The sequence below is a fragment of the Aythya marila genome (assembly GCF_965140915.1).
Source record: "Aythya marila genome assembly, chromosome: Z".
NCBI lineage: Eukaryota > Metazoa > Chordata > Aves > Anseriformes > Anatidae > Aythya > Aythya marila.
Genome location: NC_139080.1, coordinates 83016602 through 83160780, shown reverse-complemented (window position 1 = coordinate 83160780; position 144179 = coordinate 83016602). Strand labels below are relative to the sequence as shown.

Sequence of the window (144179 nt, the reverse complement as noted above, 5' to 3'; positions counted from 1 at the left end):
CAGCGGTGGGGCCCTTATCTGACATAAGGCAGCTTCTGGATTCTTCTTGCAGAAGCCACCCCTATGGCCCCCTGCTACCAAAACCTTGCCATGTAAGCCCACGACAGACTGCAACTTCTCTTTTCCATGGAAGCTGAGGTGAACTGCTTTTTGAGCCAGACTGGCTCAAACAGTGAGAGAAATAAGAGAATTACTGTACAACTTCCATTGTGTGATTTAGCTATATCATTTGTCTGAATGAACTAGGTATGAACTTGAAATACATAGAATGGCATAATAGATGGATAAAACAAACCTGTAGAAAAATGGACAGAGCAAAAAGCTATTAAGGATCACTCACACACATAAAAAACTTGTGCTAATCTGTTGAATACTCATTCATGGATGCAATTCAAGACTACAGCAGCCTGAACTGGGATCACATTAGACATAGGGCTGTGAAAATGAACCATTCCCTATGAAGCGTCTATGTGTATTTTGTACATATTTTCTGCTTTTTAAGTGAAAAACAAGTCTCGAAATCATGTGTGAGTCATCATAACTTTTGGGTGTGAAATACTTGTGCTCTGCTGCAGAAATTCTTGTTGCTTGTTTGGCATTTCCTGGAAACTAATTCTATGAACCATGGGATATAATATAAAAATGGAGCATCACTGTCAAGCTATCAAAAAGAAATCAAACTTTCAATATGTAGGTAATAATGCTACAATCTACAAAGGTGCTATAATATAATATGTCCAAGACAATATGCTGTAAACCCACTATATTATCAGAACAAAGAATTTTGAAAAGACAACCTTTCATCAGAAGTCTTGATAAGCTTGCACCAATGATCTTAATAAAATTGGACTTGACTCTACTACTGTACTCATAAAATTGCCTACATTTTGACATTTCCTCTATTGGTTCATGTTTCCCTATAGAAATATATGAAAGTCAAAAAGAGAAAGATCTTGAAATCTTTTTCATGCTTTTGTTAAGATACTTTCTTCAAATAGTGCTTAACTTGAGATAACTCTGCCAGCTGCATAGAACCAAGTATTTTTAACTTCTTTCTCCATCTTCAAAGCAGTTGTTAAAATAAGAAGAAAATGATTTAAGTATCACTTCCATGGTAGACAACTCAATTTGCTACTTTTCTGGCAGGTAATCTATACATGACAGGGGATACAGTGAGGTCTCTGTACTTCTTATAATAGAATTGCTACAAGGTGAAGTTTTTAGTTGCAGAAATTAAAGTTCCTCCCCCACTCCCTTTTTTTTATGGAATATTTAACTTTTTGTTTTAATAGAGATAGCAATTTGATATGCTTTGTTTTTTGATGGCTTTGTTTCTTGATATAAACCATATCTCTATTATATAAAATATACAGAAATCACAATTTTCCTTTCTATTCAAAACATTATTTCATTGAAGTTCATGTGAATAGGCTAATCTTAGAGATTCTTATAATCTTATAAATTCTATGTTTGTTTGTTTGTTTGTTTGTTTTTTCCTGCTTGTCACATTTCATATGAATTGAAAAAGAATTTTATTTTAAAGGTGTTATGAGTGATCATTCACATCACAAAGCAAATTATTTTCTAATTTTGTGCAGATAACATTTTCAAATGATTGAGATTGTGTCCAATTCTCTGCTGGACTGAAAAAAAATTGTGTTCTGTCAAAAATAAAGGTAACATTTAACAAAGGAAAGATATGTCTTTGGGTAGTTAAAAATCTCTCAAGAGGGTAACATGGTCAATTACATTAAACATGCATATATATATAATATAAATATATAAATATATATATATATTCTTTGCTGTTGCTTCCTATTCTTCTCAGCTTGTCTACTGTTCTTTATTTTTCCAAATGGTTACTGTTCTTTCAAATTTAGTAAAAGGAAGAGGGGAAGGAAATTAGACCATGTCTATGTTGAGAAGTAGCTTCAATACTCTTTATTGTTAAGAATGTAACCAGATGCTTAACTAAAATATTTGAACTTCAGTCTTTCAGTTAAAAGCTCCATTTTTAGATAAAGCTCAGCCAGAGGAAAAGCATTCGCTTGCTTTATGAACTGAGGAAGTAATATGTGTGCATGTTTTCAAATAAAGCTAAGTCTGGAACTAGTTTCAGGTTCAATATCTGTCACTCACTGAAAATTGGACCATCTGAAATCCAACGCAAAACAGAACTCACAAATGGGATTATTTATTTATTTGTTTTTGTGAAGGTGTAATTGCACTCGTTACTTGAGTCCCAAGCCCTTATAGTCCCCTCACCCTGCTTTAGTTTATACAGTATTGCTGCAGTCGAGCAGCAGAACTTTATGAACACCTGAACATTGTTGATGTAGGCTTATGTGCATACAAAGTAGTTTTATGGCACTTTGTTTGAATTATATTGTTTGAGATGGAATTAGAGAAACCTTTATTTGCTGTCTGACAGCAGGAAAGCTGAAGGTAAATGATATTAATGGCATAAAGTCAACTTAGTTTACATGCTGCTCTTGAAGTTGAGTAGTTACTCTGTTGTGTGTTTGGCTTTATGCCTAACCTCTGTTAGTGTTATAAACATGGAAAAATGATGCAAGATTTTTTTCTTGCATACCTCTTCAAGCAAAATAAGGTCACTTGTTATAATTGTCCTCCTTAGTACTGATAAAATTCCAAAGTACACCTGCTGTAGTTTATGTATCTCACACAAAGCAACTATATTAAGCTATTAAAAGTGGTACGTACATATGTTTCTCCTTCTCCTCTCCAACCTGCCTTAAACCATTTGGCCATGATCCAAATCCCACCAAAATCAATGAAAAGATTTTCTCTAATTTCATTAAGTTTCAGCTCTGATCTGTAGTGACCCTATCTAGGGAAACATGAGCACAGTGCCTTCCTTCAAAACAGCAGCATATTTAGTTTTTCTGTTTTCATTTCTTTTCTTGCTTGGCAGCTTAAAGTCTTTGCTGTTCTGCTTGCATAAGCTTCATAGATTTTGCAGCAAGGCAGCAGAATGAATGGTCAGCCTCCTTTGACCCACACACTGTCAATCTTGACCTTCAGATAAGATCTGCTATCAACACTGGAAAGAAAATATTCATAAAAGCACTTATACTTGTGCAATACCCAGCCAAAGTGCTGCCCAGGGGCAGCAGATATTTCTTTCCTAGAAGGTCATGTTGTTTTTGGACATGAAAATCTGTAAAGTTTGTCTGGACCATGTGCTACTCTGAAGTTTTAAAAAGTCTACAAAAGGTCTCTGAGAACAGCATAGTTCTGATGCAATCATCCAGCTCTAATTATAGAAGAAATAGGACAGAAAGCTTCTGGTGCAGAAAACAGCAGGCACACTTTTTTGCTTTGATTCACATGTCCTGTGAAGCCGGGCTATCTGCTGCTTCTGCGATGGATGGTCTGGTTACTGAAGACTATCTGTGCTGGGGCTGAGGAAACAAAAATTACCGTCTGTCTTACTTTCTCTGAAGAGCAATCTCAGCTCTTCAGGGGTACCTGGTGAGCTATGCCATGACCACATGTTTTCCTTTATCTGGATGCTGATACAGGCTGATATTCTGTCTAGAAGTCTGCAAAGTGTGGACCTACTTTTGTGAGAGGAAGGCAGCCATGAAGATTGCTGTTGGTCAATCCTGGCTTGTTACAGAATCACAGAATTTCTAGGTTGGAAGAGACCTCAAGATCATCGAGTCCAACCTCTGACCTAACGCTAACAGTCCCCACTAAACCATATCCCTAAGAATCACAGAATCACAGAATTTTCTAGGTTGGAAGAGACCTCAAGATCATCGAGTCCAACCTCTGACCTAACGCTAACAGTCCCCACTAAACCATATCCCTAAGCTCTACATCTAAACGTCTTTTGAAGACTTCCAGGGATGGTGACTCCACCACTTCCCTGGGCAGCCTGTTCCAGTGCCTCACAACCCTTTCAGTGAAGAAGTTCTTCCTAGCATCTAACCTAAAACTCCCCTGGCTCAACTTAAGCCCATTCCCCCTCGTCCTGTCACCAGGCACGTGGGAGAACAGGCCAACCCCCACCTCGCTACAGCCTCCCTTGAGGTACCCATAGAGAGCGATAAGGTCACCCCTGAGCCTCCTTGTTCTCCTTACCTGCACCACCACCATGGCCAGCCACCTTCATGTGTCTGGTCCCCTGTGTCTTTGTGTTTAATTTTTAAGGAAAAGACAGTACCTTCCTGTCCCCAGAGGCTATATCTGTCTTCTGGTGTTTTATCCAAAGCATTGCATGTATAGAAGTGCTTTTGAACCACAAATAGATCTCATATGAAATGTTAGTTTTCTCCCTCCCTCCCTTGTCCCTAGCCTTATATTTGAGGGGTTCCTGAAGGAAATAGGGTGAAAGTTTGAGACCGGTACTTTTGGTTAGTTTCTTTTCTGAGAGCGTAGGAGGTTAGTCAAACCAAGGAGTGTCTTCTAAAATTGGATTATCTCTCCCTGTGATCTAGGGAAGTTTTTAATGAAAATCTATGGCAGATTCTGAAAATGCAGTCTCTGGCAAATTGCAGAGAGGAGATAGGTCAACAATGCTAAAATAAAAAATTAAAATAAATAAAATAAAATTAAGGACCAGCTCCATCTTAATTTCATAAGATTAAAAAAAAAAAAAAAAGTTTAGTTAATGCATGTAGAGATTAATTTATTTTCTGTCTAAAGTTTAAGACATCAGTTGATGTCCAGGTCATATTATCCAGCATTTCCTTGCAACCATAAATGCTAGAAACTTTCAAACTTAGAAAATAAAAATAGGTATGTCTTTTCCAGTTGTTTCCTAATTTCTTCTTTTCACATAATTATTTACTTTCCAAGGATCTTCTTCTCTAGATAGTCCCTGGAATATTGTTCAGCTCCAGCAAAATCATGGGATTTAGTGACATTACTGCATTAAAAACTAGGGTATAGTCAAAATCTGGGTATGATCAATATGGATAGTTTACATGTACTGACCAAACCAAAGATAAGTGCTGCAAAGAGATTGCCTTGTGTTCCCTGACCTCATACAGACCAGCTCCCCTCCAACCTGGCTGTTACTGGTCATCACTTAGTGCTATCAACGTGTCCTCTTCATTCACTCCCTTTTTCCCTTTTCATGGGGAGTGTAGAGGTTCGTTTGTTAGTCCTACACTCAAGGAATAATTGCACTTACAATAGTGTCAGGTTGCTGGATGTTGTAAATATCAGTTGGCCATGCTGAAGAAAACAATGAGGGCATTTAGCTCCAGATGCAGTCCGTAAGTTCTGAGGAATGCACATCATCTCCATGTCCAGCATGCCTGCATCTCCTCTTCCACTTCCGGAAGCAGATTTTCCATTCCCGTTGAGCTCATGTGGCAAAATAGTATAACTACATGGGGAAAAAAAGGAAATCTCTGAAATACAGACAAATGAAATGAGGTGCTTTTTGGCCAGAGAATGGGGAGAAAAGTAAAATATGGAACAGAGAGAAATCGAAATAATGATGGATTTTCTCAGAATGAAATAATTATCTCATTTTCTCCATGAATATATAAAATATATTTTAAGTCTTTGTCTGGGAACTGATACCACCTCAAGGGAGTAGCACATCTGCACAAAATATCAGGGATCAGCTGGTTTTCCCAGAGAAACACAGTTTTTCAGGAGCAGGCCTTTTGTTAGGCTTGTGATAACAGTCTTGTTTGGCCCAGATGCACAAAGTAGCAGAAATGGCAGGATAATTTACCATCTTAATTTGATAAGATACATACACTAGCTGTGTAACAGAAATTGTTCAAAGGCAATTTAAGATGTAACTGCAGAGAAGTTCAGCCCACCGAAAGCTGACACATGCCTGTATGATACAAGTGAATTGTCAGGAAAATATCTCAGCAGCTCCATTTCTAGATTGTCTGAGGCAGAAAGCTCTGATTTTTTTTTTTTTTTTCTTTCCAGAAAGACAAACTCTAAAATACAAGTATGTGTCCAAGCTTAAAAAGCTGCTGCAAGTAGAAAAAAAAAATCACATTCTTTTTTTCCCCCCAGATAATTTCTCCTGACAGTTAATTACATCTATTGGATAGTGAGGTCTCCACTCAAAAAGAAGACTCAATTTCTGAAAGATTGTTGTTTGTTTGTTTGTTTAAGAAAAAAAAAAAAAAAAAAAGATTTTACAAATATATGGAAAATCATAATATGGTTTTGTGACAACACTTTAAGTGCTGAAGAAGTAACGTTAAAAAGATTCACATAAATTCACTGAAACTTCTTAATTCCCTTTTTCCTTTTGGATGTTCTTTAATGCTTCTCCTCATTCCTTTATCAGGAAGGCACGTAAGAAAAAAAAGAAAAAAAAAAAAAAAAAAAAAAGTGAAGGGGTTGGGAGGCTCCTTTCCATCTTTTCCTGCATGCTTTTGGTGTGATTTTCATGCACTGTCTGTTCTCCACTACCAGTGGCTTAAAAGTCTGGACTGTGGGGGCAAGGCTTGCCATGGCATTGCTGCTGGGAAGGATTTTCTCCATCTACCTTTCTAGTCCCTGCATGATTTGGTCTCAACTCCTTGTTTCATATAGATGAAACTATATGAAACATGCTCAACTCATTTCAGCCATGTGCCAGCCCTGCAGTTCTCAAACTTTACCTTGTTCTTCTTAAGATATTTGGCAGGACTTTTTGACACTGCTGGTAATGAGCTGAAATTTCTAATGAAATCTGATCAAGTTAATGAAGTTGTAGATTTCTGAAGTCCTTCCGCAGTCATCATGCTCATTTAATTTTTCCACCTGAAATTGCCATGAGGTGTCATTATATGGGAACTAAGAAATGCAATTAAATGTAAATAAGAAATGATTTTTTTCTGTACAGAGCTTGCAATTGAGCTGTATATTCTATAATGAGAAAAGAGTACACGCTGTACATATGGAAAAATAAGAGCAAATCAAGATAAATAGACCAAAATTACATTATTTTCCCTTCTTTCCTTCCTTCCCCTTCCTCCACAGCACTCCAGTATCTGGAAGCTGTTTATATCAGAAAATTATAGGAGGATAAGAAATGACCTCCACTTCATCAACACTTTAATATCCGTAGGTACTGCGTTGCACTCAGAGATCACAATACTAACCATCCTTACTTACCATGTGGTTTTGCAAATCTAGACTAGCTATAAACAACCAGTAAGAGGCCATGAAGACTTGCTATAAACCGCTCTCCTTTGTCTCAGTGTCTTTATCTGGCCAGTCAGGCTCATGAAGCATGGTTCACACTCAGTTTGCTGGCAACTCTGTGTGCAAGTAATAGAAAAGGAGACGGCTATTTTTGTGGGTTAATCCACCCTTCTGCCTTTTCATTGGCTAACATGAACAAGAACATAGGTATGGAACTGTGCTATTTATTTAATGTAAATAACAAATCTAAGGTATGTATACTCTATGCAGGAAATATCATAAACTTAAGCTTCAGAAAGGAAAACTTGGCAAAAAAAAAGTTTTGATTTTCTTCCTAAAGTTAGTCTTTACAAAATGACATACTGATGTCATGTTGAATCTATTTTTTGTGTTGAGATTGTCAAAACACCAACACAAAAGATGTGAAGTTCTATGGCAACTCTAATGGAATGATAACTTTGTTGCTTAATTATGGCCTTTTTCTTGTTGACAGAGTTAATTGGAATGTCTCTCTGCTTCCTCCCAGGATGAGACCTGCAGCTAGGTGACATCTAAGTTGGGACTATCATTATTTTTGACTGGGGAATGTTCCTTGACAATGCGGCAGTGTAGATATGTTTGCCTTTTTCTAGACCTGTATGCATTTTTGTATTAAAAACATCGCATATCTAGACACCTTGTACAGAAATACCAAATATATTGAGTAAAAATGGGCTTTGCTGACATGTGACATGGCAGATCGATCTGGTGTTGTAAGACACGTCTTGTATGGCCTCATGGTCTGCTTATTTGAAGATGTTCATACAAGAGTGTCCTCCTGGGCCTTATGTGTACTCTAACTGTAACAGCTACTAAGCAAAAGAAGATAAACTTGGAAATAACCAAGAGAAAGGCTGATTTTCATTTTGAGAAAGAATATAGAGCCAAACTGATGGAAATACAGTAAAGCACCCTATAGGAGTAACTGGTCAACCAAATTAAGTAAGTTAAAAACAAAACAAAACAAAACAAAACAAAACAAAACAAAATAAAATAAAATAAAATAAAATAAAATAAAATAATAAAATAACAGTAATAATAACATGTGAAAACTACCTATAATTGGGTTCTATTTCTTCTAGTTCCTGAACCTTGAAGGTTGAATTCGGTGTATTTTAACTTTTGACTAGAACCATTCTTTCTCTTCCCTGAAAGTGCACAATTACTCTCAAAGTGCAACAACTGCAATAATATCAGGAGCTGATGGTAACAGCTGAGTCATATGCACTCAAATGAATGAGCGCACACACACAAAATAATGGGACTCTAAGAGGAACCCAGGTATTGTGAAAAAAATAGAGGCAGAGGTTTAAGGCCTGAATCTTGGTGGGTGCTTGGAGTTTTCATCAGGCATCTGCCTCAGGTGTGAGTCAACAAATCCACCACAAAAATATCTGGGTTCTGTAGTCACAGAATGAGTTGAATGTCTATGGGGTTGATTTAAAGCATCAGAATTAAATGCCTAAATTCAAACTGTGTGACTGTGCCTGAGAAATAATGGAGGGAAGTGGCTTAATATTGCTTGTATTTTCACTAGGAGACACTGAGGTACTCACTTTACCAGTGATGTATAAACATTACATGGATGTTTATATATTCTCCTAGTGAAACACTGACAAAAAGAGTTTAGCAGAGGAAAGGGCAATATTAAGGGTCTACACACATGAGTCTGGTCCTTTCATATCTGACCTTCATGAGTACAATACAGTTTTTTTAATTTGAAAGTATGACAAGGACCTTAGCCAGCAAAATTAAAGGCAAATACAAGTAATCTGAGAGGGCTTAGCTATTATTCAGGTGGCATCTTGAGATGCAGGGCAGTGGGGAATGTGGCAACAGTGGTCACATTTCAAGAAGCATTATTCCTCCCAGGGAAATGTGGAAGTTCAACATTTGTTATTTACCACTCTAGCAGTTTCTGTTTCATTTCTGCTGTCACTCGCAGCATTCATACTACATCTGAAGTCAGCTGAAACTGTTTTTTTTTTTTTTTTTTTTTTTATGAGTTATAAAGTCAATATTCAGCCAAGTGAGTCTCTAAGGCTAAAAAAACCATGTCTTTCTTTCTTGTCTTTTCTCTTCTTTGTATCTGGCAATATCTTGGAACTTTTACTTCCATATTAACTCTGTTTCCCCTGTTTTGAAACTAACTCCAAAAACCTGCACTTTTTTTGAAGCAGGGAGAGGCCTGTTTGCTGCAGTCCATTAACAGTCTATCAGTACACTTTGCTCTCAACTTATTTACATTTGAGTCCTTGCTTATAATGAAATCATTGCTGCTGAGCATAGAGTATTGCTACATGAACACAGATCAGTTTGCTTGGTTTTTGTGTACATTAATAAATTAGGGAAGATCAAATATCTCATGGAACTGACACATACAGAACTGATCCTGAAGTAACCTTGTAGTCACTGTTCCAAGTTCAAGAGAGTGCATTAAGCCATTGCTCTGGAAAGGCAGTCCCAACAGCAAACAAAGATGGTGATTGAATGTTAGGTGATAAACGAGGTACAAGATAACAATTAGCTTCTGTATTTGCAAATAAAGCACAAATTCAGGTGGTAGATTGCGTACTTGCAGATAAAGTGTTAATTGGATGAAGAACTTGAAAGCCTGGAGTACTGGAAGCTCAGAGCCATGGACAAGGTGTAATTGTGCTTAAATAGATAATGCAAAATTGCAAGGAAATGAGAAGAAGAAAAACTGAAGTTGTTAATTTAAACATACATAATTAAATGAGAAAAATAAATTAATAGTTTCCATGGTACTTTGCAATAGCTATGGGAAGTTTTAACTAAAACTGTGTGTTTTTTAACAGTGTTTTATTGTGTTCTATATTTTATTTATTTTTTAACCTAATAATTAAAGCTGATTCCTGACCAGTTCCAGAATACCATTCTCTATAACATTTCTCCAACTAGCTACTCCTGTCACTCTAAGTAATGATTAAATCATAACAAAAAGCTACATCAAGAGTTTAGAGAAATATAAATACAGAAATCCATTTATAACTTAACTTGTAAAAGTGAAGGAAAAGGGAAAAAAAATAAAAAGAAAAAAAGAGAAAGAGAAAATAGATTTAAAAACAAAGAAAAAAATACATTAAAAAAAAAAGAAAGAAAAAGAAAAAAAGACAGAAAAAAAAATTACAGCTGGGTAACAAAGAAAATATATTGCAATAAGTGCCAAAGAGAATTTTAGTGTATGCAGCTGAAAAATCTAAGATGGCAAAAAGAGATCCAAAGTGTCTTTACAAAGATAAAAAGATGGATAAAAGTATTTGAAAGATACAGAGGCAGATCTATAAATTAAAAAAAAAAAAAAAAAAAAAAAAAAAAAAAAAAAAGATATTCTAAGAATAAAACGGATCCTACACACACTGGGATTCTATACATAAATGGTTATGATAAAGCTGTGAATAGACTTACAACCCAGAAAAAGTCAAGATTATTTCTGCTTTACATTTGGAAATAATAAGGACATTTTTATTATATAAGGATGTTCTCTAATGAGGTTAATAAGTACATTCCAGTCAATAAATAGATGTTAAACAACATATGTCACCCAAATAACTTTTATCCAAGAGTCTTAAAAGACTTGGATGAGGGGAATGTTCATATACTGATGTTAATTAGTAATAAACCTCAAAATAGAAGGGAAATGCCAGAAAACAGGGAGAATGTTGCTGTGCCAATACTGAGAAAGGACAAGTGGTCCTATCCAAGTAGCCTTAGCAAGTTAGAAAGAATGGTTTTGGGAATCAGTTGGTCAGGAGTTAAAGGACTGCTCACAGATGATTAAGGAAAATGAATTTTTTCAGATAGATTTCATTTCTGAGTAAAGCTGCTATTACAACATGTAACACAACAGATATTCTCCAAATTTACCTGAAATGGTAAAGGGGTGAAGAACTGGCTATCAGCCTGTTCTAAAAATGGGAATGAAAAAAAATGGGGTTTTCTACCGGGGTTTTCTGCAGGGAACTGGACCACCACTTGTGTCTGTCCACATTTTCATCGATAATGTGATTGTAACGCTGAAATCAGTTGGTGGGGACAATCAAATATAATGTGGTCTGCTTCACTTAATAGGTGGAGGCAGCTCTGACATTTGTATAATGCTGAATTAAAGGTGAACATTGAAAGCAATCTGCACCTGCAAAATCAGGGACTGCACCCTGGTCAGTAGCATCCAAGAAGGCCCCAGGAATTGCACAAAACTCCAGCTCTGCTGTGGCAAGAGGAGGGCAGTGCTATCCATGCAGTACAGCGGCATAAAAAATTGGGGTTCATCATTATGCTCCACAATGGTGAAAACAGGTCTGAAATAAATTTTTTTGGGAGGTTATGGATCAGCCAAAAATTGGTGGTCTACAGTGAGAGGCTTAAAGACCCACTCTATTCAGTTTATTGAAGGGAAGGTTGGAAAACGACCTGATTACAGTGAACAATTACCTGTATGGAGAGTGGATCAGGCCTACAGGACTCTTTAATCTACTAGAGGAAGGGATATGAAGAACGTGTGGCCAGCAATTGGAGCAAAACAGATTCAAACGATAAATTAGTTGCAATCTTTACCAGGGAGGCTCGCCAATCTTCAGATGAGTTACCATGGGAGGCTGCAGGACTTGCATCTCTGGGTGTTTTGGGGAAGCTTAACACAAGGAACAGATCAGTCAAAGAGACACCCTTGAGCTCAGTGCAGGAGAGAGCAGATGAAATGCTGTGGCCTGCAATGCTCAGGTGTCAGACTGGTGTGGTCTAATGAGTCCTTCCAGCCTCAAGCTTTGGCAAATTGTGGATCAATAATGGTAACAGCCATCATACTCACAATGGTAACCACAACTGCAACAGTAACAGCAACATACTTTTGAATCATTATGTTGTGCCTGAAATGTAAAGGGCCAAATCCTAGCTAAGGGATGTTGCTCAGGAAAGTGGATTATCCTGTATGGGAAAGAGATAAGGTTTGGGGCCTTCAGAGAGGCCTTCTGCTTCAGAATGGTTGTCTTGAGGTGAGATGAGGAGACAGCTGACCAGATGTGACACCTATGTCCTGCCATCTTATGATGTGGCACTGCTGGAAAAGGACCACAGCAGCACCTGAGGCCCCTGTGCCCCCTTTCTCTGCTCCCCAAATGTGCCATTTCTGTGGAGTATCAGCACCTGTACCCTCAGAGGTGTAGGCAGAAGGGATTAGTCAAAGAGATGAGTCCATCACTAACTCTCATTTGTGAAAAACGTAATTGACTATGGCATTCCTCCTTACTGGGGAAAAATGGGGACCCTGTAAGGCATCCATGGTCAGGCTGTAGATGAAAACTTCACAAAGATTTAAAGTCATCTAATCATAACTTTGGGTACATCTTCTTCTCCTTGACCTGATCATCATCTTTCATGTAATTAGCACCTACTATCTACCAGATTAAACTAAGCAAACTTTCATTTGACATATCCTGTATAAAACTCTCAGGAGGTTAACATTTTTAAATGAATGGGATTGTGGAGTACCCTTCTCCCATAGCTTCAAGCGTGAGGCATTGATAAAACCTTCCCGTGGGCCTTTCTGGGGAGAAGCTACCCTGAAGCTGTGGCATGGATGTTGAATCACAGGGGACTAAAACACCCTTTTGCTACTTCACATCTGGAAGAGGCTCTGCACTTTGTAATGCCTGCTGCTGCTTTCCTTGCTTCCTCACAGGGAGACAGAAACCCTAAAACTTTCTCCAATGTGCTTAGAACTAACATATCAAACCATTCTTTGCTTGCTTTAGAAGAACTTAGTTGCGTATTTTCATGATCAAAATTTTCATGTGTAACTATTCTAAATATAGAAATCTTTGCACAAATAATATATATATATATATTTATTTTGTTATTGCAGTTTGCAATATATGCAACACAGTGTAATAGATTTTGGCATTTCCACATGGACACTCTTAACAGTTGTATCAGCTATTTAAACGACCGATCAGTTCTTAGCAGGTACATTTATTTGCCTTTGCAGGCATATTGTTTTGTCTCAAATCTGAAAGAAGATATCTTCTGAAAAATAAAATATACTTTTTTCTCATGAATCGTATAGATATTGTCATGCTCAGTACAAATTTTATGGTTTCAGTTTAATTTCTCTGTGCTGTGCCTGAGGACAAACCTTTGGATGTTTTGTGTCACATGTACTTTTTTGTAAAAAGGTAATGTTCTTGTTGAACATTTTTTTTTATGTTATTCTTCTGCTTCTGGAGAAAAAAAAAAAAAAAAAAAGAAAAAAAAAGAAAAAAAAAAAGGCAAAAAAAGCTACATAAAGCAATTGCAAATATGCATGAAACTTTCTGGGAATTAACTTGATAAAATCACTAGTGAAAATTGGTTTTAGTGTATCCTTCAAGGCATTAGGATTGTGATTCTTGTTCTCATATGAGGCCTGAGGTGTTGGCAGTGTCATTGCTCCCAGAATGAACTGCTGACAGTTCACCCCAACAGGACTGCTTGCATACCTGAAGTCAGGCAGTGCAGGAGGGTTTGCAGTGTCAGGCTCTGTGACAAGCAGATGTGCTCTGGCCTGTAAGCTCCTGGGGTGAGCAAGAAGTCATCAGCCCTCTGAGGGCAGCAGGATCGGCAGCCCTGTGCTGATGCAGAGTGCGCTCAGGCACCAGAATTGCAAATGTCCCTTTCTATTCCTCTTCCCCCTCTTTCCCTCATGAAGAGCAGGTCTCTGACACCATGACATTTATTTTATTCTCCAGCCACAGTCGTTCCAGATGCCCATAGAAATTAGCAGGGGACATTATGACTAGTCTGGTTAACTCCTTTTTGTTTGTTTCTTTCTTTCTCTTTCCCAGTTTGACATACCTGGTGCGTTGGCACAGTCGCTTTGCAAAAACAAACAGTGAGAAGTGAACCCTCTGCGGGCAAACCATCAGCAGCAGGGGCAGCATCCCTTGAGCATGCATGGGTGGCATGGGCACACACAGCAGGACCACTGGCTCATGGGCAGCTGCTCCAGAAGGATGCGTTTCTGCAAGGGATGGTGCTGACATGTAGGAAGGATGAAGCATGATGGTATGGAAGAGCAGTGACTGGCACACCAGTTGGCCAGTGAAGGCTTTCTCCTTCTAAACCAAGCTTTGCAGCCCCAGATCCTGGTAAACGGGTGCCTCCAGGAGGTCAAGAAAGAGCCCGGATAGGCACAATGGCCAAGCACAGTGGTGGTTTACAGATCTAGGGCAGAGAGGAGCAGCTGGGTTGGCTGGGGTGGCACAGACCAACAGACCAGTCTGCAGCTGGCTGCCTGAAGTGGTTACAGATGCACCGCTGGACAGTGGAGTTGGAGAAAAGAGCTTTTGGGCCCCAGCTGAGTGCATAAACATTGTCCTTGGCTACCTGATACAGGCTGCTGTTTCCAGCCAGCAGAAATGTACAACTATTGTTACATTTGCAAAAACACCTGGTCTTTGGTTAACAAACAAGTTTATTTTACCAATGCCAAGTACTTAATAAAACACTTATTAGTAAAGTATTTTCTTCTGACGTAACTTCTGTTTATTACACTTTTAGAATATGGGCTGTGATGACAGTCCTATTTTACTTCAGGTACAAAATACAGATGATCATACAATCGAAAATACAATGATTCCTAACTTCAGTCTTCCCATGTTCTGAATAAACGTTGGTCTTGCAACAGAACAAAAAGATGTTGGCTTTTATTTTGTTTTGCTTCTGCTTTATGTTGTCTTTAGGAAAACTTTTTCTATTGACATTCCTATGCAATGTGATTCAGGGCGTGCACACTATGGCATATTTTATTAACATGTAAGATGAAATATGCTACCCATTGCAAGCCTTAATAAATATGAAAGCGTTGCACAAGACAACAATGTCTGTGCCCAATGCAGAGCTTTAATTGCTTGGGAAAACTGAGCAAAAATTAACTTCACATGGTGAAGCTATAAAACAAATTAAGGACATTGAATCATCTGCAATGCCTCTGGTTATATCTGCTAAATATTTTCTAACCATTCTAAGAAAGCAAAACAGAAGGCAAACCCGCCATGAATAGAAACAATAATGGTCAGTAGCAAGCATTGCATGTTGTTTGAATGGAAAGCAATTTATCACTTCTGAAATAAAAGCTGTTTATTCTTGTGTTTCACTGTCTGTAGCAATCTTTACAATTTATCTGTGAAAAAGTGAGGCACTGTACTACTATTAGCATATGAATAGTTGACACACCAAATTGGCTGTACAATAACAGAAGGACATTTACTATTGGTGTTATGCACACAGACAAAGCAGCCATTTTGGGGAAAAAAAAAAAAAAAAAAAAAAAGAGAGAGAGGGAGAAAGAGGTGGTGAGGGTGTTTAACCCATTGCCTGTCTTTCTAGTTTCACACCACTGCTCTGACGGGGCAGCCTGGCAGAGCATCTGGAAGTCCCCAAAAACAAAAGCACCCAGGTTAAATTCCGGGACAAAGATCATACATGATAAATGTGCATCCAGACTAGAAATCCAGTGCAGAACAAGCGATTCTGTGCATCTTTGCCCAAGGCAGGGGGTGGCGGGGTGCAGAGGCTGCGCAGGAATGAAGCATTGCCGTGGTTCAGTTTTATTTCACGGGCCTTGGGTCAGATGTGTGAAACTATTTCTCAAAGAGGCTGCATACATAATTGAGGCCCTATAAAGGGCTCTCAGTTGAAGTTGCCAGGCTACATTCATTTCAAAAGCAGGGCCATTTGTTATCAAATTTAAATTAACTCTCTCAGCGCTGACTTGGGGTTTACAGAACAGCATGTCAGGTGGCACTAGCTGTTGGAGGAAGGAGGAGCAGTGCCTGATAACTGGCAGCAGCATCATTTCACAAAGAACAGGAATCTTGGCTGCGTTTAGGCCTGTGAAGTGGTAATTTTAATAAAAATAATAATAACTTGAGCGGTATGTTTGTGCCTTATTGTCTCATAGGAGCCATGGCCCTCTCAATGTTTTTTTTTGTTTGTTTGTTTGTTTGTTTTTTGTTGTTGTTTTTTGTTTGTTTGTTTTGTCTTAAAAAAAAATAAATCTTGATCTCAGCTTTAATTTGGAAATAAATTAGTAAATCAATTAGTAAATCAATACTTGCTGTTGTGTTCCTGCAAGTATACTATGTCTTCATTATCATCATCATCATCATCATCATCATTATTATTATTATTATTAATAATAATATTAATATTAATATTATTATTATTTAATGAGTTTTCAGCTGTTTAAATACACCGATAGGCATCTGGGAAGATATTTGTAAGTTTCATCCCTGTGTGAGCTACAACAGCTGGGCTTGATCCCGCAGTCTTATCTTGCACCAGCAGACCTGGTAGATGTGACTGCAATGTGACTTTTGTCACATTTCAGAATGACTAAGGAGAGAAAAGATGCCCAGGCCACACGCCCCAAAGCACAAGCATCCCTTCTCTGCGTTCAGTGATGTTCACTAGGTTCATGCTCTCCTTGTGCTTGCCTTCAGTAAATATTTTAACAGGTGAGTGCCATTGGCAAAATATTTGTGGAAAGCTTGTAGTGGATAGGGGAAGAGCAACTGGACCGGGACAATCCCAAGCCCAGTACAGGGTAAGTGGAAAATGGATTGAGAGCAGCCCTGAGGAGAAGGACCTGGGGGTGGTGGTTGATGAGAAGCTCAACATGGGCCAGCCATGTGTGCTGGCAGCCCAGAAAGCCACCCGTACCCTGGGCTGCACCAACAGCAGCATGGACAGCAGGGTGAGGGAGGGGATTGTCCCCCTCTGCTCTGCTCCCATGAGGCCCACCCAGAGCCCTGTGCTCAGCTCTGGGGCCCCAGCACAAGGACGACAGGGACATGTAAGAGGGGGCCCATAGGAGGCCACGAGGATGATCAAGAGGCTGGAGCACTTCTCCCATGGAGCCAGGCTGAGGGAGCTGTGGTTGTTCGGAATAATGTCTTTAAAGTAAAAAATAAGATATTTAAATTAGATATAAGGAGGAAATTCTTCATTCAGAGTGTGGTGAAGCCCAGGCCCAGGCTGCCCAAAGGAGCTGTGGCTGCCCCATCCCTGACAGCGCCCAAGGCCAGGCTGGATGAGGCCCTGGGCAACCTGATCTAATAGCTGGCATCCCTGTTCATGGCAGGGGGATTGGAACTAGAAGATCCTCAAGGTCCCTTCCAACCAGAAACATTCTCTCATTCTCTGAACTAATCTCATAGCCTGGAAAGAAACCTTTGTGATGGGCACTTTTAATGCCCTGTCTGGTTTCACTCTCAGGGGATGCTGGACTCCTCTGGTCAGCAGAAACTCAACTGTGTAGTGCTGCAAGGTGCTGCAGCCCAGGTCCTCTGTGGTTCCTACCTTCAAAGAAATCCAGTGCCTGTGAAAGTGGGTGCCAGGCTGGGTAGAAGCCAGGGCAGTCAGGCAAAGCTTTACAGCCTGAGATCCAAAAGGAAAATATTTTGTTCAACAACTTAGGACCTTTTCAGCCAAATGTAATTGACGCGTGCAAAACAGATTTTGAATCTGAGCAATGATGTCAAAGAGTATGGGAAAGGGGAGAAGGGAAGGGAAGGGAAGGGAAGGGAAGGGAAGGGAAGGGAAGGGAAGGGAAGGGAAGGGAAGGGAAGGGAAGGGAAGGGAAGGGAAGGGAAGGGAAGGGAAGGGAAGGGAAGGGAAGGGAAGGGAAGGGAAGGGAAGGGAAGGGAAGGGAAGGGAAGGGAAGGGAAGGGAAGGGAAGGGAAGGGAAGGGAAGGGAAGGGAAGGGAAGGGAAGGGAAGGGAAGGGAAGGGAAGGGAAGGGAAGGGAAGGGAAGGGAAGCTAATTTTGCAATCTGCTCACAGATATGACAAGAGATTAGAAAATGGCTAAATTTATCAAATGAATTATTAATCATTAATTATTTGCTCTGTCTTGTCTTAAACTAGGTTTACTCAGGCTAATCAGCAAAGATATTCCAACAATTAAACCCAGCAGAACATCCCAGCTGTGCACATGATGTGTGTGTGCCTGAACATATTGTTGTACATTGCAGGCATTTTTAGCAAGAAACAGATGCCCATACTTTTAAAAATTCTGTATGAAGGACAATGACACTTTTCCCAGTAAGTTTTGTTTCAAAGTATTAAAGGTTCATAGTTTTAGAGCTTTAAAACCAGAATTTTTTATTCAATTCAATTTGACATTTCTATTTTCATATCCCTGAGAAATTAGCTTTCCTAGCTAAGTGTAAGACTTACCATTGTGAAGCTTAATGTACTGTGCTAAATATAACATTTTTAACTATCCATGTTTTTCTTTCTTGAAACATAAGCCTAGAGCATTTAACATACATCCCTTCATCAGCATAAGATGCTGATTTGTCAGAGGCAAGTCAAGCCTGTTGTAGCTGTTGACACACATGCCAGCAAGACTGAACTCATCTCTGTGGTATCTGAAACTCTGGTTTCAGAAAAATGGCAAGAATATCACTGCACACTGTACCACTAAATACCGAAATTACTTTTTCCCCATAAAAATGGACATTCTGGTTTTTAGTATTCATACAGCTAAAAACATAAATAATTGTTTAAGCAGTTAACAGGTGACTGCTTCAGGTTGTCTGTCATATTGGAGACTGATCTGTCCTGTAATCTACAAGTATTTTCTGAAAAATCAGAAGCAAAGACAAACTGAAATAAAAAGTCAGGATAGTGAAGTTACACAGGACAGCATTTACCCTTTGATTTTTTAAAAGAAAGATATGTCATGCATGCATGCTCCTACACAGCCCTGGATATTATCCTGAAACTACAAACCATTTGCTTATTCAAAGCTCTGTGCAGCTAACAATGCTACAGGGCTAGTAAATCCTACCAAGCACTCTTTGAGATTTGTGTTTATTTACTGGTGGAGGTAATGTACCATACTTGTGTATCCATGACAACACTGTAACATGCCAGAGCAGCACTAGGTCTTTTCTTGCTACTCCAATATGAGATTAAAAGTAAGAGGCTAAATCTTATTAAATAGCAGAAGCTTTTCAGAAGATAAAACATAAAGTTTATGGGAGCATATGATAGTTGTTCATGGTACTATATTTGTGCTATTTCAATGCTTTTGTTAGGTTCATCTTCTGATTGTAAATAGCACTGAATGGTGAGCATACAAGGAGAGATAAAACTTTGCAGTTTCTTCCAGAGTTCTTAATGCAGGAACGTGGCTCAACAGTGTCAAGCTTGAACTGCTAAGAATATCCATTTTAAGGAGTATTAAATTGGATCATACTGTAATTTCTGTCTTTTCTTGAAAGGTGTTTCTGGTTCTTAACTATTTTTCTTTCACATGAAAAATACTTTGATTAAGAATGTTACGTAATCCAGTGGATTAGTAATGTAATTGCCTATTTATATTTATAAATCCATGCATTCTCTCAGTGCATTTGTGTTTGCCATGGCATTGATATGTTATATTGATATGATTGAGATGCAAATCATGTATATGTTGTGGAATTTAGACATAAAATGAGAATTCAATTCTTTATAAGCCATTGTTTTACTTAATGTTACTCCCAATTATGTTATGATTGCTTTGACAAAGGTTCCACATTTAAAGGTTTAGAAAAGCACCTTGAAAAGTTAAAACAAATTAACTCTGTGCAAGCAAATCAATGCAATAGAGAAAGAATTCCTTTGCTAGCAGTAGTCCTCAGAACAATATTTATCTTCTCACTCTTCAATAAATAACATGATAGGTCAAATTCTATCATAAGTTTTTGGGCATTCATAGATTTAAATGACAAAAGATTTTGATTTAATATATCAGATGTCCTCTGACTATATTTCATTTTCCAGATGTGTTAGTATTCAAGCTATTGTACAAAGTATGGGTTTAACATGTTACCTATCATCTGATCACAGAATAAAGAGAGTTTTCTGTTTTAATATTGTCTGTTACAGACAGTCAGTTGATTCACTATGATTAGAGGTGAAGAAGTCCTGAAACAATCAGTAAGCCTTAGCTGGAACCAACCTATTAAACAATTCATTAAACAATATTAATTAGGATACAGCAGCTCTGGAAATTACACAAAAAGGACCTCTTGGACAGTACACAGTACCTTCTAGGGCTACGAAGATGGTGAAAGGCCTGGAGGGGAAGACGTACGAGGAACGGCTGAGGGCACTGGGCCTGTTCAGCCTGGAGAAGAGGAGAATCAGGTGGGACCTCATCACAGTCTACAACTTCCTCGTAAGGGGGTGTCGAGAGGCAAGAGACTTTTTCTCCATTAACACTAGTGACAGGACCCGCGGGAACGGGGTTAAGCTGAGGCAGGGGAAATTTAGGCTGGACGTCAGGAGGGGGTTCTTCACAGAGAGGGTGGTTGCACACTAGAACAGGCTCCCCAGGGAAGTGGTCACTGCACCGAGCCTGTCTGAATTTAAGAAGAGATTGGACTGTGAACTTAGGCACATGGTCTGAACTTTTGAGTAGACCTGTGCGGTGTCAAGAGTTGGACTTGATGATCCTTAAGGGTCCCTTCCAACTCAGGATATTCTATGATTCTATGATTCTATGATTCTTATTGGTTTTCAGAATAACAGCAAAATAAAATGCAGAAGAGAGACATGGGTTTTAGTTTGCTGCTGATTTAATTTTATCATCAGACTTCAGGATGAGAGGGAGTGACTTAGACAAGAGTTTTTTGTGTGTGTGTCTACTTCCTGATGTGTGCACTCACAAAGAAAGCTGTGAGTTTGGGGTGGGATGTGGGGATATAATCATTCCTATTGCTATCTTAGCTAGCACTTGCTCTGTGAACTCAGGGGAAGCCTTGTGCTAAAGGCACCCATCTAAGTGCCTAACTTGCATTTTCAGCACAGAAAGGAGTGGAAGCTCATTCCGGTGCTATTCTAAGGTGTATCTAACTGTCTGGCATCCCCAGTATTGCAAGAACAATATTTTTCATGATTCCAGTTTTGATACTGATGTCAAATTGCTGTCTAAACAGCAGTGCAGAAATTCCTCTTTGAGCAATCTTTCTCCCTTTTCAGGTCATAGGCCGATGCTGTTCTGTCTCCTTTAATATATTCCTGTGATGTTGTTGTATAGACTTAACACAGAAGACTCCTAAAGACAAAGCAAAATGAAGATCCAGCCAAAGTCTTCCCCATAGCAGAAGGAGATGGGAACGAGATCTACTCCCTTTCAGTAGTTTTGGTTTCACATGTATTAGGAGGTAAATATCTCACATGATAGTATAAGTTTCACAGACAAGGATTCTCCCTTACCCAGTGATCCCATCTAACTTGCCCATGGGTGCCTTTTTTTGGGACCATAGGGAGGGATGCTGTGCCTGTGGCTGCTCAGAGGCTGGTGAAGAATGGAAGAGCGCATGAGACAAGAAGGGCCACCAACCATGCTGGCAGCAACTTTCCCTCCAGTGGCTGTCACTGTTTATTTATCATTTATACTTATGCACCCCAAGATCAGATCTCCTTTAGTGTTTCTGCCCAACAGTAAGTAATGTTAGTTTGCAAGTGATGGTAGACTGAATCTCATGCAGTAAGTCAATACAAAAAGAAGGCAGCAAATTAAGGGAAGGCTGAAACAAGCAACAAACTGAAAATTAAAATAGTTTGCCAAAAATACTTGTTAAAAACGAAAGGCATTGGCATCCTGGCTTGTACAAGAAGCAGTGTGGCCAAGCAGGGATAGGGAAGTGATCGTCCCCCTGTACTCGGCTCTGGTGAGGCCGCACCTCAAGTACTGTGTTCAGTTTTGGGCCCCTTGCTACAAGAAGGACATCGATGAGCTCAAAAGAGTCCAGAGAAGGGCAACGAAGCTGGTGAGGGGCCTGGAGAACAAGTCCTACGAGGAGCGGCTGAGGGAGCTGGGCTTGTTCAGCCTGGAGAAAAGGAGGCTCAGGGGCGACCTTATCACTCTCTACAGGTACCTTAAAGGAGGCTGTAGCGAGGTGGGGTTTGGTCTGTTCTCCCATGCGCCTGGTGACAGGACGAGGGGGACTGGGCTTAAGTTGCGCCAGGGGAGTTTTAGGCTAGATGTTAGGAAGAACTTCTTTACCGAAAGGGTTGTTAGACATTGGAACGGGCTGCCCAGGGAAGTGGTTGTGTCACCATCCCTGGAGGTCTTTAAAAGACGTTTATATGTAGAACTTAGGGATATGGTTTAGTGGGGACTGTTAGTGTTAGGTTAGAGGTTGGACTCTATGATCTTGAGATCTCTTCCAACCTAGAAATTCTGTGATTCCGTGATTCTGTGATATAGTGTGGAATGTATATGAAATCTGAGGCCAATAACTTTTCTATTGAGACATGAGACACGGCATTGTTGCGTATGACAAAACAATTCCTCTTTGCATCTGCCCCCCGTGTTCCACAATGCATCCAGGATAGGTCTGTGGACTGTAAAACCCAGTTTCAGTTCCAGTGCATAACCACGGTCCTCACAGCTGTTTGGTGATCAACATTGAGTGGGCAGCAGCACTTCTACTGCAAATCTATATCTATCAATAAAACTAAACTAAAACTATCATTAAAACACTGCATTTTATGAAATATTATATTAAAAATACATTAAAAAGCAAAATAAATACCTTAAAGAATAAGCAACATGACGTCCTTTTCTGCAATCTATTTCCCAATTGCCCAAATAAATGTTGGGCAATTTTAGGAACTAAAATCCAAATGCAGGAGTTGGGAAAAGTTTAGCTGTTCTACAAATAGAATACTGTAAATTTTGCTTGTATTGTCTAAAAGTAAGGTAGGGCAGTGGGACTGACAAAGATAAAGATATAGGTGATAAACTTGCATTTTTGATTAGTGATGTGAACCAAACCGAGAAAATAGTAACTATGGAAAGATCTTGCATGGCCTTATAGTTTTCTCCTCATCAAAATGTTTTTCCTGTTTATTTTTTTTCCTCTGCATGTCAGCAACCAGAGTGTTTGAACAATAACACTTTCTTAATAACAGGATTTGCCATTCTTATCAACTATGTTATAGCAACCTGTCAAAGTTTTACTCAAATGCATCCTATTGACAAAGTTCAGCCCATAGTTAACAAATGTGTAAGGTATGTAATATTTTCTGTTTGAAAACATCCCATTAGGTAAACTGTTGTTGAAGATCTCAGCTGATATTACGTGTTCAAAATGCAAGAAAGAAAAAATATTTTTATTTATTAGAGTCCAGATGTTCATTTATCTGTTGTTCATATGCACATCTGCATACCGTTTACATAGCAAGAAAACACCAATGATTTTTAAATTTAGCTAATGTGTCACAGTTATGCAGTTGCAGATCTGGAACAAGTATAAAATCTCATATTAGTAAGGAAATATATAAAACAGTGATTTATACTTTACATTTTGTTTGTAGGATGACATTATTGACTCCGCTAGACAGAAACAGTTCCCATTACAAAAGTGGAAGTGGTCTGAAGAGATTTTGTTAAATGTGGCTCTGCTGCTGACATCATTGACTGGAAACATAAGTCACAATACAGTACCACAAATTGAGTTGCCATCAGTTGCTCTGGGCACAAAACAGACAGCTAGCAACAGGTATATTGTAAAAAAGATTTATAGGTTCTATTTGATTCAGATAAGCATCCAAAAGCATTTAGGGTGGTTACTGGGATGAACTAATGGAAGGGATGCCAGTATGTTTCAGATGATGTTTTAGGGTACCTAAAAACAACCAGTTTGATGGAAGCAGCTGTTTCCACTATTGAAGTCTCTAATGTGCTTACCCAAAGCACATACCTTCAATATAAAGGTACTGGAAATGCAGTGACATTGCATGAACTTTGCACAGCAGTAATCTGATCGCAACATCGTTAATTATTGCAGAGAATGTGCATAGGCAAAAGTGGAAAGCAAGGAACAGCAGTTGTCATGATTAACTAAACATGCCTCAGAAAAGAAATAAGTAATCACAGCTGCAAACAGCATTTCAGCTGATCCTTACACAGAAAGGATTAAGGGAGAGTACCTGCTTCAGAAATGAGTTAGGTTGCCAGTGGGTTTGTTTCTTTCTTCCTTTTAAAGGTCCAGTTGTGAATTTCATTGCATCCTCTAAACCCTGAAGTTTATGCAAATTGAAATCTTCTATTCTTATTTCTGGTACTATTATACCTTTAATATTTTCTCAAATTCTCCTTGTATATATATAAAAGTAGACTTTTTTATTTTATATTTAAATATAAACTGAGGCTGGTTCTGTAGCCTCATCCTTAATAACGTATTGATGTTTCGCCAGAGTTGAGGAGGATTTTAAATACTATAAAGGTGCATTGTCTTTACTTCCTCAGAAAGGACTGCAAGACTCTTCCACTAAAACTTGTTGGAGGCATGTTTGAAGTTTCTTTTAATGGTCCTAATCCCAAAATATGCACAACCGTACTGAGTTTTGCAGTACAATATGAATAATACCATACAAAATTTGATAAAACAGATTATAGAAGTACTATTCTTATTAAAAATATATATCTAAAAACCAGATTTCAGTCTGTCAAGATGTTTCAGAATTCATATATCTGTATTTAAGTTCAGTTCACTGAGTAAAATGTTATTTTTTCATTTTCAAATGCTTAAATGTAAGTGATGTGCAATTTGACTTTACAATTATAGTTTTTTTCTAATGCGTTTTTTTTGCCAAAATTTGAACTGTATTCAAATGGATAGAATACACAGAATTTTAGTAAGAAACCAATTTTTTTTCTTTTTTTTTTTTTTTTTTTTTTTTTTCCAGTTGGTAGTTTTATTATAATAAAGATTTGTGCTTATCAAAAATAAATAAATAAATAAATAAATAAAAATCTTGGTGCCTGGTTATATCATTAATTTAGCTGCACATTATTTACAAATTTCCTTGCCTGAGTGTAAGTGTGTGACAGGCAATTAGGATATAGGATACTTTGGTTAAATTTCATACATTTGATTAATTACTTAAAAGTGATAGAACAAAGTTTTCCAAGTCCTAAGGCTGGGCAGGTAAAACCATCTCAGATCACTTATATTCAATCTAATTTTAAGATCAACAAACTCCCTTAATTCTACAGGATTTTAAAGGATATATTAATCAGTGTTGATGTTGTTTAAGTATAGGACTTATTTAACGTATGCACTAAGAAAAAACGTAGTTCTTACCTGTCTATCTTTTGAGACTGCATGTGTTCTTAATCAGTTTAGTACAGACACTGTCACCAATAAGCAAAGCCTACAGTATCTGATTGCTTTACCTGGGTGTGTTCTGACTGTATTCTGAATAGTAGCCCAAATCTTTCATATTTTGCAGCAGTAAATCTAGACTCTGAATGGTAAAGCTTGCAGAATATATTCCACTCACTGATCAACTTCTAAAGAGCCAGAACATCACCTGGGAACTGTAAGCCCCAAGTTCTCCCCTAGAAGAGGCTCAGTGAGGTAATTAACGGTCTTGGGATATCATCAACACACAGACATGATCCTTCCTGTTCTTATGGCTGTGAACCAGCCGAAATTCATTGGACTGGTTCTTGATTTACCTCCTTCTGACACCGGGTTTCATGGTTACGTGACATGCAAATGCTATTTCCATTAGTCTGAATACAAATATTAGACTAAGCAAATGTATGAAACTTCGTCTCTCAGGCTTGCAGCCTACAGAGCACTGAGGTCCCTGGGTTGTCCTCACAGGAGTGGAGAAGGAAATTCACATCCCCTGTCTTTTAAAGCATCAGATTCAAGTTGTTTCATTGTAGTATGCTACATGCTTCAATACTCCACACACTCCCTGGCTGTTTCTTTTCTACTTGCATAGAAGCAGTCTGTATACATCGTATGTTCAAGCAGCTTCCATGATATCTCTACCTAATGCTATTGTTTACTCTATGCATGCCCACAGAAGTAAACTACAGATATGTTTTTTATACAGTGCTCTTAAATATAATTCTCTCTCTTCATTTTCTACAGGAAAAATGGAGTGTAGAGCTGACTTTCAACACTTGATGCACGTTTGGCAGGAGGCCAAGGCGAATCAGAATAAGCATCCAGAAGGATATGCCAAACACAATAAAATCATAGCAACTTAATATGATTTAATACTAATAAAGCAGTTAAGGTTAATGGAAACAATCCTTGATCTTTTCTTCTTCTAACAAGTTGAAAAGGATTTTATAATGTATCACATTTAGGGTTGGTCCCTCCAGCTGGAGCTATCCATCACAGACTATGTGGAAACACTAGTTTTTGCCCATATCACAGCAGCAAAGCTCTTGAGCAAGACTTGTGGCAGAGGATGCAGGGTAATGGTGATCCACACTTTTTGCTGCTGAACCAATTTAAGCATGGGCTGAGAAGCTGCCCTGACCTGGGCATCAGGTGGTTCGGACATGCAAGGAGGGGCTGCAGGAAGGAATTAAGCTCAGTGAGGTCCAAGTGATGGTTTCCTGAAGATCTGGTAGAAACGGGAAAATGTGAGAAAACCCAAGAGGCTGCAGGTCTGAAGGAGTCCCTGGGCTGTTTTAAACTAACCTTTATGTTGAGAACAAGCATGGAAAGTACCTACAGGGTTTGATAACAGGCACCCAGTTGTACACTGTTCTCCTGCTTATGCATTTTAATAGATTTTTTTCCTAACACATTTCTCAATTAGTTTCCCCTGAAGTAATGATGTCAGTGCTGCTATAATGTCAGAACTGTAAAGAACATTTGACTATAATTTGCTTTACCTTCAAGTGGAGAATAAAATTTAAAGAATTATTTATATTGAGTTAACAAAATGATCCCAGAAAGATACTTAAGCTTTCATTTAGCTCATCTGCTGTTTAAAATCAGGTGGCAGACATTATGTTCACACATCTGCTGCTTAATCTTATCATCATCATCATCACCATCATCTCACATGAACATAATTACTCTTTCTGTAATGTGTAAATTTGAATACAATGTGTAATAGCATTTTAACAATGGGTGGGAAATAATTGCCTTTTTCTCCTTAGACTGGGCTAAATGGTGTTAGCAAATAAGTATGAACTGCATAAAGATGGGAAGTGTTACTTTACAGGATGCAGTTGTTATAAAGTTAAAAAAAAATGCAGACAATTGTTGTCAGTTCTCCACAGAACTAAACTTAAAATTAGTTAGGACTTTAGGTTTTTGTGACCTGTAACAAGCTAGAAGTTTAGGCTAGACTCACTCTCATTTGCAGCTACCATATTTAATCAATTTCGTGTTTCAGATTAAAATCACACAAAGCTTGTGACCACTGTTTTTTATACAGGCTGGCATCCTGTGACAAGTGGGGTCCCCCAGGGGCTGGTGTTGGGCCTCATGCTGCTCAACACCTTCATGGATGACCTAGATGACAGTATTGAAAGCACCCTCAGCAAGTTTGCTGCTGGCACTGCACTGGCTGATGAGGCAGACACGTCAGGAGTGAGAGACATGGAGACATGGACAGGCTGGAAGAGTGGGTGAGCAAGAACAGTGAACTTGCACCAAAGAAAAGTGTGAGGTTCTGCACCTGGGACAGTATAGCCCAAGACTCCAGCCCTGCTGAAGGGGATGGCAGTCCTGGTGGACACCAAGCTGAACAAGAGCTAGCAGTGCTCTGCTGGAGCAATGAAGGCAAATCAGATCCAGGGCTGCATCCTTGGGGGCATCAAGCAGAGACAGAGGCGTGATTGTCCCACCCCACTCTGTGCTGGTCAGGCCACACCTGGAGCACTGTGACCAGTTCTCCAGGTCCGTGGGGTTCCAAACAGGCATGGACAGTCTGGAGAGAGCCCAAAGGAGGGCCACAGAGATGAACAAAGGGCTGTAGAAGCTGTCCTACAGCTGAAGACTGAAGGGGTTAGGTCTTTTCACTGTGGAGAAAAGAAATTTCAGACAATCCTCAGGATAACAGGATTCTGGAACTTAAACAGTGGCTGCAAAGAGGACAGAGGCTGAAGCCACATGGGGAAGACAAGGGGTAAAGGGTACAAGCTGTAACATGAGTGGTTTCATATTGATAAAATAAGTTTTTTCAGTTTAGAAAGAAATCATTGGAACAACCTCCCGGGAGACACAGATTCCCCATCACTAGAGGCTTTTAAGATGTGACTGAGCAGGGTGCTATATAATCCTATCTAAGCTCCCTTTTCCATGAAATGTTGGTCCAAATGATCTTTTGAGGTGCCTTCCAACCTGGAATGCTCTATTAAGGCAAGGCAAGGAGACATTGCAAAGTGTTGCAAATATTCCTGTGCCACTAAGAACAATGCATTTTGCAGCAGGATAATCTATAAAGAAAAAAAAAAAAAAAAAAGTGCAAGACCAATTAACAGATCATGAATCTGCTGAAGTAATAATCCATTTTCAGGGCTGCATATTTGGTTTTCTTTCCCTGTTGAAGAAATATGTTTAAGATGGGATCCAGGTGTCCAAAGTGGGATAAAACTGCATGACAGCTGCATGAGGTGGGAAGGAAAAGCATTTTCCAGCAAAAGCCTTTTGGTAGAGAAGTGAGATCTTTGCTTCCAGGTCTTAATGGAAAAGTAGATTTTGGGACTATCAGTGTGGTGTGAAGTGAGCCCATGCTGAAAATTGCACGATGGTCTGCCACCGCCATGAAAGAGGCCATTAGTTCTACAAAAGGACTAGGTCACTTCATGGGGATGCTTCCCATTGCTGAAATATGTTTGAATTAAATTAATTTATGAATAATAATGAAAAGAAAAAAAAAATTTAATGGATGGCACTAGGGTCAAAGTTTAATGTTCTGAGTTCTGTTCTTTGTGATTTAAAACACAAAGAAACATGGATGAAAATGCAGTTCAATTTCATCCTCTTTTGTGTGTCTTTTTGTAAGTATCCGTATAAATGGCTACCTCTGAAAATATTCATATGGTTATAACCACCATCAGAAACTGTTTTTCACATCTTACAAATGATTTGTGTTTGTCTGAATGCTTTTCTCATTATATGAAGTGCAAAGTTAGAAGAAAGATGACACCTCATTTGTGGATCATTGTGTTTGACCTCTGTGGAAAGAAGCAGTTTATTTTATGGTATTTATTTTGTAATAAAGTGATAATGTTAACTCTGTTTTGTTTTGTTTTCCTTTGCTTTGTTTTGTTTTGCAGATGAAACATCTTAGCCACATTCCATGAAACCATTTAAGATTGATTACTGAGAAATACATCAACAGTCCTGAAACAAAATATGTTAACAAAAAGAAATCTTGATCTTCATCATGGGATATTTTGAAAGCTGTAAGTGTTGATAAAATGTATACTGAGATGTGATGTTCCCACTGGTTTGGGGCAAGCTCTGCATTTGAACAGCACGTGGCTTTAAAATGTTTGAGAAAAGGCACTACCAGGCTGATAAAAGTAAAAATATGTCTCACAATTTATTTCCAGCATTTTTTTTCTTTTGAGCAGAGAAGGCTTTTTTAGCAGGTGGACTGTTTTTAACGCATGCAAAAATGGCAAGGTGTGTGCTTCTTCATGCTCAAAGGCATGTCTTAAATCCTGTAGTCAGAGCCAGGAAGGCATAGAACCTGGAGAGTACTCAGAAGCTGCTAGTGTAAGTGCATATTTAGGGGCATGCACATGCATTAACCCATGCAGATCCAAGTACTTGACTGGGTTCTTCAAATGGTTTTTCAAAGAGAAGCCAGTCTGCTGAGCTTACAGTTGAAATAAATGAAAGATGGGAAAGGTTCATAAAACCCTGCAGTTGCATGTACAACCTCTGCACCAAATATTTGTCTATTTGCTTACTCTCCTACTCATTTATTTATTTTAGGTGGCATTTGCCAGTAACTTTTACAAGGTCCCTTTCATTATTTACCTATTTCACTGCATACTAAACATGCCACTCTTCTATTAAATTAATTTGCTTACTCGTTTGATTACTTTTGATACTACAAAATCCAACGGACAAATAAGTTAAGGATGTTGTTTCATTCTAAATGCACATAAACATCAGAAACAGGCTAATTTGCATCCAGCCATCATTTTTAGAGTGGAAATCAACAAGCTATAATCAGTACCTAAAGAATGATTTTTCTATTTTATAATAATTATTAATTTTAATATTAAAAAACATTATGCTTCTATGAAAGTTATGTATATTTCACTCTTTAAAGTTTTCTTAGAGAATTATCTTTACATTTATTTTCCATTTAATTACATTTTTTTTTCAAAATTTTTAACTTTATGTTTGTTTTTCTTATAGTCAGAATATTAAAGATTTGTATTAAAAAATATATAAAGTTTAGTTAAAATCATGGAATCATAGAATATTCTGAGTTGGAAGGGACACATAAGGATCATCAAGTCCAAATCTTAAAACCATTTCAACAAAATTTTGTTTTCTACTACTGTTTTAGATTAAGATTTTAAATACAGAGTTGAGCTATTTGAGAAATAGCTTAGTAGTTCCCTTGCAGACAAAATTTTGCTGAAAGATCATGAGGCAAAGATGCAAAAACTAAGCTCTGTGTGTGTGCATGCATGTGTGTGTGTTGCTAAACCCTGCTGGTTGTTCAGAACATTTTTTCCACCAGTACAACTTAAGTTGTGATGTATTTAATGTATACTTCTTTCCCAATTTCCTGATGAAATAAATAGACCATATTACTTAAGCACATTTTCCTGTTTGGACTCCTAATTAAAATTTTACTTTCTTTTAAATTATTTTTCTAAATCTTTCAGGAGGTCCAGCTGATGAAAATATTACTCTTTTTGGTCTTTATCTATTTTAACTGAGTACCATGGTGATGTATAAACCTCTGGGCAGCACCATCCTGTAGTGATGGAACACTAACAAATAGAACAGCACAACTTAATTTTGAATAAAGGTTGTTGTTGTTGTTGTTTTTTTAATAGCCAGGACCACACAGTATCTGAGCTCAACATATTCATGTTACAAGTTGTTTTAAGGGCTGTGGACTTGTTGCTTGCTACCATTTTTTGTGGGGAAAAACAAAAACAAACAATCAGTAAAAACAGTGTGCAAGGCTGCATGGTGGCGGTACTGGGACAGGAGGTTTCATCAGCCTGGCTGCTGGTTAGCCACGATGGAGCTAAGCTCTGCTTGGTGCTCACCTCAGAGGGCAGTCAAGCAGCCTGGGCTTCCATGGGACATCAGCCATAACAATCGTGTCTTGGTGCCCTTTAATTAACAAGTGACACTAATGAGAGGTGTGACACCTAGCAGGCTGCATTTAGCTGCAGGTCTAGCTACATGTCTGTGCATATCACAAAATGACAGTCAAAATGCATATCACAGCAAGGAAATCCTCCTTGTGTAGAACCATCCTGCTTCCTGATACCTCTGAGTCTTGTCCCCAACCTCTAAATGCTGGAGCTAATGCCAACAGTGCGCAGAGCAAGGAACAAAAGGGCTGCTGGATCTTGCTTCCACTGGAGAAGAGAGAAAGGCAAGGACTGACCCTTGCCCCCAATGTACACTGCCTCTTTACATCACCTTTCATGGAGCTCGTTTAACCCTGCTTGCTTAGGAATGATGCACAGCATGAGTGAATTTGGCTCTGGGTTTATTATGGATATCAAAAACAGAAAGGCAAAGAGTATAAAATTAAGTGTATGTTCATAAGAGTATATGAGGGCAAAATTTGTGTTCTGTATTTAACAGAAAGCCAAAATATGTATGCGTATGGACATACACTGACCATCAGATGAGGGCAATACCACCAGCATCAAGCAGTATGTAGTTAATCCCTTTAGCCGTAGAACCTTGCCATGCTGCTCCACCACAAGGAGACAGCCAAAAGCTCTCACTTTTGCATTCCCCTTTTTACTGGTGTTCTCATCTCTGTACCAGCAGCTTAAATAGTTAATAAAGTTTCATTGCTCTAAAAGGTTATTTTGCAACTAAACGCAGCAATTCAAAGAGGAAAATGGAGCGGATGCAAGGTGAGGCTTTGTGAGGTACTGACCTAGATGTGTTGCTTGAAGAACATTTGCAGCATTGCCTAATTGCTTTAGGTCATGCATTAATGAACCCAACAGAGCACAGTTGCCTTCTGCTCACAGTTGCATTCTGCTCAGAAGATGTTACCACACCTCTTGAAGCTACAAACATCTGATATTGAACTGCCCAAGAACACGGAAAAATATTCTGGTGTATTTTGCATGCTGAGAAAAACAGTGCTTCCTTCTGCCTAAACATTAAAAAGGTAGGACTTGCATCTGCTCATCCATATTATGCTTGTGGACTTCACCAGATTTAAGATTTATGACTGCACTGTGATCAAACAGTACAGGACTGAATTTCGATGTATCTCACATCAGTTAGATCTTTAGAGTTTTGTCTTCATACAGCAACTATAGGACTGCGTACCTGGAAGCTGTCACTGTTGCACATTTTATTCAAAAGAGGCAGTCCGGTGCAGTCTGGTGTACTGGCTTCTAAGTTTCTAAGTCTTAGTATGTGAAATACAAGAGTCAATCCTTGGCCTGATTATTCTTGCAAGAGCAAAAAAATCACAGGTATCTACCACAGTTGGAACTGATCATGTCCCTAGGAGGAGTATGGTTTCATGTCAGTCTTTTTGCCATCAGTATGTACCAATCAAACCAGACATCCTAATTAGCAATGTGAAAAATAAAAAACAAAAACAAACAAACAAAAACACTTTTTAAACTTTCTTTTTTTTTTCTTTTCCTTTTCTTTAGCTTTTTTTTCCTTTTTTTTTCTTTCTTTTTTTTTCTTTTCTTTACCTTTCTTTTAACTTAATATCTGCAGTTAATTCAATTCATTATTTTATTCTCTGTATTCTTCTTCATTTTCCACTGCACTTCAGTTGATCAGTTCAATTGTTTCAGTTCACCAAGCTTTCTGATCCAAAAACAACTAACCTGACTTCAGTCCTCTCTAACCTGCTCTCCCGTGTGGTAGCTAGAAGTTTGCTCTTTTAACACAACTACTGGATGTGTCAACTGATTTCAGTCAATTAATGACTGAAGAGCAAACCTAAATTAAACAGTTTTTGCTTTAGTGTCATTAGCATAACTTTGTTTCCCCTGGGCAGTGAGACAATTCTTCCTTTTGTTTCCTACCTCACCACTGATGTACATACAGAACAGTTTGTAGCTACCTTTGATGTCCCTGCTGATACTTGCACTCACTTTGTGCCTTAAGGACATGAAAACAGCTTCCAATGAGCCATACCCAAGGTTCATCTGCCCTTTAATCTCATCACCAGCCAAGGTCAAGGGTAGGCACTTAGGAAAGAGTATTAGAGGGTGTGCATTAATTTTTTATATAATAGCCCTGGGAGGATTTTGTTTCCGATGAATTTTCTCCATAATTTAAGAGATTTCACACCATCAGAAATAAACTGTCAGTCTATGCTGAGCCTGCCACTGATGAACCTATTACAACGCAGTCTTTCGAGTTTACTTGGTTTTCTTTTTCTGCTCCCCGATTCTCCCATTTTGGCAATTTGCATTCCTTCAAGAAGTGACAGCTCTCATGCCTTCTTTGTGCCTCTGTTTAGCTGAGACAACCCAGATGAAGCTCCCGTTGGAAGGTTAGTGATATCAGACTTTGTGTGTTCTCTTGTAAAAAGGTTTGGGTTTGATGAGATAGCATCTTCCTACACTCCTTCTTCACCCAAAACCTTGAAAGGAATTTAAAAAATTTAAAGCCTTTATAATTGTAAATCAACACAGAAACAATAACCTTAATTTGCTTTGGACAGATACCTCCATGTGGGGTAGACACTGAGTGTTTCACAAGAGCAAGAATCTTTTGCAATCAGTTTGCACTTTGTAAATCATGTCTGAAGCCACAGGAGAAGAGATCAATCTCACTCAAGTGAGAGCAGCAACATTCAGAAGAGATACCTCAAATAGTTTTAACCCTCAGGGTTTGGGATAAAGGAGCTTTTTTTTAAATTTTTTTTAACCAAAAAAAAAAAAAAAAAGAAATAATTTGGCCAATATTTAGCTCCATGATGAACCAAAAGGACATCTATGAACATCAAGCCAGTGGTATCACACCAGCTCATAAAACATAATATGAAGCGAAGGCCCAGAAGTAGCCATAATCCTGAGCACAGGGTTTTCATACAGGACATTTAAAGGTGGACACAGAAGTTTCCTAGTCCAGGACTTCTTTAAACACCAAGAAAAAAAATATAATAAATTGCTGTTGTCATGTAGCTGATTCTACATCCTCAATAGAAATGAGCAAGCAAATCCCCAGTCAGTATGTGTTTTCCTCATGGATTCAACTAATCTACTCTGCACATAAATGACAGCTTCCTTTTCATTATTCATTCCAGCTGAGTGGACTGCTTACTTGGCTACGTGAATTTTTTCAAGTGTATAAAAGCCACTTAGCTGCATACCATGTACTTTGGAAGGCAAAATGGAAGAAATTGTTCCCAGGCAGAGTTGAGGAAGACCACCTAGGAGTTGTGTGTTGGTGTGGGATGGGGTTGAACCTGAAGATTTGCAAAACCTGCATGTTGAGCCCTGCCTGCGGCAGCCCATGCTGTCAGGCTTGCACTGCCAGCATGAGGATGGAACCCAGCAGAGGTCCCATACTGCTCCCATGGTGGTCCTGAGGTGGATATGCCCTTGGAAGTGGGATCCACGAGGTTAGTCCTACTCTAAACTATTGAGGTGTGCTCTATTGGTTATAATTTTGAGAAGAATAGTTTTCTTTTTAGTTTTGCATTTGCACCTCCAGAAATCACAGTCCAAAGAGGTCAGACCATTTGTCATCTGGGTGCTATGCAAACACCTTAACAGGATGCTTTAATTAGGCGTTTCACCTTAAGGTAGCTAGCTGAAGTTAGAGGAAAAAAAAATAAAAATCAGATTGCCAACTACTTGGCAGCTCTTAGACAGATCAGTAAGATTGTCTGAGTATACAAATAACTGACTGCAAAAAATGAGGGAGTAGGGTAATACCACTTGTGTTCTGGCACAGACATAGTAGAGAACTGAAAAACCCACTTAGAGTTAGATTTTCAGCACCCTGCAACATGCTCACGTGGCAAAGTTGCATATAATGCATGATTTCAAACCCTGCACATGGTATCAGTGTTCCTTCACAGGTGTCTGTTGCTGCTCCCATTTTCAGGCATGAACAGAGGTTTGCAAATGCCCTTGTTAGTTTTAAAGGGCACAAACACCAAAACACTAACCTGCAAACAAGTACAACAACATTAAAATGTACATATTGCTTTTAGGCATCTTCAAAGTGCAGGTGTTTATGGAGGAAATAAGAAAAGTGTTGGTCTGTTAAAACATTGCTGAAATTTTTCTTCCACCAGGAAGTACTTTCCTTATGAAATATTTCAGTATTCTTATTTTAAATAAACTGTATTGCAAATACTCCTCAATATGTTAAAAAATACACATTAGAATGGAAATTAATTCAGACGATCAACTCCACAAGAAACAGAAACCCCTTTTAACACTTTCTTAAATCCATTTTAATGAAGTCCAAAAAATACATTGTCTTTTATATAATACTTTGACACCCTTTCAAATAATTGAATTAGTACAATGTCCCAAGTCTTTCTTTCCTGAAAATACAAGAACAAATGTTAACCTGGTCAAAAAATAAATAAATAAATAAATAAAAACAAACAAATTAAAAAAAATACAAACACTGGTCCTGCACATCAACAGTGTGACTGTTGTATGCACAAAGGAAGCTTCAATTCCAAAGCTGTTGATCCAGATGTTTGTACAAACACTAAATACACTAGATATAGAGCGCAAATCAAAAATAGCCAGACCATTACTTCAATCATCACTGATCTTTAAAGAGAGAGATTATTTAAATTATCTTACCCATGGAAGAGCATTCTGCATTGCAATCATTTATATTGCTACATAGAAATGAACAAAGGATTTCTTCTTTATCTAGGTATTTAGACTGTGCTCATCCATGTGGGATTACCTTTAATGACTTCAGGAGGGGTAATTCAAATAAAAGAGAGGAATGGAATTTTGTCTGCTTTACCTATCATCATTTCTAAAAGTTAAGGAGTGGAACAATGTACAATTCTGATTTGAGAGAAAAAAAAAAAAAAAAAAAAGGCAAATTTTTTGCTCACTTTGCTCCTGAATGTGTCCATATAACTGAAGATGCATTGCATGGTTTTTCCAAAAATACAGGAACAAAGAAAAAAACAAACAAACAAACAAAAAGCAATAAGGAACAAAGCTGTTTTTTAGCACATGGAGCTGTGCATATAACTATCTTCAGTCTTTATAAGAATGTTCATAGCCAGTTGTAGGGTTTATCTGGAAAGTCATCAGCTGAGTTTTTTTTTTTTTTTTCCCTCCCCTGCTGTAGACCAACAAATAGGAAATGCTTTATCTCCCACTCAATTGTGGAGAGTGGCTGAAGGAATCATGAGCATGTAAAGCAGCTGTGCCCTATTAGCAATCTGCAAGCAATATATTACCAGTCACTGTGAACGAATGCCCACACCCTTGATTCTTCACAGCAGAGCCTCACGTGCCTATTTTATGAGCAGATGTGTTATTGTAGTCACACACAATGCAGTCTTTCAGGGAAGAAAAAGAAGAAAAAAGAAAGATAATCTTTTTGGTTGGAGTGGGCTAGCAAAATCTGCTTCCATAACATAACTTGTCTATGGTGGGCATCTGTGGTGTGAGAGGAGCTGGTCACCCTACAGCCTGATTTGTATGGCCTGCCTTTGCCAAGAACTATTGCTGAGAATGATTCCTATGTTTGTCTGAGTGATCTCCGCCCCTGGCTTCCCTTTGGCCAAGGTGTCATCTGTCGGGTTGCAAATGTAAAAGCCATCTATGAAGTCACCAATATTCCACGGGGTCTAAACTTCCTATACTTTAAGAGTTTTACAGCCCTGAACCAACAGAATGTGAGGTACCAGTCATGGCACAAGCTCTGCTTGTGGTGATTCAGCCACAGATTCCAGTGGAGGTTTTGCTTTGCAAACTCTGATCTCCTCCCCTCAAGTAATTCAGTGGTTTAATGACTTTAAATCAGCTAGAGATTGCAAATACCACATTAAAGTCAGGCAAATACTCTCAGGGGCTTTATGATGGAGACCAGGAATATATTTCTTACTAATGCACATTAAAAATTATATGTATATACTTGTTTCTGTGAATACGTGATTGACAATTTCATGCACCAATTTTGCTTTTATGCTGCACTATAATGCTTCATAACAAGAAAGGAAAATTTGTGGGGGGTTTATCTTAAGTATTCACACACTGCCCATCAATTTTACATTTATCCCAAAAACAAACAAACAAAAAAAAAAATCAAAAGCAATCAATGAATTAATTAATTAATGGAAATTTTTGGTTTGTTGATATTTGCAGGCTTCTGTTTTTCTGGTGGGACTCCATTCTGTCGCCTATTTGTGTTTCACACAAGAGACTTATTTTCCACTGTTCTCTGACAACACAGGAAATATGTTTATATAAGTGAGAAAGACAGTTCAGTCAGAGGCATTTCAAGCAAGGAAGCTGCTTTGGAGTTGCACACGAGGATAATTGGAAGAGGTAACAATGAACTAAGCCATATTTACACAAGCAGTTGCAATAATAGCTCACAAGCTCTAAGAATGTTTTATTTGTATTAACTCAATTGCACAATTGGTTTGTCACTCGATACTTTACCCAACCTGTAAATCTCCCTGCTAGACAGGAAATCTAGTCCCATTGCCATAATCCTTCACATTAAGCACACATCTCCTTCTGCTGTACATAAGGAAGGGCAGGGGGAAGGAAAAACTAAGGATTCTTAAAAATACTTCATTATTTTTTTTAATTCTAACCACAACATATTTGAATTAAAATAAAAATCCCTGCACCTTACATTCCTTGATGAACTTTACAGAAATTGCTATAATTTTTTGTTTTGTTTTGTTTTTTAATGACTGCTTCCTGTAAAATACTTTTTGTAGTGAAAGATCAAAGCAAAGCAGAAACATCTGCTACAAGGTGATAATTCAGGTAAACGCACTCAATGGTAAAAATGCAAATGTTGAAATGTGATTGACTTTTCTCCTATTTAATGTTCATTTTCCCTGCCAAAGCAATGACAAGTTCAAACTAATTCCAGACCTGCTATAAAATAAATTGAAACCACTATAAGTCAGCCCCTCTCCATTTTTTTGAACTTAACCTAGATCTCAAATGGTAAAACACAGCTCAAATGTTTCATCCAGTCAGCCTTCTATTGAGCTCCAGAAGTGTGAGAGCGAACAAAAAGAAATTATCCCAGATATAAATATTTCCAAAATACTTCTGTCATTAATTAAAACTATGAGAACTTACCACCTCTGTTTCCTATCTGACAGCAGCTCTGATTTCTGTGCATATTGTGTGTCCTGTAATTCTGACCTATCCTCAGAATTAAACTTTAAATCAGCAAAATGCCCTGTCTTGGCAATCCGAAATTTGTACATAACAATAATTTAGGAAATAAAACAAGCTGGGATACACTCCTGCTTGCACATGCTCTTGCATCTGTGTATCCATGTGTAGTGTTTGAAGGTTGTCAGGAGGATGGGGACTCACAGGTGGCACGTGTGGTACATGCCCAAAGGTGCGGGCTTTCCCTGCTTCTGCAGGCTTCATGAGATAATTCACAGCTGGAAGTGCCACATACCTCTGGAAAAGGGGAAATAAAGAACATGGGTATCAACCATTATAACCTGCAACTTTGTTTGCCAATTTCATACCTTTTCATCTTTTTTTTTTTTTTTCTTCACTTTGCATAAAGTGCTACTGCAAAAAAATTTCCTTTCTGGGAGACTCTGGAGTCATCTCAAAAGTGGTTTTATTTTTATTTTTATTATTTTTATTACTGAAGAGGAAAGGCTGAATCTGGACTTCCCAGGTGGATCTACATTAGACCGAATCCTGTAAATTTGAAGTGATCCCAGTGCAACCTGCAAGCCTTTGAACAGGTGCAACATCTTCTGTGGTGTCTTTCATGGAGCCTACAGCAATGACAGTACAATTAATTACCATTAACCATAATAACCCTGATAATTCAAACACTGTGGAAGACTAACATCATCTCCGGATTAAAGCTTCCTCTGCCGAAGGCTGCTTGTGACTGTGTTTACCTGTCACCCCTGTTCTGTTTTCCCACTCCAAGTAAATATTAATATTCTCCCCAAAGGTGGGTGTGTGGTGGAGAAGGAGGGAAGCCAAAGCTTCACTTCCCTCAATATAACTAAGGGCACTGGGGGGATATGTTTGGCACTGATTTGTCCACTGGGACATCAGCAGGCTTGCTAGAAGTACTGGACTTTGAGTGTTTTTCCTCTGGTTTCAACCCAAACACAGCTTTCCCTCTGCTTGCATTGTTGCTGAAGTATGTGTGGCGGGCTGTTTGATGGTAAGCAGATCACATGTTTTTGGGAAAAGCCTAGAAAATAACAGTGGTTTCTTATGGCCTTGTAAACTGATGGGCTCCTACAGGTATTTCCCAGAGTATTTCAGTGCCTATGTGAATATCTAAATGTCTAGGTATGTGTAAGAACAGACAGAGAATTGCACTTTTTTTGTGCAAACCAAGTATTTCTCCAACAAAGAAAAGACATTGAAGCTCACTCTCATCTCATTCAGTTCTGTTTTTGCATCAAATTTTATGCATTTTTTTTTTTTTTTGGAATCAACCTCAATATGTATATAGAACCTTTTTAACAATTATTTAGAATATTGGATAAAGATGGATAAAATAAAATGTACTGGATAAATAAAAGAAAGAAAGAAAGAAAGAAAGAAAGAAAGAAAGAAAGAAAGAAAGAAAGAAAGAAAGAAAGAAAGAAAGAAAGAAAGAAAGAAAGAAAGAAAGAAAGAAAGAAAGAAAGAAAGAAAGAAAGAAAGAAAGAAAGAAAGAAAGAGAGGGAGGGAGGGAGGGAGGGAGGGAGGGAGGGAGGGAGGGAGGGAGGAAGGAAGGAGGTGGCAGAAGGACCCCCTGAAATACACAGTCACAGAGGATATATGATGTAGCCACAAAGAGATATTTCATCCATGTCAAATTACACAAGTGACTCCAATGTGCTAAGGCACACACGTCATTAATGAGCATTATTAAAATGTTTAAATCATACTTCTGCACGGTACATTCAGGATAGGTAGTATATGCTTACAAGAAAATATTTTAGAAGTGGTTTAGATGGAGTTAAAATATTTAATAGCAAAAATTTTTGGTCTGCCTCTGCCTGTAAAGCCAAGTTCTGTAATTAATTTTTAGTCAAAATACGGGGGGTTTAGAAAGAATGATATTACCCTCAAAAATTACCAGGCTTAACTTATCTGGATACAAGTTTTTGCTTCCTGGAAAGTCTTAACGTGTTTTTTTGTTTGTTTGTTTGTTTGTTTTAAGGGCTGCAAGCACATGATCAGCCCCTCTTGGAAAATCTCTTTTATATGGGCTTGAAATTCTGGACATCCCCTATTAAGATGACAGATACTAAAATGATTACAACTTTGGATATGTGGAAAATACACAAGAAAGGAATGAAATTCCTTCTGTGTTTTGTGTTTTTTTTTTTTTTTTTTTTTTTTCTTGTGGGGGAGGGATGGATATACAGTTGTCCTATGCAGACATTGCTCACACCTGCAGGGAAGAGGAAATTTTAACATGGGGAAATCTTGAAGATTTTTTTTGTTTTGTCAAATCCTGAAGGAGATGGAGCTCTGGTTAGCAGGAATGTTAGATGATCAAAGGGACACATTAAATTATTACTTAGGCTTTTTTTTTTAATTTTTTTTATCTGTGAAAGAGATATTGTAGGGTTACTTTTAGCTTAGACAGTTACCCCTAAACATATGCTGGCTGCCATGAGCCCAGACCACATGTGCCATACACCACCCCCAGGAACAGCAACAATGCAGCCACCTGCATTAGGTTGGGCACTGGAAGCCTGGTGGTGGCCAAGTAGCATGGGGCTGGGCTATGAGCATCCTGCCCGTGGGCTCTGCCAGAAGCTCCTGCTTGCTCCCATGGGTGTTCCCCCTTGGTGCCCTGCAAGTCCTGCCTGAAACAAGGATGCTCTCTGGAGCTGGAGCCCGAGCCTCTTTAGGGCAGACCTTGGCACTACTGTAAAAAAGATGTCAGTGAGGGGATGTGAGTTATGTACTTCTGCTTTCCCAGGCTTACTGTGTTCACTGGTTGCTTCTTTTCCTAAGACTTTCCAAAGATGGTTGGCCAAACTGCAGCCTAATGGGTTACAAACTTGATTATTCCTTATCTGAGATATAAACAAAGCAGTTCTGAAGACCTGTGCATTCCTTGTGCAGCAGGGTGGGCAGCACAGGGTGACAAAGCTAGCTTTCTGAAGCTGTAGGAAGGGACCTCAGCTCCCCTAAGCCCATGCTGCCACATGGAGCCCCTCATGGGCCCTATTGTTGGTGTCCTTGGGAAGGGGACATTCAGAGTGCATTCTGCGTGGGACTGCTCCCCCTTTCTGCTCCTTCTCCTGGCTCAGTGTTTCGTAAAAGGGCACAAGCAATCAAAAAAAAATCCTAAAGCAGAGCAAACTCAGTGATGCAGAATGCATAACTGCAAAACGTTTTTTAATGGTTTCCATGAAAAATCGGGGAAAAAGAAAAAAAAGGGATGAAAACATTTAAAGGGTGTATAAAACACCCTTCTGGTTCCTATAAAGTTAGATTGATATTATTATTTCCACTCATTATATTAAAGAAATTTGAAAATTTCAATTCATTCTGACAAACTCATTGTCATTGAATTTTCCCTGTTATTTTAGATATATTCACATTTAAATACCCACTATTAATATTAATTCATGCTAAATATTAGTTTCATATATAACATTAACCAGATTTAAACACAGTCACGGGCACAAGCAGGGAAGTATATCTTTGCAGAGCTGACAGTCTACAGGCAGATGCCCAGGGCACAGTTAGTACCATGACCAACTATTTTTTAAGCAAGAAAACCTGAGGAAATTCTGAGCATCCCCCTAAAACAGTGTGGTCCTTGGCTTCCAGGCTGCAGGAATTCATGTTATACACACATTAAATATTTGTCAGATCAATTTGAAGGTGAGAGGGGAACAATTTTTTGAAGTTTTCCTTGTTGTGGAATAGCCACTGGTAATGTACAGTAACCATTGGTAATGATTGTTGAATGACTGGCAACTTGGTGGTGGCCCAAGCCAAATGACAGTATGCTTATTTACGGCCTGCCACTGTGTTTACATAAAGACAGAAAACTGAACTGCACTCAGCACTAGAAGTAAGCACAGTAGAACAACAACAACAACAACAACAAGATAAAAGAAATGGATGTAGCATACCTGTGCTGCCATTCAGCACGGCATCCACTTCACTCTGTACACACACACACAGAGCCCTCGTTAATGCACCATCCTTACCCTTGTGTAATTCCACAGAAATAAGCCAACCTTATGTCAGGGTGGTGAGAACCTGACACTGGCCCAAGTAATCAGTATTAGAATTGGGATTTTTAGATAAAAATCTGAATTTCTTTCATCACAGTGGAGGAAAAGAAAGAAGAGTGATTTTGGCATGTGGTCTCCAAACGCAAATTCAATCCTACTCCCAAACAAGAAAATTGATAAACTACATTACTCTCTTAAATAAATGTAGCCATAAGTGAGGATTTTATCTGAAGGAGAAGGAAAGAGATAGAGAGAATAAGTTATTTCCTTTAGGAGATCAAAACATGATGTGGAAATCAAGAAAATAAACCTAAATGGTGTTGTAATCCCCAAAGAAAAACCTTTGGCAATACTGTGCCCACAGCAGATAGCTGGCAAGCACGTAAATCGTTCTATCTGGAAATAACTGAAGATTACCAGGAACTGATTTATATAGCCTTATTCTAGCTGACACAGGCGGGGTGTTTGGAAAGACAGAGCTGTGGCAGGGTGGGGGCATGTTCCCAAGGGAGCACCTGGGGGAGCAGTGAGAGATCCTGCAGATGCACGTGCTTTTCTGGACCTTTTAATTTCTGGTGTTTGGGATTTGGACACTGCAGATAAGATTATAAAACCATCATGCCTGACCTCCCATGCTAAGTTATCAGCAGGATTATCAACTGAAGCATGAAGCCAACCTGCAAGGGGCTGGTGCACTCCAGAAGAGGGTGGCCTACAGCAGTGCACAAGGACCAGGGAGAAGGGAAGCCAGGAGATGCCCATTGTTACCCATGTCTAATCCCAACCAGAATAAAGACAATATACAAAATAACCAAGAGGCTTCCCCAGAGAGCTTGCAGTTAAAAAAAAAAAAAAAAAAAAAAAAAGCACAGAGGTAAGATCAGTGAAAAATGAGCCATTACTGCTCCGTCTGATGGGTAGCGGGCATCATGCCAAGGCCAAATGAAATCGTCTCAGGGAGCACCTACCCACAGAGTGCCCTTCTCAGATAATGAAGATGCAGGCCTAGGAAGCTAACTGCGTGTATCTGCTTTCCACTGATTTTTTTTTTTTCCCAGACTATGCATGGTGCTGTTCCTAAATTTTCTTCATCACAATAACTCAAGAGGGCCTCTCTCTTCATTTTCTTTCTTTTTTTTTTTTTTTTAAAATCTGTTTCTGGCTAAGACGACTTTCAGATATTAGTGGCAAAATAAATAAATAAATAAATAAATAAAAATCCCATTGTGACAGAGCAATGAGATGCATAGTAATTGGCACAGCTAAGTTCTGCAGCAATTTCTTTCTCGTAGGCTTCTGATGTTTCCCAGCTTAAAAAAGAGGTGGCCTGGAGTCCTATGAGCCTTCAGAAGGGGCTGAATTCCAGCTCGGCATCAGCCTCAGCAAGGGAAAAGCTGAGCAGCCTGAGCCACTAATTGCAGTGTAAACATTTAATAAATATTCCCTCTTTTCATCCTTTGCCCTTTTCAGAAATGAAAGGTTGTAATTTACATGTGTGATAGTTCCTAATTGCCTCCCCACAATACCTGCTTGGTTTATTTATTTTCTGCCTCCTTTTGCGGAGGGGTGGAGCAGATGAAGAGAGCAACACTCCCCGCGAAAGCAGCCCCCAGCTCCCTCCCCACGACAAAATACGGAGCCGCAGCCAGGATTTCCCATGTACCCGCCAGTGGTGTCAGGCTATGGTTGTATCGAGCATTTCTAATTACAGAATTCTAGTGTTAATTGCTGAGTAGTTAGCTGAAGCCATGTGTGTGCCTATATGTGCGCATGCCTGCGTCCTTAGAGCAAAACCAGAGTTTGTCTGCTTTTCTGCTTTATAAATATTCTAATATGGATTTTACAGTTTTTTTTGTTGTTGTTGTTGTTGTTTTTCTTGTTTTGTTTTTGTTTGTTTGTTTGTTTGTTTTCCTCTTTCCTTTTCCCAGCAAAGTGTGGCTGCAGGAATGATTGTGCTTGGGCTCCATATGCAGGTCCCAGTCACATATTCAAGCCGGACAATAAAGCAGGGCAAAAACAGCTGATACACAAAGGGGACCGTCTAGACAGTGCCCCATCAGTCTGGCTAAATTTGGTGCTGGCATTCCCAATGGGACTGTAATATAATTGTTCTGGTGTCTGTGTTCATTCCCCTGTCAAACACCATCCCAAATATGCATCCCTTTTTTTCGATACAATAGGCCCAAACTGTACTATTAGGTGGAAGCAGCTTTGAGACAACAACTTGAGCAAATATCTCCTACTGTGCAGAAAGCCTCTTCTTTAGTTGCTGGATGGGAAAAAAATAATCATAAATCTTTAATCGATATGGAATTAATTCGGTTTTCAAAGAAAATGTAATTATTTTAATTAAGAAGCTAAAAATAATTGGAGGGGGAGAATCTGAAAGTATACTTTTTTTTTTTTTTATGGGTGCAAAGCAAAGGCTGTTGCCTCTGTATGTCTGTTAACCTCTCAGAGGAAAATTAGCAGAAACTCAGAGACGTGGAAGTGTAATGATTGCTATGGGTCATAAGTTGTACATGAGGATAAAGGAAAAGAAAAAAAAAATGCTAGAGGAAAGATGTTATTTTGACTTCAAAATATGTAAAGAAACCACAGGTTACTTCCTGAATTTCTGTGAATTATCTGAGTTATTAGTTTGGAATTTTTGTTTGTTCAAATGAAATGTGATAAATACCAGAAGCACAAAGTTATATTGACTTAGACTTATGCTATAAGTTTGGAAAAATCTGTGAAAACTCTGGAATAACCTACAAACTCTGGAATAATCTACCAACTCCGGAATAATCTACAAAAAGATGATCAAGGCAACGAAGCGCAAACAACGGAGCGCCGAAGCGGAGCAAGGAGAGTTCAGTCTGTGTCACCCTGTCTGTGTCACCGACGTCCTCAGACAGAGAAGCCAAAACGAAGCAGCATGCAGAGAAGCAAACTCCCTGCTTCAGGAAGGGGGCCCGCAGGAGGAGGAAGAAAAAAAAAAAAAAAAAAAAAAAAGGAAAAAATCCTCCAGAAATACAGGATTAATGCTGGGGTCAACATTATGAGGCAGCCCAGGAGGAAGAGGAGAAGGGGAGAGCGCAGCAGGGAGGTGCCCCCAGCCCGGGGTGCGGGTGTCAGTTTTGGGGTGCGGGGAGGGGGTCGCTTTTGGGGTGTATGGGGGGGCTCTGCAGCTGCCCCGCTGGTCGCTGAATAAAGGAGAAGTTTCCTTTCGGGAGGGGGCGAAGCCCGTGAATACCTTGCCCGACGCGAGATGAGGCATATTGAAAACTATATTAAATTACCCTGATTAACAATTTAGCCACGAACAGGGGAGCTTTGGGAGATCTCTATAGGCAGGGCTGGGGGCTATTCATGCCGGCAGCTCCGAGGTCGAAAGGTTTCTGAAGTTCACAGGCTCGGAGCCTTTGTTATGCTAACAGACAACCTCGAATCAGCTGCCCGCTGGAGTGTGAAATATAAATGATTCCTTGAGAACTTCCAATAAGTTGTCACTCTTGTTCCCCGAATACCGGGACAGGCTGCTAATTTCTAGCAGGACCCTTTTTTTTTTTTTTTTTTTTTTTTTTCTCTTTTCCGCGGCATCTTGAGTCCTAAATGAATGCCTTTGTAGTCCAAATAATCTTTTTTAAGCGAGCTGCCCTACCGTAATAGCCCAAATGCACCCTGATTTTCATTTTTATTTATTTATTTTTTTCAAGGGCAAAAACGAGGGTTTCTGCGGACATGGGTTTCCCCGAACTGCCCCCACGGGAACCCCCTTGCCCTGCCAAATCACACCTGGGTGTGGTGGTGGAGGGTACCTGGGGGAGACCCCTGGGGGGGAAAGGGCTGTAGGTCCCGGGTCCGAAACAGAAAGGTGGATGAACGTTCATCCCCTTCTGCAGGCCGCCGCTAATGGCATTAAGAGGGGAAGAATGAGTTAATTATCTTTACACGCGAGGACATCAGTCTGAGGGAGGAGGCGGTCTGAGCGGAAGGGTTGCGGGAGAGAAGGAACGACCCCCCCCCCAAGCCCCCAAAAGCTTGAGAGGGTTCTGGTGTCGCAGCTGGGGGGGAGACACAGGACACGAACCCTTCCCCTTGTACCCACGGCAGGTAACGGGACCGCATCCCCCACGGAGCCGTCCGGGTGCTGCCCGCGGGGCTCAAAAAATTCCCCCGGGGGAGCGAAGAAGGAAAAAGTCGCATTTAGGCTGCCCGACTTGAATTTATATTATATATCTCTCTATATTATATATAGAGATATTATATATATATAATGTATATGTATATGGGATATATATATATATACATATATATATATTATTTTTTTTTCGTGGAAACATCACAGTCACGAACCGCCCGTGTCCTGGGCGGTATTAACAAGGCTTCCGACACCCTTTGAGTTTACAAGGAGCTCGAGAAACACGCACAAATTAGTGTTGCTATTTTGTCTCGCCCTATCGAGATTTCTTTTTCAGCGTGAGGAGCAGTTTTCCGTTCTCCTGCAACTTTTCAAAGCAATAAAAAAAAGCTGTATTCTAGAACTATTGATAGATCGATAGTAAATTGTCACTAGTGGTGTAACCAATAACCTCTGCAACTGCTAATCCTGACCCAGACCGCCTGCATGCTAATGACGGTGTTGCTGGCGGCATTAATTTCATTGACAAATAACTTCACACCCTTATTCTCACTTTTTTTTTTTTTTTCTTTTCGTGTCAGAGTTTTGAACTCAATAATTTAGATTTCCTTCTTAAAAAAAAAAGGCAAAAAAAGACAGAGATTGCATAATGCTAGCTTATGAAATCATTAAGTTACAGTAAACATATTTTCGGGTAAATTTTCTTTTTGAAACGGTAGTTTTGAGGTATACTTAAAGTATTTCAGTTGAGGATTGTACGTTTTTGATCGACACATTCAGATAGAAACGACATAAACAGGAACCAAAGCTCTTAAGCCTTCCACAGAGATAATGCGAACGATTAAGACAGTAAATGGGTCTCTCAATAAACATCAACAGCATTAGACAGAACGAATTTCGAAAAGGGGGCATCCAGAAGTTTTCCCTTTCTATCATTCCCGAACCGTGCACCTGATTTTTAGTTCGCAGAAAATTAATCTCGTTCGCGTGAATAATGTTTTGCTTACATATTTGCCTTTTGTAAATACATTGCAACAGAGAGCCATACAACACAAAAATATCTTTCATTCATATGTATGAGTAAATATAAAGGAAGATGTAGTTTGCTTGTAGCCAGTAGGCAGTGATAGCAACTCTGCAGTGTATGGAAAGAGGAAAATACATTTTTACACATCGAGAACTATCTTCGAGGCTAATTACAGTGAATGGCAATAAGAGAGTATAAAGAAAGCCTGCAAGGGAAAGAACCAAGGAGAAAAACTGCAATATGACTCCCACAAGATGGCTGCCTTTTCATTCTTCCTCTATGATTATGGTCAATTTCAATAGAAAAATTAATGGAAAAAATGTTCTTTAGCAAATCAAACAACGGAACTACGGTGCGTTCCCCTAACCCGTATGCAGGCAGTAATACAATGCATTAAAACCGCTTCAGCCTGTATAAATATAATAGTTCATTATGTGTTTGTCTGAAGCAACGCCTACTACACCTCAGTCACTATGCTACTGGCCACAAGTTTGGGTCCGTGAGAAGGACAGGAAGGTTCAGGCGAATATGTAAGATAAAAGATCGCTTCAATATCAAAAGCAGAACTGGGGTAGATGTGTGTTAAAACTACATTATTTCAGCAGATGAAAAAAATATGTATCTGTCTATTTAAAACATATTTTTAGGGAGCCTTCTCAGATTCGGGGAAGAAAAAAAAAAAAAAAAAAAAAAAAAGAGAGAGAGAGAAAGAGAGAGAAAAAAGAGTAAAAGTCTTTATACCATCTTATCAACTCCTCGTTTCTTGGCCAAAATCTACAAATATTAAAAATGACGCCAATAAAATAAAGTGGCGTTCAACGTTGGATCGCTAGCTTAATCATAAACAAACGGTATTACAAAATATTAGATTAAATCCATCGAGTTTAGATGAAAATAAAGCTTCGTATGAACTGTAAATAGTTTGCATTTTAGCCTATTCAGCAAAATTGTTAGGTTACGAGGTTACTATGTGGGCTGAGACTACAGACGAAGAACAAAGCAAATGGTTCGGTTTCAATAGGAAATATAATAAAAACCCCTTTATCTAAAAGCCATCAGGGACAAGCACTCAATACAAGTTAACAAGCAGGAACTGATAAGATAACATTTATATGAGGTCAGAAGTCAAATGCCAGTCAAAGGCTTTTAACCTCTTGGGTCATAAACAGGAATAGTTAAAACACATAGATAGTTATTTATCGGATTTTAAAGCTATCTGATCATTGTGGGTGAACAGCGCGATGATTTAACTAATTGGGATTTATAGAACAGGAACTTCACAGTCGTTAACACGAAATGCCAAGCTTTTAGCCTATAATTCTCCGTTTTTTTTTTTTTTTTTTTTTTTTTTTTTTAATTCGCCTTTCTGCCTCTCGTAAATCTATAGACGAAAGCAGAGAGGTGACCAAAACAATAAACATTGTCTTAAAACAGGCGCGTACACAGTCAATACGTGGAGTGATCTGTTCAACCCAAGCCTTGTCTAAGGATTCAAAAGGCTAAATATTTACAGTCAACGTACATAAAAGAACAATAACCTCCCTCCCTCCCCATTGTGGTGTTAATGCCACTGGAGTTTTGTTTTGTTGCGTTTCTTCGAGTCCGTTAAAGTAAAAAGAAACCTCATTCCAGGGTAAAAAAAATAAGGGATTTCCCGTCGTAAAAACATATAAGCAACAACAAAAACGCAGATCCCCGGCGGTTTCTGACATTGAAAATTCACGGTTTAAGTGCATAAGTATTGCAGGTGGATTTAGAAGAGATTTAATTGCATTTCTAACCTAGCCAAGGAATAGTATTTTCTCTGCTAGTTAGTTTTTATTTTCTCTCGCAGACCTAGTCTCCAAATTCCAAAACTCGCCCATATTTATGTCCAAACGTGCATTCTGATGGTCATTCTACAAAAAATAAATAAATAAATAAATAAAATAAATAAATCGAATGCAATCTATCTACCCATCGTCCCAGAGAGAAACAGGGATCAACAGAAGGCCCTTCTAGGCCCACTGTTTCTTTAAATAGAGTTCACAATACACCAGACTAACACTGTGGATTTAAAATGCTTTTAAATATTTATCAGGAGTATTTTATCAGCATATTCAAATGACACCTGGAGCGCACTCACCTTTATTGACAATCTCTGCTGTGGAAGTCCATTTGCTTCCTGAAAGCCCCCCAAGCAGAACAACAAGGACTAACGGTTTTCATTCAGTTAATGTTTAGTAAAAAACCAAGCAACCTTAATCAGCATGCTGATTGCATCGTCAACTAACAAATAATTTACTACTCTGAGCATTGCATTCCATTAAAAGCTCATTAAATTTTCTGTTCTCCAATGGGAGCTTTAGCTTTTGAACTGCGTGCTTTTGCTCCAAATTATCACTTTTCTTCCTTTCTTCCTTTCTTCCTTTCTTCCTTTCTTCCTTTCTTCCTTTCTTCCTTTCTTCCTTTCTTCCTTTCTTTCTTTCTTTCTTTCTTTCTTTCTTTCTTTCTTTCTTTCTTTCTTTCTTTTCTTCACAGATGAGTTTCAACTCTTATAAACACAGAAGCTATGAGAATATAGATCTCATTTTGATTGCCATCACAAATTCAAAAACCTTTTGGATCGGAGGGGTGCAGAAGGAAACTGCTTTGTAAGATTCTCACTTGGGCAGTTTAACTTCGGTGAAACATCCCCATTACACGGGAGAGTAGCGGTGGGTAATTTGTGTGTTTGTGTGCTTCGAACATTTTGGGAGAGTTGGGGGCTGTATAACACAACACAGCAACATTTTGTCTCGTATGTGAAGCGATCACAAATCAGAAAAGAAGCAAGTAAAAGAAAAAATAATGAAAAGGAAAAAAAATCTAAGTCTTTCTTCTCCATCTGTGTAAATAAAGAACAAAGGAACAACAACAACAAAAACCCGCCCAGCACCACCCTCTGGACTGGTGTTTGGAGTACAAAAGTTCCTCCCTGTCCTAAATATCTGGGACTTCAGTTTTATGTGGGTATCATGGAGGAGTGAAGAAAGCTCATCTTTCTCAGCCTTTCACACTAAGCTGCACGTAACCGCTATATTTACTAAGTAAACCGCAAGGAAATGTCATCTCCAAAATTAACATGCATGTTTGGATTGCTAATTGCGCCCATTGCAGATTTGGGTCATTTTGCATGAGTGACTCTAATGTAGGTCTGAGATTGCCACGCGGCGCGGTGGACTCCTGACTCCCCGCGCTAATCCTGAGCCCGGAGATTGTGTCAGGTGCAGTTCTGCATGCCCCAGCAGCTGGTTCATCCTCATCAATGCAAATGAGGCAACTCCTACAATCACAGCCTCGTCAGCCCGCAGCCTGATTGCTGAGGGCGGGCTGCGGCGCCGCACACGATCGCTTCCCAAATCACAGCCACCGGCGAGACGACTGCCACGTCCCTTCGGCTCAAAGCCAGCCCTGTGCTGAGCAAAGCGAGCGGCCACCAAAAATAAAATAAAATAGAACAAAAATAAGTAAAATTAAGTATTAATAAAGTAAAATGATAAATAAAGTAATGAAGTAATAAAGTAATAAAATAATAAAACAAAATAAAAGGAACAAAAATAAAATAAAATAAAATAAAATAAAATAAAATAAAATAAAATAAAATAAAATAAGATAACAAGACCACGGAGACATCCGCCAGTTTTTGTGTGTTCCCTGTAGCGTCCCCTGGACTCGAGCACGACTCCGCAGCCCCAATAATGCAATTAACGCGGTGCTTAGGTTCCTGCCAGGGGGATGCCGTCCCCTTGGCCAGAAACGTTTCCAAGAACAGTGTCCGTCCGTCCGTCCGCCGGTCCGTCTGTCCACAGCCGGAGAACCCCCGGAGCCCCACTCCCGGGCAGGGTCCCCCCGCGACCCTCGTCGCAAGAATACTTGATTTTTCAGTAACCTTTGTATAAACTGATTAGAATTGCTGAAAATAGCAGCATTTTTTTTTTTTTTAAAGGATATTTGCGCTGAACTTTCCACCTGTTGTGTTGTACTCTGCTCTGGTATCAGTCTCCCTCCTGCTTTTAAAAGCCTTTCATTCATTGGCAACTGATAAGCTTTGAAGAGCTGGGGGCGGGGGGAGCTCCACTTGTTTCCAAAACAATACATTAACATGAGAAACTTAAAAATACATACAGCAATTCATGGTGAGCTGCCGGAGCTTCACAATTGCCAGATGTGAACAACACGGCACAACAGTTTTTGCTGTGCCCAGACAGAAAGAACAACGCCATGTGCAAAGATGTAAAGGGAGTAAGGGAGTCACCAGCCCCTGGCAGCCTCCTAAATCCATTTGGCAAGGCACACAAGCAGCTCTTCCCTCCATCATCCAGAAGGTGGTGGGATAACAGATTTCTAGGACTGCTCAACAGATTATAAATTAGTTAGTCTTCTCCTCTGTAGGGGAAAGACTAGAAGTTACCCTATGCCCATTCCTACAAGACTCTTGGTGAACTTGCTCCTTGCAGCTTGAGCTAGCCTCCCATCTTCTTCCTGAACCGAGCAGAAACAGATAACATTTCCTCCCTATACACCCAACACCTTTTTCTTTTTTCTTCCCTTCCCTTCCCTTCCCTTCCCTTCCCTTCCCTTCCCTTCCCTTCCCTTCCCTTCCCTTCCCTTCCCTTCCCTTCCCTTCCCTTCCCTTCCCTTCCCTTCCCTTCCCTTCCCTTCCCTTCCCTTCCCTTCCCTTCCCTTCCCTTCCCTTCCTTCCCCCTTTTCCTCTTTCCTTCTCTCTCCCTCTCTGTTTTCCTCTTTTTTTTTTTTTTTTTTTTTTTTTTTCCTCTCCCTTTCTATTTTTCCTCTCTTCCTCTTGTTTTTCTTATCAGCTAATGACCTTCCATGTGAAGGACCATGTACTTGTTCTTCACTGAGGCAAAAAAATGTTGACAGAGGTTCCATTATAAGTGCAGAGAAATACTTCAAGAGGCTGCTCCTGATCAGTGACCCCTTGAAAAGGAATTTGTGCTGCTCCTAAAGGAATCATGCTTCTCTTAAAGCTAAATCTCTGTGGACAGAAACTGTACTAAACTCATCTCTCCTTGCAGGTCGAGCCCAGAGGGGGATATATACTGAAGCAGACATCAGAAAAGCTTGGCAAGCTGCAGGATGCAGGACAGAAGGGAAAAGCCAGGATGATCTGTGATAAGAAAGCCCGGGCCAGGAACCTCCCAGGCATGGATGTGCAGAAGCAGGAGTAACACTCGGTGCCAACCATTGCCTAAAAGCCTGTGTATACCCATCCACCCTTTGCCTAGTCACAAAAAGTCAGTCCTATACAAGACAAGAGGGAATAAAGAGATGCCAGCACATCAGATCATTTTAGGTACATGCTGTAACCTTCAGCATCTATAGTTTCATCTTTCTTCTGAGTATCAGCAATTGTCTTGAGTGCACAGCCATGCACTTACACTGCCACAGTCATTCACATGACCACCGTGCTGTTCGAGGACAGGTTCTACACAGTCTTTAGCTTTTGCTCTTTGTACACCAAAATGTCTTAGTCAAAATTCATACAAGATGCTGTAAAATGATCGTAACATTTTGTAAAATGCCAACTCTGACCATTATGGCAATATCCAGGACACTGCTAATAAGCAAAGACAAATGATTCTCGCTATGAAGGAGCAGTGTGGGCAAATCAGAGCTATCAAAGAGATTTCATTTTCCATTATTTCCTGATTTTTTGCTCTTTCATTGCAGACAAATAGCTAGCACAGAAAAGAACATGGGAGCTGGTTGTAGCATATTTACTCAAGTAAGTATTTTGGTGTAATAATGAGCTTGTTTTAAAATATTAATATGATATAAATGTTAGTTGAAGTTGACAGTAAATATTGAATAGACATATCAAAAGGGCGGTATGTCATCTTTACTTCTCCTACATGAAGCCTAACATTCAGGCTACTGTTTGTTTTGTTTGTATCCATTTTCTTACAGAAAATTATTATTATTTTTTTTAACTAAAAAAAAAAAATATATATGTTTATGACATAAAAAGAGAGAAGGAGAAAGCTTAAAGTTCTGGCTGCCCACAAGAGACTATGACCAAGTCCCCAAAATTACTGTCTGATATAGTACAATAATTAATTATTAGGTCTCTTTTTTCAAGACGTTGTAATGAAACGTGGAGGAGCAAGGTCTAAAGTTTTTGTAACTTTCAGCACAATGCAAGCAGTTATGTTCCTGAAGTTATGTTCCTAAAAAACAAGAACAAAACCAGCAACATTTTCAACATTTTTCTCCAAGTGATGCACAACTGGTAAGAGTTACAGAAACTTACAGAAGTTTTACAAATATAGCAACTATTGAAATCATTCAGCAGGTGGGCAAAGGAAGAAAATAGAACTAAAAGTGGTGTGAGAGAATGCCCTCAGCTACATGTTTTCAGCCATGCCAGAGGCAAGATATTCTAATTCCCCTCTGTGCACTGGAATACAGTTTCTAAATATGATATTACTTAACAAGAAAGCCAACACTGTTTACTTTTCTAAGCTATGTTCTGTTTCAAAAATCCCCTCACATCCAAGAGGCCTTGGTCGAAGTATCTGCAGCACTTTCTTAGGTGATGAAAGATGCAATATACATGTTTCTCCAATGGAATCTCCTGGTCTCACAATACTGCTTTGTATGATTTGAGGAGAGATTTAAAGAGGTAAGAGATGGCACAACCACTGTTTCCTCCCAATTTAGTATTGACACAAGTGTTCCTGGTACTAGAGTGTTGTTGTTGGTGGAGTTCACGTCTCTTTTACAATATTTCAGAATTTATATGGGTAGATTTTATTATGCACATGTAAATGCATATGTATTCACAATTACATCTGCTTATTTTCATGACTAAAGTATTTTCTATTTGTCTTCTGGGCTTATTAGCATTTCTGTATAACTGAAGTTGCTATTTGCAAACCACTTCTAAACTAATATCCCATTATGAATGCTTTCTTGTTAAGTAGTTTGGCTGAGTTCAAGTATTTTTATAGGGAACTTCTTTCTTTCTTTTTTTTTTTTTTTCCCTTCCATAGACAACCAAATGAAAATGCTTTGAAAAATGTACTAAAAAATTATGGAACGCTTACAAAGGGGAAAAAGCTTCAAATGGGTAACAGATAACAATGGAGCATTTTGAAACCCAAGAAGTATTTAAGCGTTGTCTTAGTTTTTCTTTTTCTCCTCATAGTCAGCAAAGACTTTCTGCAGAAACACCCTTTCAGAATCCTTCAGTGTTAATATGCCAAGTGTGGTTTTGTTAGAGAATTACTATTAACCTGTTGTTTCCCAACAGACTTACTCCAAGAGAGGGCATAGGTGTATATACATGCTGGGTAATATAGACATGAAAAATTAAGATATTTTTCTTGAGAGCCTTCTGCCACTAGCGGGTTCATGATTTTGAAGTCTCACAAACTCATTTTATTTTTCATTTGACATGTATGGACATAGTCTTTGGGTTGTAACTGGGAAAACACACCTTTATTTGGCAAGCACTCTCATGCCAAAGGCATGCTGGACTTCTCTCACCCTGTGTAGAGGTCCACTCCTCTATTTACCTGGAACTGAGGTGGTGAAAGGGGAGGAAACAAAAGCACTTGCTTGATATGGTCCTTTTGTCTGAGAATCAGTATTTGTGCAAGAGCTATAACATGACATTATTTGATAAAATCCATTTTTTTTGTCACCTAAGTGGCCTGGATTTCAAAGGTACACTCTAGTCTAAGTATAAAGTCCTTAAATTTAGACACCTATTCTCAAAAACTTAACTAAGAAGGCAGTAAGCACATTGTCTAGTGTTTTTTTTTGTTGTTGTTTTGTTTTGTTTTTTTTTTTTTTTTGTTTGTTTGTTTTTGTTTTTGTTTTTTGTTTTTTTAATATAAACAGATGCAGTAGAGACACACACAAATACATATACATATTTTCACACACAGGTGGACACATTTCAGCTATCTGCTCTCTGTTTCTGAGTAACCGCAAGGCCAGTTGCAGACTTGCCTCCAATATTTGCAAAGAACAGTTAAAATACTATTGCATACAGGACATTGCATAAATTATAAGAAAGGTTTTTATACAGTAAAGTTTATTTTCCAGGGCATTACTGAATGACAGACTCAGATTTACTCAATTACAAATACCACATCTGCAGCACAGTGAATGCAGCCTGATCTCCTTTGTATTAGTGTCGTGTGCTTGGGTTTGCTAATGCGGGAATAAGACAAGATGCTCATCCGATGCTTTGCCTGCATTTAGCTTGCTCTTCCATCTAGATTTGAATAAAGGTTGAGCTCACATTTCAGCACTACCATTGCTAGTAGCAGTAAATGGGGTCTTCTCTGTATGCTGGCTTCACATTTTCGGGGACCTTGCAGAAACTTGTATTTTACAGATAGGTTTGGATGGAAGCTGGCCGAGAAGCTGTAAAGTATGGGGTGAAATGACTATGAAACACTATCGTGTGCATGCTCACACGCAAATATTGCATGATTACAGACAATTTAATTTATCAGGAAAACAGGCTGAAATGTTTAAGACTGAGAAACATGTTTGCTTCCAATATGCTTGTGTTTTCCCATGCTCCATAATATTGCAGGCTGTTAGAGGATTGTTTCAGATAAGGCACCTCAATACCAGAAAGTATGCCGGCAGGACTATTTTTATTTTTTTTTGTAAATCTTTTTCAATTTTTATTTCTTTTTAATCTCAGAGAACTAAAAGGGCTTGGTTGAAAACATTCAGCTTTTTCAAACACATCCCCAAACTCCAGGGTCTTGGTATTCAGAGCTGTGTATTCCCAGTTAACACTGAAACATGGACTGCTTTAGCATCATTCACCCGGAGCCAGACTACAAAACTCATTGATCTCATCTTTGCATAGCGGAGAGCTAATGCTAACTCAGATGCCTGGTGTTACAGAAGGATGGCAGAGTTCTCCATGTTTGTACCTCGGGGATGCTTTGCAATCACGACAAGGCACACAAGGGCAGAGTTGAAAGCACTCAACAGATGTTTTGTTCTGCTCCACTTTTTAATTTGAGCCTCGTATCTTGACTACATTCATTTTTAGAGAGTTTATTAACCCAGATTCATCTGTAGTGTAGCTGTACTGAAATAAATGTGTTTACATTGGGGATTAATTTGGCCCATTATACTAACATCCAGATTTCTTCATAATATCATAATTTAATAATTTATAATTTCATAAATATAAATAGAATTTATAATTTCATAAATATAAAGATGTTTTCAAGGTTTCTTTTATTTTAAACTGAGTACAAAATTGCTCCTAGACATAACTATTGCTCCTATACATAACACTCTGATGGACTGAGAGAGAGAGGAGAGAAGGAGAAAAACACAGAGACAAATAAGTGGAGGCAACAAAAACTCTTCAACAGCTTTTATTCTGTGATCACAGAACATCATTTCCAGCTAATGGCTCTGAAGCAGCGCAGGACTTTACTACTGGGTATAAACAACACATAATGAGCATCTGTGGGACACTGGACAACTCCCGCCTGTGAGGGAAGGTCTTTGTAACTCATGTGGTGTTTTGCTGTTTCATTTTATTAACTCCCACTCATTAGATGGTGATGGTGCTTTCAGCTAACTTCTTCATCCCCCATGGCGTAAAGCGCTTCCTGCTGCTGGCCTTCAAGAGGTTCTGCTGAAGGGAAGAATGCACACGTGGTTTGCATGGGTGTTCTCATAAAAAGGTAGCCGAGGCAGACAAAAAAAAAATAATAAAATAAAATAAAGCACAAAGAGCTGCTTGGTTTTCCATGAGCAGCCCTTGTTGTTCCATGCATCGCTCACCAAGCCAGTCCTGCCTCCCTCCTGCCTTCCCAGGCAGACAGGGAAGTAGAAAATTCACCGCTGACCTTGATCTCCTCTTCTGGCAGAGGGTCCGGGACGGGGGAAGACTTGTCTCCTGACCCTAGCCTTCCCTTTGACAGCCTGGGACTAGAACAAGAAAAAGTCATTGCCCGATCCCCACCCACTCACAGCCATTCATCCCGGGGCCCCTTTCAAGGAATGAGCTCTGCAAATCATCGTTCTGGTGAGGAACGCAGTGGCATGCGCTTGGATAATAAACAGGGAGTGGAGGACTCCTAATTATTACAAACACTGCTTATTTGGTCTGATTCATAAAAATAAAGGATAAGAATATTTTTGGAGTGTTATATGCGACGTTTTTTATTGTTGGCTTTTATTTTATTTTTTGTTTTGTACAAAGAGTATCAGTTGAAGACACACAGTAACACTTGCAGGTGCTTGGAGTACACTTCTGGATGCCCGAGGACCACAGACACTGAGTGGAGAGGCCTACGGCAATTTCCCAAAGTTTTTGAAGAATGCTGCTGATGGGTTGTTCGCTTGCTCGCAAGCCTCTAAACATGCCAGGGTTACGTTGTTCATTACACTGCTTTCTTGTGAAGCAGCGGGTTGATTTAAACAGTCCTTCAGACCCGTAAGACCTTCAGTGGTCCAGTGCCTGCAAATCTGCACAAGATGTTTTCCCTACTTGTGCTGCTGATATGAGCGAACCATTCATCATCTGCTACCAGCTCCGATACTGAAGTACCAAGTAACTTCACTTTTTTTTTTTCTTCTTTTTTTTTTTTTTTCCTTCTTTTTTTTTTTTTTTTTTTTTTCTTCACTACACTTCTGGAACATTTTGCCAATTTGCCGTCCGCTCACTCGTGTTATGATTTTTTTACACCTGGATGCTGTTCTGGAAGGCTGCAGCACATACCAACCCATCGCTGGTATAATTACATTCTGATTACTGCAGTTATAACAGTTTCAAACACTTCAGTGTGTTAAAAAATAAAAAAAAAATAATAATAATAAAAAAGGAAATACCATTGCCAGAAGGCATTTGCTGCTTGCATTCTTTTAGCACGTGGTGGTTAAGTGGAGTCACAGCACACCGCTGGCCCTACCGCCTCTGTCACGCTGCTCAGCAAGAATGCTCTTGCTGCTTAATGGCTTGGGTTTTTTGTAGGAGTAAAAAAAAGGAAGCGTGTTCACTATCATAAAGTGCATTTCAAGTTAGTTTAACAGAACAATGGATCAGTTATCACTTGGGAGGTGACACGGAGTAGACAAGATTAGGAGTAGTTTATTTAAGTGCCAGACTTGGATCCTGTAGCTTGATGAGTCTGTTGGCTGCTGTCCCCTCATTTGGAGCAGCATGTGTTTCTTGTAACACGAGTTTACATACCTACAGGTGTGTGGGTGTGCATACGTGTGTGTGGCACAGCTGCAGGGACCAATATATGAAAATAATTACTTTCATGTATAGGTAAAATAATTTGTTCATCATTTCAAAATATGATAGATAAATTGGGGATTAAAATCCAGAATACTCTGGGCAGATTGGAGAGCTGGGTGATCACCAACCACATGAAGTTTAACAAAAGCAAGTGCTGGGTCCTGCACCTGGGAGGGGGCAACCCTGGCTGTATGTACAGACTGGAGAGCAGCCTAGAAGAGAGGGATCTGGGGGTCGTGGTAGACAGCAAGTTGAATATGAGCCAGCAGTGTGCCCTGGCAGCCAGGAGGGCCAACCGTGTCCTGGGGTGCATCAAGCACGGCATCGATAGTAGGTCAAGGGAGGTGATTGTCCCGCTCTACTCTGCGCTGGTGCGGCCTCACCTCGAGTACTGTGTGCAGTTCTGGGCACCACACTATAAAAAGGACATGAAACTGTTGGAAAGTGTCCAGAGGAGGGCGACAAAGATGGTGAAGGGCCTAGAGGGGAAGACATATGAGGAGCAGCTGAGGGCACTGGGCCTGTTTAGCCTGGAGGAGAGGAGGCTGAGGGGGGCCCTCATTGTGGCCTACAACTCCCTCACAAGGGGGAGTGGAGAGGCAGGTGACCTATTCTCTGTAACACCAGTGACAGGACCCGTGGGAACGGTGTTAAGCTGAGGCAGGGGAAGTTTAGGCTGGGCATCAGGAAGAGGATCTGCACCAAGAGGGTGGTCGCACACTGGAAGAGGCTCCCCAGGGAAGTAGTCGCTCCAACAAGCCTGTTGGAATTTAAGAAGTGTTTGGACTGTGCACTTAGTCACATGGTCTAAAATTTTGGGTAGACCTGTGTGGTGCTAGGAGTTGGACTCGATGATCCTTACGGGTCCCTTCCAGCTCGGGATATTCTACCGTTCTGTGATTCTATGATTCTATAACTCAAGGTTGTTGGTGTAAGATGGGCATCATCAGGAGTAGTCAGCATGGATTCACCACGGGGAAGTCATCCCAGAGCGACCTGATGAGCTTCTGAGATGACATGACCGGCCCGATGGCTGAGGGGGCTGTGGGCATTGTCTTTCTGACTCCATTAAGACATTTGTCCCACATCAGATCCTCATGAAGTAGCTGTTGATGGACGGCTGGATGAGCAGACAGTGAGATGGATCGAAAACTGGCTGAACAGCTGGGCATGGAGGGTCGTGGTCAATGGTGCAAGGCCTGGTGGGAGGCCAGTAACGAGTGGAGCACCCCAGGAGTTGACTGCGTCTGGTTTAACAATGAGTTAAACCAGTCCTGGTTAAACAGGACTGCCTGTCCTGTTTAACAACTTCATTAATGATCTGGATGACATGTAGAGTGCACCCTCAATAGACTTGCAGATGACAGGGAACTGGGGCCGTGGCTGACCCACCAGAGGGCTGTGCTGCCATCCAGGTGGGCTCAGCAGGCCGGAGAGGTGGGTTGGCAGGAGGAAGGTATCTCCAGCAGGCTGAGGGAGGAAATTCTTCCTCTCTGCTAAGCACTGGTGAGGCTGCACCTGGAGCAATGGGTCCAGCTCTGGGCTGCCCAGTACAAGGCAGATCTAAACATACCGGAAAGACTCCGAGACGAGCAAGGGATGGGAGCCCCTCTCCTGTGAGGAGAGGCTGAGAGAGCTGGGACTGCTCAGCCTGGAGAAGGGGAGGCTCAGGGGGATCTCATCAGGGTCCATAAATACCTGGAGGGACAGTGCAAAGAGCACTGGTACAGGTTCCCCAGAGGCTGGGGGGCCTCCTCCTGGGGGATCTTCAAAAATCACCTGGACACAGGCCTGGGCAGCCTGCTCTGGGTGGCCCTGCTGGAGCAGGGGTGGGACCAGATGAGCTCCCGAGGGCCCTGCCAGCCTCAACCATGCTGTGATTCTGTGGTCACAAATGCCCCAGCTAGGCCAACAGTTAAGACAGAAACTTGCATTATTAATCCATCGATCATGAGATGAAAATCCATGTAGCAGAAAAAGGCTATTTTAAAAGTTAAAAATAAACAGAACATATAGTAATTAACATTCGTTCTCATTGTTCCCTTCACACAGAGAGTTTGGTACATTCTCTGCACATAGGTCCTAGGATTGTAGATCTTCCCATGTTTATGGGTGTGAGAAGTATCTCAATAATTTTCTCAGACAAGGTCTTCTGGGAAGCTAATTTATTCACAATTGCAATGGTGGGTGTCCTGTGAACAGGGGTGTGCACAGTGAAAGTCTATCATTACCTTACATCCCCTATCGCCTGATGTTTAATTCCTCCCGTTTCCTCACTGGCTGAGTACTACAGGCCCACAACCTACACTCGTGACTATGCCCTGTATATACAGCTTTATTTGACTAAACTTTATTTTTGTTGTTGGTGGTGGTGGTTTTGTTTGTTTGTTTGTTTGTTTTGGAAATGGAAGGGCCCAAGATTTTGTAGCTTCATGTTCTTGCCGATTCTGCCAGTGTTTGTCCTGTTTTCCTTAACCATTATTCTCATTCTGGGACAGTCTCATTCTCTGGAGATAACCAAAACCCAGCCAGCTGCCATCCAGCACAACGTTCTGTCTCCCCAGCCTGAGGTCACCCAGAAACTGGCTGTGAGGTCACCCAGCAATGGATTGTGACCTCACGGCCCTCGCTGCTTATATTGGGGCGCCGGCAGAGCCCGTCCCAGCCTGGCTCGTGCCTGGACTCCCGCTGAGCGTGTGTGCGAGGCTTGGAGTGTTGAGCGAGGCTTTGGTGGAGCTGTGCTGTGGGGCCATCGGCAGTTGCTGTCAGTGCCCGTCCCCGCAGCCAGTGCCTGTGTTTCCCCGGCCCTGCCTGGCTCAGGCAGCCGGGGCCCTGTGAGGCGCGCTCGCAGCAGCGCAGGTGAGCTGTGCGGGGACACGTGCCCCGGGGCGGCCCGTGTGGGGCACGGGACAGCCCAGCTGTGGGGCTGGGGCTGGGGCTGGGGCTGGGGCTGGGGCTGGGGCTGGGCGGGGGGTTTCCTGCTGAGGGGCCGGGGCACTGCCGCTGCCTGCCCCGGCACAGCCACTGACCCTGGCCTCTCTCCTTCTTGCAGCGAGCAGCACCTGTCGCAGCGGCGCCAGCGAGGGGAAGCAGGTCCCCATCCACAGCTCTCCCCAGCCCGCTGCAGCGAGACAGCACGATGGCCACAGAGGCTGATGTCACCTGCCCTGTGTGCCAGGGGACCACAAAGGAGCCCAGCGTCGTCATCCCCTGCTGGCACCAGTTCTGCTTGGGATGCATCGTGCGCTGGGTGAAGAGGAGCGTCAGCTGCCCCCTCTGCAGGCAGGAGATCACTGCGATCCGCTATTCCATCTGGTCGGAAGATGACTTTCTAGAGGTCCAGGTCGCCTGCCATGCAGAGAGAGAAGAGGACAGCCACCAGGATGAGCAGGGGGCTGCAGAGCCGGTGCCCCAGCCTGCTGTGAGCGGCCTCCCACCCGAAGAATGGGCGGCCCTCTTCAGGGAATACCCTGCTATCCTCGGTCCTCTGAGTCCTTGGGTGCGCCAGCAAGCCAGGGAGTTGTTCGGGGCTGCCTGGTGGGACCAGAATATTCTGGAGGCCAACGTTATTGCCTGCCTTTGCCGCTACGGGCTGGATGAGGTGACTTTGATCCGGGAGCTGCAGCCATCCCTGCAGGGCCATACAGTGAGCTTCGTGCACCAGCTCATTGACGAAACTGTCGAGATGTGCAGTGATGAGTTCTTTGAGGCGCTGGGGCTCTTGGAACCTGCTCCTGTCAGCCATCACTGGAATGGCCCTGAGGTGGTTCTCGAAGGCTCCCAGGACAGCAGGGAGCCAGAAGACAGCTCTGCAGCCACCCCCAGCCCTGCTGCCTCCCCCCGGGCCACTCCTGTGATCATCGAGCTCTCCTCCAGCAGCCCAGAGTCTTCTGACATCGAGGAGCTCCCCAGCACCTCCAGTGCTGCCCTGCGTGGGGATCCTGGCCACCCACCCAGCGCACCCAGCCTCACAGAGCAGGAGGAGCCCTGCTCAGAGCCGGGACTGGCGGCACAAGAAGACGCTGCGGTGCCGGGCTGCAGCCATGGGCCCTCTCCTCCTGGCCAGGACAGGGACCGCTCGCCTGGGAGGCCCCGGCGCGCCCCGAAGAGGAGGGCCAACAGCAGCCCGGACTCTCCCCAGCCCTGCAAGAGGCCGCCCCCGCGGCGCCTTTAGCAGGGCACACTTGGCTTCCAATAAACAACATAAAAGTGGTGACTCTGCCACAGTCAGCGTCTTGATCTTCTTCACAGAATCATCGAATCACACAACCAGACAGTCCTAGGATCAGACAATCACACACTCATGCAATCAAACAATCACACAATCATACGATCATACAAGCAGAGAATTGTAGAATGGCTCAGGTTGGAAGGGACCTTAAAGATCATTTAGTTCCATCCCCCCTGCCATGGCCAGGGATGCCATGCACTCGATCTGGTTGTCCGTGGCCTCACCCAACCTCGCCTTGAGCCCCTGCAGGGATGGGGCATCCTCAGCTTCTCTGGGAAACCCGGTCCGGTGCCTCATCACCCTCTGAGGGAAAAATTTCCTCACAACCTCTACTCTAAATCTCCCTTCTCTTAGTCGAAAACCATCCCCTCTTTTCCTGCCATTAACAACATTGTAGCCCTCCTCCAGACCTGTACTTACAGATGCACATCCCTCCTGTGCTGGGAGCACCAGGCCTGGACGCAGCACTCCAGAGGAGGCCTCCAGGAGCAGAGTAGAGGGCTGCAATCACCTCACTCTGATCACACTGGAAGAGGCTCCCCAGGGAAGTAGTCGCTCCAACAAGCCTGTTGGAATTTAAGAAGTGTTTGGACTGTGCACTTAGTCACATGGTCTAAAATTTTGGGTAGACCTGTGTGGTGCCAGGCAGCTGACAGAATTTGTGAAATCATCAGCTCTTGTACTCGTGGGGGACTTCAACTTCCCTGACATATCCTGGAAGCACAACACAGCCCTGAGAAAGCAGTCTAGGAGGTTTCTGGAGAGCGTGGAAGATAGCTTCCTGACGCAGCTGGTTAGTGAACCTACCAGGGGTGGTGCCCCGCTAGACCTTCTCTTCACAAACAGAGAAGGACTGGTGGAGGATGTGATTGTCGGGAGCTGTCTTGGGCAGACTGACCACGAAATGGTGGAGTTCACTATTCTTGGCGAGGCCAGGAAGGGGACCAGTAAAACCCCTGTATTGGACTTTTGGAGGGCTGACTTTGAGCTGCTCAGGACACTGGTTGGTGGAGTCCCTTGGGAGGCGGTTCTGAAGGGCAGAGGAGTCCAGGAAGGCTGGGCGCTCTTCAAGAGGGAAATCTTAATGGCACGGGAGTGGTCCATCCCCACGTGCCCAAAGACGAGCTGGCGTGGAAGAAGACCGGCCTGGCTCAACAGATAGTTGCAGCTTGAGCTTAGGAGAAAAAAGAGGGTTTATAATCTCTGGAAAAGTGGGCAGGCCACTAGGGAGGACTATAAGGATGTAGCGAGGCTGTGCAGGGACAAAATTAGGAAGGCCAAAGCTCATCTGGAGCTCAATCTGGCTACTGCCATTAAACAGAACAAAAAACGTTTCTATAAATACATCAACACAAAAAGGAGGACTAAGGAGAATCTCCATCCTTTACTGGATGCGGGGGGAAACTTAGTTACAAGAGATGAGGAAAAGGCGGAGGTGCTCAATGCCTTCTTCGCCTCAGTCTTTAGCGGCAATACCAGATGTTCTCTGGATACTCAGTACCCTGAGCTGGTGGAAGGGGATGGGGAGCAGGAGGTGGCCCTCACTATCCATGAAGAACTGGTTGGTGACCTGCTACGGCACTTGGATGTGCACAAGTCGATGGGGCCGGATGGGATCCACCCAAGGGTACTGAGGGAACTGGCAGAGGAGCTGGCCAAGCCACTGTCCATCATTTATCAGCAGTCCTGGCTATCGGGGGAGGTCCCAATCGACTGGCGGCTAGCAAACGTGACGCCCATCTACAAGAAGGGCCGGAGGGCAGACCCGGGAAACTACAGGCCTGTCAGTTTGACCTGAGTGCCAGGGAAGCTCATGGAGCAGATCCTCCTGACAGTCATCACGCAGCACTTGCAGGGCAAGCAGGCGATCAGGCCCAGTCAGCATGGGTTTATGAAAGGCAGATCCTGCTTGACGAACCTGATCTCCTTCTATGACAACGTGAAGTGCTTAGTGGCTGTAGATGTCTACCTTGACTTCAGCAAGGCTTTTGACACCGTCTCCCACAGCATTCTCCTCAATAAACTGGCTGCTCTTGGCTTGGACTGGCGCACGCTTCGTTGGGTTAGAAACTGGCTGGATAGCCAGGCCCAAAGAGTCGTGGTGAATGGAGTCAAGTCCAGTTGGAGGCCAGTCACTAGTGGCGTCCCCCAAGGCTCGGTGCTGGGGCCGGTCCTCTTTAATATCTTCATCGATGATCTGGACGAGGGCATTGAGTGCACCCTCAGTAAGTTCACAGATGACACCAAGCTATGCACGTGTGTCGATCTGCTTGAGGGTAGGAAGGCTCTGCAGGAGGATCTGGATAGGCTGCACCGATGGGCTGAGGTCAACTGCATGAAGTTCAACAAGGCCAAGTGCCGGGTCCTGCACCTGGGGCGCAATAACCCCAAGCAGAGCTACAGGCTGGGAGAGGAATGGTTGGAGAGCTGCCAGGCAGAGAAGGACCTGGGAGTGATGGTGGATAGTCGGCTGAATATGAGCCAGCAGTGTGCTCAGGTGGCCAAGAAGGCCAACGGCATCCTGGCTTGTATCAGGAACAGCGTGACCAGCAGGGCTAGGGAGGTGATCGTCCCCCTGTACTCAGCTCTGGTGAGGCCGCACCTCGAGTACTGTGTTCAGTTTTGGGCCCCTCGCTACAAGAAGGACATCGAGGTGCTTGAGCGGGTGCAGAGAAGGGCGACAAAGCTGGTGAGGGGCCTGGAGAACAAGTCCTACGAGGAGCGGCTGAGGGAGCTGGGCTTGTTCAGCCTGGAGAAGAGGAGGCTCAGGGGCGACCTTATCGCTCTCTATAGGTACCTTAAAGGAGGCTGTAGCGAGGTGGGGGTTGGTCTGTTCTCCCACGTGCCTGGTGAGAGGACGAGGGGGAATGGGCTTAAGTTGCGCCAGGGGAGTTTTAGGTTAGATGTTAGGAAGAACTTCTTCACTGAAAGGGTTGTGAGGCACTGGAACAGGCTGCCCAGGGAAGTGGTGGAGTCACCATCCCTGGAAGTCTTCAAAAGACGTTTAGATGTAGAGCTTAGGGATATGGTTTAGTGGGGACTGTTAGTGTTAGGTCAGAGGTTGGACTCGATGATCTTGAGGTCTCTTCCAACCTAGAAATTCTGTGATTCTGTGATTCTGTGAGTTGGACTCGATGATCCTTATGGGTCCCTTCCAGCTCGGGATATTCTGCCATTCTGTGATTCTTCCAACTGCTTGGAAATGGCATCTATGGCATCCATCCATCAGCTGTGCTGTGGGGCCATCGGCAGCTGCTCTCGGTGCCCGTCCCCACAGCCAGTGCCCGTGTTTCCCTGGCCCTGCCTGGCTCAGGCAGCCGGGGCCCAGTGAGGCGCGCTCGCAGCAGCGCAGGTGAGGTGTGCGGGGACACGCACCCCGGGGCTGCCCGCGGGGTGCACGGGACAGCCCAGCTGTGGGCCTGTGGCTGTGGCTGCAGCCGGGGGTTCCTGCTGAGGGGCTGGGGCACAGCCAGTGACCCTCTCTCTTCCTTGTAGCGCGTTTGACACCTGCTTCTGCAGTGTCGGTGCAGGGGAGCAGCTCATCACCATCAGCTCTCCCCAGCCCAGCCTGAAGACCACGGCTACAGAGGAGGTGTGGACGTGTCCCGTCTGCCGGGAGAGGTGAAGGGACGTGGCCAATGTGACACCCTGCAACCACCGGCTCTGCCTGGGCTGCATCCAGCGCTGGGCGAAGCTGAAGGCAAGCGGCCCACTCTGCAGGACGGGCATGGGGACCATCAAGGTTTCCGTGCGGGGAGAGGAAGACTACCTGGAATGCATCATCTCCCCTCCTGCAGTGCCTGTACCTAAGGGCCTCCAGGCAGGCAGCGCCGCCGCCCCCCACAGCCCTGCAGCTGCTTCTCAGCCCAGTGCCTCCATGCAGGGAGCCACCAGCACCAGCCCTGCGCCCTCCAACAGCAACACAGGCCCTGACGTGGAGGAGCTGCCCGGCACATCCAGAGCTCTTCAGCGTGGGGGTGCTGGCAAAGTCCCAGCTGCAACCAACCCCCAGGAGCAGGAAGAGCCCCGTGAAGAGCTGGGGCCGCAGGCAGCAGCAGGTCCCTCTGCCCAGGGCTGCGGCTGCCTCACGGCGCCGCCAGCGGCCGTTAAAGGGCCGTGCGCAGAGGGGGGCGGGGCCGTGCGCAGGGGTGGGGAGCGCGTGTTCCTTCACGGCCCGCAGGCTCTCGGCGCATGCGCGTCTGAGCGCCGCGCCGGGCGGCGAGCACTGCGCATGCGTCAAGGCGCCGCAGCAGCCCTCTCCGCACCGCCCCGCTCCCCTCACAGGGCTGTGGCTGCCCTCCGCGCCTGTCGGGCCGTGCGGCCGGGTCCCGGCTCTGTCTGCGCAACGCTGCAACACCTCCCCTATTCACCCTCCACACCTATCCTAAGGGGCGTCTTGCGGAGCGCTCACAGCGGCGCCGCGTGTTGTCTCCTCCTCCCTTTTTGCGCAGGCAGCGCGGCGGGCAGCCCCGCGTGGGGCGGGGTCCTGTGGGCGGAGGGGGCCTGCGGTGACCTCGGCGGTCGGCAGCCGGCGCGGGGCCTGGCGGGGCCGCGCCGGGCCGGGGGCAGCGGCGGGACGGGAGCAGCGCGGCGGGAGCAGCATGGTGAGGGGGGGGGAGGGGAGGGGAGGGGGGTACCGGGGGGCACCGAGCCCGGGGTGCGGGGCCGGGCGGAGACCGCCAGCAGCGCGGGCAGGTAAACGGCAGGTAGAGAGGTAAAACCTGCCGCGTGTTTGTTTTTTTTTTTTTTTTTTTTAAAAAAAGGCTATTTAATGATTTTAGTAGCGAAATGTTGAAATAAACAGTTTATTTAAATTTATTTTATTTATTTTACTTTATTTATTTTACTTTATCTATTTTACTTTATCTATTTTATTTTATCTACCTTTATTTGTTTTATTTTACTTCATTTATTTTACTTTATTTTATTATACTTTATCTTACTTTATTTTATTGTACTTTATTTTACTTATTTTACTTTACCTTATTTTACTTACTTTACCTTATTTTACTTACTTTACCTTATTTTACTTACTTTACCTTATTTTACTTTACCTTATTTTACTTTACCTTATTTTACTTTACCTTATTTTACTTTACCTTATTTTACTTTACCTTATTTTACTTTACCTTATTTTACTTTACCTTATTTTACTTTACCTTATTTTACTTTACCTTATTTTACTTTACCTTATTTTACTTTACCTTATTTTACTTTTTATTTTACTTATTTTTACTTTATTTTTTTACTTATTTTTACTTTATTTTTCTTACTTATTTTTCTTACTTATTTTTCTTACTTATTTTTCTTACTTATTTTTCTTACTTATTTTTCTTACTTATTTTTCTTACTTATTCTCATTTTTCTTTATTTTTCTTTATTTTTCTTTTTCTTTATTTTTCTTTTCATTTTACCTTATTTTACTCATTTTACTTTACTTTACTTTACTTACTCTATTTTACTTTATTTTTATTTTATTTTACTTTATTTTGGGTCAGCGGGGCGTACAGATACAGACACTGAACCCGCTGTGCCCACGCTCACCTCGGTGGCTGCGGTGCCGGTTGCGCGGGCTCCCAGCCGTCAGCCCTGCTCTGGGTGGTTACATTGGAAATCTAACTGCAAAACCCGCCTAAACGGGTCATGCCAAAAAAAAAAAAGAAAAAAGAAAGGTTTTGGTGAGAGATCTTGCAAGTTTCCAGCTTGTGTTTTGACTAGGGAAATACGGGTAAACTAGATTACAAGAATCTGCTAGTTGCGATACGGTCTAACCTTGGATTTTATCATTTTTTTCCTCCATTGTAGCAGATCAGTTTTCAGTGTTCTGCCTCAGGGATGTTCTCTATCGCTTGCTTCAGGAATAATGATAATTTTATGACTTTAAAGGCGCCTTGGCTCTGGTCGTGAGGTTTCTACAGCAATAACTTGGCTTGCCTGCTGGTTGCTGGTTCTGTAGTCACGATGCTCACAGTGCGCTCGTGCTTCTTGTTCCCCTGAGACCAACACAGAGTTGGTTGGTGAGGAAACACACCGTGATGCAGAGGCAGTGGTGCTGCTGTTGACTGCTCCCATCTCCAGTTTGTGACTCTCCTTTGAACGCAGGGAGAGACACTGATCGAGGCAGAGTTGACCTCTTGGGTGGGAAAGACCCATGAAGGTGAGCGCTTTGCTGGTAGCCTCTGGAATTCCTCGCACGTTTCACAACATTTCATCTTCTGTTCCTTTCTGCTGTGTTGCTGATACAGCAGCAGTAGTAGGAAAATACAATTTCAGGAAATTTTGGTCATAAAACAAGGAAAAAAATCCAGATTTTAAGGAGATCTCTCAATGTAGATGCCTTTCCTAAAATGAGCTTCATGGGTTTTTGATACTTACAGGTGGTAAGATATTCGCTGCCTGAGATTACCAACTGTGTAAAACAGCAGCCTGGCTGACAGGCGTTTTGTAAAAGCTCTCTTTTTCATAGGAAGCGTACATTTTAAGGCTTTGTACAGTGAACTCAGTTTCCTGTGAGCATCCCATACAGTATTTTATGGTGCTTAACAAGCAATCTTAATTTGTATTTGCATTTCTGCGAAGCACTGTTCTGCTTACACAAGCTTCAGCTTGAGCATGTGTATATACATCGGGAGAAAACTCTGCCTGTGGAAAGGTCTGATCTAATAGTAAGAGCCAGAACGTGTCATTGATTAAATGGCATTTCAAATATATTGTATTCAGCTCTAAGGCATCACGAATACCATCGCACTTTTGGAATTGTGCGAGGCAGGAGTATTGGTTACATCCTAGAAATCTTGCCGGTTGCTGCCAGTATAAAAGCTTTTCCACATCTTGCCAAAAAGGTCATGGATTTTCAAGTAAGTTTGTGTGCCACCACACAGAGAGTTTGCTGTGACCTGCATCAACATCCGTAGGATACTCCAGTGCAGTCGTGTAAAAGTCTTGCTCTTGCAAGCCTTGCCACTTCAAGGAGTAAGTGGCTGACACTGCGTTTCTGAATGTGAAGCTGTGGGCTGGATTCTCCGAGCTGCACTCTCGGGCACGCAGTGGTATTTATTGCTGGTACACCGTTCTCAGATCCAGGCTGCTGTGCAGGGCTGGAGTTGGATGTTGTTACAGACAAGTAGCTTTAAGGTCCTGAGTAAAGCTGGGCACTGAATTAGTAGTATGCAGGGGTGTGATGAGACAAAGCCTTGGAGGGCAGAAGACGAGGTAAGACCCCGACATGGTGCTGCAAGAATAACCTTGGGCAAGGTCAAAATGAGGCTGAAGTCATGCCTTGGCATCAACCTCGGTTACCTTTGTTTTGCATGTTCTGTAAACAAGTTCATGATGAATAGAAAAACGTCCTTTGGAAGTACGACTTTTATAAACGTTTGTTTTTCTTTTCTTTTGGTGCTATTATGAGAGAGCCATAGTTGTATTATAGGTACACATCACTTGTAGATAAGAGTATTGTAACGTTATCACTATTACTTTTTCTTGCTTTTTGTTCTCCTAATTATCACCAACAGCGTCTCGACGTACATGGTGCTAGAGGTACAGACTGTGAAGGCCAAAGTCTAGGTTATACTTCATTCAAACTTGCCGTATTGCCTTTTGGGCTTACCATCATTTTTGAAGGCTTTAAGAGCCTGGCTATTTTACCTTCTAGTGTAGCTGCTAACACCTCTCTTGTAGGCCACTTTGGCATTCTCTGTTATGTTTTATTAAAAATTCCTTGTAAAATGTGCGCAATGCGATGTTGCACAAGCAAAAGAAAAAAATCCATACTTCTTTCAAGGTCCTGGAATTCAGTGCTTGAGACTTTTAAAGCACCTCTGACCAAGATCTTCCTCTGAAAGAAAATTTCAACAAGTCTAAAATTTATTAGACCTTGTAGTCGCTGGTTGTTCTGTTCCAGTCTCATCTTTGGCCCTGGGGTTGCTTGCCGGCCTCTCTTTTGCAGAGAAACTGGGCGGTCGTTCCTTAGGGCTGAGCGCTTCTCAGCCCTGTTCAGATTGGCAGAAACGCTTTTCTGATCAGCAAGATACTGACTTATATCTCCAGTGTCTTGAATTTGGGTTCCAAATTGCAAGCTGCAGAGCTGAAGCACGGCAGTGGCATGGATCTGTGTGGAATCAGAGGATGCTGCAGTTGTAGGAGATGAGCTCACATTCTTCCATTTTCCACAAACTGTTCTGTTACTTCATATGATTTACATAATCTGTGCAGGAGTTCCTCATCCCTAAAATGCCTTTTATGAAAGACTTTTTCTTGTAAAATTGGTTTGTCCTCGAACAACATCTCCTTCAAATAGTTGTTGTATCCTGCTAAGGAGGGCTAGTTTGTTTTTTAAGTTGTGGATTTCTGGCAAAATGCTAAATTCTATAAAGTGCGTCAACAGAGAATCGGGAATTGGTTCCCACCAATACCCAATCTGCATTTATATTCCTGAAATGAGTGGCTGTGTATTTAAACTGGTATTAGTGGTAATAGGAAGGCTTAAAAGCATGAGTGAGATTTGTTCTAGACAGGGCCCTCGTTGGAATGAGCTCTCTAGTTTGTGGTTTTCTGTGCGGGAGAAGCGCTGTGACCTCATGTTGTGATTTGAGATGGTTTGGGATGGTGTGGGTTCTTCTAGAGAGTACTAGTACACGTGTAAGTGAGTAGTGTGTAAGTATGTGCAGGTAGAAGAGTTGGCACAGTGTTGTGCTCTGCACATGTTGTGTTATTTTGAGTGGGCATACTGCCCACTCACGATTTTTAATTTCATGTGGCAGCTTCTCTCTGGTAACCTACTGCTTTTGGTTGATTACACACGCTCAGAAATCAAGAGAAAAATGCACTGATTGCATGAGTGAGTATATCCATTTTTAATTGCTCGAAACGTAGAAGGATACCATAAGGCTTATACCTGTCTCAAAGTCTAACGTAAAGTCGGAATTAGCAGTATTGTTGCTGCTCTTATGTGCTTTGTTTTTTTTTATTCCTAAAAACCCGCTAGGTTGTTTTCAGCTGCAAGATGAAATATTGTTTTAGGTCCTTCTGTTTTTAAGGAACACAGGAGCAACCTTTATGGGAATGAGCATGGTGAATTCCTGCCAAAAGGGAGTGGGGAGGATGCAGAGAGGCATTCAGTTGCTTAGGACAGAATGATCCTAATGGGATCGGTTATGATTTGCAGCCTTCACTTGAGTAAAGAAATGGGTTTCTCTAGGGGCACTTTTAAATAATCTGTTGATTTGTAAACATTTTAACTCAGCTAGTGGACCTCCTACGTGGTGGTGGTGTTGTGTTTTGTTTTAACAACTGCCTTGATATGCATCATTTTCTCTCCTCTTAGATGTCTTTAATTGAAGACTTAAGCAAGCAAGTGTGGTCGAGGGACAGTGGTGTTTCTGTCCCATTATCTGAATGTGAGAAATGCTTAGGCTTATTGTAAGATGGTCAGAATAAATGCTTGGTTTTAGAAATGTAGGGTTTTGTAGACAAGCTTAAACAAGTATCTAAACATACTTGTATTGTAAATAGGTTTTTGTAAAAAGGGTATATAGTTGACCAGCAATATAGGAATTTAAACATGTCAATTATGTTATGCAGGCAGCTTATTTTAATAACATTTCCTTTCACTTTAGTTATACATCCCCTTAGGTAGGGAATGATTTTGAGTCATTTTAGTTGCGTGGCTTCAAGATGCCAAGAATCCGTAATAAAAATGCAGAGTTTAAAATAATACACAGAGATTTCAGGACTAAGCTGGATCATAAGCAAAAGTAAGGTCTTTCAAAGTACGTGATGAGAGTAATGTAAAGGAGCAGCTGAAATTTCAAGGGTGCTAGAGAGGCTTGAGTACTGAAGGAACTTTTAATAGGTGAAGAAAACCCAAACATCTTATTTCAAGTTACAACAACGTAGGAAATACTTCTAAGTGGCACTTGAAACCTCATTATGAAATGTTTGATAAAATTTATTCTAAGTGATTGCAAATGGAAAAAGGTAGTTTATGCTATCGATCTTCCTCAGTCCCGTTTCATTAAAGATGATGCTGGACATCGCCTATAACAACTGATCTATGATTTTCATAAAGGCAGAATTGACAACACAATTTGTGGTTTATTTAAACAAAAATTATGTTAACCGCTGGTTACGTAGCAGGTGTCTGTGGCAGGGACCTGACTTTCATGACCGTGCTGGAGACTTTTATGACTGCTGTCTGAAGATTGAAGACTGTGAGGAGGGAACAGCATCCACCTGATCGAGTGGGGGTAAAAAACAGGATGGTGAACTGGGTGAGGCGAGCTTTAGTTGAGCACTGATGGAGGAAAGAGTTGGTGACTCACAAATCAAGAGGAAGAAGTGGTGGTCTGAAAGTCTTTGAAAACAACTGATCGGGGCAGAACGGGGCCCACTGATGTACATAAATAAGGAAATACCTGTACACAAGTAACGAGGTCAGCATTAAGGGGGAGAAGCTGTCATACCTCTTCTGGGCAATTGGTGCATTCCTAATGCGACTGTACAGGAATGCCTGCAGCATGGGGAACAAAAGGGACGTGAGGGGTTGGTGTGGCTGTGATTTCACTGGGATGTGAGGGAGACTCACAGCTTGAGAGCAGCAGGGATGCGTGGAGGTGTACCATGGGGTGAGGAGTGAGCTGTCTGAGAGCTTAGGGGTGAGTTGTATTAGGGCTGAGCAACATGCGTGGTGCAAGTGTCTGCTGTACACAAACATCTTATTCACAAAGGCATAGAAGATAAGCCTGTAGGCTTGAGGATGCTGGGAGAAGGAAACAAGGCAAATAGCAGGTTCACAGCTAGCCTTCAGGACAGCAGACTCTGGCTTGTTTAGGCCTCAGCTGGAAGAACCCTGTGGAGCGTGGTGTTGGAGAGAAGAGGGACGTGTAGAAGCTGGTTGACTTTCAGGGATCACCTCTTTCAAGCTCAAGAACAATCGATGCTGATACGCAGGACGTGAAACATGGGGGTGAACATACAGCTCATTGCAAAACTCAAGCGTAGGAAGTATGCAAGAGGTGGAATTGGGGTCAGGTAATCTACAAGGTAGGTCCAACCAACCACCTGTATTAGGACCAGTACCACCAAAAAAATGCAGAGGGTTTTCATAACTGGAGATGACTTGCTCAGAGGCCCTGATGTGCCTGTTTGCTGTCTGGACAATCTCTAGAGAGGTTTGCTGCTTACTGTGGGCTCACATTTGTGATGTAATGAAGAGGCTACCAAGCCTTGTGAGGACTACCACTCAATCCTGCTCTTTCAAATGAGGTTGCAACAAGGAGACTGAAATATCAAAAGGGGCTTTATATATAATATTAAAGGAGCTGGGACCATTCAGCCTGGTAAAAGCTCGGGAGGGATTTTGTCCTGGGGTATAAATACCTGATTGGAGCTGGGGTGGGGAATTAGCAAGGTGGAGCCAGGCTTTTTAAGAGTGGTGCCCAGTGAAAGGACAAAAGGCAATGTGCACAATACAGAATATTCTATTTAAATGTAAAAAAAAAAAAAAAAAAAAAAAAAGATTTTTTTAAAAAGTGAGCCCATCTATGTCTTCTTTGCCACTGGTTAATGGCATACTGCTTCTGTATGTAGAAATATTTGTACCTCTTGATCTTCTATTACACATTATGTCAATAGAGAGCTACTGAAGTGTAATTCCCAACTTCTACAACTGCAGCCAGAAATATTTTCTCTTCAAGGCATTGTTAGTAACTAGCAATATCCAAAACATGATGTCTAAGAATGAATGGAAATAAAAACACGTACATACCATTTCTTAAATGTAGTATTTTGTGTGATAATTTAAAATGTACGTATGCTCCATTTCACAAGAAAGTATTCCCCAAAATAGTTTGAAAGAGTGGGAATAGCTTATTTGGCTGATGTCTTTTCAGTTTTGGTGAACTTTTCTCATATTGATTGGATGTTTTTTCTTTCTCTATTGCTTGTTATATGTTAAGTTTGAAAGTCTTGGAAGTATGAGAAAATAAAATGTACATACTTCATGTTTTTAACATGGTATTAATTTATAGAATTTCATGTGCAGGATTAAAGTAATGTGATGCAACGTTGCATTCATTGTTATTTTATTATAACAATATATTGTTATATATCTGTAGCAATATTGTTATTGTCATTTTAATATATATTATCAATATATAATTTTGAACATATTTTCATATGTTATGCTTGAGAAGTTTATTATTGCTTAATAAAGCAACAACAAACGAGCAAGAGCTAACAGTCAGAATTACAGCTTGCTGAGTGACGAGGGGCGAGAGTACTGCTGGCTCTGCTCAAGTGCCAAATCTTGATCAAGATTTGGGTGATAAACTGAATTACGTCCATTCCTGTGCACCCTCCCCTCCCTTTACCGTATGCTCCTTCATTGCAGTAAGGAGCAAATGCTCTGTGCTAACAGAAGGCTGAAATTTTGAAACATAGGTGTTGTAAATTCTTAGCTCCAGTGGGTTTGTTTGATGTCAGCTCTTCAATCATGCCAGAACTGAAATGACCACAAAAAGCAAGATGATAGTCGGTGATGTAACATCGAGGTGTGGCGTACCGCGCAGTGCCATGTCACGATGTAGCTTCACAACCTGGTGAGCAGAGGCACTCTGGTGCAGGCAGCATCATCTGTCAGGGAGCTGCTGATGCTACTAGCCTTGTGATCCACCAACACCTCTTTTTTTAGGTGATACACATACCTGATGATGGCAAGGTCCATGTGATTTATTGAAAACTGGTACAGCATGTATTTTTTTCCTGTCTAGTTTAAAAGGAAATGAAAAAATGTTATCCCTGTGATATGAAGGTGCTTTTAATGTGTAAAAACAAACAAAAAGGTTCATCAGCACTTTTTAAAAACATACTCACTTGTTGTTTAACTTATTCCTCTACAGGGTGTGATAGGTGTACAGTTGGTGGTGACCATGGTAATGGCTAGTGTCATACAGAAGATCATACCTCATTATTCTCTTGCTCGATGGCTTCTCTGCAGTGGCAGGTAAGATAACAAACAAAACAAAACAAAAAAACCCCACAGTTGCTACACTGCTTGTGAATATGTACCAATTTAGTTTAATTACTTTCCAAGAAAGCAATCCGCTGTTCTTGAACTTTATTTACACAGCACTGTGACACCTGACTTACAGGTTTAAGGTGTAACAGCGGTGCTGCTGGAAATGGGCAGTCTTGTTTGTGCTGTTAATTGTATCAGCCATAAAGTTAGCTGTTGTCCAGCTTCTACATTATTAAAGACAAAGGCTGCATACTGAGAAGCTAAGCTAAATACAAAGCTCTAAAGAATATATTCTTAACAATGCACCTGCTAATATACAGAGTATGTAGGCATTTATTAAGAATCCTGTTTTTTTTAATACTTCATAGGACAGGATTAGTATAAATTTCAGTATAGTACTTTCATAACAATAGATCAAGCAGATATAATGAGTTGCAAGGGGAGCATTCCCTGTGTGTTTGTATCCATAATAACTAAAAGCAGCAGCTGTTTTGAATATAAATCAGTATCTTAAATATTAAAAAATAAAAATGAAAAAAAAATTGTTTCTTTTTTTCTTCTGGGAATAAAAACACTCTGTATGATTAGAAGGTAGTATGCTGTCTTTCGTAATTGTTAAAATCTTGAGAACACAAAATCTCTGCTCTTTGAGTTCTGCAGGAATATCTTTGAATAATAATGTGCTCCGCAGGATTCTTAACTGGTCTTGTGCAATTTTCCACTGCCCTTTTACCTCTGCATCTTGGAATTAGTGGTGTTTTTTTCTTTTTAATTTTCCTCTTTTCAACACAAAGATACTGGGAAATGAAAAATAACTCTTGTTTAAATGTGATTTAAGTATTGTTAGTTGGAATGGAAAACAGATCTGTTGGCAGGCAGATGATACAAAGAGGAATCATACTCTTAATTGTTACGAGAAATTTCATTGTTGAAGTATTACTTTGTAAGTGAACTCTTGACAATTTTTAGTAATGTGAAACTGCAACCTTTGTTTTTTATGGTGTGTTACTACTCTAGAGTTTTTATCAATGATAATTCAAACAATATTTTCTACTTTTATTTAACATTTAAAACATTAGTTTAAATTTTTATTTCAGAGTTTAAATATTGTCTTTTTTAAAAAGACTTGTTCAATATTAAACCCTTGTTCTTCATTCTTCTTGGCATTTTCAGATTCTTGTTCTAAGGCATACCTTGTGCCAGTGAAAGGGAAAGGTTTGATGTTCAAATATGTTTTGTCATCCTTTTCTCTTTATCTTTGCACACCTACAGATTGATAAGTACATAAAGCAAGTTTTTTTTTTGTAGCTGTGCTCCCACTGAAGTCAATGGGAGCATTGTTACTGCTTTTCATACTAGTAACCTTGAAAATCTCATCACTGTTGCTTTTCAGTGCTCTATTTATCTGGTAACTATTTTAGTGCATCGTAGTTTCAGTCATTGTGAATAACCCTCAGAATCCAAGAACTATGTGAAGAGACAGAAATATTTCTGTCTTCCAGAAATGAAAACAAGCCAGAAGCTTTGCTGAAACAGGAATCTGAATTTAAGTGTCAGAAGGAAAAATGGCTCTTTTCTTACTTTAGCTGAGAAGCTTACGTTAACATATTTTCCGTAGAGTTGAACATTTGCAAACAAGTGTTTTCTTTGACAGACCTGTGTTAGTGGGGCAGTGGAGAGTGTTATACACATGTACATGTACACCACACATGCTGCAGTCCAGCTCTCCTCGGAAATGTTACCACCTTTTCCTCCTTCGTTATTATTCATATATATATTCATATTCAATATATTTCAGCTAATTTGTGGTTTTAAGTTATTTGGCCTAAATGTTTTTCTTCCAAAGAGGTTGGAGGCTTTTCTAAGTGAAGTCATCAGAAATACCTACAAGAGAGAGCTCTCCCCAAAGGGGAGGGAGGATAAACACGTTACCAGTAAAGCCAGCATCTCTAAGTTGTCTAAGAAAAGTTTGTCTCAAGGTGCCTGCATGTGCGCGTTCAAAGTCCATTAAACAAAAGAAAGGTATTTCAAAATCTAAGAGCACCTTGTATCCACCCTAAGAAATCTATTTGGTTGCAGACTGAACAAGTATTGACTGTTGAAAAACAATTCACTCATATTTGAGAAGGAATGCAAACTCTTTCAAATGATGCTGCTTTCAGAGCTTGAACAGAATATGAATATTCACATTTATTAAGTAAATCAATTTGCGGCCCAAGTATCTGCATCAGCCTTCGCATTTTTAACTAGTAAAACTGTCTCTACCAAAATGTTGCTTTTAGGTTGCTCAGCCTCTTCTGTTCTTCTATTTCCACACCACTGTAGGAAGACAGGAGAAAAATGGTGTTCTGTTCTTCATTTATTAATGACAGTATTTAAATTAACTAGGACATATCTGTGCTGGTTTTGCTATTGAGATGAATTCGAATCTGTCGAAGTTACAGGGTTGTCTCAGCTTTAAACATGCTTAAGCCAATGCAGATACAAACTAAATATTTTTTCAGCTCTACCTTTTATGAAAATGTTTGAAATCTTTTTGGTTTTAACATTTAAATCGGAGGCTGTAAGGTTTATTTTGTAAAAGAACCCTTTTGTATCCTGTTAGTTGTAACTACAAATCACTTGCAACATAATCTTGTAGGGTAATTAAGACCAAGTTGTTTAGTATACTAACACCAATCAAGGATACTTAAACAGGTAAAGAATTTTGGCTATACTAATCTCAAATTCACTGATTTAGATTGGAGTGGTCCTAATCGATGAGATTTTTTTAAACCATAGTAATAGTGATGGTTATGGCTGTTTCTGATTATTACCCTGTGTTAACCTGTAACACAAAACAGCGGCTTTCTCCAGAAAAGGACTTACACATATATTTGGATAAATTTTCCAAGTCTGTTGCTGTTTATAGTTAGGCTCCTCTACCTTAGCATTTCAGCATGGAAATCAGAGTGACAGTCATCCTAAATGTGAAGGGCAGCCCACTTTTACCACGTGGGAACGACCTTACTTCAGCTACCATGGTTCTTGCATAGAAATAAGGATAAATCTTTGAGACTGAACCATCTCTCTTCAGAACTCCCTTGCCACCACTTGTCTTTTAAATAAGGGAATGGTGCAGTGACTTGTGAAAGCGGAAAGTCTTACAGCTCAGATACATGAAAATTAGTGATTTTTTTTTTTAAAGTAACACTTAAGCATCAAATCCATAAATGAAATAATGAAATATGCTAACATCTTTCTAGGCTACAGTTACATACTTCTAATTTATAAGTATCTGTGCTTTTGTAAGCCATGGTGTTCATTTCTTCCTTTTTCTAGTTAGATTGAAGTTATCAGTGGTGGGGTGTTGGTTAGGACAGAAAAACAGATATAATCTGGTCTGTGTAAGAAGAAAGACTGATAATAGTTATTTGTTTTGAGAAGTGAAGGGCATGCTGTGAAGGGTAATGGTAAAGCTTTCTAATGGTATCTAATTAGTGACTCATCCTGGAAGTTTAGCTGTGGCTGTTTGGGTCAGACAGTGCTGGCACTTATAAGGGTATTTTGCTTAGATGTTGCAAATGACTGTTGTTTCAATATACATGTAGATCTGTGTTAATATATATATATATATTTTTTAAATCATGAAGTTGCTAATGCTGACACTGTTTTACATGAGATCTTCTTTTTCATTAGTTTACGATGGTATCAACATCCTACTGAAGAAGAACTACGGATTCTTGCAGGGAAACAAAGAGGGAAGAGCAAAAAAGATAGGTAAATACTTGTCATTCCCTACCTCCCCCCCCCATATTTTTATATGATTCATAAAACAACTTTGCTGTCAATCTTATGTCTTTGTGGCTCTAAAACTTCATGTTGGATATGACTACAGTGCTGACATTTCCACAGCTCTGTACTGAATTCTTTTTTCAGTTTAGAGAGTGTTAAACATGTCCAAATTGTGCAGGATCAGATGAATCTCAGTCCTTAAAAGTAGCGTGTAAAATTGCTAAGGACTTTTTTAATGAATCTATTCATTTCATGGAGACTGAGGAAAATAAATCTTCTGTAGGATTGAAGCCCTTCATCTTGAATCAAAAGAAGAAAGGTTTGAGTGTACTAGTTGAATACAGGATTATACTGAGCCACTACTCCTAGATAGCAATGAAAGAGGTAAATGTGCTCCTAGGATGTATTAGGTGAGGTATTTCTAGGAGAAGGGAGGAAAATATTAATCGTCTTGCACAGGGCACTTTTATAGAACTTGACCGGGATTACTGTGAACAGTTCTAATCACTCATGTTCAAGAAAACTGAATTCAGACTTGAACAGGTGAACTGAAGGGCTGCAGGGATCATCCATGAAACAGCCTGTCTACAAGAGGAGGCTAGAAGAGCTTGGCTTACTTAACCTAGGGATGACAGAGCTGTCCTTCAACTTCAGGTGCAAACAGGTTTCTCCTGTTCAGTCGTGAGGATCTGGAACAGCTTCACCAAAAGTACAACAGCAGCAAGAGCAGTTGGAGGAGGTGGAGCTTGGTCTGTTAGAGCTTGCTGTGGTGTGGAATTTCTGAACTGGCTGTGTTAAAACCAAACAACAAAATGCAAAAACATTCTGTCTTTCTTTTTGGTGATCTGTGAGGTTTTCTGCAGTCCTTTGTCTTTTATTCCAGTATGAATGGCTCTCTTACTATTCCTGACACCTGCGTTATTAGACCTCACTTTCATCTATCAGCTTTCTGTTAACAAGTTGAAACAAAAAAAAATATTGTGCATAAAATTGTGAATAAAATTTGTAACTGTCCGTTTAGTCTGTAATACTAATCTATATGTAAAATAACTTTTAATTACCTAACTAAATTTTAAGTCCATGAATAGGAGCCTTAAACAAAAATCACATTACAAAATAATTCTGCTTTGCTAATGCCTTTCCTTAGCATTGCCAGTCTTCCATTCAAAGCATGTGCCCGTGTTCTTACTTTCAACAGAGCAATTGCATGCTCTGTGGAGTGAAAGCATGACAAGTTCATGTAATCTTAAACTTCATAGTCTTTGGAAAATTTACTGTGAAACATAATAGGAACCTGTATCATAAGCCACCCACACATATGTTAAGTCCCTTTTCAACTATTAAGCCGTTGCATTTAATATTTCAAATGTGATGTTATATTTTTGTGTCTAGGCAGTCAAATCTTGCTGGTGTCAATTATTATTATAATTGACATAATTATCATACTACCTTAATATGTAACCAAGAAAATACATTTGTAATAGGGAGTTGCTTGTGTTAAGGTAAACGTCATTAACAACAGGTGGATAGGAAACCTCAAAGGAAGCAGGAGGGTTATACAGAGGCTTAAATGCTGCTTGTTTTGCTTTGTCTTCGTAAAATAAAAATATCCTTACTTTTCAGTCAATCGATATACCTCTGTTCCATCTAAAGAAGCTGCTGCTGTTGGAGAACTACTGTCCTGCTGTTAAAATAGGAACTGTTCCTATTGAATCGGCTTGGATATACTTCTTTAGTTTGCACCAACTGGAATGCAGTGCTCTGTTGAACCAAGGAGATGTGAAACAGAGCAGGAGAAATAACAACACATTTTTTTTGTTGTTTTTTTTCTTGTCTCTTCAGGTTAAAGAATATTTTTCATCAAGCTTTTACTTTTGTGAAATATAGTGCCTGTTCCTTCAGTAATTTTTCAGTTTGAAGTAATAAGAAGAAAAATGGTGAAAGGAGATCCAAGGAACTTGTTTGAAAATTAGCCTTGGAAACAGCTGTTGTGTGAACTTGTATTTTATTAGTCTGTTTTACTCAATGCATATTACATTTCAGAATATTATGCTATAGGTTATCATAGCAGATGAATATTAGGTGGATTTTTGTTTCAGAGTTGTTTTGTATTAAATTGTTAGGCTAATGAAAAGGTCCGTAGCTACTATGGATTACTTAGAATTAAAGCTGTTAGACGTCCTGGGTATGTTCTGTGTCTCTTAGATTATGGGTCCCTTGGGATGACTGAAGTGTAGGAATTTAGTTGATCTGAAATGACTTCAGTTATCCAAATGCTTATCTTCATCACGATGATGGTACTCCTGGGGGCACACAGCAGAACATGAGTATAGCCGGGGCAGGGAAGCACACGCAAGCTTGGGCACTCAAGCAGCTGGGCAGTGCAGCAAGTTCTAGTTTAGACTTGGGTACAGGAAATTTTGGGGTAGTGATTTGTATTTCCATCCTTATATTGCAGTTTGTACATTAAAATTCTTGTGCTTTAGGTGATAGTAATACCAGTATCATCTGAAAAAATAGTATTTATTGATGCCTTCTGCTTGTATTCTCAGCTCACACGATAGCTGGGAGGATCTTATTCTTTAAAAGTACGTTCACCATTGATTTTCTTTTTAATGCTTATCCTAGTAGCTCTTCTTTTTATGGAAAATCCCTCTCCTTTTTCTGGTTTCAGAGGTGCTCTTCTAAAGTCTGGCAAAGGATGCTGTTTTGTTCTAGCAATTCTGGGTTTTTTGAGTCCTGTAGTTATTGTTTTTCTTTTTTTCTCTTTTTTTTTTTAGCCTGGGAAAGAATTTTTTGGTCTGTTTCTATTATTTTTTTTATATATATAGTGATGAAGAAAGTTTTACCTATGTTAGTGATGATCTTTCAGCCCATTTTATGTAACTTAACTTTTTTCAAGCTCTTTTACAAGCATCCTCAATTTAAAGTGTAGTGGTATGGCTTATTTTAAAGATTTATGATGTTAATGTAGTTTCAAAGCTCCAGATAAACATGCACTTGTTGCTCTGAATATCTTTTCTGTTGTTTATTTGTCTATTGTTGGGGTGAAGGGGCGGGGGGGAAGATTCTTTCAAACAGTTACTTCTAACTAGCAATTTGGGAAACATAACTTCATATTATATATGACATATTTTTGTTTATAGCATGTTGGAAATCTGATTCTGTAGAACTGGAAAAAGGGAATGATGATGTCTAAGTAAGGCTTCCTCACAAGGAAGAGAAGTGTAAGGTTTACTAGTCTGGGAACTGGTTGAGGGAGAGTGTAGCTACAGGTGTGTATCCACTATGCACAGGGAGTGGATAGGGAGTAGTAAATTTACTGCTGTGTTGTACAAGGAGGTGTTGAATGAAGTTAGTAAAGTATGTGTCAGGACTCTTTCATTTGGGACGTGAATGATACAACACGCCGCCGTGAGACACTGCACAGGTCAACACATTTCAGGCTGATTCAGAAAGGATTTTGACAAATTCATGTCAGTTAGGAAAGATGGTGGTTTCAGAAGATGCAGTCCCTGTCTCAGATTATCCCCCATTTGCTTTAGTTTTGGAAGCCAGGAAGGGTTTAGCGTTGTGAGGATCACCTCTTACTTTCCTTAGTCTTTCCCTTCATATGAATAAGTTGTCCACCGCTACGCACATGATAGGAGCAAATAAATTTGTGTGCAACTGCTTTTGAAGCCTTTGTGTATCTGCAGGAGTGGTTAAAACGTGGAGTGCAGCTTTGAACCCTGGCTCTGCATCACAATACACATAGCTTTGTATGTCTTCCCAAAGATGGATGATTGCTTTTCAAGGTCTACTGCATGTCTGGGATTGCTCATAATACTATGATAATTGGTTTTGATTGTTTTCATAACCAGGATGTGAATTGAAATAAGACTATAGTATTTCTGTACGTGACCTTTTAGATTAGAAAACTGTCTTATAGTTCACTTTGCTTGATGGCTGGTAAGATACAGCTTTCAAGGATCTAGGTTAGTCCAGTTGAGGCAACACTCTTGATACTATATTAGGCCCCAATGGGCCTAATACTATTTTGGGAAATTTGTTTGTTTATTTTAGTGTGGAGAGGAACCTGGCCTAGACCTCAACTGCAGAGTCTTAATTTAGCTTTGATTTTCATCAGGGTGCTTGTTTATCAGGAAAGGTACATTCTGCTCTGTAGCTGTACTCGGATCACAAAACTGTTGAGACTGGCATAACTTCTTAGACTACTCTATAGCTCCCTGGCAGCCTGAACAGTGAAAGCGGCCTTTCAGAGAAAATTAGTCTGGAGTAGATGATTCTCACCAGGTCTTGTTCTACTGCGTACTCAGGACCCAGCATATAGAAGCCACTGAGACCCATGTGTGTAGCCACAGTAGTATGTCAGAGCCTTGCAGAGATAAAGCTAGTAATTATTGACATGCCTTGTTGTTTCTTGCGATATTTGCATATATGAAGTTGAATTAATGCCTTTAGCTAGCTAGATAAAAATGTTTGCATTTAAAGGAAGAATGGTCTTCTAAATTTGAAATGCCATTATGTTAAAAAAAAAAAAAAAAAGTTACTGTGTTAACTGTGTATATTGTATTTATCTACTTATTGTTCTAGGAAATATAATGGTCATATTGAAAACAAACCTCTAACCATTCCAAAGGACATTGATCTTCATCTGGAAACAAAGTCTGTGACTGAAAGGGACACTATAGGTAAGAGCAAACAGATGCAGACAATAATACAAATATATATCCTGATGTTTTCTGTCAAGTGTTTATTTGCGGTAAATGCTGAATTATCTTTTTATAGACAATGAAAATATAAAAGTGCAATTCATAATACCAAGAATTAGATCTAAGTCTCCTTTGTTGTTCCATGGGTGACATCTTAATTGCATTGTTATGGGAAAGGATGAGTAGGTGAAATCCAGCATAAAGTGCACGTATTGTTGCTCCAGACATCCATAGCAATATGAGACAACACCAAAAGGATTGCATCATGCTGTATTTGAAACAGATCATAGGTTTGTACAAGTAAATGACAGTTGGCAGATGGTAGAACAAAGGCTTTCTGCTTGTCTAAAATGGAAACATAGTGTTGTAGTGAAGCCTAGACCTTTCACCCACACAAAATGCTTAAACACCGAAAGTGAAAGTGGAGAAATTAGCAGCATTAGATGCTTTGATAGTTGCTGCTTTTTGAAAACCATTATTTTTGATTCCTTAATCATAACTAATTTGTTACATAGATATCCATATGACTCTTCTGTATGTGTGCTACGTGTTTTCTTATTTACATTTTGGTAAGCATATGCATAACCATAAAAAGGAAGTTTAGTGCTGTGCAGAAGATTTCTCAGCTTAAATTATCCAACACAGCACAGAAAAAAGCTTTAATGGAAATGCAGAGTTCTTTTGAACCTTTTTTTTCCTAAAAAAAAAAAAAAAAAAAAAAAAAAAAGTACTTGGAACTTTCAGTTACTGTTTTTTGCTTGAAATGATGGCATTAAGTGTCTTGAGCAAACTGAGTGTTTTACTTTTTTTTTTTTTTTACGAGAGTGAGGAAGTATGTTTATACATTAAGCAATTGCCAGTGAACATTTAATCTTGAACATGAGAATCATAACCCTTACATAGAAACTGTAGCTAAAATTAAGCAGAGAGCCGTTTTCCATTGTGATGTTGAGATATGAATTAGGTATGCTCTTTGAAATTACCAGGTTAATGTCTAAAGGCTGGGATGATAAAATTGTAAAAATCTTGTAGGCTTAAAAATAGCTGAATAGTAACCCAGTATCAATTAATAGAGGTGAAGAGAGAGGCTCAGGTTAAAAGGAGAGATGATTGAATGGAAAACGTGACTCGTTGTTAATGCTCTTAACTTCGATGATGTGGATCTGTCTAGACCTCAATTACTTGAAAACTAATTTTAATCATCACTGCATATGTCAATAAAATTAAAATTAAAAATATCACATTTTTATAACATTTGCAAATTTGTATTTTTCAGCATTGCATTACTTTCCGGAGTATCAGTGGCTGGTGGATTTTACTGTTGCAGCTACAGTTGTGTATGTGGTGACTGAAGCCTATTACAGTATTGTGAAGCCCTCACAAGAAATGAATATCAGTGTAGTGTGGTGTCTGCTTGTCTTGGCGTTTGCAGTGTATCCTTTTCTGTTTTCTTAAGTCATTCTATCAGTTCCAAATAGCTTACATCGTTTTGCAATTCATAGAATGCTCTGAACTGTTGGCTTGGAGAATACATAAATATTTATCGTTTGGAAAAAGGGTTGTATAAGCTAATGCTATCGTCAGGTAATGTATATGCTGTACATGCTCTTCGTACTTGGTGGTATCAGCTGCTTGTAAACATTTATTCCAAACCGTTTATGGAAAAAATACATGTACGTTAACATAAAATTCATACTCGTATACAGTATGTAGCTATTGTAAACCCAAGACATGTTAACAAATACAATTTTTTTTCCCAGCCTTACAATGCATTTTCTGTACAAATAGTATTTATAATTTTTGAAGAAGCGTGCAGTTTACCGCCCGCTTTTCTGGTATGTTTAGTCTGATACTGCCTTAACTAAATAATGTATGTAGTCATTTAGTGTAAAGTTTCATGCATGAATTCATAACTCCAGATTTTTATTTCTTAGATCCCATAGAAACTACAACTTGTAGACAGCTGTAGGAGTGGAGATGGTACTGTGTTTTCAGTGATCTGTGGAAAGCTACACTTGCTTCTGCAAATGAGGGAAACAAAAGCAGTGTATTTTAGGAAACAGGCAATATCAAACCATAAGAGAAGCAACTGTTGTGTTTATTTTTACTGGATAAAGCAGTATCTGATGTCGATGCTTGCACAGTAAGGAACTGTTTTCACAGACCAAGCCAGGCTTTGGAGAGGAAAGTTGCCTTTTAAATATGAGAGAGATGATGAAACAAAGGAGTTGAGTAAGGTCCTGGAGGAGTGCAGGTTATGGGGAGACGAGTTAGAAAATACATTTGTACAACTTCTCTGTTCCCTTAACAGCTGATGAGTGGTTGAAGTGTCAAGTTAAGATACAACACTTGAATATTCAAAATTGATCCCTCTGTGGAAATGTCTTTTCAACACAGAGCCTTACAGTGATTTCTTTGTTGTTTCTCTTTTTTTTTTTTTCCTTCTGTTAGCTGTAGCTAGTGATGTTATTTATGTAAAACCTGAACTCTTGGTTATAACTCTCAGATATGACTAGGTTATATCTGGCTGACAGTTCTGGATATGCTTAATACTCTTCTCTTTTTGATATTTGTTAGAATAGGTGCTGACTTTACAATAGGGGCAGATATTCCTTTTCTGACCAGCCTGGAGTATTAATGGTATGCAGAATTTTCCTTGTAATGAGTAAGAACTTCTTAGATGACAGAGTTGATACAAATTCTGGAAAGAAGCAACTTGGCAGTAGCTTGCTTCCAGACGAAGTATTTCTCCATTGACTCTTACTTGTTAGTGGGAAGACCCATGGCACAAAAAGTGTTTTTCTGATCTGCTCTGTACTGACAAGAAGGTCACTGCTGGCTCTTGTGCATCTTTTAATGACATATTAGCTGTGTTATTAGGCAGCCTTTTCTCATTTGGTTGGATGAAATCAGGAATTACGGTTTAATCTTGGCAGACAGTCAGAGGGGGAGAAAGAGACAGAGGGAGACAGACGCAGATGCTGCTTAAGAAATAATTAATGAAACCCAGCATCTTTGACTCCAATTTTGAGAATGAGGAGGAGGTTAATGAACTAATGGAAGACTTCAGATACTAAAGACAAGCACTCTTAACTTTGTTGGTGGCAACGATCTGTTTGCTTCATCTTTCAAATCTTGGGTGTAACCAACTTAAATAATACTACAGTGGTTGCAACTCTGCGTGACGTGGAGTTGTGAATTATATATTGGCATGGATTATGTGGGAAGGTAGACTTCATTCTTACAGTGGTGTTTCAATGCAGTCGTAATCACCGCTTTCGTTTAGTCATTCATTCAGAGCAAAACCACTTGGAGAAATTTATAAGCGTTAAGTTGCAGGGCAGCTTTCTGCTTCAGTAATATGAACATGCAAGTGGCTGTTGGGGTCTCTTTCTGATTGCTTTCTGACCTGCTGTTTTCACGTAAATTGAGCCCAAACCAACATTTTCTTGTTTGTCCTATTCTGTTTCAAGCATTTGAGATCCAGTTGAGCATTCGGACCTGAAGGAGATTGTAACAGAGTGTGTTGGAAGCACATTACCTGTGTTATCTCACTAGCCTTCCTGTGTGACTGAAAGGGAAGTATGGCAGGGAGGAAATGGCGCAATGTTTATGTGTTAGAATTTAAGACAAATATCAAATAACATGTGGTTGTTCTTTGAAACACTGATGTGAAGCATATTTCTGATTCTAAAACTCTTCAAGTAGATTATCAAATCCCATAATTATATGTGGGATTTCAAATTTAAGGTCTGCTGTGGAAATGGAGAGGTGATTTTTGTCCATTGTCAGAAACAAATCATTTTGCAGTATAAAAGGACAATTGTACTAGGTGAAAACTAAATTTAATGTGTGCATTGGCATGATGTATAGAAGTACTCAGACTTTCTTTATTCTATCTGATCTTACAATTATACTAAAAGCAAAAAAAGCATATGCTAGAAGCTAAATTATATTTAACAAACTGAAAAGTTAACTTAATTTTTTTTAGTATTGTACCCGAGCATGTATTAAGTGAGGAACTTACTGGATACAAGTATTTTTTTGTAGATTAGGAAACCTGACTGGATAGTTTGTGAGCTGATGCAACAGAAGGTATGATTTGTTATCCAGTGGTAGGTGCATGAATTCATGAATTGCACAAAGGAAACAAATGGTAGGCTTCTTTACAGAGTAGGTGGTGCTGTAGAAATCCTTGTAAAGTCACTGTTCCCTGATACGAAAGTGGCTTGACTTTAATTAATTGCCTGTGTGGTTTCTGGCTGATGTTGTGATCCTGTCCAGTCTGAGGGGTTAGCGGCAATGCAGAAGGCTGAGTTCTGTCTAAACTTGGCTTCATGTTAGAGTTAACATCTCCATAAACATGTTGTTATAACTTATTATTGGCATTAAAGCTTTTTGGTTGAAGGGGGTTGGTGCAAAGAGTGATAGAGGTATTAACGAAACAGTCCATTGTGATCACTGGAAGCTAGGTGAGTGAGAAGAGATTTCAGAAGACTGTTTGATTCTTGTTTTATGACATCAGGCCTCTGGTATGCTGAAAATCCTTTAAAACTTACATGACTAGTTAGCAATTCAGTATGTTAGGACCAGAAATGATCCATCATCATTTGGTAGCCCCCATACTTTCAACTGATAACAGTCAATGTAATGTCAAGAATTAATTCTAGAACAATTTCCATTATTCTGAAATTTGTGAAGGTGGCTTTTGTCATAAGAAATAATCAATTAGTGAACTGAGTTACTGATCACAACTGTAAATGCAGCAGAAGCAGCAAGCGTACTTATAGTTTTGTGTTTATGTTTCATTGGTGGCAGAATGTGAGTGAGGGTAGAGTAAGACAGACAGGGTCGAGAGACCTTAATAATTCCATGTTTCAATTGCTGTACTTGTACAGGTATTTAAAATTCATTGTTGAGAACAACTGACAATGTCAGATTATTCAATTGTTGTAAAACTTTAAACAGGTGTTGTACTCAAGCCTTTCCCTCGAAAGGCATTTAGGAGAATTTATACGGTATATGATAAATGAGATATTTCTCAGCTGCAAAACTTAGAAAACATTTAAATAACGCAATTTTATTTGTAGATTAGGAAACCTGACTGGCTTCTTTCAGAAAATGTACCAGTGGCCATATCAAAGGAAAGCAACAGCCTTTTTTTAACTCGACTCAAGGTTTATGTAGAGAAACTCAGACCTTGAAATAACCTCTGGAAACTGCAATTTTTTTTTTTTTCAATATGCATGCAGTTAGAAATAATACATGTTTGTTTTTCTCCTGTGAATCCAAAAATTTTATAGAATCATAGAATCATAGAATATCCTGAGTTGGAAGGGACCCTTAAGGATCATCAAGTCCAACTCTCGACACCGCACAGGTCTACCCAAAAGTTCAGACCATGTGCCTAAGTTCACAGTCCAATCTCTTCTTAATGAATTTTATTAGGAACTGAAGGTGGATCTTTTTCTCCTCAGCTACATTCATAAACACCAGTGGACTGAATAATTTTGAAAATTCCAGAATCAACTAAAAGATACTTTATCAACTTAAAAGATAAATTTATTTTTCTAAAAAATAATTTTTCAAGTCTACGAGCATGTTGTCTTTTGTGACCAAAATAAAGAAATCAGAGGGGAGAAGGAATCTCTTAATTTAGCACAGTATTCTGAATTATTTGTTCAGTAGGTCCTGAAGCATAGGGCGAGCACTGAAAGGAAGTCTTAAATAGACCTCAGATTTCTGTTTTGTAATTCTTTGATTTTCTCTGTTCCTAAAACAGTTGCATAATCACCACTGTTGCCTAACAGAGCGTTTCAGTCACACTTAAATTTGCATAATCCTTAATTTTACATACAGGGAATTGAATCTGCAGTACAATTGAAATTTATTATCACGATGATTTTTTTTTGTTTGCTTGTTTTTTTCCAGATACATTATGCAGAGCCCATAGTTAAAAACATGAAACAGGGTGTTTTAAAATCTATTTATAAGTCAGTACTCTTTATTACAAACTTTATGAAGCACTTTGGATAACAGAGATTTGAGAAGTGTATTTTCAAATTATGCTGAATATCCCTACCCATAAAATGACTCTTGGTTTAAGAATTATTTTTGGTCAAATATATTAAAGTTGCATTTTGGGACAAAAAGTTTACAAGGTTGCAAATTATCTTTTGAACTCGTATATTTAAAAATCATCCTGATGCTCTTTAAATGATCACTGTTAAGAAAGACAGCTTTCTAAAACAGTCTGTGTAAGTTAAGTCTTCTGTAAGTCTTTTTAGGATGAGGTCTTCCTTTAGACTTAGGTATGAGATACCATACCAGTAAAGTTTGAAGGGAGCTTAAGTTAATTACTCAGAACTTAAGAGTTGTTAGATGCTGTGCTTAGGCCACCGTAGTGTTTAGATGAGTTCATTGTTACATTTTATTATTTCATATTGAGATGATGAATGAAATAATGAAATACAATGGCATATATGTTAAATACGTGCTGTTTAATGAAGTGCAATATGGCATAATTACCTTTTTTTTTTTGAGGTATTAACTCACAACTGTTTAAATGTTGTATTGAACAGATAACTTGTATTGAACAGATAACTCTGAAGTGTATTTTCACATAATCTACATCTTAAAGTATTTCCAGGATTTAAAGAAATGCAAATATAGATGATTGTTGTTGTGTAGTGGAAAACAACAATACATGAAAGACTGAAGTCTTTCTTTTTTTTTCTCTATTTTTTTTTCTGAGTAAGTAATGTCTGAAGTGATCTCAGTAGTTTATTTAAGCATGACCTGGATAATATTTATCACTTGGAGGAAAAAAATAAAATATAATGGGCTTTAGCTTGTAGAAATAACTGTTGGCAATATACTACGGAAATTTTAGTTATTTACTGTTTTGTTTTGGAACTAATTATGTTTAGAAATGTGTTGCTCAATAAACACTAAAACCAGTTTGATAACAGAGCAGGTAGCTTCTTAGATACTAATATCTGTGACACTAGGGATACATGAAAAGACTAAATATACCAGTTTTGTTAGTTTTTTTTCAAAATGAGACTGGCACAGGTTTTTCTTTCATAGATAAGTACTAAATATACTGTTATTTTATTGTGTTTGTTTGGGAAATCTCAGATGCATGTGGAAGTTGAGAAACGTGTCATTTTTTCATGTTTTTTTCTGCTTAGTAAAAGTCACCTCACAATATAAGCAGCAGTCCTGTGGCACTTGTCACGATTTCTTGTAAGGCAGAAGACAAACACCTACTCCTCATGAGTAGAAATTCTATCCTTTTAGAAATGAGAGAAATTTTATCCCATTATTGATAGAACTGCTTGTTGGAGCATCCTGTTCCTTGCTGTTTGCATGTACACTGTAGAGTTGTGTGTCCTGGAAGAACATCTGTGGCTCATCTCTGGTTAAAAACATATTTATTCACTTCCGTGCGATTACAGTTGTTGCATTTAGAAGTAAGATTTTGATTTTTTGAAATTGACATGTATTACATCTTGAATTATGTAGTTAGGAATGCTTTTCACTTGGGTTGATATTTTATGTTGAAAATAACAATTGTTTTATTTTTGGTTTCTTAAATGTGTTGCGGTTTCTAAAATTCTTAAATGTAGTTATTTTACAAACTTAATTTTCCTTGACCTTCTTCTTGTGTAGTAAGGTATTGTTTTCATTGACCACCCATTATTTCAAAGTGGAGGAAGGAGGTGAAAGATCAGTCTGCGTCACCTTTGGCTTTTTCTTCTTTGTGAAAGCGATGGCAATTTTGATTGTGACAGAAAACTATCTAGAGTTTGGGCTGGAATCAGGTAACTCCTTTCTTTAGTGTTTGTAATGGCTTTACTCATTGAATGACTGGAAAAATTTCAAGTCTCTTAGGAATTTCTGAAAAACTATGTTAATATTAACTCAGTATGTGATGCACTTGCTTTGGAATACATACTCTTAAGAATATCCTCTATGTTTTTCCTTCTTAGTTTTAAGTATTGTGATAATGGTGGGTTGTTTGTTTATATTCATTTTCCAGGCAAGGTTGTTTCCTTTTCTTTGCCTTATTTTTGACCTGTTTTGCCTTGCATATTAAAGTGAATATCCTCTACAGAAAAAAAAAAAAAAAGTACTTAGTTTGTCGATGTTGATATTTGTACAGTTCATGAGCATGAATTAAGAGATGTTTTCAAAGACTGAAAGAATTATGCTAGTGTATGAGTACTTTTCAAAAGATGTCCTGTTATGTAGCATTTTATTTCAAGAAAAGGGATTCTGTGTCTGTGCTGTTATAAAATACATGTATGTGTCTCTGCAGGATTCTCAAATTTCTCAGAAAGTGCTATGCAGTTTCTTGAAAAGCAGGGTTTGGAATCACAGTAAGTTTTTGGAAATACATTTATCTGCATTATATTTGCATTTATAGCTGAACCACTTGGATTTTCTTAGCAAGCATTTGTCGTGCATGCTTTGCTCTGGTACATGCTTACAATCCCTCCAAAAATGTGAAGAGGTGAAAACTATTAGTGAAAACTATCTCTTAGTATTCATAAGTATCTTGTTACTTTTTTGTTTTCTCTTTTTAATTTGGAAATGGTTTACCCTGATACTTTGCAAGGAAAAAAAAAAATAAAACTGTAAACATTTTTCAATTTTTCACTCTTAGACAGTTCTTCCAGTTTTGCAAAGATTTTTTAAAACAGAAGATAAATACCTTTTTGCTGTTCCTCTGGTATGCAAGAGAGTAAGTGTGCAAAAGCTTCAGGTGGAGCTTTCAGTAAAACTGGTGTTAGGAGTAAAGTTTGTCTTTCAGTCACATTTTCAAGTTCTAATAGTGTTTTCATCTTACACCAATACATCTGCTTGCTATAGCATATCCAAGTTTTGTTTAGACTGTCACAGAAAGGTGCTATTGCTTGTGATGTTGCTTCTATATACAATTGCTGTTGTAGGCAGCTTTTGTGTGTTGTAAAATGAACTTCTGCTACAACACAGTCCTTGCACAACAGCTCTAACATGCATTTATGGGGTATGTCACTACTGTGGGAGGTCAGCTTTGAATTTCTTGCTTGGAAGTTCTCAAGTACCATGCCAGAATTATGGGGTTTCTTTACTTCTGAAGAACAGAAGTTTCAAATTTTGCCTACTTTGAAAAGGTAGCATTTCTAGATACAAGTAATCCAATGAAAAACTCTTAACTGAATCCTGTGTATTTCATAACCTTTCTTCACTCTGGTTTTCCTAAGCTATTGCAAATTTTCTAACTTCTGTATTAATTTTCCTGTTAGTGTTCATTTATTTTTAAACTTTTTGCAGTGCTTCGGCTGCTTACAGCAGTGATTGAGTTCACGGTGGTGTCTTTTGGTAGTTTAAGTGATGTAGGCAAACTACCAATCTAAAACTCATGTGGATAACTAGAATTGGTTTTGTTTCTCTTTAATCCATTTATAAGTCACTTGGTTTTTGTGTATAATCTAGTGTTTATTAATTCCATAATCCATTTCATCCTGGGTACTTTTCTTCTGTAATTGGTACTTACTGCATGATTCATTAAAACAAACAGTCACTTGGAAGAGACACGTTAATTGGACACGTATTTTTTTTATAAATTTGTGGAAAACTGCAGCAATAATTTTGACAGAGCTTTTCAATGGATAAAAGCAGAATGCAGGTAGTATATCATAAAAATATTAATTTTGGTTTTGATCATTTAAACCTGTAATACGTATGTTCCTCTCTTAGAAAAATAACCACTGAATTCATTCCAGTAGCTTACACAGTTTTATATTTTAATTAACAACAAATTACTCTTTTTTTTTTTGTTTGTTTTGCTCTGCTAACAGAGTTAACATCTTGTAGGAAGTGCCTTTGGTTTGCTATTCACTTTAGTAATTAAACAGGTGACTTGCTTGTTTTTGATTTTAGTTCTTGAATGGTTGTAGTGATTCTAGAGTAAAACTGTAGAATACTTTTTGGTTAAATATTAGGTACTGTTGAGTTGAAAGTAATCTCTGATACCCCGCCCATCAACTTCCTCCCCAAGAAAATGCTTATTTCCTTTCTTTTCTTTTAGGGGTCCTGTGTCTAAACTAACCTTCAAATTGTTCCTGGCTGTTCTGTGTTCACTTATTGGTGCTTTTTTGACATTCCCTGGCTTGCGACTGGCTCAAATGCATCTGGATGCTCTGAATTTAGCAACAGAAAAAATAACACAGTAAGAGAAAATATATGCACATAGGTATATGCTACTCAGTCTTAAATCTTTAATGTCTGAAAATAAACATTCCACACTATTCCAACAAGAAGGTAGGGACTAGGATTTCTGCTGCTGCCTGCTTTTTGTATCTCCAGCAGACTTGCCACCTGCCTCTTTCTGGTCAACCTGTGCTCTGCCAGTCTTAACTTCTTTGCCTCGTAACTAGAGTCCCAGTTACAGGATCATTCCTTTCCTTTCCTCCTGTGAGAGCTCCACCAGGAGTGTTTGTTTACTGATGCCTTTCCCCCATCATGTCTGTTTGGAAGTTCAGATAAATGCCTGGAAAAAGGGATGCAGCTCTAGACTTTTTTTCATTCCTACCCCTCCCCAACTAGAATGGCATCATGCTTCTGTTAATAAATTTATGGAAGACAAGAAAGATATGAGGCAAAACAAACATGCAAACCCCAAAAAACTGAAAAAAAAAATAGCTGTTTAGAGAGGATCTAAATCTCAATGAAAATTCTGTTAATAAAGTTTGAAATCACAGCAGCATACAGAAATTTGTTGAATTTTTATAACTTTAAATGAAAGTAAATTAAAATTTGTTTTTTCATTATTTCTGGGCTTCTTACATTATGATGACCTGGATATTTAATAAGGGTCAGACTTTAGTACCATTTTAAAGGAATATTTTAATTTTCAACGGCTCTGGAGTTTGGTAGTAAAATGTTTTCTCAGAATTAACTATTTCTCTTCAGCATTCTCTGGTTGAGTGAAAACTCCAAATGCCTTTCACGGATCTTGACATTTGATATTTAATAGATGGCATGGGTTATTGTGATTATTTAGTCTGGCCACTGCTAAGAAAATGATTATATTTTCTGAAATGAAAATTATTTATGCATAAACTTAGATTTTTTTTTTTTTTTCCCCAAAAGTGCCCAGCTTAAAAAATTAATCTTTGTTTAAAGTGGGTCCTTCTCTCTTGGTGCATTGTTAACTAAGTACCCTTTGGTGGATTTAAGCTCACTGTAGTTTGAATACGTCCAGTTAGAACTGCAGGCTGTTGGCTTCTGTTTTAGCTGCTGTTAAATTTCTGTCTATGTGTAGGCTGTGACCAAGTCAGCTCTTAATCTACTCTTTTTTGGCTAAATAAAGTGCTCAGTTTTTCATTTTTATATGTATAAATATTTTAAAATTTTCTGTGCCTTTTCTGTGACTATGCTATAATTTTCCAAAGTCTTCCTTGATCTGTGGACATGAGATTCTAGGCAGAAATATGAAATATCTGAAACAAGACGTCTTATCATTAATCAACAACTAAACGGTTAATTAATAATCACTAGTATGAGGTTGTGAAAAATAAATCTTGTCTAACAAGACAGGATTATATTCAACTGATCATTAAAGATAACATTGTGCAGCACCAAGCGAATTATTTTCAAAAGTCTAGCAATACTTTGTCTGTTCAAGTGGAACAATATAAAACAAACCACTCCACTGAATGGATTAAAACTTGGTCAGACATCAGTGTGATTAGGTAATGCAATTAGAAACAAAGAAGCATCCCTGAGAGGTACCTTCGAATGGGCCTGAAGAGATCAGTATTTGTCCTTAGCAATGTGTTTGTAACAGTGGGTAGGTTGTTATTGACTGTTTGCAGTTGTTTGGCAGTGACTAAAGGGGAACAGTAAATGAAGATGACATGTCATTGATACAGAGCTCTCTAATTTGGGTGCAGGAAAACAATGCCTTTTTCTGCAGTAAAATATAAGCTTATACTTTTGCCAAAGAAAACACAGGGGACAAGCTGTAATTACAGAATGGGAAACTTAGAGAAAACATTTACTCCCACCCCCCAAAAATGTAAATGGTGAACTGCTACTTCAACAGCGTAGTCAAAATGATTAACGTGATTCTTCTATATATACAGAAGGAGTAAATGTTGGGGAAGAACAGAAGAAAAATAGTCTGATGACACTTTTAATTTTAGCAGTTTGATTTTAGTTTAGCAGAAATATGCTTCCCTGTATATATTTTGGAGTTGTCCTGATCAATTTGTACCATTTTCCTACACGTTCACTCATTCTCTAGAGCCTACTTTGAGAGTCCTTCAGCCTTTCTCCCTCAGATAAACAGATCAGGGTTCATGCCACCGTTGGGCACGTTCCAATCCATTAACCCAGTAGGATGCCTTAAGTAACTAGAAGCTCAGGTGAAATCCTTTCACAACTTACTGAAATGCTTTGGACTCCTCTTAGGTGCTGTCAAGTTCCCTAGCAACACTGGATAACTCTCAGTGCTTATTTCTTAATCTGAAACTAATGGTTTAAATCGTGAGGTGACATCTTCTGAAACACAAACATTTTAATGGGTTTAGGAAGTTTGATTGCTTGAAATCAATAGTATTGTGTTTTCAGAATAACTTTGGATTCTGTTAGCGAGAAAGTGTTGCATTAGCATATTTACCAGACTTACAACACTGTAAACAGTTTCATAACTGTTTTTGTTTTATTTGAATAATGCAAACTTAGTATAATGGGGTTCAGACTGTTTCTAGGGGAGGAATTAAGGAAGGTCGTTAATTTCAAGAAAAACTCCAGAAAATCTCTACTTTTCACCTTTTAAATTCTATTGTCTCTTTTGTACTCAGAAAACTCCTTTTACATTAACAGTGTGGTTTCATGCAGAGCTGTTAAATGGAGTAGCTTTTTTTTTTTTTTTTTTTTTTTTTTAGGAGTATCTTTAATTGAATGTAAATACCAAGTTTCATTTAGTCAAGGTTCCTAAGAAAATTCTTCATTAAGCTGGGTATTCTGACCTCTGAGAACTTTTCCCCTGGTCTGCATAGATAATGGAAATTAATCTGAGTGCCTTTCTAATAAAGCAAAAAAAAATAAATAAATCTTAATATAGCAGCATATTTTCATAATTATCCATCTGAGATATTGGCTGTCTAGATTAAAACTAATAGCTACTGCAGTTTGGCATTATGCTATTGTATGGAAATTTTCAACAACTGTCTTTTACTATAGTGTGATACAATAAAATGCATGTAGTTCTTCTGGTTAGATTGTTAGGATATCTGAAATTTATTCCAAAGAGAACTTTTAAAATCACAGTCAGTGTGATTTCACAGTATGTAATATTACTGTTTTTTGAAATATGTCATACTTCTAAATATAGGGAAGTAATTTTATTAGTTATCTTTTCCATCTATATTAAAGTTTGGATTAATCCTTTTGAATCTATCACCAGTTTCAACAGTATGGTAATGGTTTTCATTTAATAACATCCCCCCTTTTTTTCTTATTTCAGAACATTGCTACATATAAACTTCTTGGCGCCTCTAGTTATGGTTCTTCTGTGGGTGAAACCAATCACTAAGGACTACATTATGAACCCGCCTTTGGGCAAAGAGAGCATACCTTTGTAAGATTCCCTTTAAAAGTTCTTTCTGGGGTTTTGAGGACAAAGCCATAAGTCTAAGTAGAGTGCCCTGTGAATGTTTTAGCAAGGTGAAAGACTGAAAGTTGAATAGCATCCTTCATTAAAGGTATTGTGGAAATTACTGCTGAGCTCTAAAAGGCTTCTGTTGTATTAGAAGAAAATGAGTCACTGTATTGAATGCTAAGGTGGTGGTTCTGAAAGAGCTGCTATCTTCTCACACCTCTTTGACAGAGTAAGGCGATGTTCTTCATAGGGCTGAAATACCACCTAGGGCTGTGCTCTGACAAGGTGTCTAAGGCATCTGAAGTACACATTTGCTGTATAGAACTGTGCATCTCAAAGACTGCAGTTACATGAAAGAGTTTGCTTTTAGTAGTGTCCTGTCTTCATATTCAAATTCAAGTACTTAAGGGCTGTTACTGTTTACAAACAGATGGATACTAGTTTGGATTTAATGCGGTAAAAGGGCTACTAAGAAGTAACATTAAAGAGATCAGCAGGGGTGGAAGTGAATATTACTTGCACATGATCTACATAACTGTGGACATGTGCGTTAAGTATTTTTGACAATATGCTTGAAGCTGTCTTTACAGAAGGTACAAACAAATAACTGCAGCACTAGGTTTCCTCTGGAAAACAGCATTGCCCTTTTTTTAATCTACAGAATGTCAGAAGATACATTTGACACCATGAGGTTGTGGATTATAATCCTGTTGTGTGCTCTGCGGTTGGCTATGATGCGCAGTCATTTGCAGGCCTATCTGAATCTAGCCCAGAAAAGTGTGGATCAGATGAAAAAGGAAGCTGGCAGAATAAGTACAGTTGATTTACAAAAAATGGTAAGTGTAGTGGGACTACGGTTTGGAATGGAGAGATTGCTCTGTTCAGATTCTGTTTTTTCCTGTTTGTTGTGTCTTCCTTGGAATTTTCATTCATATTTAGCTCTGGTGCCTAGACTATATTTCCTATCAGAAAAGCATCGTTATTGAGAAATTCTGTAAACCAAAATATAGAGAGATGTATAAGCTGTTTTATGCAAACACATTGTCTTAAGCTATTCATCCATTGTTGGAAGATACCTCTTCATGAAGTGTTCTTTACAATACTGTGGCAAGCATTTTGCTTCTCGGTGTATTACTGTTCAGCATAAGAATAAACTGGGGAGTGAGTGCACAGAGTGTGTGGCGATTTGTTGCTACAATATAAGGGGAGGAAGACCGGGACAGTCTGGTTTAGATAGAAGGGCAAAATACTGTTACCTAGATCAAACTGTGCTTTTTAAATTGCAGCAAAATTTAAGATAGGCTAGTTATATTTCAGGATTAAATAAGACACATTTAGTTCTGTAAGGCCACCCTGAAATGAGCTAGCCTAGCTACAAAACTGCCCATCTTGATACTGGTGCAAGTAATAGGAAGGATTGGATTTTTTAAAGAAAAAATAATAAAATAAACCAACAAAGAATTAAGAAGGTAGAATTTGTAAGGTGTTGCATGCTGCCTGCAAAGTAAACTTTAGATTTCTAGTGTTGCGTGATAGTGCTGCTTGATGATCTTGCTGATTTGGGGTTTTATTCCCGGAGGAATATGTCATAAGACAAAGACTCTTCTTCTAGGGTTGTCACTGTTACCTATAATCCCATCCTTGTCTCTGCCAAATATCCTACACCCATAAGAAGACGGTGCTGTATCATCTTCAGATTTGTAGTTGCAGTGACCAGTATTTGGCTTCAGAGGAAAGCTTAGGAAATAGAGATAGCAACAATTGGTTATGACAGAACTGTGTGACAGAAGGCTGTTGTGAATGCACAGCTTTAGTTTTGGGATCTTTAGTCCTATCTGTAAAACAATAATGTCTTCCGTACATGGTGTTTCCTAAGTCTGTTTATCCAATACGTCTGTGTCTTCTTTTCATGAGAAGACATTGCTACTAAATTAAGTTCTGTCTTGTTTTATTAGCCAAGTTTGCTTTCTCTTCTCCTGTAATTCTTGTCAGTAAAGTCTTTTCTACGTGTCTTCCAGCACTGATCATTACTTTTTTATCATATTCTGTCAGATATCTTACAATATTTCTCATGATTCTTCTGTCAGTGTTTTGCTACATTTTCTTCTCATGTTAATTTTTTGATGCTTGCTCATCTCAGAGCCCTTTTGAGATTTTGATGTATTTCCAAAATTGTCAGATCTACGTTCATCTTTTTTTGCCACCCTGTATTCTATTCTTCTCTAAAATCCAGTTAGCTTTATTTCATTGATCGCTTGATTTTATGACTTTTTCCCTTCTTTATTTGATCTAGTCTTTTAGGTCAATAGCTTATATAAAATATGCAATGCAACAGTCTAAAGAAATAAGGACCAGGGTGCAGGAATATTCTCAGTGGGTTTCAAAGAGCCGTAATGTATATCTGAAAGAACTTCCATTTAAATGCTTTGTTATTGATCATCTACTAATGACAAGTCCTCTTGTCATTGTTTTTAAAACTAGAAGAACTTGCTTTTGAAAAGGAACTGCAATGATTACCAAATTTTCATTTACTTTTGATGAAGTCTTGGACTGTGACTACTACTTCATTCATATAGCAGGATTTAGTCTGTAAAGCACTGGGGACTTTAAAAATTAGTCATATATTTAGTTTTGATTGTTGTGTATTGAAATAGGAGTCTTTGAACAGTAATATGCAGTGCTCATAGGCAAAATTGTTTCTGCTAGTTTTAACAGAACATATGCTTTTAATTATTTCCTTTCAGTGTGCCCTCTCAGGATTTGATGTGTCCTGAAACAGCAGTTCATCAGCTAGGGGTTTGTTAGGTCTTTTTTCAGATACTATGTCATGTACTGAAATAAGCTAGAAAACTTTTATGATAGCATTTATGCATAAGCATTGTTTTTTAATAAATTGCTTGTTTTTCCTGAATGTGTTCATAAAGGGTTGGTCTGATCACCCAGAACTCACCAATAACTTTTATGTTCCCAGGTGGCTCGGGTATTCTATTACCTTTGTGTAATTGCACTGCAGTATGTTGCACCATTGGTGATGCTCCTTCACACAACTCTGCTTCTGAAAACACTAGGTAGGCAAAATATGATGAACAAAAACGTGTTCTGTCCTCTACAGGGCTTTTGTATTTTCAGTTTACTGCGGAGAGTTAGATTGTTTGGGTACTTGTAATCCAGAAATAGGTTGTGGTTTCCAGCCATTTAAAGTTTTCTGGTATGTGGCTGTTAAGCTGTCCTTTGCTCTTCCAGCTTTTGACATCTGTCAATGATATGGTAATTTGTTTATTTCTGAAAAAAATGTGTAATACAACAAATTAAGCTGTTTATTTCCATTGAAATATTCACCTTTTTCAAACTATTTTGAATGAGCTATATAAAGCACTGTTGAATTGAATATGAATATCTGTTAAAGGTTTTTTTTTTCCATTTCTACAATCATCAGCAGTTTTTTTGAAAAGAAAATGTAAGATACAGAGTTTGTTTTATTTCTGGGATATCTGATGTCACTGTGTTTCTTATGAGGGATGTCTTTCCCAGCTTGCCGTGCAATCATGGCAATCTTTTTGCAAAATTTCAGCAGAAATAGACTTTATTAGGCTGCGGTTCATCCCATCTTGAAGGAGACATCTACGTATGGTAGGATTAATCATACCCAGCACTGACAGGGGTCCCAAGGCAACTGTTTCAGATGCAGATGTTAGGATGTGAAAATGTAGGATGAATTCTACCCTAATAGCTTACTAGTATGGAAGTAATAGCTTACTAGATCAGGAAGTCATGTGGATGAATGCAGTTAGTATTTACTTAGTTACAATTTTGTTTGTGTAGAAGCATATTTAAGATGATGTATAGAGAGATACAGTTAGAGCAGAACTTAAATGTAATTTTACAAAAATCTGTTACTCATTACTTTTTAACAGGTAATTATTCTTGGGGCATCTACCCGGAACTGAATTCCGACACTCCAGTAGAAAACAATCTGCTTCCCAATTCAGTTTATTCTGAATCTCCACCCACCGATGGAAAGATGAAAGTAACTGTAGTACAAATAACAATGGCTTTGGGAAGCCTAAAGAATATTTTCACTCCTCTCCTGTTCCGGGGACTCCTGTCTTTCCTTACCTGGTGGGTTGCTGCTTGTCTCTTTTCTACAAGCCTTTTTGGGCTTTTCTATCACCAGTACCTGACTGTGGCATGAACAGATCAACTGATAAGTACAACGTCAAATTCTAGATACAAACCCAGGTGCCCAAGAGGAGATGAAGATAAAAGAAGAAAGCTATATATGAAGAGAAAACATATCAGATTTTTTAAAAAACTCTTCCTCTGTGTTCTCAGGGTGAATATTCTTAAAATGTTTAAAATTACAACTGGGTTTGTTATTTTTGTTACCGAGATGGTAGGTAACTAATTCAATTACAGTAACGAGACCGACATTATTGTGTGGCAGGTGTTGGTGGCATGTTGAAAAGATACAACCTCCGAGTATCTTGGTTTCCATTGAGAAGATGTCACCCTCAACACTTCGTGTTTTAAGAATCAGCTGTCAGTGACTGAACTGTGGAAGTAGGCACTGGTTATGCTGATGATGGCTGCCTATTCAGTAAAATCTTGAAACTGAGCCATACAATGGAATATGAAAGGGGATTTTAAAAAGTTCTGTTGGATAGCTGTTGATCACTTTTCTCCATGAAAAATGAAATAATCCAACAGGACAACAGAGATACTGTATATTACAGTAAGAAAAGTTGTATAAAATTTAAATTTAACATAAGATAAACGTGTGGACCTGGCAGGTATTGCTGCCTAAATATTATGCAGAAATGCTTGCACAGTGAGAGGGGAATTATTAAAAAAAAAAATAAATAAATAAACAATATATATATATAAATATATATATAATACAGTCCCTGCAGTCATTTTGAAGTAATGGCCATCTGTATTGGTGCTAATATTGATCCACAGATTCCATTTGGATCTTTTAAATTTCTTCTTTTTAGGTAATAGATAAATTCCATTGAATTCACAAAATAATAGATGTAGATTAGTGACACCACTTAAACATTTCAAAACACTTTAATCCTGCTGACTAAGAGTGTATGTATCTGTAATGTACATATAAATATATATTATATATCAAATATATAATATATATGAAGTTACAAAATACGGAACCTTTATTTTAAATTGTTGAATGTATATTACAAGGCCATGGGAGAGGTATACATGTGTATCTAGCTAATTCAAGATCCCATTTGAAATGAAAATTAAATTCGTTGAAAGTTCAGTTGAAAGGGCTATTTGATTTTGGTGCCTCTACAAAGGTACTTAGCTATACTAAAGAACTTAAGCTATTTTGCAAGAAGAGATCAACTTCATCTGTTAACGTTGAAATACCAGCTCTGTCAGATTGTCTCCTTTAGCCAGTGTAATCTGTGTTAACTTGGCCGTATAGTAACAAGTGATATCTCTCAGAAATAATATTTTTCTGTGTAATAAACAGTTATTGTGAGGAGGAGCAAAGCATTAACTTTAAAAGTTTTGCTTCAGTGGAGGGTTAGACCCTACATATCAAAACTGTTGTGAAACAATGAATTACAATGTTTTAGATGTTTTGTGTAATTGGAGAACAAAAATGGGGATTCATATGTAGTAGCTTTTTTAAAATGTTAATATTACACTGCAGAGTTCAGTGCTTTATTTTTTTTAACTAATACTGGCTACTTTTCTGTTACTGTTCTTTTTCTCTTGAATTTGTGCTTTGGCATATAAGCATTTATAAATGGAAAAGCTTAAATATTTAATATGTTGCAAACCTGCCATATGGGAAAGCGAAATGTCCATGAATGCAGAAAATTCAGAATTTAAGCTGGTGATAAATTGTCTTGCTATGTTGAATGCCTTTTAAGTTATTTATTAGTTTATTAAATTGCATTTACTGCTACTAGGAGAAGATTTATGTACACCAGCTAGTACCTACTGCATGCATTTGGGATGTCTTGAAACACCTTGCATGATTCAAACGGTTTCATTGCAGTGTAGTATTTCAGTGCTATTGGTGCTGCAAGCTTTGTTTTTTCACACCGACCTTTCAGAATTAACAAGGACAAAGACTCAACTGTGTGAATTAGCATAAAAAACATTTGACTTCATAGATTCAGGTCTTGAAACGCTCCTAGGAAATGTCATTCAGATGAATAGAATAACGAATCATAGCACTGGGGAAAGTATTGTATCTGTTAGTTCAAGATATATCATTAATATAAAAATTAGTAAGGTCAGCTTTTTAATTTATAGGTAGGCATCCAATATTGATGTTTTATTCCAGAGAATACTAAAACAATACAGTGCAGTTTGATTCTGATTGTGAACTTGGTCCAAAAAGCTCACTACGTGGATGAGATGTATCCTATTGCTGCAATCTGAATGACAGGAATGAACTTCCAGTACTGGAGGAGACTTAAAAATAATGTTAGATAACAGTTTCCTTTGGCATAGCTACATATTTTCAAAGCGTGTAGTTCGTAAAAGTGAACTGTAATTATATCAGCAGAGCTTTTGTTGAGAAAGCACACTGTCTTACTCTTCAGATGTTGCACAGATCACATGGAAAATATGCACCTGGATGTTGCTAGCATTAGAATCAGCACTTCTGTCCCTTGTTCCACATTTTGTTGTTCTAGAGAACAGGACAACCTTCTGGTCAGCAAACTAATCTGAACGGGAGGTGGTCTTTGGTTTCATTTAATCATTGTGTAGGTCTAGGAGGTTTACTAAAAACTAACATACAGCAATAAACATCTTTGAAACGTGACAGTGAAGCTAGAGGGAGCATATTGCCATAGTTGTGAGCAGTGCATTTTGCAACTACTTGATATATTCAAAAAATGACTTTTAAAGTAAAACAGCAGCCTTGATAGTCCTCACCTCCATGAATGTTATTTGAACCTCCAAGAAGTATCTGCTCACTTGTTCAGGAAGCTCTTTTAAATCAGCAGCTGTCAAATGGTTCCTCCAGTCCCCATACCCGCTCCCTGGAGAGCTTTATCAGCGGCTTGGGGTAAAAAAAGCAGCTTACAGAAATGGAAAAGCAGGTAAAACCTGTCAGAGAGGTTAGTAGTTTTTATTCAGGATTTTTAAATCCTTGCTTTTTCCTCACTGTCTACTACATTTCTGAGAGATTTTAGAAGGAAAGATTCTTTGCACAAAGAGTAAATTTTTGTTTTTTATTTCATAGAATCATAGAATATCCTGAGTTGGAAGGGACCCTTAAGGATCATCAAGTCCAACTCTTGACACCGCACAGGTCTACCCAAAAGTTCAGACCATGTGCCTAAGTTCACAGTCCAATCTCTTCTTAAATTCAGACAGGCTCGGTGCAGTGACCACTTCCCTGGGGAGCCTGTTCCAGTGTGCAACCACCCTCTCTGTGAAGAACCCCCTCCTGACGTCCAGCCTAAATTTCCCCTGCCTCAGCTTAACCCCGTTCCCGCGGGTCCTGTCACTGGTGTTAATGGAGAAAAGGTCTCCTGCCTCTCAACACCCCCTTACGAGGAAGTTGTAGACTGTGATGAGGTCCCACCTGATTCTCCTCTTCTCCAGGCTGAACAGGCCCAGTGCCCTCAGCCGTTCCTCGTACGTCTTCCCCTCCAGGCCTTTCACCATCTTTGTAGCCCTCCTCTGGACACTTTCCAACAGTTTCATGTCCTTTCCTTTTTCCTGAATTCAGAACTCCCTTTATCACTCCATTACCATGACTTTTTGGCCTGACACTTCTTTCCATCTGTCCACAGCTTTTTCCTACATTACCCACACAGAAATGACCTAGCTAGATTAGTTAATGTTGTTTGTATTTTGATTTTTTTATTCTTTTGGTTTGAAGTTTATTTATCATTGCAGGATAAGTCCCTTTAAATAGTTTAAATAACTCCGAAGTCCAGCTGAAATACAAACAAACTTGCTATCAGTTGGTTAAACACTGCACTTCTGTGATGGAAATCCCTTTAGACAAAGTTAAGATAGTGTTAAATCCAGGTCTTCCAGCAAGATTCAGGGAAACCCAAGTGTAACTCTACTCTATTCCAAGTGTAACTTGCTCTATTTCTAAGATTAGAGAAATTGATTAGGAAGGAGATGGGACTGTAACAAGCCTATTCTTCCACTTTGCAGGTGATGTTCTCAGGCAGCACTTGTCCTCCTTTGATACCTTCTCTTGCTTTGGGATTTTCCAGGTGTTGAAGGACGCAAACTATTTATTTCTTTTTCTCCTTCCTTTATGTTGATTCTCTTCCAAGAGAATCAACAGCTATAGTAATAATGGAGAAACAGGTGTTATCGACACAAGAAATTCTGTGGCAATTGCTCTTTCCCTTCTGTTAGTTGCAAATACTGGAAGACAAGTGAATAGAGATGTATCCTTATCTGGATTGTAAAGTCAAACTCACCAACAAACAAAAGTGCCATCAAGGTACATCAGCACAACAATTAGGTAGCATAATTTCAATGTGCAGAATGGGTAGTAAGTACAGAGGTTTCAAGTAACTTCAATAATTACAAGTTTGTTTACTGTGTTGTGGCTAACTACAGCTAAATGGCAGCAGAGGTCTTGGATTTAGTGCATAGAAAATTTAAAGTATCTTAACACCTATAGGAATCTTACAGAAGGCCCTACAAGGTTAAATGCCCTGTATGTTTTTATTCTTTAAAAAAAAAACAAACAACTATTCTTTTGAGCACTAGCTTGTTTTTCATGAGAGATTTTGGATGGTTTTGAAAAGTTATACTTTCAGTTTTGCCATGTGACACAATTTGTGTATGTTAGCCACAAAAAAAATCATCCCACAGATAATTTTGTCCCTACAAAGTAACTGGAATGTTCTGGCTGTGACTGAAGAACTAAGTGCACAGTAAAAATGGGAAATCATGAAGGGAAGTAAGGCCAGAGGAAATAGGATTTCTCTTGGAGAAATCTTTCTTTTATGGCTAAGCAAAATCTTAGCAGCGGAGGGCAAAAGCAGGTAACTTGGATTTTAAGTGAAATACTAAAAGTAAACGTTTACCGTTATGAGCAAACAAGACTTTTTTCCAGTACCTGCAGCCCAAGTCCTAAATCCCAAATGATAATTAAGAACAATATTTTGACCTCACTATTAGTTGCTCCAAAGAGCATCTAGACAACAAGTATTGAAACCAAATACCTGATCTAGTTGAGCAAGCTGATGCAGAGTAGTCAGTCTGTGCTGCAGAGTGATTTCTTGAAAGGTCTGCCATGCTTTGTGTCTTCGGCAGTGCACGTACTAAAATCAACGGTGTATCTAATTATTGAGGATGTAGTCAATACCAGACAGAAGAGTTTTCACTCTGGAAGAGATAGTGAGACCAGCATGTTATTTAAAGGCTGCTGCTATTGAAGTCTGTATATGCTGAACTTTTTCAGGTTTCTCGCTGTGGATTGCCTACAAAGTTACGCTGTGCTGCACGCTGTTTTGCATGCCACTCTATTTGTGTTTTTATTACTTTGGTTTCAGTGGCATTTTTAATGGAAATTATTTTTAATCCTGTTACCATGGAACATCTTTTCATTTGTCATTAATACCATTGCCTGCAACTAGAAGTCAAATACTTCTATACTCATTTTTTTTTTTTTAAAAACTTGGTGTCCAGGCTGGAGTGCTAACACATATGCAGTTTTATATTGATTTGTAGAATCCACCTGTAAATACCAAACTTTTTTTCACGTTATCACAACATCAATCCAGAATAAGGGAGGAAGTCCAGGTTTGCAGTATTTCAATATATTATCCTTGTGACTCTGCTATTAAAACAAATAAACAAAAAACAACTAGGTTTTACAAGTAGCTTTTTAGAAACTCTTTAGTAGTAGGCCATTTTTATTTATTATGCTTATGAGCTTTTTTTTTTAAACCTGGCTTAAAGTATCTTCTGCTAAAGTCAGCCTTTGTTCTCTTTTCCTTTGCTCACTTACTCTATTCACAAATCAAATTCTGCTTCCCATGTCTATTTTAACGTTCAAGAATGCATATTTAAAGTATTTTTGATAAGCCAGGACAACAAAAAACACTCCAAAAATTTTACTTCATAAAGTACAGTTCACACCCATGTCATGACATGTTAACAGATGCTTTTAGTTTTCCCTGTCTTCAGTCATTCCTTTGTCCTGTTGTTAACACTCTACATGTTCTTAGTCTGTAAGGTTTTCTAGGAAGAATACATGGAGCAATATTTTGTAATAGTGATCTTAGGAAACTTTGTCTGATGTTTCAGTCATTCCATTTATGTGAGCAAATATTAATATAAACATGCTATCAAATAATCTAAGCCTAAAAAATCTCATAGATAAACTTGTTACAGATTGCACAAGGAACATCCTCCAAGTTGTAAATACTTTAAATTAATGTCTCTGTTGCTGGGACCAGACATAAATTCAGTGCTGTTGCTTTGTTAAGAGTCTTTAAGAGAAAAGCACATAATACTGCCTACACTACAACAAACCTCAAAGCAGAGGACTCCCCATCCTTCATTTCAGTATTTGCCAAATGGACGAGGCTCTGGTATTATTTACGTACGTTTTAGCTTCCTACTTCTGCTAAATTACTGATACAAGGTGATTTTTATAGTTAGAGCTTTGTAAGTATTATGATTGGCATGCTTCACACTGAAGGTGGTATTAGATGACAGTTGCATTACATAGACCTGACCAGTGTTGCATCACCTGCGTCAAAAATTATTGCATTTGCTGTGTGCATTAGGGGTTCGTTGGGACTTACGGACAGGAGAGTGCAGCACAAGTTGGAAAAGCTGAAGAGTATTTGAGGTTTTGTTGGCTTTTTTCTTCCTTTCCTTTTCTTTTTTCCTTTTTTTTTTTTTTTTTTTTCATTTAGAGTCAGTGTGGATAATACCTAGGTGCAATTATTACAAATAATAAACAGTGTACAGAAATATTGCATTCTTTTTGTGCACCATAGACTGAAGTGCCTAAACATGGGTGGTCTGTAAAAGGCATGCTTAAAATTTGTTGCATCTACTTTTCTGGTTCTTTTGCTAAATAATAGAAGGTCAGCTTTTGGAAAGAAAATGCAAGGACTGTTAGTCCTAAAAAGGGGATATACTATAAAACTATTTCCATAAAGCTTTTGTTATGTAGAATGTCTATGTGTTTGTAAACGTTATTAAACACTGGAGGCAAATAAGATTTTGTAGAAATCTTTTCCATTTGCATTACTTCAGTGATATTCTAACAGCTTTGCCTACTACCTGATGGGTAATGTAACACCCCACTGCCACGTATGCATTATTTTCTTCCTTTTTTATGATTGAAGGAAGGGATGCGTGCTCATCTTTGAAACAGTATAACAAAGTTTTTTTAGTGACACCCTTGATATTACTTATGCCCCAATTCTGCAGCAAACTTTGGCCAGGTAAGTAGTTCTGCCTGAGTTCAGAAAGACTCCACTGAGGTTCGCCACATCCTTGTGGATCTGGGGTGCAGGGAGTACAAGAGAAGCTGCTGCATTGTAACGTGGCTGTCTGGGACCGAGCAAAGAAAATGCACAAGTTACGTGTACCAATTTCATAGAGTGCTTTTGGGGTATAGAGTAGTAAAGTCATCCTTACCTGTAAGGTACTTCCCTGCCTCTGAGCATGGTGAGCACTCAAGGTGAGACAAGACTGGTCATATTCAGCGGGTGGAGGGGGGGAAGTGAAGGAACAGTAGGTGCCTACCCCTGCGTTAATCATGCACTCTAAATGTGAAGTGCTTGTAAACTGAAATGGTGTTACTGGTTTAAATCTACCAAAGGAAGCCTTCCTCCAAGGAAGCCTTATGAAACCATTTTGAGCTTTTAGCTCTAAAAAGTGGCTTTAGCAACCTATACTGTATGTAGTACACTGTTTGGGAACGCTTCCTCCAGTAAGTGTGCTAAACGCTTCCTTACACTGTGTGTAAGAAATTGTTGCTTATTATTTGACTGTGGAGCATTTACAAAGCTGTCTTTATATAGTCTTGTTTGGTAAGTCTTAGTATGTATGCGGCAGCATTTTATTAATGTCAAAATAGTAAGAATTGGTTTGTCATCTAAAAACCTAAATCCTTTAACATCAATAAATGCTGCTAAGTGAAAAAAGATTATACTTTCTTATTCCCCTAGTCATTCTGGTGAAATGCTACATTTTTTTTTTTTTTAGTAATGCACACATTGATAAATTTGTATTTATGAGGTACTAGTGGTAATACCACAGCAAATCTAAGAGGAACTGTGATACCTGCTGTATATCAACTGCCCCATCAACTTGCTTGCATTTGTAAAGCATTGATCCATATGAGACATTTATTGTCTACTACAGTGATGCTGATATAGTATTTTAGTATCCCTACATGTACTCTGCATGTCTTGCATTTGTGGACTGTAGAAGGATAAATTGTTTTACAGTACTTACTCTAGATTTAAAAACCAAATCCATTATTTTATATAGTGTTTCCCACATCCAAACTAGGACAATTTCTAAAGCCAAAGATCAATAAATGTTTATTGTCTTACCAGTGTGTTTTTTTCCTATTTTGATTAATACATCCCATTTGTTATGAACTTGTACAATATCTCCAGGTTTGATGAGAACCACGGTAACCAAACTTTATCCACCCAGTTTTTGTACTAGCCTATATTATCTTTTTTAGAAATACTTGTGTTGATTGTTTCCCCCTCCTTGCTGGGGTACAGCAGAATAATCACTTTTTTTCCAGTATAAATGCAGACTGGGAGTAAATTGCTATTCATATGATTAAGACAAAGAACCACTTACAGATTTTCTAAAACTATTATGGTCTTTTCTATTTGTGCCATCCTAACAGCGCTAAGAAGCAATAGGCCTAAAAAAAAGTGTTTAGTAACCTTTTTTTAAATGATTTTTGGAATATTTATCTTGGTTATGCATGGCTTTTCTTTCTGGGCATATACATTGCTACACAGTAGATGGATGAAGCAAAAACTGCTCATGTACAAGCAAAACTGTATTTAAAAAACAAACAAACACAACCACTTGTATTATAAAGAAAAGTCTGGCTGCAGAGAAAGGAAGGTGCCGCACAGTCCCAAGGACAAGCCATAACCTTGCCTATTGAGCAAGGATATTTTTATAGTTTACAAGCATCAAAATGCACGGCAGACTGTGAAAGCTTCTATCCATTTCCCAAAGCCATGTGTCTTATTAGCAATTTTGTAATATTGTCATATTGTCATACATTACTGCCAGCAGCTTTGGAAAAGAGAAAAATTGGAACAAAATCTTAAATTTTGGGTTGGGAGTGGGGATTGAAAGTGTTTAAGATAATTGAGCTGTGGGACCTCCTCCTGAAAGTGATCAACCCATTACAGATAGTAGGATGACTTAAAATCACAGTTAAGATAAGGTAATGAGCTGTGGTGGGATTTGTTTATTTAGTTTGGTTTTATTTGCACAAGCTGAGAACAGCACTCTCAGCCACTTGCTTTCTCCATGCAGCCTGAAGCTGTCTGCCTTAAGACTCTGCAGTCCCTTAAGCTTTGCAGTAGAATGGTTGTTTAGTCTGGCATGTATAAACTCAACAGTTTTTATAGTCTGTGATTCTAGTTCAGAGAGTGTATTGATTCTACTTTGCTACTTCAAAGTTCAAGTTAATCAGCGGGTGTCAGTGCAGGGTATGTGATTCTCAAGGTTTATTCCAGGCTAGGTTTCAGTGCCCTATGAAGTTTGTTGTATTTAACCTTCAAAAGGACTGAAATGTCCTTTTGACATGAGCAAAATCAGATTAGATGCTGTAGAGTTAGCAGCCCAAATAATCTGTGTGCTATGACCACGATAAGTGCTCAAGTGCTGTATAGCTCAGGCAGCCAAGCAGTTGTCTGGAAAGTCCTTCCATCCATCGGCTAGACACAGCCCTGGGTCTTGTGAAGGCATGTGCCCTGCTCTTCTAGCTCTTCATCTGCTCGGCAGTAAGAAGCTCTCCAAGTCTTGGCAGCACGTTCCTGCAGCAGGAGGGAACCTGTGGTTTCAAGCATTTGGTGAAGTCCTGCTTTTGAACCCAGAAAGTCTGCAATATATCTGAAAACCAGCTGATCCAAACAGCCTTCAGCAAGGAAAGTGGGCAAAGCTGACTCCTGCTGTAAAGTGCGAGCATGCATCATGGACTGTTCATCACGGAACAGCTGGGGGACTACACAACTCCATGAACCGGGAGAAATGATCTATGTAGACAAAGGGCAATGGCCATGACAAGTGTGTCACTAATTGAAATGCTGCAGTCGTGTACAGCATTCGTTTTCTGGATGTTATCTGGCAGAGTGGTTGCTAAAGCAGTGTTTCTAAGACATTGTTACCAAGTCACCTTTCCAGAGAAGGAGAGGGCCCTTTCCTTTCCCTGAGCCTCATGTTAATTAATCTACGTCTCATGTTAGAAAGTAATGTATTGTCCTTGCTCTGGAAGTGAGTGAACTCTTCGATATTGTGTGCCACTCAAAGGAACTAAGTGTTTGAAGACATCTCTAAAGCATAGTTTGCTGAGGATTAGTGTTTTTACTTCCTAGCTGTGCAGCATTGGTGGGGAAAGTCTGGGGGACAGGCTTCTCCATTCTTGAAAGGTGGGGCCACAGACCAGTTCTGTCTGTCTTGACAGCTGAAAGGAAGATAAAACACCCTCCCTGAATTATGAAATTCACATCACTCTGGATAACAAACACATGCCCAGTATTCTTTGTATCTGTTGACTTCGAGCACACTTTTTTCCATGAGGGCATAACTTGTGTGGTTTACATCTTTATGGGTACGTATGGTATGAATACTCCTACACTTGTCAGAAATTAAAAAGAGGTAGGCTCTTAGTTGGGGTTGGATGTAGCTGATCTAGGAGGAGGTAATGGCAAGCTTTGGCCCTGCAATCCTCTCCTCCTTGCCTCAGATGTGCTGTTCCACCCACAAGATGGAGGTGGCTGCGCCAGGTGCGGCCTGCACAAAGATGGAGGTGGGGCCTGGATGGGAAGCGCAGCGTTCAGAGAGGGGAGAGCTCCCTGCGGGATGCAGGAGGAGTCCAAGGGGTTACAACACCTCGCTGTGGAGTAAAAACTCTTTCATCCTAGGGGACAGATGGGAGCCAGAGACTAGAACCTGATGGTAGATAAATTACAACAGTAAACAGTGCTGTTTTAGCAGCATCACTGGTTACATCACGACCAGCAGAGGTCAGTTCTCCACTGGGTTGTCTTTGGACAACCTCTATGAGCTGCAGTGGGTGAGCAAGTTATTGCTCTCCATGCAGAGATAGCCAACAAAAGTAAAAGAGACAGTTAAAACAATGTTTGGTATTCTTCTACAGTTTGGGATTGCCACAGTGCATTGGCACTGCTATAGTGCGATTGCTACAGGGCAGAGAGGGGACATGTGGATTTAGTATTACTTTAACACATCTGAAACACAGAATATGTGCAGCCATATGTATATTGCATGCTGTCTCTCTAGTAGGATACTGGTATTTGAGAATAGAAAATGTTTTCTCTGGAGATTCTTCCTCTAAAAGGTGCTGAATCTTCCTGCATGAGAAGAGTGGAGGCAGAACATCTCCCTTACAACATTAAAAGTGTAAGCCTTCGACTCTTGGTTCTGAGGTTCCAATCTTACAACCTGAACTTCTCAGCTAAAAGTAGAGCAGGTGAGTTTCTGATCTTCGAGTGACCAAGGACTGGCACCTAGATTCCAGCTGGATTTTTCTGGGGCTTTCTACATGGCAGACCTCATCAGCAGGACAGGTATTGCTGTTGTGGTCACTGACCTCAAATCTGAGCTGGTAACTTAGGTTCCACTTCTATTAAGTGGAAGTGAGAAACCTGGAGGTGAGAAACATTTGTTTTCCCCTCCTCCCCTCCACCCCCCGGTTTCATTGTTGCTCTTAATAATAATAATTTATTTAATTACTGTATGGCTTATTTGCTTTTTGATGGCTATATTACTGGCTATATTACTGAGACAGTTGTTCCACTGTCAAGAAACTCCACTTTGGATCTGTGCCCTCAAATCTCTCCCTGCAGCCCCATCTTTTCATCAGAACCATGCTCGAGAAACTCAAATATCATGACTTATATTTGTATGTGTATTAGTCATATACATGCATACATGTATGTGTGTGCATGCTTCTATGTATTTATGCATATAAACGTGTATGTACATGGGTATGTACTTTTACATATAGACACCACCCCCATTCTAGACTCCATGTCTTAATAGCAAAATGTTCACAGTAGTCCTTTTGAAACATTTACTTGCTTCATGCTCTTAATCCATATGTTCTATTTTCCTTCAGAAAATCTCATGCTGGATTACCTCACAGACTTTAAAGGCAAGAAAGGTCGCATCTCTTGCTTTCCTCTTCCCTACCAGGCGAGTTATGTCAAGAAAGGACATGAGGCTGGTTTGGTATGATCTGCCCTTGGCAAAGCCATGCTAGCTCCCTTGCAGCTGAACCCTCTCAGGTTGACAATCCATGTGACTCTTTGTGTGTCACCCCACACTTGAAAGTTGTTGCTATATTTCCCTGCCTTCAACCCTATGGAGCTGCTCAGCCTCCATGAGCTTTCTGGAGGAGGCCTAATAGAGGTGATGCTGTGAGCACCCAGGGGAGCTTTTTTGGACTCTCCTGGCTACAACCTGCATGTAACGCCTGCTGGTGTCCCATAGTCTTTATTCTGTGCTCTGGCCTGACACTGTGAAGAATAAACAAAAATGATAAGGAGCAGCCCAGTAGCTTGTTTAATTTCCCTATGAAGCAATATCTACTCTGTCCTGATTTTCTATGTCCTGGGGATACCATTAGCTCTCTCAGTTCTATCCCAGCCTACCTGTTGTAGCTCTTCGTGTTTCCTCATTGCCACATGCTGCTGCATGGCTATGTCTGCTTCAAGCCTGGCGATGAATTCCAGCTTTGTGGCTTTCTCTGATTCCTTTTTCCTTTCTGTGGTGCTGTTATTTATCCTCTCTTTACTCCTGCTAGAGAAGGCACTTTTCTTACACACGGAAGAGAAGAGAGCTGCTGCAACATTCAAAACGTCCTGAAGTCATCTTGCAACACAGATTTATCCTTTTGAGAATGTGTGTGAAGTCATGTTGCTGCCTTTTGTAAAACCCTTCAGTCTGTCCATGCCAAAAGTTCCTGATTTTGTCTATGCAAACAGAAAGCTATTCTAAACTATAGAAGATAAAAGATAAGTTGTCTTATGACAGAACTAATAGTTGCCTTCAGTGATGCTCTTTATTTTTACAAGATTTTGATGAATATAATGTTTTCCATGTGCTCTCCAAAGTAGTTGGCACCATAGAAAAGTTGTAGGTATTTTTCTCTCCATTGCAGACCTGGAGCAGAGAAGGAAGTAGCCCTTGCAAGTCAGAAACTGCCCTGGCAATTGGTGGATTTGCTTAACTAATTCAGTAGCATTCCTGCTTCTTAACGAACAAGTCATGTTACATTAAAATTCCTCCAGAATACTGAGAAATAAATTTTGAACTGGTCAGGGCATGTGCTACTTACATCAAATATCCTTCTATTTTAGTCACTCTATAATTCTGTTTTTACTTCCACTTTATTTCTTTTGATTCAACTGCATAAAAGTGTAAAAGGTTTATTGTTATTATTTTGCAAGCTCTTTGCTGTGAGAGGATGATTACGTCTGAGAAAATGACTACAGTAAGCTTTTCTCACACAAATGTTTTGTATACTTAATACAAAAAAAAAATAAAAATGTCAAAATGTTGAAATAAATTTTGCCTGCTAGTGCTTATGTGTTTCAAAGCATGTTCTGCTGTAGTTGAAAGTGCTACTGGTAGAGACTGAACATATTTATTTACTGGTGGTTTCATCATTCTGTATTCAGATACAAGTGGCATGTGGCAGCACCAGCGTGAAAATACTGGATTTTAGAAGCAGCACCAGGGAAGCATATTTTGATTGCTGTAAGTGAAACATAAGAAAATCAAAGCCTGAAGAATACAAATTAATTGAGGAAAGGGTAAATTGCTGATGAAGTGAAGAGGATGGGGATGGTGGGCTGAAATCTAGCCACATGCTGGAGCATCTCCATGGGCAAAGACAGCTCCTCAGCCTTTTTTTTTTTTTCTTTTTTTTTTTTTTTTTTTTTCCTGCAAATCCTTGCTGGTGTGAGCAACAGTCAAAACACCTCTTCTCAGGAGGCAGCCCCCAGAGCTGACATCACACTGTAGCGAGACATGCAGCTTGCTTCATGGTTTGGGATTACAAAGAAAGGCCTCTGGAAAAGTAATACAGAAGTTGCATGTACAAGAGTAATATCCTGGTTTAATTTTGTGTCTGTAAGTGACCTTCTGTCTCAGAGGAGTTTTCCTAGCTGGTCATGTGTAATAATTTACATCTATGTACGTATTTATTTTCACCACCATTTCATCTCCAGGATTAGCAATGAGGCAATGAATTTGACACTTACAGTGTAGTGGTCACCTACAGCAGGAAAGGGAGCATGGAGGCAAATTTAACCTCATGCAATTTAACAGGGAGAAGGGCAGAGTCCTGTGTTTGGTTATGAACAACCCCAGGCACCAGGGGACACCCCATTGAAGGGCAGCTCTGCAGAAAAGGACCTGGGGTCCTGCTAGACACCAGGCTGGACAGGAACCAGCAATACTGCTGTTGCACATGAAAAATCCTTTCTATGCAAATGACTTTTCCTTTAGAAAATTTTAAAATAATTAACATGCTTTAATATACTTCTATCATGGCATTCAATTAAAAAAAAAAAAAAAGTTTTAAAATAAAGTTTCCATTGCTGTGAATGGAAAATAAAGTTTCCATTCACAATTAATCTGAATTAGCAATGTCAATAGTTTTTTTTAGTGGGCAAATATTAGACCACTGCATAGCTAGAAGACAGAGATGCACAGAGCAAAGCTGTCAAAGCTGCCTACCTCGGGAGAAGCCTACAGGCTTTCTGTATTGAGGCCCAGTCACAATTTGCAATACTTTTAAACCTGGGTATATACCCAGATCATAATGTGGGAGATCAGACACAGATCGGTCCTATGTTCAGGCATGGCAGTGTCAGACCCATTCCAGCTTCCTGCTCCAATTCTCCCCAAGGTGACTTCCAAGGCTGCTAAGACCAAAATCCACCCCCTTATCTCAGGCTGGACACTGCCCCAAGGACGAGGAACAGCCCAAGAGATGCCAGATTCCCCCCCACACACACACACCTCATGGTCAAGATGGGGGTGGTGGCATGAAATCCCCCACGTCTGTGTCAGAGTTACTTTGGTTGTCCCGATTCCTGGAGCAGCTGCCTGTCTCAGCACTGTTTCTAAACTCTTGGGACACCTGATGAATGTTATTTGCTCAGTCATGCACCTGTTTTTCTCTTAGGCAGTCTCCTGCAGGATTCCTGTTCTGGTCGTGCTTCTTCCCACGGTTTTCTTGTGCTCTGAGTGAATTAGCACCGACAGCATGCTCTGGCACCAGCTTCCTGCATTTCACTGATAAAAAAAAATGTAGCTCTACACACTAGGCAGATGGGAGGTTTGTGAGCAGACCAGGTGTCAGTGTTTTTTCAGTCCTTGCTGACTCAAAAGGAATGGATTTTGGTTAATTTCAAAAGGAAACTTGAATTGAAACCTTTATTAGTTATTATGATTTAGTGATGGGTTTATCATGTTATTTGATGTAAAATATAGTCCCCATGTTACTGTGAAATGCTGGCTTCAAACTCACTGTAGATAACAAGGGTGATCCCATTAGAAACTGATCTGCACCACGTGGAGCAGTTCCCCAGGGGTCTGAGCCCTCCCTGGGTTCATGGTGTGTCCTCTGAGCTGCTGCACCCATTTAGTTTGTAGCTGGCCCACTGTGCTCGTTTGGAAAGGAAAAAAGAAAATAAAAATCTCTGCTTCCAGTCCTAGCAAGGTGCTCAGTTCTCCTCGCAGCGATTCCTGTGGCTTCGGATCTTCTAGGCATGAGGGTGCCTGTGTACCACATTGTGCTGCTGCATTATAACAAGCCTCGGCGGGATGTCTCTCTTCAGAGGCACGAGAAGTTTTTGCAGTAACAGCGTATGCAGAAGTGCAGACACTTGGCAACATCTGCTTGTGCTTCAGCAGCGAGCAGCCCAAGAAAAAGCCTGCTCTAATAAAGAATAATAGCCAAAAATGTCAAACTGCTCAGGGGGCTAAAATATACTTCAGTCACATTCACACCTCTGGAAAAAAAAAAAAAAAAAAAAAAAAAAAAAAAAAAAAAGTTAGTTTAGTTTAGTTTATTCTATTTTAGTTTACTATAGTTTATTATAGTTTGGTTTAATTTTTTTTTTTTTTTTTTTTTTTTTTTAAGTACACAAGCTGAACCATCTTCCCATTTTTTTTTTTCTTAATAAGAGTTTTGTATTTACATAATTATACTTTTTAACTGAGGTTGAAAATATTTTCACGTCTTTCATGCCATTATGAAATTTCCTTGCCCACACACTGATTTTCTTTAGGCTTAGTAGCTAAGCTGAGATATCAACTATTCACACAACCTGCTAGTTGTGAAGAGCTGACCTAGACAATTCAATACTGCTCTCTGCTGTGTGGTGCAAGTTATTGGAAAAAATGTTAAAATTAGCATATTTAGCATATACACCTTTCAGTACCTGACACAACATGCTTCAAAGTGTGCATCTTCTCCTGACCATTAAACACTATCGTTATGTCTGGAGACATCTCTGGAGATTGTTAAGCCCCTTCATGGATATATTTGTGTTCGTGGGGTGCATATTCAACAAAGAAAGTCTATAATAGCTTAGTCAACCTTGCCAAAGATAACTGTGAATTTCTTTTAATCCACACATTTTTTTGAACATTGATTGCATAGGAATCTGAAAAAGCATTTTTTTTCCTCTCATCCTTATGACCTTCTTTTTATTATTATTATTATTATTTTTTGCACTTGGTGAATAACAAAAATGACAAGGGAAAAATACAGAACAATTTTACACCTGAGATTGAAGGAGCTGATTACCATCATTTTGATGATGTGCCTTTTATACATCTGCGGTCGTTAAGAAAGACTTCGCGGTTTGGAGCATGAGCACTTTAAAGCGATTCAAAATTATTGAAGAGCTGCAAATTTTATAAAGTGCTTCAATTTGTTAGTGACTCAAGCGGCATTGTAGGGAGTTCTGTGGGGCTTTTAGCGGCGTCGTATGCACAACCTATAAATCTCCCTGTAATCTTCCCTCACTTTCTCTTTTCCTCCCTCTCTGTGTGTTTCTCGTATGGCTCCCCCTGTTCATGCCAACATTTCTTTTTTTTCTGTGGGAGAGGCTGCTGCTCATGGCCACAATACCCCTTTCTGTGCAAAAAGAGGCTGCACTTCACTCTCACATGCTCTAAGACCAAGCAGTTTGCATAACTGACAGAAAAGAGGTTTACTAATGGAGAAAAGCATCCTAGCACATGTGAAAGGAAAAAAAGAAAAAAGAAAGGATAAATAAATAAATAAATAAAAGTCCCTGCTAAGTTTTTACTTTCTTACTAACTCTTATGGTCATGAAATTACTTTCTTTTTTGAAGTGGTATTAGGTATTCCAAAGAAGCTGTCTCCTTACATGGTGGCATGATTTGGTTATTCTGAGTGTAAATCACAGCTTTTTGTACATGCTTTCCTTCATCATTCTTTTTTTTTTTTTTTTTTTTCTTTTCCTTTTTTTTTCCCCACTCCTTAGTTTGCAGAGCAGCATGAGAATGGTTCAACTTGCTTACCAATCCCAGTTGCTCATCCTAGACAGCCACTAGGTCTGGAAAGTAGTCGTTTTACAATACAAAGTTTCTCCCTTAAAATAATGAGGAACATTCACATATTGCATCAATAGTGTGTCTCCTCTTCCATATTACGCACAGTCAAATTTCCTGGCAAATTTACACTAAGTTTTCTGCAAAAGCTTGATTATTTTTTCAGCACTGCACGTTGGGAATGACCTGTGTCTTCACTCTCACCTGTTGCTTTTGACTTCTGAAATCCAGTTAGATGTGATTGGACATAAATTGCATTTTGTCTTCTGAATGAGTATAACTTGTCTGGATTCCCCTGGTAAAACAATTTTGTATATGTCTCTCTGGGGATGTGTACTCATGTCCTTGGGGACTGGCTGGAAGCAAGCACCCCAAAACTGATCATAGAATCATAGAATATCCCAAGTTGGAAGGGACCAGTAAAGATCATCGAGTCCAACTCCTGGCACTGCACAGGTCTACCCAAAAGTTTAGACCATGTGCCTAAGAGCACAGTCCAAATGCTTCCTAAATTCAGACAGGCTTGGTGCAGTGACTACTTCACTGGGAGCCTGTTCCTGTGCATGACCACCCTCTTGATGGGAACTTCCTGATGGGAACTTCACCACCACCGTCCCAATGGGAACTTTCAGCTGAGGGGAAAAATAAGTTGCAATCTGAGCCAATATTCAGATTAAATTTATATTGGGATTTGCCCAGTTCTATCCAAGATAATGAGTCTATAGGGATTTCACTTACTAAGAACACATTAATGAATTAACACAGGACTACAGATTTGCCATACTCTGTACAGTTATGATACTGAAATAATAGCAATAAAGCAGTGGCAGTCTGTTTTTATTTGTAATCTTTGAGATTTCTGATCTCGCTAGCACTAACTAGGATCAGAGTTTGAATTAAAAGTTGCAATAAGCCAGCCACAGTCATGCCAACCCTGTTGACTGTAAATGATGAAGAATCCTGCTCTGGCTGCCCTTGAGCTTCTTCCTGCCTTCAACGAGTCCGAGCAACCCCTCTTCTTCAGGGCCACCCCAGAGCCTCCAACAGCACAGCTTTACAGACAGCTTGTATTGTGACCTCCCGAGCTTTTACTCTGTCACTTGTCCTCTCTTTCTGCCAACATTATTTTCCACTTCAGTCTTCTCTGGGTTGTCTGTGTGGCTCCTCACGACGACAGATATCTCGTAGCACTTTGTAGCCATAACTTTCACTCTATGCTTTTACTTCAGAAATTAGCAGCTTCAGTTGTGGTCACCTGGGACCTGCCTGTCTGCTCTAGCGATGTCTCCACCACGCTTGTTCCTGCCTTTCCAAGCTCCTGGTCAGTAGCCTCTGACTCTCTTAGCTCTGCAGGTTATGGCTGTTCCTGTTACTGGTGGAGGCCAAGGGAGGAGCAGGGGGAAGACTTCAGCACTTCCAAAGTGCTATAGCCCAGAGGAGGTGGAAAGGAGTTAACCCTTTTTCTCACTGCAGGACTGGCAACAGTATAGTTAGCTAATGGCACAGAAAGGGGGAAAAAATGCAGCAAAATCATGTTTATAGCAAAAAGCGCAGGCAGTATTTTCACCCAGGCTGTTATAGCTGCTCTTGCTTTTTTCATGGTGCCTGAAAAACCTCGTGCTGAGGCCTCACACCACCAAGCTGTGGGACTGCAGTGCAAGCTCCGACCTGGGCCTGGCACCACGGGCCTCCAGGTCAGTTTGCTAGCAAGGTACACACAAAAGAAAAACACAGGCAGGAGAGGAATACAGTGAGAAGTGAGGTTTTGGGGTATTTGTTGCTACATCTCTGGAAAGCCTTCAGGAAACCTTGCCCTGCCCCTTGAACATGTTGCACCAATTAATCAGTCCATTCCCTGGGATGTTTTGGGATGTAGTGCTTAGGCAAGGCCTTTGATAAGACCATGTGTGAAGGGATGGAGTAGGAAATGTGATCCTCTGCAGTGTTTTGGATGTGTCAAGGATGAAGGGCTTGGGAGGATTCAGGCTTGAGCAAGGCCTGCCTGTGGCCTGGCTCCAAAACGCTGCCGGGAGGGCAGTGCTGCCCCGACGCCTGCAAGGAACTGCAACAAGGGCTTCTCGTGTGCTTTAAGTTAAGTGTAATTAACTATGATTAATTAAAACGTCTTAATTGAGCATAATTGGGTATGCTCAGTTAACAAGCTGAAGATGCCTTCGCATCAGACTAACCAGAGGTGTTTTGGGAGAAGCAACTAATTAAGGTCCCTGCTTCTCTGTGCGTGTAATCAGGTTTTTAACCAGATCATTTCAAGGAAGGTCCGACTTACTACAGTGGATGCTCTGGGGGATGTTCTGAGTTGTATCATTTCAGCGTGCTGCTAATCCTTAGTGGCTTTCAGTTTTAGGAAATGATGCCCCTAGACTCTAAATGAACTCTGTAGTGACTGAACTAAACAGCTGTTAATAAATAATAATAAACAGGAAAGAGGAGGACATCAGCCTTTTGTTTCCTGCAGCTGATGGCTACAGGGCTAACCCCAGAAATAGGTCATTTGTCATTAAAATTTGGACTTTCTTAGCTGCCTGGGATGTTTGCTGTTAGTGAATCAGTGGCATTGCCTTTTTTAGGTGTCATCACAGCATCACGGCATCACAGCAGGGCACATGGGGGTTGCAAAGGACTGCAGCCATCAAATGAGGAGCCGAGGAGTCGTGTATTTGTGGGACCTGAAGTTGAGGGACCTTTGAAGCTTCAGCGCTCTTCATTGTTATCCCAGTGCCTTTCCTGGGAATGGATGGTAATGAGGAATGAGGAAGTAAGAGGAGCATTTGCTGTGTTTGTCAGCTTGCAGAAGTTTACTGTTAGTAAACAGTCCTGCATAAAAGACAAGAGCCCTATGGGGGGAAAAGTAAAAAATAAAAAAAAAAAAAAGTAATAATATGAATTCATTATTTGAACAAGTGTATCTTACAATTTTTTTTTTTCCCCTCCTCTATGGCCTTTTGGAAGGCTGAAAATGCTGGCTTTTTTGGAAGGTGTGGATGTGGAAAATGTGAAGGTTTGTTTGCCATTGTAAATAATAACAATTAGTAGCAAATAGCTGTAATTAAGAGAGAGCTAATAAGCTCATATATATGGGAAGCATTAAGCCTGATTGCACTTGCTGGAAATGTTCCCACTCTCCAGCGTTCCACAAGGCATATGAGGAGGGCAAAGAGTCTGGAAAGAAAATAGAAAGGGTTTAGCCTTCAGTACTTCTAGGAAGCTTTTCATTTGAATAAAATCAGTTTCTTAGCAAATTGCTTTTGGGGCAGGTGAGGAGAGGGGCAGCACCGCCACTTGCCTGCCACAAACATGGACCTGTCTGATGCAGAAGGATTGTGGCATGGACAAACCCACTGTTACCCTTGGAGCTTTCCTGAAGTCATCCAAAATTTCCATCAGACCTTCAGCACTCATTCTAATGTTCCACCTGAGTTACGGCAGGAGCCAGCCTCCCTGCCAAGATATTTTGGGTCAAACAGGCTCCTGCGGACATGCAGCAGAGGTTCAGAATATCGCCAAGGAGGAGCCCTCCCTCCTTTGTGATGGTGTTCTGGGGTTTGTTTTTAATATGTTGTGATTTAATGCATGTTTTGTAAGAGTATGTGTGATTTGCGTGGAACCGAAGAAGGGTTGACTTTTTTTCTGGCTTTATATGAATGCTGGTTTTATTTTTGGGGGGAAGAGGGAGGAAGATAGCTTTGGCTGCAAACTTTTCCTCTCAAACATGATATTGGTTAGAACAATGAACACAAACTCCTGCATATTTTAGCACAATCAGGTTGATACTATTATTATTATTACTGCTACTACTATTATTACTAGCAGTATTACTATTATTACTAGTAATATTATTACTATGGTAAAAAATTCTTCCTAAAATTATTGCTCAAAGTGATGAAAAGACAGTTCTATTAGTTTTGGAGACTACTGACACCCGCAAAGACACATCTCACATAGTCCTTGGTTGCTTAATTGATGAAACGAAGCCTTTCTTCTCAAGAGCAGATTACCAATTAGCGAAAGGTGTTAGTGCACTCGACTCCAGCAGCCACACATCCCCTGAACCTTTTCGAGCCATAGCTGGGAGGAGGAGCTGTCAGGACAGACCTTTCCCATGAACTTCCAGGCTGCACTTTTACCAAAACAAAAGTCTCCGGAGGCCTGGTGGCAGCAGCTGCTTCCAGCCCACACAGTGCCCAGTGCTGTGCAAAGCAGCGTGCCCCGGTGCTGCTGTACCTGCACAAAGCACAGCGTGCAGGCAGGGTGTTCGCAGGCAGGCTTGTTTTATCTTCCTTGGCAAACACAGCAGGCACGAGCTGGCTTGGAAGCTCTGTCTGCTCTGGCTGAAGTGGAAGAGCTACAGCTGAAAAAATCACTGCAGGCATTTATTAATCTAACTCGGCGCATTTTGCCATGCCATACAAAACTCACACAAAGACCCAAAGAGTTGCAGGATTCCACACGGTCAGCAGTCTGCAAGCACATCTATTCTGCAAAAGCAAAGCTATGATCCTCGTCATGAATTTCCTCATAAGGACATTTTCCTGAAGACTGCAATAAGGTTACTTTGAAACTGAGTTTTGCTGAAAACAATACTGTGTTTATTCTGTGAGGAAGACGCTGAAACATTTTTCTTTGGCATCTTCCCAAAAATCTTTGGAACTCTCAGTTCTAAAATACTCTACATGTAAAATGTTGTAATTTGATATAAAGTGAAAGCAAATTGGAAAAGTATTTTAAAATTACGATGTAATTATATTGTTCCATAACTGAAAGAGATTAAAGAAAGCAAAGAACAGGTCAGTTCATGAAAAAACATATTCCATAAGCAATAAATAAATAAATAAAAAGGAGAAAGTGCCTTTAACATCCATGGCATCCACATTTCATTTTGAATTGAATATAAAATTAATGGTAATGGGAGAAGAATACAGGGTTTTGTGTCATTATTTGTCTCACTGAAGGAACTTATTTTTATAAGGCATCCTTTTAGTAGAAAGCTCCCTTTTTAACAACAATGAAGCAAACATGGGAACAACTGTGGTCTACGCACCGTCCTGAACTACTGAACAGAAAGCATTAGTAAGCATGAGTAACCCAAACGTGGTTTAGGATGGGTGAGCAGTACGTGCAGCAGAGCAGAACCCTGTGCTGGGGGTCACAGCTGCTAGTATTAAATTATTCAGGCAGTGTAGCATGACTTTTTGTACCCCAGACTATTTTAATCCAATTGTGTAAAAATCCTTCTTCAGAGTAAAACATAAGTAATTGTAATTGTATTTACAACCATTAAAGTGCCTATCTCACCTTAAAATAAGTTCCACTTGCAGCTCAGACAGCTTCAAGTGGCTTTGCCAGAGGAGCAAAAAGCCTGTTAGACCAGAGCAGTGGCTGCGGTTTTATTGCAGCAGGGCTGGGAAGTCCTTCCCTTCCCTTCCCTTCCCTTCCCTTCCCTTCCCTTCCCTTCCCTTCCCTTCCCTTCCCTTCCCTTCCCTTCCCTTCCCTTCCCTTCCCTTCCCTTCCCTTCCCTTCCCTTCCCTTCCCTTCCCTTCCCTTCCCTTCCCTTCCCTTCCCTTCCCTTCCCTTCCCTTCCCTTCCCTTCCCTTCCCTTCCCTTCCCTTCCCTTCCCTTCCCTTCCCTTCCCTTCCCTTCCCTTCCCTTCCCTTCCCTTCCCTTCCCTTCCCTTCCCTTCCCTTCCCTTCCCTTCCCTTCCCTTCCCTTCCCTTCCCTTCCCTTCCCTTCCCTTCCCTTCCCTTCCCTTCCCTTCCCCTCCCTTCCCCTCCCTTCCCTTCCCCTCCCTTCCCCTCCCTTCCCTTCCCTTCTTTCCACACTGTTACTTTTATAATGAAATAATACTTAACTGAACATATATTAATGTCATATGTAATTAACATATTACTACTTCTTTGAGACTGTCCAATGTGGGCTGATGGAACATACTTTTGATGCATGAGATGTATGATCATACCAGTCATCCCACTGATTCTGGCTTTTTTTTTTTTTTTTTTTTGCTCAGGATTTTGGCAACATTTGGCAATAGACATCATATTTTTATGTTCTCAGGAGTGAACAATTATCTTCACCGAAACGTGAAAGTGTGGGAGTGGAGGTTACCAACTAAATTATTAAGGCCATTGCCCTGGTATTGAACCACACTTAATTTGGTGTAATTCCATGCACGCAGCTATCAAGCCCCCCATCAGCTGGGCTGTTTCGTGTTCCCTCCACAACTCCCATAAGACAGGCCTTCCAGAAGATGACGTCCGTGAATATCTTCATAACTCTGGACTAAGGTTATTCATGCTTGGTTTATATCCATTATCTTCTGTGCAGAATATGTTATTTCACTTGCCTCATTTTCTTCACCTCTTCTTTCCCACCTTGCCTACATATTCCCAGGGGAAATCGGATTCTCCCAGGGTGATACTTTTGGTAGGCCACCTTTGGAGACAGTCCCTCTGGACTTTTATACACTCGTCTCTTCTGGAAGCAGCATGTGAGATGCATGAGACAAACCAGCAGCAAAGGTAAAGCATTTCTGTCTAATACATGCACTGCAGATCTTCTGAGGCTTGCACAGTTATAAAAATCTGTGATGGTGTAAAGCCTCAGCATGACAGACTTGACTCTCCATGATAGCTCTGCAGAAAATCGAATTAGATTTCAATGTTTTATGAAATTCAGTGTCTTAGGGTTCTCAGATAGCAGCGAGAATACCTGAACCAGGGAGAAATAATGTTACGAAGAGAAGCCACTTTATTAAGTGAATTGTCATTTCATGTTTGGAATTATAGAGAGAGCAAACACGACACTGAGGATTTTTAAGCTTTTACTTCCAAGCTGCAGTAAACCTGCAAGACTTATTCACAGCAGCAAAATAATGACATCTCAAGGTTTATGTGCAGCATTAGCAAGCAAGGAAGGTCTCAGAAGTAGGTTGACTCAGCAGTACCTGACCAGACTGCTGGCTGAGCTGAGGAAATATCATTGCCGTCAGGAATTAAATGCAGAGGCTCCTTCAGCTTGTGTAAATTTCTCTGTGCCATTTGAAAAAGGTACTTGGAGAAAAAGTAGTCTGGTTTTTAATTTCAGTGTTATGCTCACTTGTTTAAGTACATCTCTGGTTTGTGTTGTCGAACGTGAACAGGCTTCCCAAGTGAATAACTTAAAAAATAATTGAAATTCCTCTCTTTAATGTCAGCTCGAGGATGTGGATATCAATGCCTACAAGTTCATCTTTCCAGCATTAGAACATTTTCAGCAGTTATTAAAACCATGCCCCTTCGTGTTAACTTCTAAATGCACAACCTCTTTATTGTATCCAGATCCAACAAGATGGATGTGGAGGTGATGTTCCCATCCTGTTATTTTCCAGTCTGGTTCCAGTTCTGATATCGAAAAGGAGTAGTTCTCCATGTGCAGAAGAAAAAGAAGACGAGATCCACAGGGGACTTTTGGCATGTTTGCAGCCACTTCATGCAGCTTTCTTTATTCTGTGACAACTGAAGTGAGGGCCTGTGGGAAATGGCTGAGGTTTGTTCGCTATCCTGACCTTCAGAAGTAGATTTTTCATGGCTGGAGGCAGATCACCTTGCCGTACCTCACACTCCAAGCCCCTGTTATTGCCAACCTTCCTCTGCGTGCTCTCTCCCATGATGGATGCTGCCAAGATCTCTGCTCTCAGTGTGTAGGCGATGCTGATTGCTTCACGTTAGTGGGCAGCAATATTTTCTGTCCCTAGGTGGTTCAGAATAGACATTTATATATACCTATGTATATATGACACTCACAGTCAAAAATCTTTTTCCCCCTGTGTGAGCTCCATTGGCTCTTTCTGCTTCCAAGACATCAGCTGGGCAGCTGGTGGGGAACAACTTTCAGTATGCTTTTTCCCTGCCACCACCCTAGATTGAGAGAAGAAGTGAGTAAGGTTTGGAAGAAAGATGGATTAAGCCAAGCCCCTGTGATGCCCTAAGGAAATCCAAACGTGTGTGTGTGTGTCAGAGGAGAGTGGTTGTGGTGGGGGAAGCCTTGATCCCGGACCCTTATCTCCAGGACCCTTGATCCAATTGCTCAGTCTCAATATCCTAACATCCACCTTCCTGACCACTTCTCTAGTACCTTTTGGCCTGAATTTTAAATATTTCCTCTCCATAAAAACTGTTCTTACAGGCCACTATCACATTAAAAAGTTCAGAGATGTCTTCTGGACCCCTCTCCCCGGTTCTTTTCATGTCTGACACTACTGCTGGTTTCTGTAGATTGTCTTTGTTATGCTTTCATGACCTTCAGGCAGACTAAACAAAAATGTGGCCTTTTGTCTTCTCCTTCTTGCTTGTCTTACATTATAACTATTCCTTCTACTTTCTGTTTTCTGTTATTTCATCCATATCAAGATATGTAGTTTTTTTTTTGTTTGTTTGTTTGTTTGTTTGTTTCTAATGGGGAATTTATTCTTTTTTTTTTTTTTTTTTTTTTTTTTTTTTTGCAAGTTTGATACAAACTGTGTTTTGGAAGTGTTGGAAGGTGTCTCTGACTTGGCTCTCATTAAACCTGTTTTTTTTTTTAGCAAAACATTTCAGAAAGTTTCAGCCAGTGTAAGTTTTAATACTTTATCATAAGTGTCTTGAACTTGACTGCAGAAAAATGTATAATAATAGGTATGTCTCTTTTTTATTGTGACTGAGGAAAAGTCTCCAAGCCTAACAACTCCCAACTTTCCATGGCACTTGATGGTAAAATAAGAGATTTTAACTTTTCTAGATTAATCAGTGCTTCATAGATATAAAATGACCTTCCAGCTGTGTTCAAATGTGAAAAAAGGTGTGACACTAGGCTGAGAGTTTCAACACCATAGTTGATAAGTATTTTCTGCTGATTTGCATAAAACTTGCCCAAACTACTTTTGAGAATCCAAACCTCTGACTGCTGAGATTTTTACTGCAGCTGTGGGGCAAGGAGAGTTTAGAAGCCAAGTGCTAATCCTGGTTTGTAATTCTGTTTCCACTTTTAATCCCCAAAGTAGATGGTTTGCCCCCCCCCCCCAAAAAAAAAAAAAAAAAAAAAAAAAAAAGTGATTTCTGAAGATCAAAGCCTAAATAATATCGAGGTCATAATATTAAAAGAGGCCTCAGGTTCTCCCCCTACAAGCCTTGGGGTACCCTGAGGGGTTTCTCCACCAGCAGGCAAACCCCTTCTCCATTTTGTGCTGGGGCAGTGGTAAGGACCTGGGTAGGTCAGCCCTCTGGGAGCCACCTCTCCTGGGTATGCTGAGTGATTTACAGATGCTTCGAGTAGCTCTGCTCCTATGGATGCTGTGCAGATCCAGCCCTGAAGCTGAAGAGCACCGTGAGGTCAGCCAAGCTTCTCAGGTTCTCTGGCTTGCTGCAGGATGTCCTGAAGATGTGTTCCTTCACCTACTGTCAATAAAGTGGTCCAGAGCTAAGATATGCAAATAATGAAACTGGAGAGGACAGCTGAACAACTTCTTATAGTTTTCCTTTATATTGTGATGGTATGTATATTTATTCATGTTTCCTGTTTCCTGGGGGATAGAAGGGGAAAACACAATTGTTTGTAATTGGAATAGGACACTAATCCTTGTTCTTGAACCATGCAGTTGACATCATTCCCAGCTTGAACTTCTGTAGCTGTATTTTCACTGTTCATTACATGAGCAGAGCCCCTCACATAGTTTATTGCTTTGTAGTCATTGTTGGGCCATCTATTATCCTGCATCTCCTATTAGTTTTGAAAAACAATAAACTCACCCTGAGAGATCTGCATGGTATATCTTAATTTTATTTTTATTTTTTTCTGTTCTTTTTCTAGGGTTTCATTTTTAAGCCTATTTCACGGGATCTGGCATTACTGCAGTGCTGGCACAGTTGTAATGCCAACATATGGCTCTTGAATGTACAATCCTGACAGCAAAAGGACTGGAAACCTTCAGGAGCTGAAGAACGGTGTTATGAAACTGGCTGTCCAGCTGGAATGAGGGAACAAATTCTGCATGCTCACCTTGTGCAGTCAGATGGATGCAGGCAAGTATTTAGGCTTTTCTCTGCAGGGCAGTCATGCTGAGTGCGCGTGACACATTCCAATAATCAAAATGCTATAATTGTTTACTTCAGAAATGCTGCATTTGGTTGCTTTATGAGCACTATGAGCATGCACAGCCTGTGTCGTTGCTAGGTAAGCTTGCAGTTGCCTTTCTGCAAGGAGACTGAATCCATAAGGCAAATATGCTCACGCTGCTACACTGAAAATCTCCATTTTAGACCTACTTGTGGTCTCCATTTGTTTTTTGCTTGTGAACCTGAAACCAAAAGACAAAGCGTGTTCTTGTTTGTGCGTTATTGGCACATGTTGTGGATTTTCATCTAGAAAAGGCTAGACTGGCTGCTGCTCTCCTAGCCAGAGATCGTGGCTCGTGCTGGGACAAGCACAGCTCTGTGTTACCTGACAGGGACCCCAGTGCTGCAGGCTAGCAGCAGGTAGCGGGTACCTCAGGGCAGGAAACATTCAGGTTGGAAAAGACCTCTACGATCATCTAGTCCAACCTTTAACCTTGTCCTAAAGTCCACCACTAAACCATGCTACTAAGTTCTACATCTACACGGTTCTTGAAGACCTCTGGGATGGTTACTCAGCCACTTCTCTGGGCATCTTGTTCCAATGCCAGACAACCCTTTCATTAAACAAATTTCTCCTAATATCCAGCTTAAAGACAGGAGATGAAGGTGGGTCCTGCATGACACCCAGGCCTGCTCTCCAACCAGGCTCAGAGCCTGTCATGGCAGCGGTGCTGCCATAGGCCCGTTTTGTCAACTACTCGCCCTTATGCATAGCACAGGGGAAAGGGAATGGCCCCAGTGAAGAGGAGTGGGTTGTGGTAGGGTGTCTGGAAAGCAAAGCTTGGCTTCCATAGCTTGGTATAACTGGCGGTGTGTTCACACCCTGTTCACAGTCACTGTAGACCCACTGTCAGGTTAGGGCAGGAGTGGCAGGACTGCTGGAGTTCGTGTCATAGCCCTCTCACCAAACGCTACATCTGTTCTACCAGAGGAAGCTTGTGATCTGCTCCCTTTAGAAACTGCAAAACAAACAGGCTGGGGACCTGCCAGGTGGAGCATGCCTCAGAAACTCTTCCCCAGGCACCTCACAGGCTCTGGAGAACCTTCAGATGCTGCAAAGCCTTCACCTCGCACCCAAGATCTCTTTGAAGAAGAATACTGAGTGCTGAGAGCTTAGCTGCAAGCGAGGGAAATGTTTACAGATGGCAAAGATTAAACTGACTCAAATAGCTTCATCACAGACTGTGAATACTGAAGGAAATGAAAGACAGGAGAAGGAGTAGTCAACATACTGTGATCCTTTCATTTCAGCTGCCTTGAACAACATTTTTCTTGCAAAGGACAAGTCAAGCACTCTGCAGACAGAAGGAACATAACGGATGATTAAAACAGGAGTTAAAAAGAAATCTCTCTGCTTTTAAAGTTATCAGATTTGGATCTGGAAATCATTGAGAGTTGAAAAATATGCACCCCATGATGCCATTTTTACAAATCCTCTTCTCAAAATAGAAAGACATGTTTAAACTATTAATAAGAAACAAAAAATGGCAGTCAAGCAACACAAATCCAATTTTTGTTAAAACTTTGTGTTATAGTTCTACAATCTTACTGAAAATTTAATGTTGCAAGATAATTCAAGTTCTTAATAAAAGTATTTTAAAATTAAAAAATAATTTGATTTTCTGGACTCCAGGGTATAATTTGATGCACTATATTCTAGAAAAATGTTTTCAAATTAGTTTTTAGCTGCTGAACAGAAAGATATAGCCAGTACTGGAGAAAATACAACATGTAACATATCAAGGGATTAAAAATAGATGTTTCCATTGTTGTCAATTTTGGGTTAGTGTCCCAGAATTATGTGACATAAATTGCGTTAAACAATAAAACATGAAGAGCTAAACAGCTAAGTATTCTTCCATGAGGTAGAGAAGGCTAATGGCAATAATATTCCAAGGGAAGATGTGGAAGAAGAATACAACTCTAACTTGTTTTTACTTTGGAACCCTGCTCCACTATGGGGAAGTGACAGACCTGCACCAGGCTGCAGTCTTGCCATGTGGTGGCAATGCAGTGGTTTAAGGGGCCAGTGGTTTATGAAGAGCAGTTTGTAGCTCTTCGTGTGTGCTCTGCATCAGCATCACCACTATGCTGAGGTGAGAATTGGACCTGATTTCTCAACTTTTGTACCCCATCCCTCATTATCTAAGCAGGTTTTTTGTCGCGTTAAGGGGTGTAGCTGATTAACCGTTATGGGCCTGGTCGGATTCAGAGTACTGAACCAGTCGGACATTCACCAAAAGCACGTTAACCGTCTGGGGGTCCAGTCAGACATTCACCATCAACGCATTAACGGCCTGGGGGTCCGTTCAGACATTCACCAAAAACACATTAACCATCTGGGGGTCCGTTTGGACATTCACCAAAAATGCATTAACCGCCTGGGGGTCTGGTTAGATTCAAAACGCTGAACTATCACGGATAACCACCCTCACCCTCGTTGCACTTAATAAGAGTTATCACAATGCAATCAAGTATGGTTTATTACAGCAACAGATAATCAGGTTCTTTTGGATTGCCGGTGATAGGGACTGTCTGCAAAAGCAAGCTAGTATGCATAAAATACAGGTGTTGTAGGTGTTACAGAAGTTACAGGTGTTATAGATGTTATAGATGTCACAGGTGTCACAGGTGCGCAGCCTAGAAATAAACGCGTTAAAAGGATCAAAGACTCTATAGAGATTTATAAGCAAGTATTCAGATCTCACCCAAAGGTGTCCCAATGGGGGGGGAAGAGAGGCTCAGCCCGTCGACTGATCCCAGGAGTCAGGAGGTCCTAAGGATGTTGTATTTCCTCGGGATGGTATCCCCCCTGACGGTGGTATCTTCCCTAACATCCCCTTTCTCTTGGGCCAATTTATATTATTTTCTATCTTTTAGGTGGAGCTTGAGTGGCTCTAGTCAAGCATATCTTAGTTATGATTGGTGTAAAGTTTTCCTGTCTCCGTTTAAAGTAATAGGCTCCGAGAAATTCAGGGCGCATGCTCAGTGAGGGGTGGTCGCACCTTGGAGGCGGGTAGCTTTTGGGATGGAGGTGTGTTTTGGTATTATAATGATATTATAATGAGCAAAAAGTACACTAGGGTACAGCATTTGTCAAAACATGACAGGTCTTTGGCTCAGGGTGGCAAAAAGTGCAGCTTTGTGCACAAGAACAATCGAGGCCCCATCTGATTACAGAGCCTAGCCGTGGTGTCTCCACTCCACTCTATGCTCCGTGCTGTTCCTTAGAGCTAGCACACCAAGTTTCCCCAGCGCGATAGCGTCTAAGGCTGGGAGCCTAGGGAACGCTCAGATAAAGCAGTTATGCCCTACCCTGAAAGCCTCTTCAATGCTGTACCTTTTCCTTAAAAAATGTGAATGTTAGTTTTATTTTCCTAGTTACTTCAGGCATTTACACCACATTTTTATATCTCAGTACTAGAGCTGGTGGGCATCTGACATGCACAAGAGAAAAGGTGCATAAGGCATTGTCTAACATGTTTGCATAGTCAGTACACATCCAAATTAAGCCCATGTATGAAGACATATTTTTTTGTTTGTTTGTTTTTTGTTTTCAGATATTTTCACTGTTATGTAGTGATGCTTATTTGGGTTTATCATTATAGAGATGGAGTATGATGGGTGATGATTACTAACAGCAGAAAAAGAAATAGAAATTCTTGCTTTTGCAGTGCTTTCTTGCTGTTGTAGTTCAAAGCACTTGTCAAGCACTTACACGCCCACTTTACAGCAAAGGGTTGTAACCATTGGCTTAAGTCATCTTGATTCCATTTGTGTAGCAAGATAGATTTTCTCCAGCTGAGGACCTGCCATCAGTATTTATAGGTTGGCTGCAAACTTTAAGGTGCAAAGTTGCATGGGATAAAGAAAGAAGAAAGAGAGAATGGGAGAGGATATAAATGCAGAGGATGCAGCTTGAACAGCCCTGGGAAACACGAACTAGGAGGGGAAGTTGAATAAAATGAGGATTAGTTTACTCTAGTGAAGAGATGACTAAGAAGAATCTGATAATCTTCTTTAAATATTCCAAAAAGAACTTTAAGAAAGAAAGAGATATCTCTCCTTTCTGTCTGCTGTAAATGAGGTGGGAATTCTGAGTTCATACCATGTTACAAAAAAATATAATTGAGTTTAAACATCAGGGAAAGCTAATGAACATTAAGAACAGGTAAGCACTAGAAAATCTGTGTTTTGCCTTGGGACCTGAAATACCAATCAATATTATGAGTGGTTTTTAAGACGAAGCTAGAAAAACATGCATAAGGAAAGACATACGTGTAGTCAACTCCGCCTTTAAGCAGCAACATGGATCACAGGATATCCTTATAGCCCTAATTTTTAAAATCTATTCCTATGAAGAGTCCCTTCTGTAGGTAAATTCAGATCTGTTCCTGGAATCCAAAAAAAATCTGGCAATTTAGATATATAATACTTACATATACTTACAGTTTTATACTTACTTACAGTTTTATACTTAGAGTTTTAATCAGATTCAAGCTTTACAGAAATAGTAAAAGAAATTAAAGTCCTGGTCATTCTGAAACTCTTCCTGCACGAATTATAAAAAGTAAGTTTACCCTTGGTTTCTGGTGGAGTTTTACAAACCTTTCATGGCTTGCCCTTGTAATTTATAGTGTCATTGGAATCCATCCACAATAATACAACCTTTATTCAACCTTTATATTCATTTTCACAGAATATAAAATCTGCTGACAATCTGAAAAGACAGATGTGAAAAGCATCAGCAATAAAATGAGCCCTGAGCCCTTCCTGCAGCTTATCCACCATGGCCTGAGCAGTGCTGCTAAACTGACAATGAGATGCTGGGGCTGTGGTTAACTGCAAGAGGATGGCATTTTGCCTCACCTGACAGAGAAGTCCCTGTGGGATTTCTGGAAGACATACATACCACTTTGGGCTGAAAGATGAAAATATTGTGTAGCTTGTTTATTCTGAGTGGCTCTTCATTTGACAGGGACAAACATGCTCCTAGCATGGAAGCATGGGTGTAGCTCTGTCAGGATAACAGAAGCACCATGCACAGTTTTGAGGAAGTTCCTCTGATCATCCTAAGCATAAAATGCCGTGAGGAACGGCAGCCTTTATGAGGGACTTCCCTGACTCCTGCCCTCCCCAGTGCTCCCAGTGCCTTCCAGTAGGATCCTATAGGATCATTAATCCTATAAAAAGATTCATTAATGCACAAATGACACCAACCATTCAATGCACACAATACCTGACTGTAAACTACAACATTATCTATGAGCAGGAGGAGAATGGCAATAACAATGACCAAAACAAGCCTCAAGGCACAACACTGGTAGGCTGAGAGCCTCCACTAAAGCTGTCAGATTTGTTCCTAGCATGAGAAGGATCTTCCCTCTCCCTGCCTATTTAAAGCCCAAACACCACAGGGGCTGCAGAAGTAGGCCAGCTGTTGTGACTGAGAGCAGCATTTGCCCAACAGCTTTGGGGTTTTGGGGCTTCTGGGGTGCAGGAACATCCTCCCACCAGCACGCAGTCCCAGCCACAACTGGAGGCAAACCGCAGCCACTGAGATGAAAGGCTGCCTCTCTCTGATCTCTTCACGACGAAATTGCTCCGATGCCACACTGTATTTTGTGTCAATACCTATTTAATTTTTCAAAATCGGAAAAGATATGAGTACTTTGTTCCCTGAATTCCTGGTGCTCGGGGTAACCTAGCAACTCCCCATGCTATGCGGCACGCAGCGGCACGCCACCCTGCTGCACATCCATGCTGACAAGCTCACCATACAGCATTTCACTTGCAGATCATTTACCGAAACTTGTGGCTCTCCTCTCCCTTGAACTTCAGAAATGACAAGAGGAGTGGTTTCATTGTCTTTCTTTTGGGCAGCCTTAATTGTCCAGTGTTCACTGGAGCTGAATAGCTGAAGCTATTTGCATGGCATTTGTAGTCGACACCACCCTGCAAACTGATAATCACTGGAAACATGAGAATGTATTGGTGCACATTTCTGTGTCATGAAAAATAATTTGCAAGCTAAAATTGTACCTATGAACAAACACCCTTCTTGGGAGAAAAAAAAAAAAAAAAGAAAAAACAAACAAACAAAAAAACCACAAACACTTAAAACAGGGAAAGCTCTCAAGTGTGAGATAGAAACACCATGCTAGCACATGCCTGGGTTGTTCTGCAGCAGATGAGGCACCCCCTTCTCTTCTCCCTGCCACCAAGGTGTTCACCCTCCCCAAGCACAGCCTGTCTCCTTCACTTTCCCACTGCCAAGGGCCCTTCTCCAGTTGTTCCCAAAGCTGGTGGGAAGAAGAACTTCAACATCACTTAAGGGTTGAAAATTCCTGCCAGGGTAGGATGTTTGCCTGTGGTTTAGTTGCTGCTGAGCAAGAGCAAGGGCACAAAGTTCTGGGGAGAGGGATGAGAAAGTTTTGCATGCAGGTGTGACATGAGTCCCTATGACAATTTAATGCTACAGCTTGTCCAGGCAGGGCTGGAAGAAGCCTGGGAGATACTTTAAATTTAAATAGTTGACAAACCAGGGCATTGTGGTGCCCTGACTGTACCTGGCTAGGCTGTGTTGGCCAGACCCTAGCACACTGGGGAAGATCTGGCAGCTCCATGTTATCCAAGGTGCCTTTTGAACAGGGTGGGCAGCTGAAACAAATTTACGAATCAAGGTAAAGCAATCTTGTCTGAAGGAATGGCTGAAAAAAATTATTCTACTTTTGTGCTTAACAAATCAATATGTGTTTTTTTTTTCCTTAATTTTTAATTCAGTGGCATTTTTTTTTCTTCCTGCATTTGGGCTCATTTTATTAATTATTTTTTTTTTCTTTCAAATTATTCTTTTTTGTCTCATTTTACATTCCCCCCCCCAACCCCCCAGGGAAAACACAAACTACAAAAATAAATAAATAAATAAATAAATTAATTAATTAAAAGGCCGTTATATTCTGATAATTGTTTGGTGAAGCATCAGAAGTTTCAGTGAATGCTTCCACCAGTTTTGTAGCTGGAAACAATCTTTTGAATACCCACGCTGTATGTATGTGGTTAAAAAAAAAAAAAAAAAGAAAAAAGAAATTGTATGTAGTAGAAGAAAAGAGCATTTCACTGTTGACATTGTTGACATGTTTTTCCAGATCTTAATATTCTACAAGGAAAGGAAACATTTTTCTTTCTTCTGGCATTTGCTTCCCATGCTATTCCCACAAATCTCTCTGATTCACAACAGAAGTGTGATACTGTATTCACTGTCATAGCCATATAGAATTAATCTGAGTTTACTAACATGGAGTTATAACATAGCTGAAACAGATTCCTTTCTTACTTTGTTCTAATGGCACAAAAAAGCACCTTAAATTGTGATTGGGAAAATTACATTTTCACCCTTTTTACACAGGCAAAATTGGTTAAAAGTTTTCCTTTAAAAGAACCAGTTTAACTAGCTCTTTCCTTCCCGCCCATCTCATGGTCACTATTCAAACCCACAAGTTTATCTGAGAGTCTGTCTGTGCACATTGAACAATAAAAGTTCAGTAAATAAACATCTCCCAGCTTGATTCCTCAATGACTGTGATTTGTGCTGAATAACAAATGACCCATTTCATCAAGCCTGTTGTTACTGACTGACTGACAAGGTGGTAAATATTATAGCTAATGCAACATACCTTGGTGATCCTAGGAGGACAACAATGCTGAAAAGCATGAATACAATGTACAGTCTGTCTGGTAAATAGCCAAAGGGTAATGCTAGTCCTAGGAAAAAAAAAAAAAAAAAAAGAAGAAGAAAAATACATTTGGCTTAACAAGTTTGAAATCTAAAGTAGCCTATGGTAAGAAAAGAAGAATTTGTGTGTCTGCATCACACAGGTGCAAATGGGAGTAGCGCTGAGCCCAGCTGTGGGATGGGGCTCTTGTCTGAGCATCACTGGGACGCTGCTGCTTTCAAGGCAATGGGATGGGGAGTGCTGGGAGGGGAGATAGCCCTCCAGATAAAAAAATCCAGTGAACGAAACTGCATTTTCCCAGCAGATTTTGTCTGCAACACCTACAGTTCATAGTAGTATTAGTATGAAGGATACACCATAAATATTGATCTCTCTGAGAAACTGACTCTCTGAAAGCTGAATAAAATGTTGTTTATGGATGTGCTCAGGTACCTTCATTTCTCAGATACTGTTTTGTCTCAAAGTGGGGAATGTGTGAGAAGAATGAGAAGAATGTGAAAAAAAAATGTTGTAGAGGGGAGGGAAGAAAAGGGAAAGTATCTAGAAAGGTGCAATAACAGTAGTGTAAACAGAGTGTAGATGAAGGAAGAAGAGGAAATATTTGGAAAAGCAGATAGCAAAAAATGGGGAAGACACAAGTCCCTCTTTCTGAAAAACACGGAGAAAGAAAAACTAAGGCAGAACCAGAAAGAAACTGGTGATATAGGAGTAAACACAGGAATGCATGCTGAGAATAACAAACAATGAGAAATTGTTGAAAGGAAAGATGGCAGAAGGAGAACGGTGTTAAAAATACATGAATGAATAGAAGATATGTACAAATCAGAAAGACTAAATTGTTAAAAGGACGTGAGTTGAGAAACTGAAGAAACAGGTACAGACAGGTAAGTAGGAAGCAAAGGAAATCAAAGGAAGTGAACAGGAAAGGTATTACTTGCTAGAAAACTGGGAGCCAAAACTTGATACGAAAAGCACATGTAAATATTTTTGAAGTGAAGCTGTCACATCTCAACATGTGCAGGTTTGATTACAACATAAAATCTGAAAAGCGTTACTGGGGAAGTCTGCAGCATGGTATAATCAACGCCGTGTCTGAGCATTTCCAGAGGACATGTGATCAAAACAGTAATGCACAGGAATCCCATGTGACACCATGGATGGCACAGGGGTTAGCTGTATATGAAATGTTTGTCTTCCAGAGCCTGCATCAAGCCAGAGACATGCATGCCATGATGCCACACTCGCATTATGCTAAAGCTCTGCTCACCTGTGGGGATACTCCTCTTTAATATAGGGAGCGTGTGCCTTCACTGTCAGTAGGCACCATGGCTGAATGGGAGATGATCTAAAGAGACACAAGGAAAGAAAATGTGAAGGGAGCGAATTTAAAATTATATGAAGTAATCCAGAAACTTCATTAGGGGTGTTATACTCATCATTGTTACCTGTGGAGATCATTTAGGAGATATATGCTGGTAATCAAAAAAATGCTTTGTGCTTCTTAGCGAGAGGTGGATAGAAAAGCTATGCATCCCACATTTCACAAAGATAATACAGATATTAAATAAATAACAAGAACTGTGTTTCAGCTCTCATTATTGTTCAAACCAGAGATCTTGAGATCTTCATAGCTGATGTCCTAAAACATACACAGAAAGTATGAGGGGGTTATATGTGTTTCAGAGTGATAGCATTACTTGTTTTGGGATTGCTAGAAACAGCTATATAACTATTTTTTTTTTTATTATTATTTTATTTTGTGCCTGTTTCATTCTTTAGGAAAAGAGTGATTCAATTTTCATTGAGCCACATTCTTTTTAAAAAATATGTTTTTTCTTAGTATTCACCCAGGCCTCTGTGACAAAGTGAGGTACAACAAATGGGTATGTTCGGGTGTGAACCTGTTGCAAATTCTGACACCCAGTCACTTCTGCTTCACATTGTAAAATGTCAGGAAAGATAAGAAAACTACAGCTGTGAGTTACCAAATTACAGAGCCATTATTTTAATACCCATGATTCAGCTGTCAGAAGCTGATCTAGCACATCCACCTGCAAAACTTCAAATACATCAACTTTTCAGTATATTCATGGGTATAATTCACCCTACTTCCAAACATAGAGAAAAGATTTGTACTGTTTTGCAGGTGTGCTAAGTGGCTGGAGAATTTTTCAAGACCTCAATTTCTGGTGAGCAGGATGTATTAAAAAAAAAAAAATAAAATTGCAAGGGAAACTGCATATGTTATTTCCCATGCTATGTGTCATCTAACGCTTGTGTATGCAAAAGCAATGGATTTTTTATAAAGCATATTCTCTCTTTTCAGTGATGGGGAGCCCATGTCTCCTACCTGCAGCCATTTAATGCTGGGTACCATCCCCACGGGGGCAGTGATGGGGACTGGAGGGTACAGGTGTGTGGACCAACACCTGAATCCAGCAGGAGGACAGCAGCTCTTTGGAGGAGAACGCCCTTATGTCTCTCTTTGGTTTTGATCACAGGGACCCTGGTGTGTAGCCTACCCAGTGTCAGAGGGGACTGTCCCACCACTGCTCACCTCCAGAGAGCTCTCAATCCAGATTTGGAGGTACAGAGGCTTGCATCAGTTTACTCTTATCTCAAGCAAAGAAGTAGGTTGAAGGAAGGTAGGGTTCATCAGTCTTTTTTCTTCCACAAGTTTTGAAAATAGGTCATAACTGCTTCTCTTCCTAAGAAGTGTTGCATTATTGTGTTTTGCTGGGCAGTTAAAAAAAAAAAAAAAGTGAAAGAAATAATTGCTTTTTGTTTGTTTGTTTTGTTTTGTTTTCTTTCCAAGGAATTCCTCTCCTCCTAAAGTAATGCTTGACAAGAAACAGAATGTTGGAGTTACTTACCAAGCCTTTTACAAAACACAGGGAAATAGATATTCAGTGGTAATGAGAGGAAAGATACTGAATATTTCGGGCAGGCACTGGAAGCACTTTGTCTTTGGTGCTGAAAACCCTCCCTGACAAGGTTGGGAGAAGTAGGTCTGCTCAGCGAGGTGGCCATGGGGGCTCCTGGCAGAGGTGCCACTGCCCCCTCCCATGCATGGACCAGAGGCTGTCCAAGTTTTTTGTTTGTTTGTTGCTTTTTAAACATTTTTTTTTTTAATCTAATATTATTCTGCCTTATTTTCCTCCTGTCCTGTGTTGTGCATCCCTTCCATGAATCCTTTACTCTTCTGCTCCAAGTCCTGCTGGTCCATCTTCCCCAAAGTCCCCGTACATCCATCACTCCCTGCCCCATTTTGTGGTGTTTCACTGGAATTGAAAGCAGACTGCAGTCTCTCTTTCTGTGATTCAGAAAGAAACAAATCCAAATGAAAAATACATGGTTCACAGGAAGCTAATCTACTTCACAGTTTGCAGAGCTATATGTAGGTATCCACAGGCAAGCACTTCTTGTGGCAGCCCTGGGCTGGGTGGAAAAGGTCAGGTGTCGTTAGACAAGGAGAAAGCTTCATCTACAGCTTCTTACGTACAAAGTGATATAGAAACACTGCCTTAGGTTCCCTCCACGTACACACTAGTTTGGAACTAACCCAGTTGTAGGGGCCTTTCTCCCCTCCAAGGTCCACTTCATGAGGCTGCTGCCAAGTTAAGAGGCTGCTGCACAGCCCTCTCTCTTTCCTCCTTCTACAAAGAAAAAAAGCCTCACCTTTAAACAAACCCCACAGATCTTCATGTTCCTTAGGCTGTCTTTTGTGACCTGGGCTGGCTTGCACGTGCTTAGAGAAAGCTTCCTACAGCAATAACACAGCAGTCCTGTGGTGCCCTCTCCTACTGCCCAGGCACCTGTTCGCTGTCCCATCTTGCACATCATTTTACCTGCTGTGGATTTGGGGAAAGAAAATAGATGTCTACAGAACCTGCATTTATTGAACTCCTGCTGGTACTGTAGAACATGGCACGTGCTTCCATCACACAGGATTTACTCTAAAAACAGTGACTCAGAACAGCAAGCAGTGCTGATCTGAGTCCTACCATTAAACAACTCCCAATCTACTACACCTCTTCACTCCACCTGCTTAAACAACTAATGCACAGCTTCTACATTGTGACAGATGTTTACTTTGGATGTACAGACATACTGAGATGTGTGTTAGTAGAACTTACAGTTATTAGATTTTGCACTAGTTTTGCAGTTGTCTGAGGACTGGGATATACTGTCAGAAACAATGTAATGTGGAAGTGATGAATCTTGAAATTTAAATATTTGACTTGAAGAAGAAATGTCAAGAATGTATGCAGCCATCTGGGCTTTTGTGCTCAAGTATTAGTGACTAGTGCTGGTCAAAAGGAAAATTTATATCTACAAAATATTTAGAAGTTATTTTTATTTTAAAATATATTCCATTTTTATTTTTAAAATTGGTTCTTTTCCACAAATATGTTGTTATTACACATTTAACACTGTGGCCCAGTTAGAGAAAAACTCTCTTTTTGCAAAGAAAAAATACTTACTCAGAGGGTGGTGAGGCCCAGGCCAGGCTGCCCAGAGGAGCTGTGGCTGCCCCAATCCTGGCGGTGCCCAAGGCCAGGCTGGATGGGGCTGGGGGCAGCCTGGGCTGTGGGGAGGTGTCCCTGCCCATGACAGGAGGTTGGATTTGGATGCTCATTAAGGTCTCTTCCAACCCAAACCAATCTGTGATATGGTTTTATGAGTCACAGCATCAGGCCTTTCAGATAGTCCAGTGCAAGTGCCAATTTGTACCTATGACATTTTCTTTTGACTTTGTGTCATGACTACAGCAATGTTCCTCAAAGAACAGCCACCAGGACTGGTGCCAACACCAATCTGGAGCAGTGGCACATCATCGATCTCTTGTCATCCAAAAATATGAGGAAGGTTCCTACATATTCTTGAGGTCTCTTCCAACCTAGAAATTCTGTGATTCTGTGTGATTCTGTGATATTCAGGTGCCAACTACAGGTGAATAAAATATTCAGGACTGCCATATTTTAACATACAGCTAGGTTTGCCATAGCTTTCATTTCATTTGATAATAGTACAGGAATATACATAAAACTGTAGCAAATGTATTAAGCCAGGCTTTGCACGTGTCTTACAGGTAAGGTCAGGTCATCCTCTTTTTTTCAAACAAGAACTATTAAATTCAGAATCCTTTGCATGATCCTATGCACATTTTAAAACACTCCATACAGGTTCACTTGTTAATCTGAAGTTTATGCTGTGAAGTGCTCTCTGTCGGGCTCATTTCCCTAGTTGCATCCAAACTCTTTGGCCAACTGCAGCCAAGTCTGACAGAAAAATCAGCAATAAAAAGTTCCTCCAAATTTTCCCCTTCAAGGCTGCAGCATGTGCTGAGCTGTTCCTAGAAACTGGAGAAATACAGACAAAAAGTGCTGCAAATGCTGCAGCCACAGGAGAGCTTAGTTCAGTGCTCATATCTCAGCAAATGCCAGAAACTGTAATGTGGGACACAAATCCACCGAAAGCAAGCTCCACCAGAAGTGTTGGCAGGTCTCCTTGCTGATGCTCTTGCCATTTACCTCACCCACTGTGTGCTGTTTTACAAGATACATTTATGAAACCCGCACACCAGGCTGACCCAAGCCTAAGCCTAAGTTTGTAGCTATTTCCTAAGTCAGTAAGAATGTTTGTCTGGATCCAAAAATGTGCAGGTACAATCTCTTGCAAGCACAAAACAGCAGGCGCAGTGTGACGGAGGAGTCTCCTGCAGGGCTGTGTGTAGGCATGGTATATGAAAACCTTCCTGTTGGACTGCAGTAATGGAGCAGAACTTTGGGTGACTTACACAGGTTGACACCAATATTCTGTGGAATATCATGAAGTTGAAGTCCCAGCCTTGCACCTTCTGTGCTAATGTGTTAGCTTCAGTGAAACTAAGCTTCCAACCTTTGTGTTGAGATCAGTATATGCCATTGCAAGAGCAACAGAATTTAAGATAATATAAAAGGCAGCAGAATAATGCAGCTTTTTTTGTTGTGCTGTGGCTTCCTTGTACCTGTTTTATCATAGTCTGTCTTGACCATCTATGGCAGAAGCAGTCTCAAAATACCTGCA

At 40.0% G+C, this 144179-nt stretch overlaps 1 protein-coding gene across 5 annotated transcripts; it reads left to right on the top strand.

The window, feature by feature from the left end:
- The first annotated feature begins 67777 nt into the window (after nucleotides 1–67777).
- Nucleotides 67778–116064, top strand: TMEM161B (transmembrane protein 161B). 5 transcript variants are annotated; one of them, XR_014319388.1, is made up of 13 exons: nucleotides 69159–69406; nucleotides 76149–76252; nucleotides 79946–80026; nucleotides 84638–84735; nucleotides 86033–86189; nucleotides 92431–92582; nucleotides 93080–93140; nucleotides 94835–94975; nucleotides 98279–98392; nucleotides 99075–99249; nucleotides 101385–101481; nucleotides 102328–114104; nucleotides 114753–116062. XR_014319388.1 is itself a non-coding variant. In XM_082783814.1 (12 exons), exons 1-12 carry the CDS (start codon nucleotides 67851–67853, stop codon nucleotides 102603–102605), a joined length of 1461 nt encoding a protein of 486 aa, XP_082639940.1. In that variant the 5' UTR covers nucleotides 67778–67850; the 3' UTR covers nucleotides 102606–116063. The 5 variants fall into 5 exon arrangements, 4 of the variants coding, with proteins under 4 accessions (XP_082639940.1, XP_082639939.1, XP_082639941.1 ...); XM_082783814.1 differs by lacking the exon at nucleotides 69159–69406 and adding an exon at nucleotides 67778–67853 and having other exon boundaries at nucleotides 102328–116063; XM_082783813.1 differs by having other exon boundaries at nucleotides 102328–116063.
- Nucleotides 116065–144179: the final 28115 nt, after the last annotated feature.

Excerpts from the sequence above, each read along its gene's own strand:
- TMEM161B (XM_082783813.1), top strand. Across the intron at positions 76,253-79,945 it reads TGGCTTCTCTGCAGTGGCAG|TTTACGATGGTATCAACATC; the intron begins GTAAGATAACAA and ends CTTTTTCATTAG. Across the intron at positions 80,027-84,637 it reads GGGAAGAGCAAAAAAGATAG|GAAATATAATGGTCATATTG; the intron begins GTAAATACTTGT and ends TTATTGTTCTAG.